Source organism: Ruditapes philippinarum, unplaced genomic scaffold (genome assembly GCF_026571515.1).
Source record: "Ruditapes philippinarum isolate M1 unplaced genomic scaffold, ASM2657151v2 ctg339_1_1_1_1, whole genome shotgun sequence".
Taxonomy (NCBI): Eukaryota; Metazoa; Mollusca; class Bivalvia; order Venerida; family Veneridae; genus Ruditapes; species Ruditapes philippinarum.
The window spans coordinates 1-103,308 of NW_026860420.1; the positions used below are offsets into that span (position 1 = coordinate 1).

A 103,308-nucleotide genomic window follows, 5' to 3' on the forward strand; every position below is an offset into this window, starting at 1 on the left:
GGTTTTGGGGGAGATTAATTGAACGGAAACTGAAAAAATTTCATATTATTTTCAAAGTAAAAGGGGCATAACTCTGCCAAAAATCATCGAACCATGACCAAAATTCGAACTTGACCTGTATTTTCTCAAGACATATCCATATGTCAAGTTTGAGTTGAATGTGTTTTACCGTTGGGGAGATAATGAACGGAAACTGAAAATTTCAGATTATTTTCAAAGTAAAAGGGGCATAACTCTGCCAAAAATCATCGAACCATGACCAAATTTGAACTTGACCTGTATTTTCTCATGACATATCCATATGTCAAGTTTGAGTTGAATGTGTTGTACCGTTGGGGAGATAATGAACGGAAACTGAAAATTTCATATTATTTTCAAAGTAAAAGGGGCATAACTCTGCCAAAAGTCATCGAACCATGACCAAATTCGAACTTGACCTGTATTTTGTCAAGACATATCCATATGTCAAATTTGAGTTGAATGTGTGCAACCGTTCTTAAAATAATGAACGGAAACTGATGATGACGGAATGACAGAATGACGGAAGGACGGAACAGGGTAACACTATATGCCCCGGCCATTACATGGCGGGGGCATAAAAATATGGTTATCTACATGTGATTTTTTTTTTCAGGAAGGCATGCACTCCCTAATTTTCATCCTGCTCATTTTCATCCTACAGTCGAGCTCAATGACTTTCAAAGAAATATGGTTGTTTAATTAGAGATTATTTCTTCCCCACTCATATTTCTTCCCCATATATATTGCTTTACTCTGAAACTATATATTATATACATTGTACAATGGTCATATTAACCATAAGAAAGTCATCTAGACAGTCTGTAATTATATCAGCATGTAACTTCAGAAAATTACTGCATCACTTAAAAACAAATACTGGGGTAAGTATAATATACCATGCATTTTAAAATGTTTTCAATGTTCATATATTCCAACCTTTGATTCAAACTAGGAAATAGTTTTAGGATTTCGGTTGAGAAAAGAAGCTATTTTTGTTCATGAATTTTGAACTTCTAAATCGGACTGAGCACTGGTAGTGACAACAACTTGTTCTGCTTGCTCTGAATTGACAACTATCTGTTGTACCTGGTTTGTGGATGGGTTTAATGTATACAACATGTTATCACCATCTTGTACCACTGTTAACACATGGGCAGCTTCCAACTCCTTCTCTGTTAATGTTGTCTTAAAAAATAATAATAATGTATTATTTTTGTATCATTTTTATACTATATTTAACGATGGATCATTATTTACTTGTATATTTAACAAGTGATTATCATAAACTTGTATATTCTATGTACAAATATGTTAGGAATCATTTACTTGTATATTCTATGTTAAAATCATATTAAGAACATCATTTTCACCATTACCTCAATATCTGACTAATAAAACTTAAGCTGCCACAATATTGACAAACACCATAACCATCTCTTTCTCAATTAAGAATCAGTTATCCTATAATTAAATTAAATTATATAATTATTATATAATCTTACATGTACATCATGTAGTTCTAGTTCTTGCTCCTCGTGTAGAAGCTCAGCCTCGTCAGCTGTTGTTACCTCAGGTCCACCAATCACAATAGTTTTACCGAGGGCTGATGTTGGAATGGTCTTACTGATTGTTGTGGCTGACAAGATCTTAGGTACATTTCCTGGTAAAAATAAACAAGTCCAATATGCACATTTTGAAGTGTTAGCATTAAAGGGTGTTGTTAAACTTGACAAATTTATTCAGTCAAACATGTTCTTATGGCCACCTCTGAGTAAAGAATATTTACAGGAAACCTATAATGTATCAATTTATTTCCCCCTTATAACAATCAAATACGACTACTTATATGTGTTGAAAAGCCACATGTCCTATCATGAAAGGTCATTTACCATTTCCCTAATATAGAACTTTATAGATATGCAGTGGAATGTACTAAATGGCAAGCACATCTCAAGGTGTTTTTTTCCCCTAATTGCTAAATCACCAAATTGTCTGGTTATTTTATTTATTTGGATTTTTTTGCAGATCCAAGTTGTCTAAAAAGTTAACAAACTAACATGAAAACTACTAGTATAAAATCATTTCTGCTATGTTACTCCATGCACTATTAAACAGTTCCTAAGAGAAAAGATACCTGCAGAGATTTCATGTATAACACTACCAGCAGCAATAGTTTCTGTACCATCTAAATTCTCCATGGCCGCTTCCTGTCGTTCAATCTCTTCAAGGGCTGCCTCAGTCAAGTCCTGTAATGTTGTTCCTGGAAAAAAAGTTGAAATATCAATACAAAATGTTTCATTAAAAAAACCCTTAATTATACTGTGAAAATTAGTTTAATTTAAACATTTCAAAATGACTTGTGAACTATGTTTAAAGCTTATATTAGGCAGTGTAAAAAATCACTTCCTGGATAAACAAGTACTGATGTTATTAAGGAAGTGTAGGCATGACACTGTTGACCTAGCTGGAAGGTTGAAATACACTACAATTCGTTCAAAAACTAGCAACTATAGCTAGCATTATTTCAAAGCAATATCTTAGTTTCAAAAAATTTAATATTCAAACATAACCATATAAATGTATACATTTACAATACAAACTAATATCTTAAAACTATGTACTATTAAATACAAAAAATACATGTATATACATTGTCAACATTAGTCACATTTGAAACTGTTAAGTCACCTCTGTTTGCATCGAAAGATCTTACGTTACCTTCAATGCATTATGTCAGATCATATTTTAGAACCTCAGAAACACCTCTCATCTTCCTTTTTAATCAACAGTATTCTTTGGAGATTGGGGGTCTTTTTATATTTTAGACATGATTACAATTTTACTTTAAACATTTTTCACTATCAATTATTGCTCAATCACAATCATAATAAATAGTCTACTGAAATGTATATCTCTAATTCAGTTAAACATGATATTAACATCAATGTCAATATTGATCTAATTAAACTACCCTCCCCCTCCCCTCTGATGCAAGGACTTCCATGTTATGGTCAAGGTTATAGTGTGTTCAGACAAGACTGAGAAATACACACAGAGTGGTAAAGTGGTTATTGTATCAGACCAGATATCCAAGTATCACGAGCGGACTGGGTTGAAAACCAATCAGAGGCAAGTATTTCTTTCCTAAAGCAAGAAGCTTCGCACTCACTGCTTATTACTGGTTGGTTACCGGAACTGGTTGGTTACCAGAACTGTTGGTTACTGGTTGGTTACCGGAGTGTTTTTATAAGGTTATAGCTTCCTACACAACTGATCTAAATTCTGTATCAACTAAATAAACTGATGAAAAACAATACACTCTCCCAATCTATTCATCCAAGGGCATAAAAATTTATGTTTGTATTTAATATACCTCTATGTTGACTTTTAATGTGATCTTTGAGCAGTATTTTCCTGGCAAATCCCTGTCCACATAAATCACAGACATGAGGCTTCTCTCCAGTGTGAACTTTCATATGGTCTTTTAAATTGCCATTCTGGGCAAACCCTTTACCACATACCTGTAAAAACATCAAATACATTTTTATCAGTAACTAAAAACAATTTATTTCAGAATATGTCTATTTCTAGCGAGAACAAGCCCTAGAAATATCTACATTTTGGTTCTGATATTAAATATACCTATATAGTTTGCTTACCTTTAAACAGAAAATTTTTCATTTAAAAAAACAAAATGTGTAGATCATACATCTCAGTACTAATACAGAAACCATGAAACTCTGAAGTAACTGAGGCTAAACCTTAATATATTACCTGACACTTGTAGGGTTTTTCTCCAGTGTGTGTTCTCAGATGTCGATACATATCTCCTATCTTTTTCACCTTACGTCCACAAACAGTGCATACGAATGGACGCTGCCCAGAATGTATTTGAAGATGAACCTTTAAATATAACAATACTTTTATTGCATACATTCACCTTACATTTAAAATCTGATAGATTGTACAGAATTATATTTCTTGCCAAGCAGTTTACCAGAACAAGTAGATTAACTTTTGTAACAAACTGATAACTTCTGAACATGTCAGAGCAGAAGTACAGTGTGAATGACCTTAGTTTAAAACAATATTTTATTTATAAACATTACCTTTACATGATAATTGACAAATAATAAATTGCACAGATTTAGTAGGACCTTAGAAAAGAATTCATGATATATCATGACAAAAGTGACCTGCACTACTCCAGAATCATAACCAGGATTTTCATGAATTGAAACTTATTAAAATAACAAATTCAAAAGATGACAATTATAAGGCAAAATATGCACATCAAGCACTGTTTGGGTCTACGAGTTATTTATGTTAATTCTATCTTACATGTACGTAAATGTGCAGGTGAGAAAGACAAATTTTTTTACACTTATATTAGACAAACCTGTAGTTTTTCAGCATGGAAAAATCCCTTACAACAGATACCACACCTGTATGGTGATGCTTCCTGAGGACGAACATGGATCTGTGTGTGACGTCGCCAGTTTCCACGTTCAGTAAAAGTTTTTCCACAAACAGCACAAGTAAATGGCTTTTCACCTGTAATAAAATGAACTACAATGTCATATAAAAGTCTTTGAAAAAATTCATTTATTGTTAATTGAAAAGAAGTTAAATAAATTCTCTTATTAACAAGGAAAAAAAATGGATTTCCATTACTATTTAGTAAAAAGTGTAATCTTACAAAAGTCAAAAGTCATTTACATTATCATTTACAATGAATTTTCCATGAAAACTATCTCTGAATTGTTTTAAATAAATCTTTACTATATATTTACAATTGTTCAAAAGCCAAAAAAATAAATGAACGTTTTAAGTTTAACATACCTGTGTGTATTCGGGCATGCATTCTAACCTCGTACTTCTGGGAGAAACATTTACCACAGTATTCACATTTATACAGTTTACGATCATCTGTATGTATCATCATATGACGTTTACAGTTACTCTTGTTAGTATACTAAAATAAAACAAACATAATTTTTACCAAAAAAAATAAAAACTCATTTGAACAACAAATAACTAATAACTGATAAAACTCAATTAATTTAAAATTACTTTACAATTAAAATGCCAAATAGCAATATAATTCTGGGCTTCCATTAGTGGAAGTTTGGGAGTCATTTACTCCTGATTATGGCTAGTGACTTTCAAAATATAATGCTTTTCCTTCAATACCTATATAATGTGACTTCCAGTGTCAGACATTTCAGTCTCTGACTTCATAAGTTTGGAACTTAATGAAAGCCCTGAATATATACATGTATATAAAGTACCTTTACCATGCAAAACACTGTAAAAGGATAATGAATTTTGAAGAAAAAAAAATATTTATGCAGAAATGAAAAAATGTGTATTTATTACATGTATGTAGAACACTTTTACAATAAGCATTGTAACACTTATATGAAGAGTAAGTTTAAGAAATGTATACAACTGAACCAAAGAACATAACAAAAAAAATTTAAATCAAATTTCATTTTAAATAACCTATAAAACAGCTCAATAACCTGTGTTTTTTATATAAAAAAAGACATTATATACATGTATGCTTCAAATTTACCTGCTTGCCACAGACATTGCATGCATAGATATAGGAGCTCCATCTATTTTTCGGAGGTGAGACTATTTTCTCTAATGGTGAAGCAGAAGGACTTCCAACAGGACTGTCTTCCTTTGATGAACCAGCTTGGTCAGCACCCCCTTAATAATGAAACATTTCAATATATTGTTATATCCTTTGATGTCAGAAGAAATCTTGATCGTCTTAAAAATAATGATGTCTCAAGAGGCATCTATCCCATAAGATAAATTAATAAATAAATAAAGTACAGAAAGATTCTAATAAGCGTCATGTTTTATCAACCTAAATAGTAATCTAAAACAAATATCATTTAATACACAACAAGAATTTAGTAATATCATTCAATACACAACAAGGAATGAAATTCAAATATCTTCCCTATCTTTTTTTTTTTTTGGTTGGGTTTTATGTTACATTGACACTGTTAAAATCAAATGGTAACTTTAAAGTTTTATTGCTAGAGGATGACCTCACATGATCATCCATGTATTATTAAAGGAACAAACAGGCATCTGAGTAGAACCATGAAACTTCCATAAGCTGGCTGGATAACTTCCTCACATAAAAGAATCCAAAAGGATATAAATCCATGGTGGTGAGGAGCAAGTGGTGAAAAAGCTCCTGTTTTCTATACTTTCATATGCAACAAACAAGAGAAATACAACAATGGAATGATTTTTAAAAACATAGAGCAAAGTGAGCTTGCTGTGATCAGACACTAGTACTAATCCTTTCTTTCTGAACAATACCTGTATGCACTTTAAGATGCTTCTCACAGTCCTCTTTCACAGCATACTGTACACCACAAATGTTACAGGCATAAACAAAACCACCTTCATTATCCTCCACTGACCCATCCTCCATCAGCTCAGTATCTTCTTTAATATTCAGGGAATCAGGGCTGGCGATATTTTCTACCTCTTCAGTTGCAGCCACATAATTATCAGTGTGAGGACCATCTTGGTTGAGAATATTCCCTGTATCGAGGCAAAGTTGTTTGTTGAGGCTTTTATCATCGTCTTTTGGCACGATGTCTCCAGGCATGTACACACCTCCAATCTTTAAGTCAGCTGACCCATACATCAAATCACGCTGTTTTTTCAGCTTCCTTTCCTAGAGAGATTGAAACAAATATTGTGGTCAATTGTACAGTGCAAATATTTGCATAGTTTAGACTTAAAAAGACCTGAGTAAAATTTTCTTTAAGCTGTCTCTAATTTTAAGACAAAGACAGGTTTTTAATAGATAGTAGTAAAGTATGGGAAAAGAAACAGCATTTTCCATTTTCACATTTACCTTTGTATCAAAACTAATGTTTCAAATGCTTGATAAAAGAAGACTTTATTCACAAAATCAATATTACAACTATGATTATGTCTACTAAATGACATAACATCAAACATAAAAATTGGATAAAAATAATAAAATCAATTAATCATATTTGAATGATACACGATGTTAATGCGACTAGATTTAATACATATTACAGTATTGGGTGGACTGAAATTTATTTAACTGCTTGGATGGTTTGCTATAAAATTGATAAAACATCTATATACATTAACAATCCTTGTCTGATCATATTCTAAGTTGTTTCTCTATAAATCCTTTACTATCTATACATATCCTTTACTACATGTTATTGATTATCACTTCACTCCTCTATACAGTTAAAAAGTTACAAAACCATTTACTTCGTAGGCAATTGATCAGATAGATCTTATCACCTCCATAATTAAATTTTAATTAAAACAAAATAAAAATTGACAAATAAAATACAGGTGAAATAAATAAAATACCTCTCTGACATGAATATCCAGGTGAGCTTTCAGTGTAATTCTTAATGTAAACAGTTGACCACACACCCCACACATATAAACATCATCTCCATTATGTGCGGACAGGTGATTCTGCCAACTTATCTTATTTCTACATACCTGTATAAATAATACAACATTAGCTACCTATGTTAATCATTCATATAAAAACAATATATCACAATGACTGTAACTGATTTATTGCCTATGTTTCAACACCTTATATGTTAAATCTTTTGAATAAGATTAGCTCATATTTTAAAACTTTCAACCTAAGATACCGAAACAGCGCAACTTTAGATACTTACACTTTTGGTAGTTTGAGCTATCAGTAATAAGGTTTTTCAATTTAATCTTCAAATCATGGAAAATGACAACCTCTACAAAAGACACAATTTATTTACACAATCAAGTTACAACATAAAAAACTTCAACAAAACTCTTTCTAAAAAAAATTCACCTAAACCTATGAATATTTATTTTAATACAGATTTCTTACTTTTGCACAGATATTACAAGTGTAGATTCCGTTAATGGGGCCAGCAGTGACATCCTGTGTTGGCTTATGCTGCTCTTGTTCTAATTTTCTAGTTTTGGCAATAGTTTTACGGACAATTTCTTTTACAGTAGGTAGATCCTCCAGTCCAAACACAGTCTCTGTCTGGGTCTCGTTGTCACACAATCTTGTCTCACCTCCCTCAGAAATATCCTGCTCTACATAGATACCTTCTGTTCCATCTGAAGCTGTAACACCTGTAAATAGTAAAAATAAAAATTTGGTACCAAAACTGAATAAATGCAAAACATTTTTCTTGAGAAAGTGACATTAAAGATTATGCTCATAGTCATATTGAACTCAATTATGACAAAATTAAGAGTTATTTCGACTTTTATCTATGTATCCACTATTTAAAATTGGACGGGCATAATGCATGGGTGCAAGTTGAAAATTGGGCATATGCCTGAAAACTTGCACCCATGATAATGTCACTTTAATAATTGCTTAAAAGCCTGGAAGTTCATCACTCAGTAGCAGCTAGTCCCTAGAGTGTAAATATGCACATATTGTAAGAAAAAAACTGCAGGAATTTTGTATTATTGAGCTACAAATATCAAAGCAAATATTTTTCAACTATGGGTGGGAAAATTTTTATCAATGAAAAATTTACAACAAAGGGAATATCTAATTCTTTCACTGAAAATCTTACACTGACATTATGTGACAAGAAGCTAGATGCTGATTTTTTATAACTCATGAGACTGCTTCCTAGACTGACCAGTACCAATGTCATGTTAAAGGTATAGGAGCCTATATGACTAAGTAGATAAAGTTGCTAACTTTAAATAACTTGCCCCTCACCAAAATCCAGCTGGCCACTTTGTATTTTTTTCATGTGAAGAAGCTATTCCAGCCAGTATGGTTTTACCCAAATGTTTGCTCTTGCCAAGGGTCGCCCAAGGTCTTCAACCATAAGGAAGATGCTACATGGCTTAAAAAGTGTCAGTGTTACATTAAATCTGCACTTACCAGAGCCACCAAATGTGACCATAATAAGTTGCTGGTCATCTGTTGGTGTTTGTACAGCAATCAGCTGTTGATCTGTACCTGCATCACCTGCCTGCAGATCTTCAATCTCTGTCTTGACCACTTGTACACTCGCCATTGCACACTGGCCTGACAATTAAAAAGAAAAATTGTTTTTAACATGTACATGCTTTTTGCATAGACACCAGAGGCTCAGACGTTTTTGAAATGCATTATATCAAGCTCATAGCAGGCATAACTTTAACTTTTGCCTGAAGTACAGCAAAATAATGTGTAATAAATAAGCCTGCTCTTCATTGGAGGTTATTTTGGTTCCCTGTCCTATCATATTTGGAGAACGCCAGGAATCAGTTTTTTTCTGGTTTCCTATCTCATGGTTCCAATTCAAAATTCCATTAATCCAAATACGAAGATTTGTGAAAGTACTTTTCCCGAAATGGGAATCTTAGGGTGTTCATGATCATCGGATGTTATCTACGTCTCTGGCTTTACATAGGAAATAGAAGGCTTTCAGGAGAGTTAAAATCCTGAACTTCTGAAATGATCCTGAAAACTTTTACTCATGAATTAAAGTATTACAAATTTTGTCAAAGTGCTCACTTTGAGGTTCAAGACTTATTCATGAGGGTATGTCAAAGGCCGGGACCGCAAAGCAGGCCGGGCTTTGGCTTGCCCGGCTATAGACTATACGTGTATATTTAAGACAATCAAATAAAAAAACAATTAAAGAATATATAAATTCTATACCGATCAATGAAATTTTCAGTGTCAGTTCTAGTTGGGCGCCGCCATTTTCATTTATGTAACTCAATGATAGTTGGCGGGTATTCAAAAACAATTGCAAGTTTTCTGATTTATAATAATTGTCGAGTATTTCGAGTGAGTATGAAATGTTTATTGTTCATGTATTCCGCTTATAAATAAAATTTACTTGACTTGAAATACCCAATGACACCTTTTATTTATGAACATTTTCTTAAACCGACTTTTCCGTTCATAGGCTTTGCCTAATTTCATATTATTATCTTTTGTCAAATTATGAGATTAAGGTCACAGTGATATTAATTCTGCTTAAAACTAGAAGACAGTTTGATAAACAAAGGGCAAGGTCGTATTTTATTTTGTCCTCCAGCAAAACAATGAAATTTAACATACAAACATTGATACTCCCATGATCAATTTGTTTGAGTTGTTTGAACTGTCGAAGAAATTTCTCATCAATGTAAAACAGGCGAATTATATGCTTTTCAATGACATTGAACAACAAGCTTCTTGGCATTCACGGTCTCTTCGGCGCATGGGCGTCAATTTCACACTGATTCCTAAAGTTCGGATGCAAATAACAGGTATTCAAAGCAAAAAGTCATTTATCTGTATACTTACAATGGTAGGAAATACGATTTCAATCTCCTGACCGATGAAATTCCTGTGTATCCTCGAATGTCAGCCGACATTTACCAAATAATGCAAATGGCTGCCAAGCGCCGAGCAGGGCGGAAGTGATCTTTTTGCAAGGGAAGTAATCCAAAATTTTACGCGGGAAAATTCAAAAAACGTCACCGTACCATGAAAACACACGTGCCGGCTACGAAAACATTATTTTTTGTAAATAGTTAATGCTATATATATTCATACATGTAATGTTTATTGTTTAAGATTTATTTCCTTTATGAAAAAAAAAGACTTAAAAATCTAGCACAATCTTGAGCTCCTGGTACATGCGCGTTCCTTTCAAGCCCGCGAGAAATTTTATCGTGTTAGATCTATCATGAAATGTCGAGGGCAACTCAAAAATCCGCGAGATCTACTTCCAAAATTATACAAAATGTCGCGGGGAATGTATAACCTCGATATTTATATCATTTGTTGGAAACAGAAAGGAACATTTTGACTTTAGTGACCTGTAGCGTCCATAGTTTGACTAAATTTTACCCGTCATTTGTCTATAAAAAGTCGACTTTTTTGCAAGTGTTGTAGAAATTCTATAAAGTCGAGGGGAAAATTATAACCCATAAAAAGTCGAGGATTTTAACCCACCACTTTTTATAAGAAACCGCGACTTTTTGCGGGCACAAAAAGTCGAATCTTAATGCTCAAACTCAACTTTTTACAGGACGAGGTTATGCACCGCGGATTACACTGGCTACAATCGGCTACCTTAAGTAGGCATATGTTTGCGTGACTTAATCTACTATGTCGACACAAAATGTCGCGGTTTCCTTCGTAAAACTCTACTTTTTACGACTGAAGTGTGATTGAAAAACTCGAGAGTTTCTATAAGCTGCGACAATTTCGACATAAAATTTCGTGGACGCGACATTTTAAATATAAACTGACCGTAAAATTTCTTGCGGCTTAAAATGGACGCTATCGGCCACCACACGTTCCCCGCGACATTTTGTACGATCACGGATTTGTTAGTTGCAAACAATAAATGGGAGTATGGGAAGGGAAACCAAAGAAAGAGGACAAGAAAAAAACCGCAAGCGCCTGAATATTTAACCTCGTGTTACTCACGGATTTATATTACAATACAGGGTGTAATATAAATCCGTGTGTTACTGTATAGCTTTATTATTTTAGTATATACATAGACAGGAATAACTATTATAGGTTTGAAACTTGAAAATAGTTTTAAGCTAATTAGATGATTTAATTGATGTGGTTCAAGTTTAAGTGTCTTTTTATTGCACGTTGCTTGCATTGATCTATATTTTTTATACAAAATCATTTTAGCGTTCTACAAGGAAATATTAGGGGTCAAAAAGTAGAATTTGGTAAACACAGATATGAAAACATTGATATAATTTTGTTATGTAGGTCATCTAGTATGTAGAAAAAATATCTCCTAATGAATGGACTGACAAGATCGGTGCGTTATTGGACTCGATCCTTTGATGTAAAATTTGCTTGGACTTCATTTACCAGACTCAACTCTAACATGAGTTCTTCAGTGACAGAGTTTTCCATCGGGAGAGGTACATATTGAATTATTAATCATTCTTAATCTTAATTGAGAACGTTCTTGAAGAAATAAAAACAAGAGTTGTAGAGTTGATGCAGCCATCAAGCTTGATAATTTTCAGCATAATATAGAAGTAGCTAGAATTTTGACACTATTAGTTTTATAATGTTGATTGTATTATATGAGCACATTGGTCAGACAAGGAAGTGCAAATCTTGATCTACCATTATAAATAAAAATTATCAAACCTGCATAGAGTTTTTAGAAAAAAATATCATAATTTACTTTTATGAAAATCTTTGTGGAACATCTATGCTTAAAAGAAAGGAATTTTAACCTAGATTATCTAAATTGCCTAGATAATCTAAATCTTGCCATTAACGTCCTAGTTTTTAACACTGTAACGTCTCCCAGTCATATACGGATAACCTTATATGTTGTGCACAAGTTATACATACATGTATCTAAAACCATACTGTCAATTGAGATATTTGATATGTTAGTCTGTTAACAATACTTGTCTGTTACAAACAAGTTAGAACAAATCATGATCCTTCAATGGATAATATTGGCGTAGGAGCTTGGGTCACTTGTTTTTGTCCCCCGCCTTTTCGAAGAAAAAAGGGGGATATAGAAATAGGCTCCGTCCGTCCGTCTGTCCGTCCGTCTGTCCGTATATTTGGTAGGTTCCATGGTCTATTGGTCCTCTTTTAAGACGTCTTTAAGTATGTAGATGAGCTTTAAAAAATAATGTCTAAAACAACAAAGCTAAAGGTAAAGATATTTGTCCTTTAACATTAAGTAGTCTATACTGATGATAATTAACCTCAACGCAATTTTCACGAGTAATAAGCCAAAGAAATGAATAGTAGGTCACTGTACAGCGGTCAATGAGCACGTAAAACGCACAGTAACCAGTGAAATAATGAAGGAGGTAAGCCCGGGCTTTGTTGCTAGCAATAGTCGCCGCCGTTCAATCCCCATAATATTTATGATACATAAAAATCTTGTATATCTATATTATTATGTATCATCAACTTCAGGTCAAGCATGTCCACCATTAAAGCCGGGAGTTTTACGACTATACAGTATGAGGTTTTGTCCCTATGCTCAACGTACACGTCTTGTACTGGAACATAAACAGATCCCGTAAGTATGAATTGTTATTAAATGGTAATGAAACAAAGCTCCTTATCTTGATTATATGGTTTTATTGAAATATTAAAAGGAAGCTACTGAGATGGTTTGCCTTGACGGAACTGAAATCATATTTTGGACATTTGTGTATCATATTCATTATTGTGAAAGAAAGAAATGACTGGAATCACAGAAATCACAGAACCATGTAACTAAGCTTTACAAAGATGATTATTTGTATCCTTACTTTTTCCTGGGAAGATATGTCTTCCCAGCTTTTAGCTAACACATTGTGAAGAATAGTTGATTTATTCTGGGGTTATATGCACGAAACATTGCAATGCACAAAACATATTGTTCATTGTAAAATACAAAAGTGTAGATGTAAAGCTGTAAAGTTGCCCTATGACACGTACTTAAAACTACCACATTCCTTCAAAAACGTTAAATGTAAATTGTAGTTTTTTTTGCGGTTGCAGTTTTGAAACGGTCAATGTCAACTTAAAGCGGAAACCTGATTGGTTATTTGAAATGAACCCTATCGGACTTGTGCCGGTACTAGAATGGGATGGGCACGTTCTTCACGAGTCAGCAACGTGCAATGACTATCTTGATGAAGTGTATCCACGTGAAAAATTAAATCCCAATGACCCTTACCAATTAGCTAGGGACAGGCAACTATGGGAGTCGATGAACAAGGTGCGGAAAAGTATATCAGTTTTTTTTCATGCATTTGTACGTGTCTCTCATGTGATAAGTTATTACTGTTGTTAATAAAAGGGTTTTCAGGTTTTGGTTATCTGCCTAGGATTCATGTTAATCTGTAACATTTTTTTCCTCCTGAAAATAAGCTGACTTCAAAATGGTACACAATGATATGATAACTATTATAACAAAACAGACATTTTATTTTTATACAAGTACATAATCGGTCGTCATGGATACAGTTATTCAATTTTTACATGTCATGTGATGATGATGAGAGTCAAAACTTTGCATGGAATGAGATCAAGTTATATTAACTTGCCACGCATTTACGAACCTCTTTAACATCTTTAACTTATTCTTTAACTACACACATTTTTCAGTTGATAAGTTCGTTCTACGATGTTGCTGGCACACAAGGACAAGATAAGAAAGTCTTTGATAGAATGATGCGAGCGTTCACTAGGTATGAGAAAGAATTAGCTTCGAGGGGACAGGGACCATTTTTCGGAGGTGAGCCAACTTTGTTGTACAATAAATGTTGCTTATCTTTTATAAATATTCCGATACAAAGAAGATTATTTTGCTAAGCAATATTTTTTTAAAGGTGTGTCAAAAGAAAGTAATCATTTACTTATTGGAGGGCTGTAAAGTCTTTCTTATATAGATCTAACATGTAAAAATTATTTTAAAAAAAATGCGCAGTGTTATCTTCTTTGATATATATTTTTTGAAAACTAATGACGTAATTTGATGTCATTTTCAATATACATCCCGTCAGCAAACTAGGGAACCAATGATTTAAAAGAATTTTAATTTGAACCACATTTCGATATTTATCAAATATTTCAACTATTTTCTGTTTTATTAGGAAAGAAAGTGTGTATGGCAGATTTCATGTTGTGGCCATGGTTCGAGAGACTTCCGGTGGTAAATGCTATTGTACCGGAAACAACTATAACAGATTCAAATTTCCCGCGTCTTTCGTCTTGGATGCGTCACATGTATGAACTTCCGGCTGTGAAAAAGACAATGTTTGACAGGGAACACCATGCTCATTTTTTAAAGTCATTAATGGTTGATAAAAATCCAGATTACGATTACGGACTTGTTCAGTCATCAAAGTTATGATGTGACGTTTTGTTTATCTTAATATAGACTTTTGTATTTTCGTATTATACAAAACTGCCAATGTGATACCAATCTATATACATTGTATTTATATTGATTTTGTACATAATAAATATAAAAAAACGACCATTTGTCTTCAGTTCAAATACTCCAGTGGCAGAACTTACTTTTTAATATTTTTATAAAAAAAACTTACTCAATATATTAAACTAGATCTAGTAAGTATTGAATTTATTAACTTGAAGGTCATCCAATCTGACTAAAGTTCAGATCATCTATGTAAAGGCTTAAGAAGATCTGGGCTGAAGTCAGATCTTGGGGTCATCAACATTGCAATTCTTTGCCCACATTTTAGAATTAATTATTTTCCGGCCATTATATAAGGTATGCACAAAATGTTTGAACAATAACACTTGAAGAAGAGTTCATGATAAGACAACTGCTGTACATGTACCAGAATTTTTTAGTATAAATGAATTGGAAAATTCAATCTGATAAAAATTTTGACATGACAGCACTGGATTTTTTTTTTCAAGATTGTGTAACATTTGATGTAAGTGTAGAGAAATAATTTGCGTGCAAAATTTCAGATCATTTACTTATAGATAATTATATTAATTGTTAAAAATACCTAAACTTGCATTGTTCTTTCTGTTTTAAGTGCTATGTACAGCCGATCTTTGTTAGAAATTCAAATTTTATGGTTTAAGGCTTTTTGGCCACAGTGGAGTTCCTTTAATTAAAACAACTCGTAAGTAATGCCATGATTACGTTAAACGTAAACATAAGAAGATTTTGGGTGTGCTTTATAAAGAATCCTAGGACCAATTTCAGTCGTAAGTGCAAAACTGGGATAAAAATGCGTTTCAAGAAAAGTCCCTAAGTGCAAACTTAAGGCTAAAGTACATACACTCATAAAAATGTTGAATCCTAACTACAGATTCAATTTGTTCATTTAAAATTTATAAAAATCAGCTGTTATGCATTTAGTACATATGAGCCGTGTCACGAAAAAACCAACATAATGGGTTTGCGACCAGCATGGATCCAGACCAGCCTGCGCATCCGCGCAGTCTGATCAGGATCCATGCTGTTCGCTTACCAACCCTATTACAAATAGAGAAACTGATAGCGAACAGCATGGATCCTGATCAGACTGCGCGGATGCGCAGGCTGGTCTGGATCCATGCTGGTCGCAAACGCACTATGTTGGTTTTGTCATGACACGGCTCATATCTTTTAAGTATATACATTCTATATGTATAGGTGCTGACCATCCTTTGACTTTTGGCGAAAGAGGATTACTTATCCGAAACTAGTGATCTCCATGGCATTTCAAAGTCATCGAGTAGCCGAATAGTTGGAAGAGTATGTGAGGCCATTTGCAATAAGCTTAACAACATTAAGATGCCAGACCACACTCAAGCAGCAATAAGCAAACAGAGGTTTTATCAAATTGCCTTCTTCCCCCAATGTTAGTGGGTGCATTGATGGCACCCTTTTACCCATTATGGCACCACCAGGGACACAAGAACCCATATTTGTATGCCGCAAAGGATATCATGCCATAAATGTGCAAGCCGTTTGTGATGAAAATATGAGGTAAATAAATCCAAAAAAGTGCCTCAATGGGTCTTTCCAACATTGTAATGTTTCTCGTTAAGCTGTTACTACTGTATAATTTAATATTCTTAAATCAAGTTCAAAAATATCTACTGTGCAGTTCTTTTTTCTACAGTGCACCTGTATGTAAACGTAACACATGCCTTTAACATTTGACATTAGAGGAGAGTCAGGAGGGTAGAATCACATTTCGATTTTCTTTAAAAAAGAAAAGATTGAATTTTATTAAACTGTTCAAAAAAATGAAAACTTGCCCTGCGATTGACCTATTTTCACAGTCACATTTGGTGTTATGCTTCACATCTGGAACAGCGGAAATTCACATATACTTTTTACTGATGCTCATTTTTGAGATACATATGGGGTTCCACACCCGTGATGAACAGGAGCCTGCAACAGTTTCCTTTTTTTTTTTGGCGTTCTTTAGGGCTTCCATTTTTTCTATTTTACAAGCTCTAGACTTCATGTACATGCAACTTCGCTGAGAGTATACCATTTCTATGTACAAGAAACAAGAATCAATCAAAAACAAATACAATAACTCTTTGTTTCTTTCTAACTATTAAAACGAAATGATACTATACTTTCTTTATCGTGTTCACTTCCCGTTATGAACGTTTAAAGAAGTTTAAGATGTAGTACGGGTAAGTGTTATTTACAAGCGGTATACATGTACTTTAATTCTGGTTTATAATCTGGGCCGACGTTATATATACAATAAACATTTAATTAGTATCAAACATCAGAAACAAAAAGAAACGCATATATGTATGTTGAGATATGAGTTCTGGAATAACGGAATTTGCACTCGGAAAAGGTTGGTTCGTACTTCTTATCCAGTAAATCACAGTTTTAAACGGGTATTAACTTAATAACGTTTCCCTTCGTGGCATATATGTTAAATATTAATTATATATATAATTACATATACCAAAGATAAAAACATTTGGCATCAATGATGGAAAATCTATAGAATAAAACCCCGCAAGATATATTTATTGAATCATTTTGTATGTGCATGTAAATATATTTTGAATTATTTATTATTTTCTTGTGATTTTGCTGCACTTTATTTACTATACAAGTTATTCACTGTTGATAAAACTGCATTTACAACAGGTCAAGCATGTCCACCATTAAAGCCGGGAGTTTTACGGCTATACAGTATGAGATTTTGTCCCTATGCTCAACGTACACGTCTTGTACTGGAACATAAACAGATTCCGTAAGTATGTAGTTGATCGTCCACCGACGAGACACATATGTAATGAAATAAAATCTGTCTAAATTAATGTCTATATTGGTTATAGTATATATAAACAGAGACATAGATAACATGTTATCTATGTCTTATATAAACGGTTACGAATTTTAATGGCTAGTATCTCAGTAAAGTGACACAAAGTCGAATACTGGCACCCATAACAATGTTGTTTTTTTCTGCTTAACATTTACCCCATTACCAAGTTTGTTCTTTTTATTTCCATGGTAAATACATGTATAAAAAATCTAAAAGGTAACTTCAAATTTGTTATGTAAATAAATTGGTCATAGGCTAATATCTAAAACACACAGTACCTTGTCTGCACCTTATTTATATTATGTTCCCTTGATGTGCTTTTCAGCGTAGAAACCGTAAATGTGAATCTTAAGAAGAAGCCAGAATGGCTATTTGAAATGAATCCTACGGGAGTAGTTCCTGTTTTACAGTGGGGTGATCACGTGATTTACGAATCAGCAACATGCAATGATTATCTTGATGAAGTGTATCCTCAAAATAAACTTAATCCTACAGACCCATATCAACGAGCAAGAGATCGACAACTTTGGGAATCTATGGGAAAGGTACTGACTATAGAAACTCCTTATAAACAAAGTTTGTTAGTTTTCTATTGCTAATGTATAATCATTTTCTAAATGTTCCTGTTTGATGAAAAAATAATTTTGAGTTACATAGTAAAAAAAATTGAGCAATATAACATTTATTAATTTTAACTGAAACATGAAAAAATTAGAGTGTAATACCATTTACCAAGACTTAAATGATGACATAAAGTGTTTTCAAAATGGTTGACCTATGGTCTACGTCTGGCCCTTGGTTGAATATGTTGTTGTTTCCTTGTGTCATACAGCAGAAAATAACTAAATTTTACAGCTTATAAATATTTTGTGGTACCGTAGTTCATTGTTTTTCTTCTTGTTTCAAAGCGTAAAGTACCGTGTACTAAGAGGAACACATGCATTCGTTTCTTCTTTATAACGAAGAATGAAAATATATATTATTCACTTATCAACAAATGTCGTCCATTTGTACAATATCTTTTTGTTTTATTTTTTTCAGTTGATAGGCTCGTTTTATGACGTGGGTCCTGGAATACGGAACAACGATAGAACGGCTTTAAACAGAATGTTAAGAGCTTTTACCAGATACGAAAAGGAACTGGTCTCCAGAGGAGATGGCCCTTTCTTTGGAGGTAGTAATATGATCTATTTTGTTGTTTTTATTCTTGTTTAGTTAAACATTTAGTCGCATGAAAACGTTATTATTTTGCCATCGTTTACATGCTTACAATTTTAATGTTATAGATCTAAACCATATTAATAACAGAGCCAAAGCGAAATAAACGGCTAGAGCTAGGTCATCTGGGCATTGAACTGTAACTGATGTTGTTGTTTTTTGTCCCGAGTATGTTTAAAAGCTTTCAGGTTCTATTTTATTATGAAACTACAGCGTCAGGCTCTCGCGTTTTCCATTTAAATGTTTTTAAAATGCATTTTGTATTTATTCTTGGTATCCCCATCGCCACTTATATTAAATATCATTTCAGCTGTAAATTGATGACCTTTGTTGAAATTAAAATTTGCTTACATCGTACAGGATTTAAGAAAACAGATTCATAAAAAGTCCAAGTTTGGTATCAGTTTTAAGACCAAAACTAAGACAATTTTACGTTTTAACCCATTACTTCGTGAGCATTTTGTGAAAAATGGCTGTTTTCATTGAAAAGCATCCTATTACAAGTTCAAATTGCTATGAAACAATGGAAAAGGCTTCAATACTGTTAAAAAATGTTGACTGGATCATAGCATTTGTAACGGCATACTCAATCTTAAATTTCCTGTTACAATGGCAAAGAGGGGACATCTCAAAATTGCCAAAAATCACTATTTTGCGTTAAATTTTCCATCAAAACTTATTTCAAAGTGGTGCGACTTCTCTATAGATGGATATAGAGTTAAAGGCTTTTCAGCGTTGGTGACACGTTACCTTAATTAAATACGACCCGCGGCCGTGGCCATTTTTAGCCTCTCATAAGTCATGGCTCATCGACGTTCCGCTTTTCAGTGTGCATGGGCCAATATATTTTTGTCTAGAATATGAAATTATTTTCTGTGTTTACTCTTTGACTAATGATAAAACTGTTTACTTACGTACTTGTATCATGTCCTAGGACTGCGTATACACTTTAGGCTTTCTATGAAAGTCCTGGTTTTCTGGAATTATTAAAGAAGTTTTAGTAAGTTCTACATGTTTTATAAAGGAAATTATCGGAAATTTAAACTAGTTTTGCGATTTTTCTTATTTTTTATAATTATAGATACTCATACTAAAAAGTAACTGATTAAAAAGGGAGCCACCAACTAACTGTCCCTGAAAAAGGATATTTTAGTCTTCATGGCAAATTGCTAAAATAAAGCACACTGATACGTTATTCTATTTTATATTAATATTTTATTGCTATTTCATTTAAGTCATTATACAATGTTTAAAGCAATTTTACCGAATAAGATTTTTTTGTGTAAACCTACTAAATATTTCCTTAAAAAATGGGGGATATCTTGAAGATTTTTTTTTTCACTTTAAAATAATCTGTTGCAAAGAATGTCAGCAAATATTGATTCATGATAGAGAATGAAGTAACAAATACGATATTAGATCTATATCATATCATATCATTTCATATCACATCACATCACATCATATTATATATCATTTTATTATACATTACGTTTCAGGAAAGAAAGTATGTATGGCGGATTTCATGTTGTGGCCATGGTTTGAAAGACTTTCAGTGCTAAATGCTCTTGTTCCAGAAACAACTATCACGGATTCAAATTTCCCGCATCTTTCGTCATGGATGCGTCACATGTATGAACTTCCAGCTGTGAAAAAGACAATGTTTGACAGAGAACACCATGCACATTTCATGAAAACATTGAAAATTGACAAAAATCCCGACTATGATTATGGGCTTGTAAAAGCGTCGCGGTTATGAACAATGTACTGTTAGAATTTTTTCAACGTCACAAATGCTAGTTAAATTCAGATTTATTTTTATCCATAACTGTTCATATACATTCTATATGATTACTTGAAAGAAAACTTGATGTCCAAAGATAAACTCTGTTTCAACACAAATGTGATTATTGATGTGCGTTCCGAAGAGGCAACATACATTGTAGCAATGCACGATTTTATGTTTGTTTTAAAATTATTTTATAATTTATTTACACTAATGCGAAGTTGTATTCTGCTAGTTAATTATGACATGACATAATTTATTGCTCCTATGTTTTGTGAACCTGATACGACTGTATAGTATTGAAAATATTGATATATAAATCAACTAAAAAAACTTTTAAAAAATCAACAATATGACAAATGCGAATGAAAACAACAATCGTAACTTTTCGGCCCTTTCCGTCAGTTATTATCGGTAATTTCCGAGACGTTCGGATTGTGAAAACAATAGAAGGTTAATGGACCTTTTTTCATGTATTTAATATTGCAAAAGAACAAGGACGCATTTACTGCCCCGCAACGCAGGACGAATAATTTAATAAGACAAATGACATTGCAACAAAATATACGTCTTTTTCGGTAATTGCGTTATTCGTTATCTGGTTTTCGTATAAAGAAACTAGCTAGGTCATGCTTTTCACGTGCAGTGAGACGTCATCTCACAATTCTGTTTTCTAATGAAACTACCGGGGTCGTCATTGAAGTAAGCTATTTTCTCTTGGCGTCTTAAGTCATCCATATTTAACAACGGCTCGGGCTTTCATGATTTTCTAGTCTTTTCATGACATTTTGATAAATCATATGGTCCCAGGTCATTTAATTAAATAGAATATTGTATTTAAACCACCCTGCATGCTCAATGGCAATGCATTATAAAGTAGGAAATTTTGACTGTCAATACCATTTTTGTGTCGCCTCTACGGAGTCTGTAGCTCAAGCCCTTACGCATATTGCACGGGTTTTCCGGTTGAATGATTTTTGGCCGAGTTATGGCCTTTGATAAAAATGTGTTTTTTTTCTGTGTGTTGCTAGATACACAAAAGCTTGTACGGACTACTCCTCATAAACTACTGGTGCAATTTTATCCAAACTTTACAGGAATGATCCGTACCTAGTCTAGTTGTGCACTGTCCGTCTGTCTGTCCGTCTGTCACAAAACTTGTCCCAACATGAAATTGGCCATCATGAGGCGACACATGTGATCACTGATCGCTCTTGTTTAAAACTTCTTGTAGATCTACTTGGTTTAAAGTGGGACCATTTTTTAAATGTTCTTATTTAAGTTATTTGTGTTTTTCAACCAGAAATAAGCATTAGTTATTTCATTCTTTTTATATATTTCATAATGAATATTATTGAATATTTATATTGTTAACTCTGATAATTACATTATGCCAGCATGCCCATGATAGAAAAATAAATGTATTTATAAAAACCTTTTTATAAAAGTCTTTTTAATCTGAATTGCCAGAGATTTTGCATGATTGTAAAAGAAATCCCTTTACAGATATCACTCCTAAGTTTGTTATGATTCGTAATTTATTAGACGGACTATACTGGCTCCAGTTATCAAATGAAGAGGGATATTTTTTGGTGCTGTTTAACCTTTAGTAATGAAATAATTTAGCAGTATTCAAACTAATGTCAGCTTCACAAACAAATGGTTTGTAGAGGAAACTCTGCGTTGAGATGTACACGGAATTTGTAAGTTTAACGACAAGGATATACATTCTGATTTATTAATAATGATATTTATTAATGTTTGTAAACATTTAATAGGTTGGGATTTCCATACTGGATATGAAAACAATAAATCGCTTTGTTCGTACTCAAAACTGTACGTACTTCAAATGTTTCGTATCAGCAGGTACGTTAATATATATACCTGGTATCAGAGAACTGACGAATATGCATAATAAAGTGTAAATCTGAACACCCTTATGTAATACAGATATAACATTGCATTGAATCCATGTGGATAATAGGTATCTTATAAATAACTGTAACTCTTAACTCAATTTAAAAAAAAAAGACTAGTAGAGGAAGGGTTGCATGGGTTGGGGTATGACTAAATACCGAATATGAATTCATAATTATATATATAAAAGGGTGAGAGTGGTTTCTTCGAACTACTGGTTCGGCGAACTGACCTTATATAAAAAACAGGTAGTGGTTTCTCTATTGTATAGTGGAACCCCATTGTATCGTGCTATTCATTGTATCGATCTATTTACAAATCTTTAGATTTTTTTGAAAATGCACTAGCTACTGACTGCTAACATTTACAACAGTGTCACGAAAATCTTTCGCATTTGTTTTGTGCCGTAAAAATGGTCAAAAACATGTTTCCAGTACCGTCAGACTTTGTAGATAATAAATAGACTTATAAATAGTGTGTTCTTATTAAAAACACATTTACTGTCTGTTGAAAGTTCCTAAATTTATGCTGACATTTTAAAACAGACATCTTTGATTCTAATTGACTGAAAAATCTAGCATAAAGATGGGTCAGACTTCCAAAACTTTGATTAACTGAGCGATTCTCACAATGCATCGATATAATGGCGTGACCTAATTCTTCAACCTGTTTGACATGTCTGTAAATAACCGTATATTCCAAAGCTAAAACTTTATATCAGTGATGTTTGCCATGTAATATTTATGACAAAAGAATCAAAATAAATGATACAAAATAAAGATTCAGGGAAATTTAAATTTTTTAACTGCAGTTGTGACTTATGGGTAAATAGATCGATACAACGGGGTTCCAGGCTATAATGGGCACGCCAATTATCGTGGTTTATCACACATTTTCATGCAATTAAAGACAAGATATTGAAAATTTAAACCTATTATTTATTGTTTTCTTTAGTATAATAGTAATATTTACATAAAAGCATTATAAAATACAAAAAAAGAACAACATCATAGAAATATATACACGTATATAAGTAAAACCTGAAAAAACGAATAATGATTTAAAATATATAACAAAATATTGATGATAAAAAAAACTTTATATATATGAACCATGTCTACTTTGCCTTCAATTACTATATAACATAAGATCGACGAAACCACTTTCGCAACTCATGGGTTCGGCAAAACCACCATAATTCATATTAAACACAACCACAAGTATCTTATTTGATCAAGCTTATATTAATAAATGTATGTCATTGATCACTCTTTCATGGTTCAATAAAATCAAAAGCTTTAGTTTTAAATTTAAACAAAATTTTGTTTATGATCTTCTTTATTAACCTCAGTCACAGTCTATGTGAAAGTTCTGAGAAATTTAACAGGCCGTGAGCTCTGAAAAATTTTGAAAGTTTATTGGATCAAATGGAATTTTACCATTTTTCTATTGCAATAGTTATCATGTATGTGAATTTTGTTAGAATAAATCTTTAATATCTTATTTTTTCAGATTGTGTTTTGGTTGACTTTTAATTCATTGTCTGGTTTAGAATGTGATAGAGGATATTCTAGAACTGTCAGGGAGTTTGTTAAACATGTAAGTTTTAACTCTTAAGTTAAAGTATGCATTATTAAAGCTTCTATACCACACATCATCATGCTGGCTTGGAGTCGTCTACAGCAAATGCGTCATGAATTGTTACAACAATATTTTATTAATTTGACTGACTACTACATACATGTTTTAAAACTGATAATACTTAATAATATATCAATAATTGAGTCAGTACAGTAAGTCATTTTGAAATGTTTTACATGCGTAATGTAATTATTGAGAATTTTTAAATAAGTTATTGGGAAAAAAAAGAGTAAAAAGTAAATCAATTCTTGAAGTAATCCATCATCTTTTTTTCTTATTAACCGAATAGACAAAGAATTTTCAAAACAATTTCAAGGACATTTATAATACTCATTATGTTTACATCATTACAATACATGTACTTGTAATGATTTAATGGTTTTGTTCCTAATTATCATACTATCATTATTTCAGCATTTGAAACCAGTATATAAAACACATAATGTTGAAATGCCAAGGTCATGCCCGTTTCATGGAGAGAGGGATATTTATCATAAACACGAGAGTCATAAAACAGAGGAAGGGTACGGAAAATGGGCATGTGATTACTGTGGTAAAATGTTCTATGCTGAGATGTACCTAGATAAACATTTAAGCTACAAACATTCTGACCATATGTATGTTGTAAGTTCATGTATATTATAAATCCTATCAAGTTCATCAGCCATACTAGAAGTGCTGATAGCTTAATTTGCTTTGATATTCAAGAATAACAGTTAAAATATCAAATAAAAGTATAAGATCATTATCATTTTGCTTTACAAAATTCTATTTGTTGTCAAAGGTCTGGTTGTGTTGTAATTATATCATCAAAAGTTAGTATTAAATGTTCGTTATCAGGGTGTTCACTTACCATGAAATCCTGAGGGTCATTTTGACTTAGTTTTACCAACTACAAGGCCAAATTAATCCCCATGATTTTAACAAAATTTGACTCCAGTTAAAATCCTGAGGGTCAGGCCTTTTGGAAATTCTAAATGGTCAAAGAGTCATTTCAAGGGTCAAACGGACACCCTGATAGTTAAGTGTCATATAGAAGATATGTAAGTCATTTTGCTACAATTATCAGAAACATATATGAAAAATGAAAATATATTGACATGTCAAAGATACATTCTTAGATATGTTTGTTCTGGGTCAGAATCTAGCTTCTAGAGCTTGTAGAGAGGAAATATTGCCCATACACAAAATAGCACAATATCTCATCGCGTAGTACAATAAGTTGAGTAGGATTGACACATGCTTTGATGTGACAATTTATAATACTTCAGTTCATATATCAGTAGCTTTAAAAGTCATTATTTTCTTAGTTAAATTAAATTATGTCATTTTATTTATCTCTTTTTTTTTTGTGAACAATATGTGATATTACAGGGACCAGATGCTGTATGTTTGGCAGATTACTGTGATATATTTCGGTGTGATATCATCTCTGGTAGGATAGAGCCAAGTTTTTGGGACACGGCTCTCTGTATAGATGATGATATGACTGACCTCATTCTGAAGTGCAATGTAAGTTTAGTTTACACAAATTTATCTTAGTTTGATTGTGTTGGAAGCTATAAGCTTATTGAAAGACTCAAATCCATTCCTGAAACCAACCAGTTCTAAAAAATGAAAGTACAGTTACTTGCTCAAGGAAAGAACTTCTTGTCCCTGACTGGCTTTGAAACCACGCCATCAGCAATCCTTAGATTACTAGTCTTATGTGTTAACCACAAAAAACATTAAGTTTTAAGGGAAATCACTAATTTTTTTTTTGACATAATAGGACTGGAAATAATTGTTTGAAATTAATGTTTAGTTTGATGTAGATCTAGACCAATAACTTTTGTGCAAAATTTCAAATTATTCCCTCACTCTGTTTTTCCAGAAAAAATATTCTTAGTGTGAAAAATGACCCGAAATGGAAAAAGTGAATATAGGGCTTAGAATAACACAAAAATACGATTTTCAATTTCTTTTTGATTAGATTTATTACTTGTCTTTTGCTTACCTTTTTGTATTACCGGTATGTGCCAGTACTGATCTATGTAAGTTTGAGCCTCAGTGGAGTTCATTTAATATTTCAGAAAGATAACTGTTTATAGCAAGTTGATATTCTGAACAGTATTCATGACCAAAATATAGCAAGTGGGGCAATGGCAGTATGCCAAATTCAGTAAATCTTAATTGTATTTCAGTTACATGTATTAATAAGTGAAAAGAATAATTAAGTTTTATTAAGAATCAATGAAAGGAAAATGAATTTTATATTTTTCCATTTCAGAGTACATTTCTTACACAATGAATTACATTTATATATATTTACCTTTCAGAGAGCATTTTCTACATGTGGGCCTGCTGATGTTTCAAAAAATATAAGTCTAGTCATTCTGAGTAAGTCAGTAAAACTGTTTCATTATCTCTGATTGATATTTTGCTATGCTCATTTCTCCTCAAATTTTAAATCAATATTTACACACCTTCATATTCAAAATAATTTGAAAATGACTTATTTGACAAATGGGTTTTATAATTGCATTGTTAAAGTTGCAGAGTTTTTGAAACAGTTGCTCCATTTCAGTATGTTAGAATCATACTACATGTAGGAATCTATAACTTTCATCTGAGAAAACCTTTGTGCTAGCTTGTTAAAATTTGGTAGTTCTACCCCTGGCGTGTCAACTTTTGTAGAGAATAAACCACCAAGGGCATTTAGAATCTTCCTTCTTCAGTTTTGAAATTCTTCACATATTCTTAATGCAACCTAAAACTGGACAAAAAGGCAACAATTAACTGTAGTTCTTTCAACAATAAACAAAATTTAAACAAAAGATATTCATTGTATATTAGAAAATGTTCATTTTATAATAATGCTAAATATTAAAATCTTTCATGCATTCATACTATGTATTTTATTTTCCAGACAAAACCAAGTCCCAAGTGTGCTCATCTCTTACATGTAATAAATACTGGTATACCGGTAAAATAGAGGTAGGTATAATATGTACATATAATAAACACTGGTTATACTTTATTTGGGTTAAAAATTCTTGCTGTAGCTATAAATTCATTTTATAAAAATTAATATATATCCATATTTTATTTTAGATAGAGGACATTTAAGTTTTTTCTATAAAAACCGGATTTATTTTCATTGAGTGGTATGGAAATAAATATTTCATGAGTGGCGGTAGCCTCGAGTGAAATATGATAATTTTCATACCACAAGATGAAAATAAATCCAGTATTTATAGAAAAAACTTAAATTTTCTGTTGATTATATACATCTTTTTTGACATTACAATTTGAAAGATTTCCCCTTAAATTTTGTGTAAAGGTTGAATTTAGAAAAAAATGTAATCCGGCTAGACACCAGTGAAAATATGGAAAATATGTTTCACTGCAGTGAAAAATATATTTTTAACATTGAAAATACGGAAAATGAATATACACATTTTATTTCATCAAAATTTCTGAATATTTCATTCAGACGTATATAATAATTTACTATAGCACTGAGATATAAATTAATACACTCACTTTATCATTCACTTTAGAGCTCTTGTGTCATTGATACAGAATATATATCTACTTTCACTACCCTTTCGTGCAAAATATGTTAAAAAAATTCTACTTGAAATTGAAATCCATTCAACATCTATGTGAAACTGTTAAGTTCAGATATCATGTAAACCGCCTCCGTGGTCGAGGGGTTAGAGTTGATGACTTCTAATCCAGTGACCTCTCTGGCGTGGGTTTGATCCCCGGGAGATGCTTTGATAGCTTAGCGCAGAGGAAGGTAGTCTAGTACTGGTCTAACTATCCAGGAAGAATGGTTAGGAAACTACCCACCTATATGACTGAAATATTGTTGAGAAAAGGCGTAAAATGAAACAAACAAAAAAAACAAACAAGATATCATGTAATTACCTCATATGTGAAGTCTGTGATAGATTTTAAATTGGTTTATACATGTACATGTATTTTTTGTCTTATTTTTTTCAGCCTTCACAATGGCGTATGTTGCTTAAAACATTTTTAACAGTGATGTTGATTGGTGGAATGATAGTTTATTACTTTGTGGCTTATCATCATTTCTAGTAAGTTACTCTTGAGATGGAGTAAGTAAAATATTCTGATATATCAAATAAAATTTTCTGGTATTTACACTGTAAATTTTCATCTTAAAGCATGTTGAACTCGCAGTGGAATGCGTGGCTGCTATCAATGATGTCAGCTTGCTGATGTAAAATATGAAGTTGTTAAATTCATGTAAAATTTATATGCTACTATGACAAAATATTCTAAATATACTGTGCTCCTCTTAGTTCACAGTACTTAACGGTTTGAAACATGAAATAAAATAACAAATGTAACTTATGGTACAAAAAGTGTCACAAGCTGTTACATATAGGTATTTTCTGCTGTATGGCACAAGGAAACAACAATATATTCGGTCAAAGTCAATTTTAATGGACCAAACATAGACCATATGTTGGCCATTTTGAAAACAGTATATCATCATTTAAATCGCGGTAATTGTGTTACACTTCAGTTTTTTCATGTTTCAGTTAAAATTTCTAAATGTTATTTTGTTTACTTTTCAATATTAAAATATCTTTGTAATGTACTCAAAATTTATTTCTTCAACAAACAAGAACATTTAGAAAATGATGATTGTTTCCAACATATGCACAAATTTAACGGACTATTGTTGCTTTTTGCGGAGGCTTGTAAAACGTTGTTCTGTTTTATGTAAAATTCTACAGATTTAAACTATTTTGCACAAAAACTTTGTTGTTTAGGTGTTTGAATAAAATATGTCAATTCTGACCAATTTTAACACTGGTCACATAAAAATATGCCATTACCGTGAAATAAGTGATGACGCGGAATTAGTGATATTGAGTATAATAGTATAAAAGTGTTTTGATTTTTCTTTCTGAATAATAATTGCTATTTTATATACAAGAGTAAAGATAAATCCTTGGCTGCTAATACAGACGGGAACATACAGCTCTGTTAACTTACCTTCCAGCACAATATCCCAGTCTAAACTGGCAGCTAGCTAGCAAATAAGATGATACAAGAAGCTTTATTTAAAGTCAGTTTTTACAATCACAAAACATTAACACTGAAAATAATAAAAGATCATAAAGCGTACATAAACTAACTTATAACAAATCTGGAAAGTAAAGTAGCTTAATAGCTGAAACATAAATTAAAGCAAATTAAAAAATTGAACAGTACTAATAAAACTACATGTTTTTATGTTTAGCTTTGTTTAATTATAAGTTAAAGGTCAAATGATCTCTTTTAACTGAAAATATGTTTATTATTATTTCAGTACAGATATTATGTTTGTACCAAAACCTGTGGGAAAATTCAAACCATATGTGAAAGATGTTCATCAGGTACAAAGAAGAAAATTCCGTAGAAAATTGGTCAAAGGATGGACATGATTTATCTGGATATATCATTATATGAGCCGCGTCACAACAAAACCAACATAATGGGTTTATTATGGTTTTGTCATGACGCGGCTCATATATCTTTATTGTAAAACTTTAAACAAGTGCAATATTGTCAGGGAATATGAACAAATCTATAACTTTATGACTTGGTGCAAAATTGTTTTAACTTGTATGAAATAGAGGAGTTGTAACTGTTTTCAAAGAAATAACAAATCAGAATGTGAAAAAAAAATGTGTCTTTTAAAAAAAATTCTTTAAGCAGATGAATGTAGTATTATATATTTGTACTCTTTGTCTTAGAGGAATTGAAAAAGTGGCCTTACATAACAGGTCTTTCTCTATTTGTTTATTTTTCATTGATGGTCTCTTTAGACAGATTTTATTGTGTATTTCATAGATTGAACATCAATCTCTGTATAAAAAACACAAGTGATAGGTTGTTCTAACAATAAATTGTTTAAGTACACATGTACTTAGGAGCCACTTTCTGAGTTAAACAGTTTTTCAAAAACCTACTTCATGTACAAGAATTGAAATTTATATTGAAAGAAAAATATGTAAGAATTTTAAGTTAGGGCAGCTTCGTCTCTTTATTGTCAATTTTTAAGTTTTTATATGGAAATCATTAGATACAAACAGGTATTAGGGAGGGTTGGGTGGTCTATATTTGAAATACATTATAGTATTAGAAGTGGTAAAGTAGAAATGTGTTCAGTATTTTCAAAACCTTACTGTTACATATTTAATTGTACATTACTTTGTATTTATTGTTGTGATAGATATATAAATGTTTCAGGGTACAAGGATAATTGAAGATTTGACAAATTCTTACTGTTTTAGAATTTTAGTTTGAATGAATAGTTGGCTTATAATTTCCCCATTATTTTTTACCAATTTGAACTAAACACTGCAATATTTGTTTGTGTAAATATATCACCATTTATATTTTGATAATATTATGACTCTTCAGATTATTTTAGTTTTCCAATTTTTTTCTTTAATGTTGTTTTTGTATGATATCAATACAGTAGCTGTTGATTTTGTTAACGATTATATAATTAAAGGAGTTCAGCTGAAATATAAAAACATTAAAAATCAATATTTAGTGAGATTCTTAAAATAATTTAAAAGTTCTTTATTTCTAGGTTGTTTGAGAAAATAGAATTGATCATTCTGGAAAAAAGGAGTGGTCAAATATTTGAACCGCAAGACGACTTATTGGTACATTATGTACATGACTAACTCCATTAAATGGTATAAATATCTAGAAAATTATATTTTCAGCCCCATCTTGTGAAAAAACACCATTGGAGGTCCTAGAAATCTGTAGTTTAAATGAAATGCTTATATTGTGTAATACTAGAACATGTAAATGCTTCATCTTGTGTAGATATCTCATGCTGCAAAACATGTATATGGCTGTGGAATATTGGAAATGCTTTCTTTCATATTTAGAAATTTTTATGCCCCCCTTCGAAGAAGAGGGGGTATATTGTTTTGCTAATGTCGGTCTGTCTGTCTGTCGGTATGTCCGTCGGTAGACCACATGGTTTCCGCTGATTATCTTGAAAAGTATTTATCACAAAGTCTTCATATTTCACATAGTGATTGGTCATAACTAGTAGATGACCCCTTTTGATTTTGGGGTCACTAGGTCAAAGGTCAAGGTCACAGGGACCTTTAATGTCAAAATGGTTTCCACTGATTATCTTAAAAAGTATGTATCACAAAATCTACATATTTCACACAGTGATTGGTCATAACTAGTAGATGACCCCTATTGATTTTGGGGTCACTAGGTCAAAGGTCAAGCCCCTTCGAAGAAGAGGGGGTATATTGTTTTGCTAATGTCGGTCTGTCTGTCTGTCTGTCCGTCGGTAGACCACATGGTTTCCGCTGATTATCTTAAAAGTATTTATCACAAAGTCTTCATATTTCACATAGTGATTGGTCATAACTAGTAGATGACCCCTATTGATTTTGGGGTCACTAGGTCAAAGGTCACAGGGACCTTTAATGTCAAAATGGTTTCCACTGATTATCTTAAAAAGTATGTATCACAAAATCTACATATTTCACACAGTGATTGGTCATAACTAGTAGATGACCCCTATTGATTTTGGGGTCACTAGGTCAAAGGACAAGGTCACAGGGGCCTTAAATGTCAAAATGGTTTCCGCTGATTATCTTGAAAAGTATGTATCACAAAGTCTTCATATTTCACATAGTGATTGGTCATCACTAGTAGATGACCCCTATTGATTTTGGGGGTCACTAGGTCAAAGGTCTAGGTCACAGGGGCCTTAAATGTCAAAATGGTTTCCGCTGATTATCTTGAAAAGTATTCATCACAAAGTCTTCATATTTTACATAGTGATTGATCATCACTAGTAGATGACCCCTATTGATTTTGGGGTCACTAGGTCAAAGGTCAAGGTCACAGGGGCCTTAAATGTCAAAATGGTTTCCGCTGATTATCTTGAAAAGTATTCATCACAAAGTCTTCATATTTCACATAGTGATTGGTCATAACTAGTAGATGACCCCTATTGATTTTGGGGTCACTAGGTCAAAGGTCAAGGTCACAGGGGCCTTAAATGTCCAAATGGTTTCAGCTGATTATCTTGAAAAGTACTATCACAAAGTCTTCATATTTCACATAGTGATTGGTCATCACTTGTAGATGACCCCTATTGATTTTGGGGTCACTAGGTCAAAGGTCAAGGTCACAGGGGCCTTACATGTCAAAATGGTTTCCGCTGATTATCTTGAAAAGTATTCATCACAAAGTCTTCATATTTCACATAGTGATTGGTCATCACTAGTAGATGACCCCTATTGATTTTGGGGTCACTAGGTTAAAGGTCAAGGTCACAGGGACCTTAAAATGTCAAAATGGTTTCCGCTGATTATCTTAAAAAGTATGTATCACAAAGTCTTCATATTTCACATAGTGATTGGTCATCACTATTAGATGACCCCTGTTGATTTTACGGTCACTAGGTCAAAGGTCAAGGTGACAGGGACCTTAAATGTCAAAATGGTTTCTGCTGATTATCTTGGAAAGTATGTATCACAAAGTCTTCAAATTTCACACAGTGATCGGTCATAACTAGTAGATGACCCCTATTGATTTTGGGGTCACTAGGTCAAAGGTCAAGGTCACAGGGGCTTTAAATGTCAAAATAGTTTCCGCTGATTATCTTGAAAAGTATTCATCACAAAGTCTTCATACTTCACATAGTGATTGGTCATCACTAGTAGATGACCCCTATTGATTTTGGGGTCACTAGGTCAAAGGTCAAGGTCACAGGGACCTTAAAATGTCAAAATTGTTTTCGCTGATTATCTTGAAAAGTATTCATCACAAAGTCTTCATATTTCACATAGTGATTGGTCATAACTAGTAGATGACCCCTATTGATTTTGGGGTCAAAGGTCAAGGTCACAGGGGCCTTTAATATGAAAAGGGTTTCCGCTGATTATCTTGAAAAGTATTCATCACAAAGTCTTCATATTTCACCTAGTTAATGGTCATTAGTAGTAGATGACCTCCATTGATTTAGGGGTCATTAGGTCAATGTCACATGGGCCTTAAATGTCAAAATGGTTTCCGTTGATTTTTCCATAATTGAACACTTCCATGTACCCATTTTTGGCAAGTTTCTGTAATAAAATTACCAATTATGTGAGTCAATGGCTAGAAAGGGGGTATATGTGTCGTTCGACATTCTTGTTCTATTTTGCAAAAAAAAATTTACTTTGCTAAAAGTATAAGAATAGGCTTTAAAGATTCTAGTTCCCCATTTATACATAAAGCTTCCAGTCTTTACATACAGGCTTCTATAGATTTATTTATCTCCAGGCCCCTGCCGATTAAATCGTAAAGGGTAAATGTATTTAAGTGTTGTCCGTCCATCAGTCTGTCCAGGTGAACAAGAAGACATTTGTTGGATACCAGGAACAGTAGATTCTGTTCTTTAGTATTATGGGTACTTTAATATTTTCAATTAAGAAAACTGTAAACTGATTCAATGAAAAATTTTGTGTGTATATATCAAGACAAGTTTTGTCAAGAAAGAACAGTACAAATGCAAAATGATCACAAAATCTATCAGTGATCACGTGTCCCCTGATGATTGCCAGTTAAGCAGTTGTATTGAGGGGTGGACAGTTTGTTCCCTATAGCACATTGATGCTACAGTGTAACAGGTGACACAAAAATCACTAACTAGCAAAAAAACACCTTTTTATACAAGGGCCATAACTCTGCCAAATAATACAACTGCTGGGTTCATAATTTATGTTTTCTTTGATGTTTAATAATTTACCTTTCTAACAGGTATATATAGCAATATTATTAAATGATGCATAATTCTTGTAGTTATTGTGTGCCAATTCTTATTTATTGACATGTTTTACATGTAATAATTCTTTTACAATAGTTTACATAAAATGTCTACAATATACAATATAGAAATAAAGAATAACAAAAGCTGTGTAATGTTTATGATTTATTTGCATTTATATTATAATAAAACATGAAACAAGACTTGAAAATATAATAATAATTAATAAAATTTGTGTAAGTAAATATAAAAGTGAATATACAATAAGTTTGCTATAGTTCCATCATGAAAGGCCAGATATTTACATGTATGATGTTCATATAAGCTGTATACTTAACATACTATATAAGCTGTTTTTATGGGTGTTTTTTTTTCTGTCCTTAAAGCAGCATGCCTTCGGATTCATGCTAATTTTCATGAAAAATTTGAAAATGTATTTAAAAGTAAAATATTGTTAAGTAAACAAAGAAAGTATTTTAAACCTTGCAAACAGTACTTACAATCCATACCAAGGCCAAAATATACAAAAAAATAGTCCTTAGTGTGTTAGTCACACAGTAAAAATATAGTGATATGTACATGTATACTGTAAAATCGATCATTAATCACATGTACAAGAAAATTGAAACTAGAATCTTTATACTTTTCTTAAAATCTTAGTGTATTTCTCACAAGTTTGATTTTCTTGAACTATTTTAGCTTAACTGGAGGCATGCAGTTTTAAAACTTCTTTATAAAGCTGATGCTTGAAGCCAACTCTACCTATTGTATGACAAAAATTAACTATTATCTCCAACAAGTCAATACTCGATAATAATGCTTTGCTTCAACTTTGAAATTTAAGGCTTATGTACAAATAAGTGATGGACAAAGCTGGTTAACAAGCATTCAGCAAGCACCCTGGCAACAGAAGACGACAAATGATAAAAACACAATAAGTTATGTTTGTTACCTAAAAAGTTCTTAAGTTATGTCCAACCTTGTTAATATATTACACAAAATGTAATATGTGATAAGATTCTTAAATCATTCAATTACTGTTATGATAATTGAATATGGCAACAAATTTAGTATGAAGGAAGATGTGAAACAATGTAACACAGTGCATAGATAAAACACTGACCAAACACAGTGAAAGCACCATTTAAACACAGTTTACAAATCACTGATACTCACTTATTATACACATTTTCTATACATTAAATTGTGCCTTGGTGTTAACAACTTGGTTGAAGCAGATGGTGATCACCTACATTTTGTTTAATCTTAATACAGTCCAAAAATAATCATAACATGTTAATAGGTATCATAATAAAGGAATGATTACCAAAATACCTCTGTGATGAACAGAGAGAAATAATTATAAATCTACCAGTTCTTTTCTTTCAATTATCAAATAATTAATTACCTGATGAAATTTTGTGAACATGCATAAAAACCATCAGTTTCTGGTCTGCATTATTTTGTATGAAAGTAAAAATACCTTAATTTGAGGTCATGTCCTGCTGTATTGTTACTTTGTTTTCCACAATGTCATTAAAACATTTAAAGGTACGACTAAAATATCTTCAATTTTTACATCACATACTCCCTTCTATCATTCTTGTACATACTTGTAGTTTTTGATTTTCAGCAGTTTTAAATTCTCAACAGATAAAAAAATTCAAATACTGGAGAAAACTGAAATACAAATGTAACAAGCTATTCCTATGCCATAACATTTAAAGCTTAAGAAAATCATGTAGACTTCTTATGGAAGCTTACACACACCACTGTGTAATACAAGGAAGAACATTGGTGTAAATTTATTCTTAAATAATAATAAAGTGCATTAAAGACACAGCATAGCGTATTATATAAACAGCTTTAAAACAATCACCAAACAAATCCAGAATAAAGCAGCAGAAATAAACAAGGCTGTTTTACAAATGCATAGATTCAATAATTTTCAACAGTAAATATAACAGTATTGGTTATATTATTTAAGTTTAAAAACAAGATTGAGACATTGTGAAGGCACTGAAGTAACAACAAAAACACTTTACAAAACATTAAAACATCTTTAATAACGGCAGAAACACTAATTCTTATATGCTAATATTGTCAGCATTCACAATAAAGTACATTTCCAAAGCTGTATATACTAATTGTTGTATACAAATTTGTTATATACCAACAGTAACATTTTTACTTCATTTTCTTTACCACTTTTAAATATTTATATTTAATTAATGAACTGTATAAATTGTACATGTATTTTTTTATCTTATCCATTCAAAAAATTTAGCGTAAACAGTTGTATTATAGAATCATCAAGAAGAGGTGTTACCTGACACAAATCTATAAACAATAACATAAGATATAAATTTACAGTTTTTGTTATGTGGTAGTATTCTGAAACGTATAATACATTTAATATAATAACATACATTAGGTATACAAACTGGCTAAATGAGATTACTATCTTACATCATCATATCCTCTTTATTTTATTATATTCATCATATCCATATTTCATCATATTTATCATATCTTTATTTTATCATATCCTTACTTTATCCTATTTTATTAGATAATAACCCAGCATTTATATAATCATTATCATATCTTCACATTTCATCATATCATTATTCTTCCATCAATTGCTGATCATATAATCATATTATATACATATAGGGGACCATCATATCATTATCTTCAACCATTATACCATAAACATTGCACAATCCTTTCATTCGAGAATCTCACACTGGCAGCTGATACAGGCCAAATACCTGCGTATCTGTTTACAAGACAACAAGGCTCTGTCGAGTTTCCATTAAAACATGTACCCAAGAGCATAATATTCTCTTCTATGGAATTTTTTTTTCTTGCATGTAATATATTGATGTTAGTGTGGAAAAACAAATGAAAATCTTCTATTTTTATTTAAAACTATTTCCTAATTAAAGTAAAAGATGATAATTTTCAGTAATTGTTGAAACAATAAAAAAAATCCAGTCTAACAAGCAAGATTTACTTTTATACCATTATATGGGAACATATGATCATGTAGCATTTATCCTGGTTTATACTTGTATCATAAACAATTGACAATCATATCATTATGATTCTAAACTTAACAATTATCTGTCATCATAGCAACTAACTCTCAAATAAACACCTACAATAATTTATGTACATGTTTATTTAAAAATCAATCAGAGTCAACAAAATCAACACTTAATCAAGATTTAAACTTAGCGAAAATGCAAACTTAACTTTGTAAAAAAAATAAAGACATCAAAATCATCACCTAGTTAAGGAATTCAAAAAAATAATATTTTTACCCTAATAAATATTCACATCAGGCAGTTTTTTTTTTTAAATCAATAGTTCAAACTAAAAATATTTTTTTTTAATAATGTTAAGATTTTCTATGATAAACTAAAGAATAAAACATGTAATGAAACAATTTTTTAAGTCAAAGTGAGATGCAATCTTAACTGCTCAGAAAACCAAGCCAATTTCTTTTACATTTTTTCTAATTGATGTTGAACAATAATATTTGCATAATGAGTTATATACAGTGAAAGATACACGTTTTTATTTCACTGATACAAACTCTGTATTTCATTTATAGGTATAGAATAATGTACAGAATTAAAGAACTTTCAACATCATTCATTGACTTATATTTAACTTTATTATTTTTAACTTTATTTTTTATTCTCAGATTTTCAATCATTCACATGCATTAGCACAATGTACATAACTATAATAAATATAACATTACATTATGAAAAGAATGTCTATGGTTAACACCCCTATACATATGTATTTACAAGACAAAAATTGCACTATTTTGCCAGCTGAAAAAAAAGTACACAAGATATATCTTAAAACAGAACAAACTTTTCTGATTTCTTAAACATATAACATCAACAATCAGACTTAACTTTAAAATACAAAACTAATGAATACAAAAATTGGCTATAAACAACATTTGTTCCCTAAGCTAACATTAAACAGTTACTGGTCTTTGGTCCTAACTACAACCAACTTTTGTAAAAAAAAATAATGATTTCGGAATGTTATATATTGATAAATGATCAAATGGAACGCTTTTTTAATATTTTACTGGTCCTTTACTTTATTTCTCAGTTATCAAACAAAGATTAACCAAGAAATACTTACTGGTACAAAAGAGAAACAAGAAAGCTAAACGTCAAATTTGATGTTATTCTATTTCGATAAATGCAGAGACGAACACCTGTTAAACAATGTCCAAACGAAGAAATTACCTGCCTATAAAACCCATGAGTAATATAAACTGTGATAAAGGTAATCTGTCAAGACAGAGACAAATTCAAGTAGATGTTACCTTTATGACAGGTTGGACCATTATTGTTTTGTTTAGTGAGGATATCTAAAACTTGTGTTTCTCACAAGTATCAGGTGTAGAACCGGACAGTGTAGAACCATCCGGTGTAGAACAGAGTAACATCCTTAAACAATCCTAGCAAATGACAGGCAACAGAAGAATCAGTTGGTTCATTTATAGGTAATCTACAATTTCTATGCATATAAATTGTCACAATTTGCAATTTATATATTTAATCTGCAATGTGAATAATTCAATTTACAAAAAAATTGTTTATAATTACACGACAGTAAACAAATTAAAATGTTCTATAGATGCATAAAATAACTGTCTTAAAAAAACTGCATTATGAAACATTTGACCTACAGTAAATCTTTTTTATGGTTTCAAACGAGAATGGTTTTTGCAATTTTCATGTAAATTTGCTATGATTAATGCCTCACTTTGTTTCCAGATTTTTGAATTGTAAAGAATAATACTACTTTTGTGTAAAATAATCTACCAGTTTAAAGTACATCTACATGTATTTAACTGGTAAATTAACCACATATGAAAGATGTAAGTTTCAGAAATGTTTTATAAATAAACGGTATATAAAGACAGAATTATAGTATGTAAGTCTTGTTTTATAACTAAACTACATGTATAAACACTGAAATAAATATATTAACTACAGAATAATGCTAAGAACACATAATAAGCGCTGTCTTAAAATTGTAACCTTGGCAACAGTATTGCATAGAAATATAATTATTGCCAGATATATGTCACCATAAGTCTGTATACCACATTATTGCCAAATTTGTCAAGTTGTTAACTTTCACAACTACATCTGTACTACTTTTTTCACATATCAATTACATCACATTGCCTTAATTACTACTAGTTAAATGATTTTAACCATTTTCACCAAAAAAAAGTCACATTTTAATTGGTTCAATGCATTACCCTTCTACATGTATAATCCTGATATAGCGAATAAAACAGCTGTTTATTTAGTTGTTAATTTACAAACTCAAGGCATATGTGGAATGGTTTCTAAGATTCTAAAATTTCTTAGCTGATATCAACATTTTAGAATAATTTCTTTTTTTTACAAAGATTTAAGCTTTCAAGCATGCTACATCTCTATCAGTCTATGGCAACCAAAGTTATTTATAGTTCTCAATGACATGATAACATCAGACAAGTATTTCTTCAGTGGCTGGGTCTTGATCATTCTCTTCTGCTATTTCTTCTTTATTATCAACATGTTTCTTGGATTCAGCACGATTTCCTAGGGCAGCAAACATTGATTGAGGACGTTTAGGACTGTCAGAATTCTCTGAAGTGAAAAATAATCGTAAATTTGTTAACCTTACTACTTCAACAATTCAGCTGATAAAGTTAAAATATGTTTACAAAGTCTTAATAGTACACATTGAACATTTTATCAATTTTCCATGAACCACTGTTTGTGTTCAGTTCAAGCAGAAAATTTAACTAATCAATGCTCTTCATGCTGGAATTTCTGAAGACTTCATTTTTGTCAAGAAGCATGGACAACACTGAATTGTGTATTTGTATTTTCAATTAAATATGTACCAGAATTAAAGTTCATCAAAACCAACATTTTTTAAACAAGCCATGCAGCCAGTGCAATTAAGATGCCCAGGTATGTTTCAAAATAAGATTTTCTCTTCCATGCCATGTCTTTCTTTGTTACCTATCACAACTCCTTTTGAACCAACATGCAAGTTGTTTTAATTTACCAATGTTGACTAAACTGACACCATTACACACAGACCAGTGTCTTTTTATCAGTTTTGAAGTGTCTTAGTAAAATCATTATACTTCATGATTTAGCTAGTTTTATATCAGGAAAAGCAATACCTTTGAGAGAATCAATCTGTTTACCCTGTCTGGGTAGAGAGCCATGTTTCCTCAGCCCTACATCATTGCTGTCAAATTTAGAGAGTGCATCTTTTACAGATGTTTTGGGCGAGTCATCACCAATACCACTGTCTGTCATAGCATCCTGAACCTTTCTAATGTCAAGGTCACCAGCTGTAAATGGGAAACAAAATTAGCTAATTCATTTATAATATACCAAGCACTTGCCAAATTTCATTGTAAAAATGTGAAGAGGATAAAAAAATGCTTTGAATATTTGGATTCATATCTTGATTTTTTTTTCTAATTAATTTTGTGCAAAGACTTATTCAAAGTTCAAAGTTAGAATTTATCAAACAATAAAGGCCTTTACTGGGTTACCAAAATAAAAAAAAAACACTCCTAGTAACAAACCAAGTTTTTTAACCTAACCTGGGAGGCAATGAATTCTACCCTGATGGCAAGCACAGACCAAAATTAGCAGTTGTATCCATGCAGTCTGATCATGGTATACACTGTTTGCTATTAAGTCAGTATTTCTTTAAAAAAAATTAAACCGTATTGTCCAGATTGAAAGATAAATAAGTCTGTTTTAGGTAATTTCAATGGTAAGGGTTAATATCCTTACTTTCTATAATCAAAATATGCACTATTCATATATATAATACATGACATGTCCAGTGAAAATATCATAAATACATTAATACACAGACATGCAAAAGTGTGAGATCAATAAATAAACAAACTTTAGTGCAAACATATTATACACTGTCAAACATGCAGAAAAGACATTAAAATAACTAAATATATAACTTAATATATGAATGAGAAGAATCTTTTAAGAAACACTGATATTTCAATTCATCCTGTTCTTTATTATTATTTCAAATAATTTAAATGTCTTCAAAAACAAAGATTAGAACCACCTTCAGTTGTTTCCCCTTTTTTCATATCTGATGGAGTTGTATTCCTTGGTAGAGAGGAGGACCTCTTATGTGAAATTTCCTGTGTATCTGATGGCAGTGAATCATTTTTCTTACTGTCTCTTAGAACTACATCATGTTTTTTCTCTGACTGGGAGAGTGATTTCCCTTTGCCAGCCTCACTTTCATTTCCCGGAGATTTGAACTTTGATATTTTGTCTTTGACTGACATTTTCAGGGTGGCTGAGTCATAGACAACACCACTTTCAGCAGGCTTCTTGTCATCTTCTACATTCAAGTTTAAATAAAGAATAGAATCACATGCAGTGAAAGAATAAACTGTTGTACACAGCCTTGACTGATCTACAGTAGGTAGTATTTCCATGTTTCATGAATATGTCACTAAAAAATCTTGTAATATATTGTCACATCTATGTTTAGTAAATCAATTCAGTATTATCCACAATTTTTTTCAAGATGAAACTTCTAAGTTGTTGTCAAGGCTGTGTCCAAATATTCATTAAATAATAAGATATAAAATAACTGAATAAACAAAACATTCTATTAACTGGTTATTTCTAGAGACTTTATATTTGTAATTCTAATCAGTTCTACTTAAGTTGATTATGCTGCTTCTTTGCCAAACCGTTAAAAAAGGTAATATATGTTCTATTATTCAGTGTACCTGAGTCAATCTTTATTCATTCTTCGAAATACTGCATCATTTTTTATACTGATAAATTTGAAAATTAAAGCTACCATACATTCCTGTTTAATCAACCCCCAGGGACAATGCTTATAAATGCAAAAAAATTAAGTCCCCATATGGTCCAGTTCTCATTTAAAAGCTTCAATTTTGATAATACAAAACACTTTATATGACTCTGTCTCATAAAGTGAATTACATGTACATGTATACAGTTGCCACATGTACACATGTACACTAGTTACACAGTGTACACTTTCTCTACCAAATATAGTAAGACCAATTCTAAGAATGAAAACCAATTTAATTTGCTGATAAACAGTAAAACATGTAATGTAATGTACATTTTGCTCAGTATAATAATTTTTTATGTGAACTTGCACATTCTTACACCACATATATATATTGTAACAATTTTTTCAAATCATTACTCTTCACATAAATCTGTTCCTAGTAAATTTATATCAAACTTTTATTCCCTGATTCATTTTCTTAAAAGACCTCTATAATCTAATTGAATGTAGGACAAAACCCCACCAGTTAAAACCCAACCACTCAAAATTTTATAGAGTGGACAAAACCCCACCACTAAATTTTATAGAGTGGACAAAACCCCACCACTTAATTTTACAGAGTGGACAAAACCCCACCACTTCAGTTTTATAGAGTGGACAAAACTTTCTTGTAAACATGTTAAAAAACAAACAATTGTGCATCAGCAGAAACTCAAAAGAATGTGTGAACAACTCATCAATAAGGAGAAGACTGTACCCGAGTTTCTTCAGGCTATCAGCCACAGTATCCACTTAAACTAAGTACAATGAAGTACAATGAAGGAAAATTGACTGAACTGAATAAATTAGAAATGTGCTATAAAAATGTGCTATTTTTTAATCATTAATTGATGAAAATGTGCTACATTCTTGATTAATAGTAAGTAGTTTATTTTTTATATAAATAAATTGAAGAAATGAATTTGAAGAAACTAAAAATAATGGATAATTCAAGGTCATAAATGTGGCACAGTCTCAAATAAATGACTACTCTTTGATGTTGATTTAACAGTTTGTAAATTATTTGTATAATCTCTTATATTACACAAATGTTATATTGAAATTAAAAAATAAAATGTGAAAATGTGTACTGTATATTATATATATTTTAATTCATCAAATCTTGCCCAATAATTGGTAAGTGGTGGGGTTTTGTCCACTCTGTAAAATTTAGTGGTGGGGTTTTGTCCACTCTATAAAATTTAGTGGTGGGGTTTTGTCCACTCTATAAAATTTTGAGTGGTGGGGTTTTAACTGGTGGGGTTTTGTCCGTCTTCCAATCTAATTAATTCTACTCTAAAATAACCAGTCATTCTAATTATGAAAAACTAAAAAAACAGAAAATTAATAGAAGTAAATACAAATGTATAAGTTAAAAGAAACATTCTACATTTAGAATTATTAATTTAATAACATGCAAAACAACATTAAAACATTGAAAGAATTTAACTATATTATTAATTTAGTCCGAGTTATTTTAATAAATTCAGTGCATTAAGTCTAAAGTCTTATTCTGCTAAATATTTTTGTAAACCAATTTGCCCATCTTTTATTTTTGGTAATGTTAATTACCAGATATCTAGGGATATCAAGACAAAAATTTGAAGCTGGTCAGTCACAAGTATAGAGACTGATAAAACTACACAGCCATAGTCAGCTGGTTGGCTTGGCTTTATCAGGGTCTTTCAAATAGAATGGTCCAGAAACGCGCTACGTAAACCCGTCTCACTACATATGTACGATTAAACCTGTCTCAGCAGAACACAGTATAGTTGTAAATAACATCATGAAATATTATAAACCTTTTAAAGATACGATTAAATAACATTTTTTTCTCTGTAAAATCAATTTCTTTTTTCCCATTGAACAATGCATAAATTAAAACAAGAGGGCCAAGATGGCCCTAGATCGCTCACCTGACCCGTCAAACTCATCCGAACAATTACCTAGACAAGCATTCTGACCAAGTTTCATGACAGGTGTCAAAAATGTGACCACTAGTGTTAACAAGGATTATCCATATTTGAGCAGTGTGACCTAGTTTTTGACCCCAGGTGACCCATATTCGAGCTTGACATTCGAGCAATTACCTAGACAATCATCCTGACCAAGTTTGATGATAATTGAGTCAAAAATGTGACACTAAAGTGTTCACAAGGTTTTTCTTTTTTTAGCTCCTGTGACCTAGTTTTCCATCCGAGATAAATCATGTTCAAACTTATCCAAGCATCGACTAGACAAGCATTCTGACAAAGTTTGATGATGATTGGGTCAAAAATGTGACCACTAGACTGTTCGCAAGGTTTTTCTATTTTTAGCTCCTATGACCTAGTTTTCCACCCGAGATGACCCATGTGCGAACTCATCCAAACAATTGACTAAACAAGCATCCTGACAAGGTTTCTTAATAATTGGGTCAAAAATGTGACCACTAGAGTGTTTACAAGGTTTTTCTATTTATAGCTCCTGTGACCTAGTTTTTCATCCGAGATAAACCATGTGCAAACTCATCAAAGCAATTATCTAAACAAGCATCCTGACAAAGTTTGATCATGATTAGGTAAAAAATGTGACCACTAGAGTGTTCAAAAGGTTTTTCTATTTTTAGCTCCTGTGACCTAGTTTTTCATCAAAGATGACCCATATTCAAACTCATCTGAGCGATTGACTAGACAAGCATCCGCACTAAGTTTGATGATGATTGGGTAAAAAATGTGACCACTAGAGTGTTCACAAGGTTTTTCTATTTATAGCTCCTGTGACCTAGTTTTTCATCAGAGATGACCCATATTCGAACTCATCTGCGCAATTATCTAAACAAGCATCCTGACAAAGTTTGATGATGATTGGGTCAAAAATGTGACCACTAGAGTGTTCACAAGGTTTTTCTATTTATAGCTCCTGTGACCTAGATTTTCATCGGAGATGACCCATGTTCGAACTCATCCAAGCAATAATCTAAACAAGCATTCTGACAAAGGTTGATGATGATTGGGTCAAAAATGTGACCACTAGAGTGTTCACAAGGTTTTTCTATTTTTAGCTCCTTTGACCTAGTTTTCCATCCGAAATGACCCAGTTTCGAACTCATCCGAGCAATTGACTAAACAAGCATCCTGACAAAGTTTGATGATGATTGAGTCATAAGTGTGACCACTAGTGTGTTCACAAGCAATTGTGGACGTACGACGGATGACGGACATTCACCGATCCTAATAGCTCACCCCGAGCAAGCTCAGGTGAGCTAAAAAGCTTATAAAAATCAGACCTATTTTCAAATATGAGCAGTAAATTTTTACCTCGACACCGGGAACAAAAAATGCATAATTTCATTGCAAATCTATAAAATTGTTACTTTTTACAGTAAAAACTAATAATGTAATGTAGCCAGGGTTAGTTGTCAGTAATTTTTTGATCGATTTAACAAAACATTATCTTACAATTTCATTTTTGAATGGTGATGTACTATGCCAGATCACGGTCGGTAGATAACCTAATCATGTGATTCAACCGAGACATCTGGTCTGACTCCAGACCATTTTATTTGAAAGACCCTGGCTCTATACTGGTAACAAAGGCTGATCAATTTCAGTTTTAGCAGGGTAAAGGTTAATTCACCATCTAAACAATAAAATGTAACATTGGCAAAGAACATTTGGGTTAAAGATCAAGACTTTTTTTTAATGGGATCAAATGTTACATGCAGACTGGTTTCAAGATCTGTAAAAAAGCCTTTGACCCAAATCAGTTTTAGGCATGCCTTAAAGTAACTTACCATATGAGTGTCTATAGCGTACTGGTTGAATATATAGAATAAAATATTTGTATATTCTGCTTATTAATAATATATTATACCAATCCTACATAACTCATGCATTCTAAATATGTCATATAAAGTATACATCTTTATTAACCAGCTAACGCATAAATTAAAAAAAAATTATAATAAGAGATCGCTGAAAAGAAATCTGAAAGAAATAGTGTCCAATCACCAAATAAAACAAGAACTGTCGGAGGACAGTAACGCTCGACTATTCGAAAATTTGTCACAAGGGTGTTTCATTGAGTATAATAATGCTTACCTATATGAATACATAAAATTGTCCGAAAAGGTACAAACTCTTCAAGTTTCAATACATTCCCTTCAGTAGTTATGGAGAGACAAGCTTACATGCAAAAACTTTACCAAGAATTCATGAGTCGAAAAAGGGGCATAATTATGCAAAAAAAGCAAATCAGAGTTATGGGACTTGTACCAATCATCTTAGATAATCACAGAGACCAAGTGTGTGAAGTTTCAATCCATTCCCTTCAGTAGTTATGGAGATACCAGCTTACATGCAAAAACTTAACCAAGAATTTCTAAGTCAAAAAAGGGGCATAATTATGTAAAAAAGCAAATCAGAGTTATGGGACTTGTGCCAATCATCTTAGATAATCACAGAGAACAAGTGTGTGAAGTTTCAATCCATTCCCTTCAGTAGTTATGGAGATACCAGCTTACATGCAAAAACTTAACCAAGAATTTCTAAGTCGAAAAAGGGGCATAATTATGTAAAAAAGCAAATCAGAGTTATGGGACTTGTGGCAATTATCTTAGATAATCACAGAGAACAAGTGTGTGAAGTTTCAATCCATTCCCTTCAGTAGTTATGGAGATACCAGCTTACACGCAAAAACTTAACCAAGAATTTCTAAGTCGAAAAAGGGGCATAATTATGTAAAAAAGCAAATCAGAGTTATGGGACTTGTGCCAATCATCTTAGATAATCACAGAGAACAAGTGTGTGAAGTTTCAATCAATTCCCTTCAGTAGTTATGGAGATAACAGCTTACATACAAAAACTTAACCAAGAATTTCTAAGTCGAAAAAGGGGCATTATTATGAAAAGAAGCAAATCAGAGTTATGGGACTTGTGCCAATCATCTTAGATAATCACAGAGAACAAGTGTGTGAAGTTTCAATCAATTCCCTTCAGTAGTTATGGAGATAACAGCTTACATACAAAAACTTAACCAAGAATTTCTAAGTCGAAAAAGGGGCATTATTATGAAAAGAAGCAAATCAGAGTTATGGGACTTGTGCCAATCATCTTAGATAATCACAGAGAACAAGTGTGTGAAGTTTCAATCCATTCCCTTCAGTAGTTATGGAGATACCAGCTTACATACAAAAACTTAACCAAGAATTTCTAAGTCGAAAAAGGGGCATAATTATGAAAAAAAGCAAATCAGAGTTATGGGACTTGTGCCAATCATCTTAGATAATCACAGAGAACAAGTGTGTGAAGTTTCAATCCATTCCCTTCCGTAGTTATGGAGATACCAGCTTACATACAAAAACTTAACCACAGGGACGCCGACGCCGACAAATGGGTGACTGCATTAGCTCGATTATTCTGCGAATAGTCGAGCTAAAAACTTGTATATTATCAATGTCATTTAACATTTAATTATTTTCTGTATTTCATTTCTTGCTAATATTATACTGGTTCAGTCAAACTGTTGGTATATAAAAGGGAATTTTAAGAATTTGCAGTTGACTACTTATTTTTTACTAGTTCTTTCTTGCTAACGAAATTTCTTCTTTTGTATATCCCATAAGAAGCATGCACAATAGCTGCTGTGCAGTTAGGTATATCATTTTTTTTGTTGAAATTTAATGTAGCTAGTAATGTACTACACTATTTCTCTTTATTGAAAAAATCTACACAATATTTCTTTGTTAGTTTTAAAAAGAGATGGTACAGAGTAAAGCAATATAAATTCACATATATACATGTGTCTCCCAGATAAAATATACACTTTCATTCATTACCATATTAAATATATATTACTTATTAGAAGTAATAACAAGCTGCTACATTTGAATACTGACAAACTAATAGGAAGCAGATTCAGCAAAAACTCTGGCTAAATTATAGCAATGCAAACTTTATAAATTACTTATACAATTAATTATATATCAAATACCCGCATAAGTTATGTCCCCTAGTTATTAACAAGTTTGAAAACTAGGTTAAAGACATGACCACCAATAACTTGTATAAATCTGACATTCTCCGTCACTTTCATTACCCTTGCTGCTAACTGACTCCTGATTGAACTGATCTATACTGGATCTTATGCCCACATTAAGAGAGACAAAAATATGCCTAATTTTACAAACTTGATATATTGGATGTAAGAAAAGTATCAAATATTCTGTATATGAGCTGCGTCATGACATAACCAACATAGTGCGTTTGCGACCAGCATAGATCCAGACAAGCCTGCGCATCCGAGCAGTCTGATCACGATCCATGCTGTTCGCTTACCAACTCTATTACAAGTAGAGAAACTGATAGCGAAGAGCATGGATCCTGATAAGAATGCGCGGATGCGCAGGCTGGTCTCGATCCATGCTGGTCGCAAACGCATTACATTGGTTTTGTCATGACGCGGCTCAAATATTCTGTATATATCATCATTTAAATACATACCATTCTCAGTACTTTCTGAGCTAGACAGACTTTTTCGTGGAGCTGGAGTGGGCTTGCTACTGGCAACTGGTGGTTTTGGTCGGGTTGGAGGAGGAGGTTTGTTCAAACCTGAAACCAAGTAAGACATTGTAAAAAACACCCCACAAATACATTATTATTTGTTTTTTCTTTTTGTTTTAAGGCACACCAACACAATTAAGGTCATATGGTACAGAAAGAGAGAAGATGATTTTAGCTAACCTCAGGGGTTACACACTTATAGCAAAACCACATCACCTGCTGAAGTTTGGAGATGCATTGACTCCAGTAATTCACAACCATTAGTTGCCTCTTACAATCACGCAGGGATACATGGTGACCACAATCTTTAAAGGCAACCCCTCAAACACAAGGGGGCAGAAACATTATTGAAATCAGGCTTTTTCTAATGAAATCTGAGAGATTTCAGAGTGGATGCCAACCAGAAACAGTAAGGAACAAATGATTCAATATTTGCCATTGAAACATCCACTATTTTACCATGGAAACCAAATTTAAGATTACAAATTTTAAAATCTTCAATATTAAGTAGTAAAATAGTCATAAAACATCAATATTAAGTAGTAAAATGAACATAAAATATCAATATTAAGTAGTAAAAGATTACACACCTGGTCTAGGTGTCACAGATGGTTTATCAGCTGCAGAATCTTTTATAGAATTGTTCTTAGTGACCTTTACATCTGCTTTAGGGGGAGGAGTTACAGTTTTAGTGTCAGAACTTCCACTTCCTGCTCTAGATTTAAGTGGTACGTCTGCTGCAGTTTTTACTGTATCACTGGATTTGTTATCTGAAGGTTTTACAGGTAGATTATTGTTCTCTTTTGGTACAGTCTTTGATACTGGTTTCAGGCTGTGTAAACCAAATGGTGATTTCTTTTCTTCAGTTGCAGAACTTTGGCTTTCTGTTTTATCTGATGCAGTAGGCTTGCTGGGCATCTGTTCAATAAAGAATGAAATTTCTTAATCTTAAAGTCTCTTTTTATTTATATATATATTTCTGAGCAACTGTAAGGAAAACTCCAACTGAGATACAACACATTGCAAGATTTAGAATGATGAAGCATAATGTACATTACTTATTATTATATAATCTATAAATAGCTTTGAAATGCCTTTCCCTGATTGGCTAACAAGCAACTTTTTGTAAAAAATAACAAGTCAATATCAGAGTATATTCACTGTTTTTTTCCTAAAAATAGATTTTCAGAGTATATTCACCGGTTTTTCTTCTAAAAATAGATATTCTGGAAATCCCTTAACGACGCGAGACTTTGACATGACGTCATGCCAAGTTTGTTGTTATTATTCTGAAAAAACATTGAGTGCGTTTACATAAGAGTCAAATTAGTATATTTTAGTTACCGTTTTACATTTTTAAGAACCATAGGGATTAGCATGTATATGGAAAGGGCCAAATTATGGAAACAGTAGACAAGCTGAAAAATAATGATTTCTGTCTTATGCAATGGCAGATGTAATAAGCCATACAAAAGCTATTTATAAATTATATAATAAAACAGATATGTACTTTTTAGCTGTTGAATATGATGTGATATATACTGAAAAATAAATATTGACCTCGGCTATCGCCTTGGTCAATATTAATTTTTTCAGTACATATCACATCATATTCAACAGCTAAAAAGTCCATATTTGTATAATATATGATAAAAAGTGCTATGAATTTCCTCCCTATTCTTGTCAAACCAACTTTTAATAGTATAATTGCATTAGTTTTTCTGTACTACAACATTCACCTGCTGTTTCTATCACATCTTCAAATACTATAAACCACTTTCATTATTATCTTATTTCTATTTTATTTACTAATTTGTAAACACATTTTAGTTCATAAAGTTTGTTGACAGAGAATGACAAACCATGAGAAATGCAACAATATGAGAATGGTACATACAGTTTAATTCTAAGTCTTTTGTATATTAAATATAGCTAATTCTGTCAAAGAAAATTTCAGGACTATATTAAGCAGTGTACAATGAGCACTTACTTTTAGCACACTTGTTACTTTAAATGTTGTATACAATGCTATTTATAACACAAATCTAATTCTGTATGCTGAATCGAAGAACAACAATCAAAACTTCTGAATTTGTGAAACTGTGGGGACATTGTTAAGAGTCATGTACAAATTGAAATTGTTTATATTACTGATCAATAGCACAACCCCAAATATGTAAAAATGTGTTGTTTTTTTTTAATCGCCTCCGTGGTCGAGGGGTTAGAGTCGATGACTTCTAATCCAGTTACCTCTCTGGCGTGGGTTCGATCCCCGGGAGATGCTTTGGTAGTTTAGCACGGAGGAAGGTAGGCTAGTACTGGTGTAACTCTCCAGGAACGAAATACCCACCTATTTGACTGAAATACTGTTGGGAACAGGCATAAAATGAAACAAACAAAAAAATGTTTTTAAAAGACTTATATTTATTTAAATCTTATTAAAGTATTATCAAAGTGCTCTAAAGGAACTAAAGTAGATACAGATAAAGCATTACCTGGGACCTTCTTTTCTCCTGCTTTGCCTTCAAATCAGCCATTATATTCACACCAAATCCAATACCTCCTGGCATACCAGGTTTTCTAGGTACACTCAATGGCTTGGTCTCATCAACTTTGTCTGATTCCTCTTTATCTTTCTCACTTTCTGCTTCTGCTATATAAATGTCAAGGTAAATATCTAATATGTTAATGTCAAGGTAAATATCTAATATATTATGTCAAGGCAAATATCTGATATATTAATGTCAGGAAAATGTCTAATATATTAATGTAAAGGTAAATATCTGTTATATAAATGTCAAGGTATATATCAAATACATCTATATCTAGTTAAATATCTTAAATATTATGTCACAGAAAATGTCTAATATATTAATGTCAAGGTAAATATATGTTCTATTAATGTCAAGGTAAATATTTGTTCTATTAATGTCAAGGTAAATATTTGTTCTATTAATGTCAAGGTTTATATCTAATATATTAAGGTTTATGTCAAGGTAAATATCTGTTACATTAATGTCAAGGTAAATATCAATTTATTTATTATACTTATGTCAAGGTAAATGCCAATCAAGTTGACAATATAGTTATACTATATCGTATCTAACAAAAGAACTTCTTATCTAAATTACAAAATTTTGAGTCTAGTATTAAATTATGAGTCTAAAAGGAAACAAGGAACATCGCAATGCGATGCAACCAGGTTTTCAGCAAAATATTTCACAGAAGCTTTGTCATGAAGGGGCATTTGTTTTTAATTGAACTTTTAGGAGGAATTATGGCTTTTTTAATATTCCTCAAACAATAATGATTGAGAAATTTTATGTTGTCTATTCGCCTTTTTTTCCCAAATGTTTTAGAAAGGTAAACAGTACTTTATTTTTGCTTAATTTTTGCATTTTTGCGTCTCTTGTCATTTTCTTTTGTCAACAATATTGGCGTGTGGTGTTTTGTGCGATATCAAGAAAAGTATGTTCACAATTTTAAAAAAATACTTGAATGATGTCTTGGAAGAAACATGGGAATTTAGTGAGCGCCAGGGCACTTGATGACAAAGCTTCTGTGAAAGTTTTGGTCAAAATCCATTGAGAAATGTAGGAGAAGTTGCGCACTGTAGAAATTGTTCACTATATATTCTGTATAAGGAAAAAATATACAAAGGGCCATAATTCGGTCAAATATTATCCAATCACAAAACCCCGACAATATGTGCCAGGCACTTGAAAACAAAGCTTCTAAGAAAGTTTGGTCAAAATCCGTTGAGAAATGTAGGAGGAGTTGAGCACAGAAGAAATTGTTCTCTATATATTCTGTATAAGGAAAAAATATACAAAGGGCCATAATTCGGTCAAATATTATCCAATCACAAAACCCCGACAATATGTGCCAGGCACTTGATAACAAAGCTTCTAAGAAAGTTTGGTCAAAATCCGTTGAGAAATGTAGGAGGAGTTGCGCACAGAAGAAATTGTTCACTATATATTCTATATAAGGAAAAAAAACAAAGGGCCATAATTAGGTCAAATATATACCAATTGCAAAACCCTGGCAATATGTGTCAGGGCACTTGATGACAAAGCTTCTGAGAAAGTTTGGTCAAAATCCGTTTGAGAAATGTAGGAGGAGTTGCGCACAGAATAAATTGTTCACTATATATTTTATATAAGGAAAAAAAAAACAAAGGGCCATAATTAGGTCAAATATTATCTAATCGCAAAACCCCGACAATATGCGCCAGGGCACTTGATGACAAAGCTTCTGTGAAAGTTTGGTCAAAATCCGTTGAGAAATGTAGGAGGAGTTGCGCACAGAAGAAATTGTTTACGCCCGCCCGCCCGCCCGCCCGTCCGCCCGCCCGCCCGACCGCCCGCCCGCCGACATACCTCAATCTAATAACCAGTTTTTTCCTTCGGAAAACCTGGTTAACAAAAACATGCAGAATTTTGGACAGCCTTTGTAAAAATTCAAGAATTGTTTCAAAGAATATAAGCTGAAGGCTTAAAGATCAGGAATATGACTTTTTTTATCAAACTTTCTGCAAATGTATATAATTATAATGCTGCTTTATATATCAAACAAAACAACCAAAACTCAATAAGGCAGCAGAAATTATAGTAACATCTTTATGAATGATGATATTACTGAAATCATTTATTTACTTAATCTCTTTACCACAGGTGGGTCAATATGAAAAGCAATAGAGTTAATTAATTCATAAAAATAGCAAATATTTTACAGTTTTCTATTTCAACCCCTTGAAATAATGTCCTACAGAAATACAAAGTTATAGATGTTTAATCCAATTTTTGAATGCTTCTTGGGTATCACTTTCATTAACTGAAAAATGGCCAACCCTAATCCTTTTATACTCTTGTCATAAAAAACACAGGCCTCTACACACATGATTTTGGTATCATTTGAAAGCAGATGCTTTGAAGCATAGCAAAGTTTACACAAACACAAGAATCATGAGCTAAATATAGAAAATTTACTTCATTTTGCATTATATATTGACCCACCCTCATATTTGTGTACGATGACCTAATACCTTTATAAAATTAAGATTCTTTACCTTTAGATTCTTCCTTAACTTCTTCTTTGTTTTTATCATTTGTTTCTTCTGTCTCTTTGCTTTCTTTCTCAGCCTTTGTATTTTCTTTTTCTTCTGCATTGTCTTTCACAGTTTCATTTGTGGCAGTCTCCTTTTTAGCATCTGCTTTACTAAATGATCTCTTAGTTCTCGGTGGTTGCAGAGGTGTCTTTACTTCCTTCTTCACATCACCATTCTCCATCTCTTTACTAGATTCTTTCTTGGTGTCTTCTTCTGGTTCACTTTCACTACTTGATCCGCTCTCTGATTTATCAGAATCCTCGTTATCCTCAGACTTGTTTTCTTCAACAATAACAGGTGACTTGTCCCCTGACTTGTCAGATTTTCTGTCAAGGCTGTTGGATTTATCAGACTTTGTACTTAAACTAAGTGATTCAACAGATTTTTCACTGATACTGTCAGATTTATCAGATTTTTTGCCTAAACTACCACTCAATGAAACATTTTCTGCAGCAGTTTTTGGTAGGCTTGCTGTTGGCTCATTCTTTGGTTTCTCTGATTTTTTGTCCATACTTCCTCGTGGTGAAGGCTTTTCCTTTGAACTTCTTGAAAGAGCATTGTTATTGTTGGATGAATCTTCAGGCTCTTCCTAGAAACCCAATTAAGAAATAAAAGTGAAGAAAATGGAATCTTTAAATAAGTTACTTACTATTTTCTGGTACTATAATATTAGAATGGTGATCATGAAAAATTACTATTCTGATGGAAAATTAATATTATGTCTTAAACTAGTTTCATACAAAAGGGTTTTATGAAGATCTTTTCTAAAATGAATGAAATTATTATGCTATAGAGCTAAACTAGAAATAAGTCAACAGGACACAGTTGTCTTCATATTACACTACTTTGTCAGTCTACAGACAGACAGCAAGACATTGAGACAGATTGACAACAGGAAAATCTATATGCCACTTTTTTAAGAAACGTGTGTTGGAACTCAAAAAAGAAATTTTTACCTGTTTGTGTAACATGTGATGGAACTCAAAAAATTGATGTAATTTGACAATATGACTATCAAGGTTTATACAAGATATTTTAGTCTTGACTTTTTTAAGCAGATTCGTAAAAAAAAAATCACATAATTTGAAATAGTGGTTTTTGAATTACATGTTCACATGTGAAGAAAGTTTTTGCAATATCTTGGCATGGTTGCTGATCTTTATAAATGAACAACTACAATGTTTGTTTATTTGTAGTTGAGCTTAAGATCATTTAAGATCATGTCTGAAATTCATTTAAGAAAGATAAATGTAATGTTTATTAAATTTTTCCCCTGTTTCCCAAATGAAATCAAACAAATTACCCGGTAACTCACCTGAACATCTGATATCCTGGTATGTTTTGGAGATGGGCTGGATTTTGGGGAGCTGCTGCCGTGAAGTCTTGACAATAAACCTCCCCTAAAATTGAACAAATTCATTTTGTTACAGAAAATGCAGTTACTTGAGATCTGACATCAAAATGGTCTCGTTCAAACTGTGATATAAATTGTTACTAACCTATTCTCTTCCTTAATTCTGATAATCTAACATTCTTAAGTTTAAAATCTGACTTTAAATAAGTTTAAATAACTACAGATTTAAATATCAAGATTTTTAGACTACTTTTTTAGAGATACAATAATTCAGTACCTACCATTACCTAAAATAAAACATCTTTGAAATTTAATTTACTTTATTCTAATTAATATCCAAAGAGTTTGGTTAAATAAGAAGTAACTAGCTTTATATGTAAAGATAACATGTAATGTAATCCAAGAAAATCTAAGTTTAATTAATGTATTAAATTTATCAATTTTTTTTTTATATATTTATTTATGAATATACTAAGGAAATTTAGCAGTACATTTTTACTGTTGCATATAAAAAATAAAAATAAACTGATTATATAAGAAAAGACAGGTAAGTCTATATTAGAGTATAGGAAAATGATGACACATCATGTTGTAAATGAAACAAAAATATAGCTATCATCCTAACCGTCCATGATTTTCTTCTTTGATAACTGGTAAATTCCACATTTTTCACATACAGTACTTACTTTTTAGACTCCTTTGCTTTTGTGTCTTTTTGTTCTTTGTCTTTGTGACCAAAGTTAAATATTCCTCCCATTTTTTTCTTACTTTCTGGTGTTGATTTTGTACTGTAAATATTATATAGCTTAACCTCTACATTATCATACTTTCTACATTAAGTTAACAAAGCATTTATTGTGGCTCCTTATTTTATTTGGGTCAATAACTTGCAACCAAACCAGTATCTTTGATGAAATTTTACCTATACCTGTAGAGACAAATGAAAGGTACAGCTGTTTTACTTTGTTTAAGACCCATCTTAGAATTGACTTTGATTGGAAGCATTAAAGAAGCTTGTAAATATCTCTACAGCCAGCATAACTGTTCACTATTTTTGCATTAAAGTACATTGTTGAAGAAAATATTTAGGGCAAACAATATTCTGTTCAGTTTCTAGGGTATATCCTTCAAGAATATTGTAACTTTTAACATAATTAACCCAAAACAACCTACCAAAAACAAGAGGGATCATGATGGCCCTTAAATGCTCACCAGAGGAAATGTTCTACACGGACAAGATTTAATTACCAGGATATTCCTGGTTCAACAGTTGCACTATTATAGAGATTTTTGTAAAGGACTACCAAATGTTTATTTCTATACAGTTTCATAAAAATTTATCAAATGGTTCAGCAGGAGATGTTGTTTTAAGGGTATTTGATTTTTAGCTCTGGAAACCATCTTGTATAGTGAAACAGAACCATTTGAGCATTTTAGTAAAGGACCACAAAAGGATCACATCTGTAGAGTTTTCATCAAAATCCATCAAGTGACCGAGGAGGAGATGCCATTTTAAGCTTGTTTCTATTTACATCTTGTTTAACAGACCAGAACTATTTGAGCAAATTTTGTGTAGAACTACCTTAAAATGTAAATGAACATTGCTGTACAGTTTAATCAAAATCTACCATGTGGTTGAGCAGATGTCATTTAAGTTTTTCTGTTTTTTAGCTCTGGAAGTCATCTTCTTCAGGGGATTGAAATCATTTGAGCAACTTTTATACAGTACTATCTAAGGATCATTCTTGTTTAGTTTCATAAAAATTCTACCAATTGCGTGAGGAGGAGATTTTATTTAAAGTTGTCGTTTTTTTGTTTTGTTTTTTCAAATTTAGGTCTGGCATCCATATAGTTCTGTGAACCAGAACCATTTGACCAATTTTACAGAGGACCTTCCGAGGATAATTCTTGCAAAGTTTCATCATTATTGGCCAAGAAATTAAGGAAAATTTATAAAAGTAATATTTACAGACAACTGACATATATTGATCACAACAGCTCACCTAGAGTCTGTGCTCTGGTGATTTTAAGTAAGACTTAACAAAAATTGTCCTTCTGTACTGGTAAATAGAGAATAAATATGGGATAAAACAACATACCTAGGCTTTAGAACCACTAAATAAATAAATCATTCACCTGTACTTGGCCTTGTTGCTATTCAGTTATGAAGTTACACTAATATATGATGTATGAATAATTACAATATCTTCACACAAGTTTAGAATATGTAATGATATCATGAATAGATACAACCAGCACTGAAAGCCACTGCAATCAAACACATATATTTCTCTTTATGAATTTAGAAGTGTCATGTTAAAAGGTACCAGTCCACTGTTTCAGAAAAAAGATCTTACTTTTCTTGTTTGTCAGTGATTTAGGTCACACGCAATGACAGTTATCTATTTTATACATTTTGGTATCTCAAGTTAAATCTTGTGAAATCTAAACAATGTACTGTACAACATTACAAATTGTTAACCAAATAGTCCAAATTAACTTATTTAATATTCCAATCTAAGTGATTTTTCTTCACTTAATTGGGAAGAGGTGTTACCCTTTTATTTTGTGAAAATTATCGCAAAAAAATGCCAATTTGGGAAGTAAAAAAGCAGGTTTAAGTTTGGATTTTTGGGAAAATTGCATGTTTTAAAGAAAATTTCAAGAGAAAGAGAAAAGAGGCCTTTTATCAGAGTCTGTATATTTCTTTCAGATTATTTATCAGTATAGATACCAAGTACATTTTGACATGACAGGACTCTGTATTTTGGTTTAGATAATAAGGATTATATAAAGTAAACATTCTAGTATTGATACTCTAGCAAAATCAGTTATAGTTTACAAAGGCACATAATGTGTTCACCAAACTATAAATCAACTCATATCATTGTTGTCTTGGTTATTATTGGGGATTATATATTTATCTCTATACACACACAGTAAAATATACTTAATGTACTTGCATTTTATAAAATTTATAGATAAAAAAAAGTTGATAATTTACACAAAAATGTACTCGTATTTCTAAAATTTATAGATAATAAAATTTGATAATTTACACAAAAATGTACTTGCATTTTCTAAAATTTATAGATAAAAAAGTTGATAATTTACACAAAGAGGGTTTATACTGTAGCCTCCAATTTCCAATAAAGTGCATCAAAAGACAAAACAAAACAAAAAATATTGTGGCAGTTGATCTTTAAAACTATGGATGATAAAATTGACATTGTTCATGGTGTGACATTTGAATATGTTAATCGTAAAGTATAATTTTATTGACTTTATCTAAATTATAAGTTCCAATTGTGTGGTACTTTTTTAAGTGTTTACGGCAAATCTTACAAGTATAAAAGTATGAAATGCAATTGAAAGTACTTGAAGCAATGAAAAAGTTTTGAAAATATCTTTTTCTTTTAACATAAACTAAATTTTAAAAGCTTTTTATTTTTGCATTAATACATTTTTACATATATCTGGAGGAAAGCAGCTTTATAATGGAAGGTAGATAATTATAGTATCACTATGAATTGATTTATAGTCCAGTGCCCAGTTGATTGATCATTCATACATGGTTATAACAGAAGAAGCTCGTTTTAAATCACCCTAACATACCTGGAACTCTTACTTGGCGTCTCCTCTTTCTTCTCCGATACACTTGTGAGAGATGGTGTTGACGGTTTAGAGAAGAAATCCTCAACATTTTCATCAACCTGTTATGTTTTCAATACAAACAAATAATGAAGATATTGTCATTTCAGCTAACAATATGGCTTATATCTTACTGTCATGGCAGAAATTTCAGATAATTTTACCATGTGAACCACAAGCAAAATATATGGCAATGGCATTCGATAACAAGATATGTTTCAAATATTCCATAAAGACCAACAGAAGTTTCATTTTCTTTATATTTTATGCCACTTGAGGAAAAATGTTTGAGTGCAATACAATGAACAAGAGCTGTCGGTAGGACAGGAACGCTCCACTATTCTTAGTGCTTGATAGTAAAAGAGCCCTGATAATGTAAAATTTTCTAAGTTAAGAAAAAGGCAATTTTTTTCTTTAAATCCATGTTACAGTTATAGGCCTTGAAGAGAGTCCTATTATGCTCTCAAAGAAGAGTATACCTCCTCCTGTCTACAAGTTTGAGTCATGATGGTGGACAAGAGTGCAAAGTTTCAAAGCCAGATGTCAATAGAATATGAAAATATCTGATGTGGTATGCAAACTTAAATGTAAATTCTAAGTTGAAAAAGGAGAATTATTCTGCCAGATGCTTAATAGAGTTACCTCCTCCTGTCTACAAGTTGGGGTCATAATGGTGAACAAGTGTGCAAAGTTTCAAAGCCATATGTCAATGGACTTTAAAAATATTTGAGGTGTTATAAAAACTTAAACATAAATTCTAAGTCGAACAAGAGCCATGTCAACATGGCCATCCCCCGCCAAATGTGTTTGCTCATTGGAAGAATGTATATAATAATAGTAGAGCAGAATAATTCAATTTTAAGAGGTCTTTTGGTAATCAAAACTGATGGCTGAAGTGATTACAGATTTGAAACCTATGTGAATACTGATGGCTGACAATAACAAAGGGCAATAACTGTAAAATAATGCAGGGTAGGTTATCATTCTCGTGTGCTGCACCCCTCCTCAGTAAAATCTATCCACCTATAAAGTTTCAAGTTGATACCTCAAATATTATTTGAGATAAGCTCCCTACAAAATAGTATGAAAAAGAACAAAGGGCAATAACTCAAAAATTATGAAAGGTAGTGTTATCAATCTTATGCACTGCACACGTCCTGAGTGAGATCTATGCAACTATGAAGTTTCATGTTGATATCTCAAAGGCATTTTGAGTTATGCTCAGGACAAAAATTAATTTTGAAAAATAACAAAGGGCAATAACTCAAAAATTATGCAGGGTAGAGTTATCATTCTTGTGCACTGCACTCCTCCTTAATGAGATCCATCCACCTATGAAGTTTCAAGTTGATACCTCAAATACTTTTGAGATAAGCTTTGTACAAAATAGTATGAACAAGCAATTATCATAGTATTGCAAGCAATCCATAAGTCCCCTACCGGTTAGAACCCCAGCAACATTCTGATGGGCCATTGGCCATTCAATTTTACCAGTGAATGAATGACATGAATGAACTTAAATCTTTTGAGTTTTAAGTTTGTCTATATCACAGTAATGTGTTATGTTTCCCTGCCTAGTAAGGAAATTATGTTTATACAACCTTGTCATATTATTACGATGTGGGATTTTAAAGTAAATCCTATAAGGAATGAAGGAATCCCGGACAATCCCCCTCCCGGACGATTCCCCTTCCATATCATTTTCACAACCCGGACATTTCCCCTCTCGTTCTTTTAATAGGGTGGACCTTTCCCCTCCCGTTAATTTTATAGGACGGACAATTCCCCTCCCTTTATTTTAGCAGAGCGGACAATTCCCCTCCCGTTTTTTATCAGAGCCGACGTGACATTATACGGCCCTTAATCATAGCCGCCACTGTAATAAAAAAAATCCATAACCATTCTTATTAAAGATGACAGTTTTTACACTTAACAACAAACTGTTAAAGATCGGAACTTTTAAGAATCATTATTTTACAAAGGTGACATTATACCGCCTTAAATTATTGCCGCCGCTGCTTAAGATAAACAAACTGTCAATAAAAAATCTTTAATCAATGCTGCCCTTAATTAAATGTATCCTTGATCGCAAAACCAATTAATTACAATTATTTTACAGCTGCAGAAATGTATTGACGAAATAAAGATTATTTTAACAAAAAAATGCGCTTTGTTTTGTTTATATTCATGTCAATATAGACAAGCAAAATGTATTTAAAGTCGATTAAAAATACCTTTCAAATAAACAATATTATAACATATATATGTTCAACAGCTCAAATAAACAATATTATAACATATATATGTTCAACAGCTCAAATAAACAATATTATAACATATATATGTACAACAGCCACGGGAGGGAAATTGTCCGCTCTGACAACAGCGGGAGGGGAATTGTCCGCTCTGCTAAAATAACGGGAGGGGAATTGTCCGCCCTGTAAAATTAACGGGAGGGGTATTGTCCGCCGTAAAAAAATAACGGGAGGGGAAATGTCCGGGTTGTGAAGAAACATTCAAATTTACTGGGAGGGGATTCGTCCGGGAGGGGAATTGTCCGGATACCGGAATGAAGAAGTTGGAGTGAAAAATACCAATCTCTCAAAAAAAAATCTAAGTTCAAGGGGGACATAATTCTGGAAATAGTCTTGCTAGAGTATTTAACCTTCTCAAAAATGTTGAGTGATAATAAGAAACATATATATGAAGTTTGAAGTAGATACATTAGGAAATAAAGAAGTTATTTTAAAAAGACAACATTTTTTTTTCATAAAAATTCTAAGTTCAAGGGAGGTAATACTGATAATTTTTGTGCTAGAGTTGTAAACCTTGTCACATATGATGTGGTTGATGACCAGAAACTTATATTTAAAGTTTGAAGTAAACACCTTAAGAAATAAAGAACTTATAGTGAAAAAGCTGAAAAATTTAAATCAGAAATCTTGAAATTCAGGCTATTTGTTGCCATAGCAACCAGAATTTTCAATATAGGAAGAAAAGAAAAAGGTGTGCATAATTTCCAGACTGGCATCTACCCATATTTCAAGTTTCATAAAAATATTTTCAGTTCTTTTTGAGTTATCACTGGACCCAGTTTATGTGTTAAATTTGCCATATTTTCAGACTATTTGTTGCCATAGCAACCAGAATTTTCAACATAGGAAGAAAAAAAGAAGACATGCATAATCTCCATACTGCCATCTATCCATATATCAAGTTTCATAAAAATATTTTCAGTATTTTTTGCGTTATCGCGGGATCCAGTTTTGTGGACGGACTGACGGACTGACAGACAGATGGACAGACGGAGGGAGGGTAAACCTAAAGTCCCCTCCGGTTAAATAGGTAGGGGACTAAAAAGAACAAAGGGCAATAAATCAAAAATTATAATGGGAAGAGTTATCAATCTTGCACACAGCATTCCTCCTCAATAAGATCTATCCACCTATGACATTTCATGTTGACATCTCAAACACTTTTTGAGTTATGCTCCACTCAGGTGAAAAATTAAGTATGAAAAATAAAAAAGGGCAATAACTCAAAAATTATGAAAGGTAGAGTTATCATTCTTGTGCACTGCACATGTCCTGTGTGAGATCTATGCACCTATGAAGTTTCATGTTGATATCTCAAAGGCTTTTTGAGTTAAGCTCTGGACAAAAATTAATTTTGAAAAATAACAAAGGGCAATAACTCAAAAATTATGCAGGGTAGAGTTATCATTCTTGTGCATTGCACTCCTCGTCAATGAGGTCTATCCACCTAAAATACTTTTTAAGATATGCTTCGGACAAAAATGTCGGATGGAAGGACGGACTGATGGACGGAGGACGGATGGACGGGGGATAAAAAGGGGCATTTTTCTGTCAAAATGCTTGATCCAGTTACCTCCTCCTGTCTACAGGTTGGGATCATGAAAGTGAACAAGTGTGCAAAGTTTCAAAGCCATATGTCAATGGACTCTGAAAATATTCGAGGTGTTGTTAAGTCGAAAAGGGGAATAATTCTGTCAAAATACTTGATACAGTTACCTCCTTCTGTCTACAGGTTGGGGTCATGATGATGAACAAGTGTGCAAAGTTTCAAAGCCATATGTCGATGGACTTTGAAAATATTTGAGGGATTAAAAAAACTTTAATGTAAATTCTAAGTCAAAAAAGGGGCATAATTCTGTCAAAATGCTTGATACAGTTACCTCCTCCTGTCTACAGCTTGGGGTCATGATGGTGAACAAGTGAAGTGTGCAAAGTTTCAAAGCCATATGTCAATGGACTTTGAAAATTTTTGAGGTATTACAAAAAAATTTAACATAAGTGGTTACGCCGACGCTCGGGTGACTACAATAGCTCTACTTATTCTTATCAAATAGTCGAGCTAAAAAGGTTACAATTCCCTGATAAACTCTGATAATTCATTGTTTCATATAACCTTTTAAGTTGTACAAAATTTATAAATACCCATGAGGATGAAAACTTTAGAATCATAACATCAAATCATAACACATGTACATATACTTCCCAATGCAATCATGCATTTTGTTCTGCTCTTAAATGCTCTTAAATCAATTTCAAAACTGACATCCTGAAAACTGAACGATCCTAATTGGACAAAATTAATGTCCATTATGCTTAAAAAAAATCAGCTTAAAAAGCATAACAAGATTAACCTTAATTGTGTTTTCAGATCGAGTTCTTGGCATCCCCGACTGTCTGGTGGTTGGGCGAACATTCTTCGGTCTACGAGCTCGATCTTTGTTAACATGAGTCAATTTAGGTGCTTCAGGATTCAATTCAATATTTTGTAAATCTGGAACTATAAAAAAAAGATAAAATTATTGAAGGTAAATCAAAATTTCCTGAGTGCACTTTTTTTTAAGTAAATGCAGATTTCCTGTTTAAAACCACATTTTAAAATGAAATATGAAACTTAACAATGATTTTGTCATTACAGTAAGTCATGCATTACCTAGACATTAAACAGGAAGTTAACTGTGCATTATGTACATAAGTGCAGCTAATATACACAAAAGCAAAAAAACACCTTTACAAAGCTTCTCTCAAACTTAAGGTGAAAATGCAACTCCTTGAAACTTCCATATTGGTTACTTTTACTGCACCTTAAATTCCCTTTATGTGGCTTTTATTCATATGAATACATGTTTTTCATTACATTTTTTGGACGGGTTTTAAGTCTCACTAACATTGTTAAAGCCGTATGACAACTTTCCAGCTAAACTGGTTAAAGAAGACCAAAGGTGGGACACCTGAGGTTTTGCATTATAGGCACATGCAGGCACCTGAGCAGAACCACAGATTTTCCATAGGCAAGCTTGATAGCTTCCCCACATGAAAGAATCAAATGTTCCTAACAGGATTTGAACAGGGGTAAGAGGCCAGTGGTTTAAAGTAAGTGACCTTTACTATTCAGCCATTGAGACCATGATATTTGAATGCGTACCATTTTAAAACTGCTATACTGCTGAGGCCGAGATACATAATATGTATGCCATATTTTCCACAACCTTATAATGAATGTATGCATATTTATTAATACTGACTAAATACTTGAAGACTTACGTGTAGCACTAGCTGGTAAAGGTTTTGATTGGATATTAGGTCCTGGTCCTTCTAATCCATCTGAAAATAAAACATAAACACAAATGATGTCAAGTTATGAACTTGAATATTTCAACCTTGCATTCTTAAATTATGTATTTATAACAAAAAAAGTTTATAGCACTTGTAAAGAGTTCAAGATGTTCACAAATGTTTACAAAACTAATTCCCATGTCATAAATCTAATAAATTATATGATATAACAGGATACCCCTGAAATCTAGGCAAATCTAAATAAAAAATCTTTTTAAAATTTGATATTTTGCAGCATAATATATTACAATCATGAATTATTTGTGAATAAACATTTACGTAGCATTGACAAACACTTTAAAAATACTTATATAACATATAAATGTGGTATAAAGTACCAACAGATAAAACATTGTGAAAACGGTACGTATAATTTAAAAAAAACAACAAATATCTGCCCTGAATTGCGCTATGTTCTTAATGTAGGCATTTAGTCAGAAACAATGCAAAATGGTGCCCAAATGAAAAGAAATATACTTTAAATAAATAAGTCCTCAAAAAATAAAACATGTAAATGTTAAAACTAGGTTCTTAAGATTTATTAATACAAACTATACAAGAGGGCCATGATGGCCCTGAGGTCGCTCACCTGTATATAGGCCCCCCCCCCCAACGTTGCAGGGCCAATTTAACCCAAGGGCTTTTATTTGCACAAACTTGGTAGACACCCATAAGAAGATGTTTCATGCTAAACATCTAAGCTCTAGCTCATTGGGCTTTTTAAAAGAAGATTTTTTTAAAGTTTTTACTATACACATATAGTTAAAAACAATGACACCCCTGGGGCCGGGCCAGTTTTGACCCCAGGGCTTTTATTTGAACAAACTTTGTAGACACTTACTAGAAGATGTTTCATGCTTAATATCTAAACTCTACCTATTTGGATTTTTTCAAAGAAGATTTAAAGTTTTTGCTAAACACATATAAAGAAAATCAATGACCCCCGGGGCGGGGCCAATTTGACCCCAGGTCTTTTTATTTGAACAAAACTTTGTAGACACTTCACTAAAAAGATGTTTCATGCTTAATATCTTAACTCTAGCTATTTGGGTTTTTTCAAAGAAGATTTTTTTAAGTTTTTGCTATACACATATAAGGAAAATCAATGACCCCCGGGGCAGTGCCAATTTTGACCCCAGGGCTTTTATTTGAACAAACTTGGAAGACACCTATTAGAACATGTTTGATGCTCAATATCTTAGCTCTAGCTCTTTGAGTTCTTTAAAAGAAGATTTTTTAAGTTTTTACTATATGCATATAGGGAAAATCAATGACCCCCCGGGGCGGGGCCAATTTTCACCCCAGGGCTTTTATTTGAACAAACTTGGTAGACACCCATTAGAACATGTTTCATGCTAAATATCTTAGCTCTAGCTCTTTGGGTTCTTTAAAAGAAGATTTTTTAAGTTTTTACTATATGCATATAGGGAAAATCAATGACCCCCCGGTGCGGGGCCAATTTTGACCCCAGGGCTTTTATTTGAACAAACTTGGTAGACACCCATTAGAACATGTTTCATGCTAAATATCTTAGCTCTAGCTCTTTGAGTTCTTTAAAAGAAGATTTTTTAAGTTTTTACTATATGCATATAGGGAAAATCAATGACCCCGCGGGGCGGGGCCAATTTTGACCCCAGGGCTTTAATTTGAACAAACTTGGTAGACACTCACTAGAATATGTTTCATGCCAAATATTTAAGCTCTAGCTCTTTGAGTTCTTTAAAAGAAGATTTTTTAAGTTTTTACTATATGCATATAGGGAAAATCAATGACCCCCTGGGGCGGGGCCAATTTTCACCCCAGGGCTTTTATTTGAACAAACTTGGTAGACACCCATTAGAACATGTTTCATGCCAAATATCTTAACTCTAGCTCTTTGGGTTCTTTAAAAGAAGATTTTTTAAGTTTTTACTATATGCATATAGGGAAAATCAATGACCCCCCAGGGCGGGGCCAATTTTGACCCCAGGGCTTTTATTTGAACAAACTTGGTAGACACTCACTAGAAGATGTTTCATGCCAAATATCTAAGCTCTAGCTCTTATTGTTTTTTAAAAGAAGATATTTAAAGTTTTTTCTTTCGGTTGCCATGGCAACCAGAGTTCTGCATGGAATTCAATTCTTTGAACAATTTTTAAAGGTGACCACCAAAGGAACATTCCTGTGAAGTTTGGATGAAATTAGCTTAGTGGTTTATGAGGAGATGTCATTTAAAGTAAAAGTTTACGGACGGACGGACGACGGACGGACGCCGGACGGACGGACGGACGCCGGACGAAAAGCGATCACAAAAGCTCACCCTGTCACTTTGTGACAGGTGAGCTAAAAATAGCATATATAATTCAACTGCCTATAAATATAATCACAGATTCTCCTGTTAAATATTAAAGAAATAAATTCAAATATTTATGTAAGTAACAGAAACAAGTCAACCTTTCTAGCATGAGAGATCTGTTTGAATTCAGTAAACAGAGAACATGAAGTTGACATACTTGATATAAGTTAAGTCAATCAAAGAAACCATGCAAAGATTGTCAAATATATAAAGGTGGAGGAAGACCTAAATTTCCTCTTGTAATCTATGTGACTCTTCAACATTAGAACAGACAATGAAGGAAATAATTTTATAAAAGTAATTTTTTAAAAGATCATTTTTACATAACTTATTTAAACAAAGAAGGATGTGTAAGCAGAATAATCTTTATTTCAATTTCCTAAACAAAAAGCTTCCTCACATGAAAGAATGCAATGTCTGTACTAAATGGATTCAAACTTTAACTACAGTGACAAGAGAGGATTTTGAGTCAAAGACACTACATTCAGACATCTCTATAAGGAAATATAACGTCTACAGCGTTTCTATAAGGGGAAATAACACCTTCAGACATTTCTATAAGGGACATAACACCTTCAGACATTTCTATAAGGGGAAATAACACCTTCAGACATCTATAAGGGGAAATAACACCTTCAGACATTTTCTATTAGGGGAAATAACACATTCAGACATTTTATATTAGGGAAAATAACACCTTCAGACATTTCTATTAGGGGAAATAACACCTTCAGAAATTACTATAAGGGGAAATAACACCTTCAGACATTTCTATAAGAGGAAATAACACTTTCAGACATCTATAAGGAGAAATAACACCTTCAGACATCTATACGGGGAAATAACACCTACAGACATCTATAAGGGGAATTGACAACTTCAGACACAACACCTTCAGACATCTATAAGGGGAAATAACACCTTCAGACATCTATAAGGGGAAATAACACCTTCAGACATTTCTATAAGGGGAAATAACACCTTCAGACATTTCTATAACGGGAAATAACACCTTCAGACATCTATAAGGGGCTTCTTATCTGAAACCTTTTTCTTAAATTTCCTTAACAACATTAGTAACCTCAACAAATGATTATCCTTTTCCTATTTTATCATCAACCTACTCCTATTCAGTTTATCTGATTTTTTTTGGAAGGGGATAGGCTTTTCAGTTGGCTAATATTTTAAGGTCATTTAGTAAGTATCCATGCCATATAATGATGCCAGAATATCAGGAACACCGGAACCTTTCTGTGCATTATTTAAGAACATAAGTCACAAAACCTGTGACGCCTATCATAACTAAGCATATAAGCCCAAATAATTTGGCAAATTCAAATGAAACAATTGATATAGAACTGACTAGGTACCTATATATTTTACACTTTTCTTTCCAAAATCACAATAAAATGTGCACGATTTCATAGTGGATATTCATTTATAAGTTAATCTATTTTTTAGGTAAACACTATCCAGAAATTTTAAAAAAAATGTTAGTATACCTTCACCATTGTCTTTGCCCCGAAATAAAACTAAAATCCAGTCTGTAAATTTACGAAACATGCTTCAGGTGTGTTGTAAACTCACAATATTCAAACACCTTGAATGTCCATAACCTTGTTGAAACTTTCTATTTCATTCTCTAAACTATAGACTTGTACACAAAGAGAATTCTTCGTTTATTATATATTTCATCTTGTTAAAATTTTCCATCCTTCATCAGGAAATTAAATAGGAGTATTCTATTACATATAACAAACTGACCTCGGAGATAGCAATGAATTATTCAAGAATTATATCACCATTTATTTCCTTCATCCGAGAAATAAATAAACAAACATTATGATTCAACTTATATCATATTATGCATTAATTAATCTAACAAGAAAATAGATTTTCTATTGAAGAAAAGAGATATGTTAAACGTTAAGTACTACTTCCTTGTTTATATCATATTTCCGATCTGTTTGTACACAGTGAAACTTTTCTCAATACAGATATATATATGTTCAAGTGTATATGATATGCTTTCAGTAATATGTAACTGTAATATGTTTTAAATGAAATGAGTATACATACATCATAGACAACATATTTTGAAACTTGCTATATATTGAATACCTAATCAATATATTTCAAGGATGAAACTTCTACTTATTAGTTCAGCATCAATTTTTATTGAACAGATTGCATTCAAATATGTGATATATATTTTGAAAAGCAGTGTTGTGGATATTTGTTTCTCTTGGACACAAACACTCAGCCTTAAATCTCAAATCTTTTTGTAATCTGCAATCGGTTGAAAAACAATAGTAAAGTCCTTCCATCCTTACAATTTTTAATATTTTGTTATCTATTATGGGATGCAGTACAGAACCCTAATTCTAGTGAGTAAAGCTGCGGTCTCACTTACTCCCGGCAGAGCCTAGGACCATCCCAGTAAGTTACCGGGATGATCCGGGACGATCTGGGGTGAAATTATTGTTGCGGTCACACTTACCCAGGCAGCACTACGGTAGTTCCCAACTAACCACCAAGGATGTGCTCCAGATCATCCAGGCAGAGCCCAGGTGAAGCTACGGTTCATGCCGATGCTTCCCCGGTCGTTCCCGATGACAACGGAAGAGCCCCGGTTGACCCAGGCAGAGCCCAGGTTGATCCAGGCAGAGCCTGGGACGATCCAGGCAGAGCCCCGGTGGATTGAAAATGCCCAAAATGATAACATTGATACATAATTTTTATTTTATATAAAATCTATTGTTCCAGAATAGTAATTCATGATGATTTTCTGAAAAATCCTTATGCCATACTGGATAGAAGGGAAATGGGAAGGGTTTTAATACAAACAAGTGCAATCATCGCAAATTGTCGTTATTCTTTTGAAATGATCCGGGCTATGCCAGGGCTCTACTGGGATCAACCGTAACTCTACCTTTATCCTCCGGGGCTCTGCCTGTAGTTACCGGGGCTCTGCCGGCATATACCGGGGCTCTACCGTAGCTCTACCGGCTATATCATACCCTGGCTCATCCCCGGTTTGTGTCGGCAGAGGTACGGTGCTTCCCCGGTATAACCCCGGTCGTTCCCAGCAGAGCTAAGGATTAAGCCGGCAAAGCTATACTTTCCCGGATCATCCCGGTGATATTAAATATTTTATTTCATCTGGGGTTGAATGCCGAATGTTCCCGGATCATCCCGGACGTTGCCGGCAGAGTTACGGATGTACTCCGGTTGTTCCCGGTCGTTCCTAGATCACCCCGGACGTCTACCGGGGCTCTGCCGTGATGTAAGTGAGACTGTAGCTTAACCCATCCTAAGAATGTTTCTTTGAGACAAGAAATCAGTATTTTTTCATAAAGTGAAACTGCATATTTGAACAGTCAGAAATTTCAAAGCTGCTTCCATTCAGAAAGAAACATAAAGTCTACACCTTATGACATGTAATGAACATGTGTAATGGACCCTCTCAGATATCTATTTACACCCAGGAAATTACAGTGAGGAAATGCTGGGTTTTCTTGCAAAATAAAGCTTGAAAATCAGTCTCCAAGATATAACTTGAACATGGAACCTTTAGTGTTTTTTTTAGTACGTAATATTTTAATCATGTTTTCTCAAACACTTGTTCAATATTTCAACAAGCAAGTGAACACACATAAAAGTTGATTTGGGGACAGTTCAGATAACCACTGTTTAGATTGGTAGATGTTGGGTAAATTTTTAGATAACCAGTAGACTGATAGATGCTGCAGATGAACATAGGTTGATGCCATGTAGGTTGACACTGTACATGCAGGTTGGTAAAACTGTCTTAATTTGTAAATGCTGCCTAGATTTGCTTTCTAATATAGAATCCAAACTTAATGTAAACATTGATAGCTAATGTCAGTCAACATGACTGTTTTAATGGCTCATATAATTAATACCAAAGAGAAGGTAACTAGAATTGCATGCAAATAATTCAAATATAAAACACACACATTCATGTAAAGAAATACAAAAGAAGAAAAGGGAAGAAGTACTATCTTAATAATCAGTAAATAACATAAATATCTATAAATAAATTTACTCTTATTCTACTATGTTCCTCTTCCTCTTTCAACATGTTCTATGACAAGTTTTGTTTCAATTACAATTCAATCAGATGTTATCATCTTTTTTTTTTGTTAGTTTGTTGTTTTTCAATTTCAAAAACACTTCATATATAAGAGTGTCAATAGCATTTTCTATATTTATGGAGTTACTTCCTTTTATGCTGATCATTTAAACTCCTCATTATTTATATATTTATGAAACAATTATGATACAGTCACATACTAATGCCAAAGATATACACAATGCTTGGGATAACTCTTTTTTAAACATATAACCTGTATTTCCAACATTGTAACATTGTGGCATGAATGTGTATCATATATAATTAAATGTCATACATTTCCTGGTTCCTTTAAAACAGACATGTGTGTACATATACCATATCGAAATCATTAAACAACACCTTCACAACTTAGTGATATCAGCAATTTTCTAATTTTAGTAAAACAGAGAAATTGCATATGTAATGTCAAGCTGCAAAGACAAAAGAGGGAAAAAAAAGTGAATATTGGAAACATAAAAATGCAATTATTTATTAACTACCAACCAGCTGTCCCTGTAAATGATTATAAAGAAAAATAAATTCTGAGAACCCATGCATAGTTGTTTCATTCCTTAATGTAATATTTTGTACTCCACATTCCTCATTCACTAAGTTCAAGGCCATAACATTACAAACCCTGCAAATCCCTTTTATCACCACGATGCTTTCTATGCCTCGATTGAGGGACTGCATTGTCATATATATGCTCCTGACCTGTGCCAAGGTCACCTACATCTGTATAGGTCACCGAAATAGAGGGCACTGGTGAAGTTGACCTTGGGGATACACTTGGTGACCTTGAGTCAGGTTTAAGTGACCTTGGTGTCACCAATGGTGTCTTAACAGTATTAAGATGTTCATTTTCTTGAGACCGATCTTTGGCATTTAAAGGTTTCTGTGACCTATTTTTAGGTGACCTTGACCCAGATCTGGTAGCCTGAGGCACTGTTGTAGGTCGTTTTCTATCTGCATCCAAAGCAAGCTGAACATGATCTCTGTCTAAAACAAGCAATACCAAACAACTTATACTTTATATAAAGCTGCTAATAAATATCTTATTTACTTCTAACATAGCTTGATAAATAGCTATAAAATTTATATATAATGTAATAACATTCCTGAAAAAGAATTCAACATCAATGAATCAAAATATTTTCTTCTTTGACTTCACATAAAAAAGCGAAAAAAATATGAGCCGCGTCACGACAAAACCAACATAGTGTGTTTGTGACCAGCATGGATCCAGACCAGCCTGCGCATCCGCGCAATCTGATCAGGATCCATGCTGTTCGCTTACCAACTCTATTACAAGTAGAGAAACTGATAGCGAACAGCATGGATCCTGATCAGACTGCGCAGATGCGCAGGCTGGTCTGGACCCATGCTGGTTGCAAACGCACTATGTTGGTTTTGTCGTGATGCGGCTCATATGTCATCTGTCTAAAATAAACAGGGAATCACAAGAAATTACTATGCATCACAAATAAGCATTAATAGTTCAATAGTTTTCCCAAATCACTTAAGGTCAATAGTTTTCCCAAATCACTTACGTTCAATAGTTTTCCAAAATCACTTATGTCTACCTTTAACATACAATCAAGACAAGAAAAAAAATTGTTGTCTTTGTATTTCTTGGTCACCAATATTGTGCTCAGTAGCTTTGGCGGCTGTTGTGGACTATCTCCAGTCAATGTTTACAAACATCTGCCAATTTACAAATATGAGTCAAAAGAGGAAATATAAATACAATTACAAAAGTCACACATTCTTTAATTAACTGATTAAGTCTTGGTACTCCTTCCAAGGTAGATTAAAATAATACAATATCAAGTAAAAATACAATTAAGATCATCTTTCATTACGTTTAAACAAAAATTTTCTGATACAGTACAGACACTCAGCTAGTACATTTTTTTGTACGAAGTTTTATAAAATAAAAACAACAGTAAGAAATAATTTAACTTCCGGGTTATTTTAGCAATTACACCTATTGCAGAAGTATTCTAAAAAATTCTAATTTAAATTAAATATTTTTTTAAGTAAATTTTAAAACACATATGGTCAATTCGAAGAAAAATATAATTATTTATTATAATTTTTTTTAATTTAAAAAAAATACAATTATTTTTAATTAAATATTATTAAAACGGAAAAAGTCCTTAATTGGAAATTTAGTAAAGAAGAAAATTTAAACAAGCAGTGAGAATTCTCTTCAACTTTGCATGAATTAGAAGCTTAAAAACCGTAAAACAAACACCAAGAATATTTGCAATAGAAAAGGATCCTCTTTGACTATACTTTGACACAACTATAATTAAATGCTAAACTCAGGGAAAGCAGAACAAGAGGGCCATCCTGAAATTTTAATCACTCCTCAAGCTAACTTTTCATCTAATCTTTTTGCAAGTGCAAGCGGTAAGCCTATGACAAAGAACAAGATATTCGTTTGATCTTAGCTTGAAGTGTAGTTTTCACCCAGGTAACTCATTTCCTTACATCCCTGAATCATCAACATTAAAGTGATAGTATGCCCATCTTAAGGTATATAGTTAGTGAGTATACATGATTCTTTCTATTTCATAATTAGCTTTGAATGAACTCACATGACCCAAGAAAACTTCTATTAATATCCATTGGAATTTAACATTCAATTTATAAAAAAAGTTAGGCAGTCTTTTTATATTTTGAGCAGATTTATATTTTTATCCTAAACATTTTCCAATATTAATCACCATTTTAACAGTCAACCTTTTGAAATATAATTGAGCATAATGTCACTTTAACATGTGAAAATGTAATGTTTTCATTTGATTGGATCTGGTGACATAGTTAATGAACAAAAATTACCAATAATTAACCTTGACCCATTGCTCAATAAAAGAAAAATTTAATAGAGATAACACAAAAAGATTTTAAGTCTCAGTAACCTAAGCTATAACAATATCAAAGCCAAAAACCAAAGTTAAAGGCCCAAGCAAGAGATCTTTGATAAATAAATGCTCTATGAGTCAAATGGAGCCATAGTAAAAAGTAAATTTCAAGCCTCAGTGACCTTTACTCCACTGTGACCTCAATCCAAACCTGAGGATAGCAGTGTATTAAGCAATAAAGATACATATAAAATATCAAAGATTTACTAAATAAATGAAATTTCAATGAAAAGCTGTCAATACATGTGAAGAAACAATGGAAGGAAGGTCAAACCAGCAACATTGGAACATGTGGTGAAAAAAGTAGATTGCCTTTGATGTAGAGAGACAACATATGTCTTCTGAGCAAAGATTTAGGAGCACAATGGGTTAACAAAAATAAGTTCTGTAAGCAAGCAATAGTTAAGTTACTCAAATCCAGAAAGATTTTGATGTCTGTGACATAAAGATACATTGTACTGCCAAACCCCATCCTGGATATTAGGACAGCAACCAACATACACCAATGTTAAACAAAAGGTAGTTATCTGTATATAATTGTACTAAGATAACAAAATCTTAAACATAATGAATGAAACCTGGTGAAAGAATATGACTCTTAAATCAAGATAAGCAAGTTCTATAAGTTAAAGCCTAACTAAACCTAGTTTAAATCAATCAGGAAGTAACTATCTGATCTTATGTCATTTATCTTAACCTGCTCAGATTTATTCTCAATTGGTGGTATTAAACTTATTGTCAGTTGAGTTAACAACCTTTCAGGAAATGTGTTTTGACATTGTTTTTTTTTTTACATAAACTTGTAAAATGACTATTGATTAAGGTCCGACGATCATGTACTTTTGTCAGGTTTTATACAGAACACTAGTCTTTTGCAACCTAACGTCCCCAAACCATAGGCTACACCCTATGGGGGCATAAAATCAATAGTTTAGTGAACACTTGTTACCTATCAATTTACTTCACATTATTTAGTGATTACAGTCAAATCATTTACATTTGGTCATAGATATTTCTTTTAATTGGGTTTTACATTGCACCAACACAATATAGGTCATAATAATGGTGACTTTCCAGCTTTACTGGTGGAGGAAGATATCAGGTGCTCCTCTGTGCATAGTTTTAGGCATAAACAGGCACCTGAGCAGAACCACCAACGTTCTGTAAGCTAGCTGGATAGACAAGACTAGCCAACGGACAGATGTCGAGCCAGCTCGTCTTAATTCAAACCTGAATCTATAAGCTTCAGATCAAGGAGAAAGATGTATGCATAGGTGAGAAGTGGGCAGCACATCCTCTTTATACCCAAGAATCAAATTGCATCATCTTAGATGACCTTGACCTCTGACCCTGTGACCTGGTTCATGTGCATGACAGGAAGTCTTATGATGAACATTTGTGCCCAAAAACCTAAATTCATGTTATCTGAAAATTCCTCCATACACAAGTTATGGCATGGACACACTCACACGCCAAACACTCAACAGCCATTTTTGACAACTTTGTCGAGCTCAGCGCAAGTGGGCTTAACAAAAATCCTCTGACCACTTATCATAATACTTCAAAGCATAAGCAAGACAGAGTGGTGACAACCAAATTTTGATATTTTTATTTTAACTTTGACCTCTTGTGACCTTGACCTTCATTTTGCGCAAGACAAATCAACTCACCATGGACAATATTTGTGCTGTTATATTAAAATCAATCCACTCATGTAGAAGTTACGCTCTGGACATGAGTTTTGGGCCTACCCCCAGTGTGACCTTGACCTTTGAGTGGCGGACCTGGGTTTTGTGTGCAACTCACCACCCCATCATGGTTAACATTTATACCAAATCATTTTGTAATCCTTCAAAGAATGAGCAAGATTCAGGGCCAACAAACAAATTTTAATATTTTTATTTGACCTTATGTGGCCTTGACCTTCATTTTGTGCTAAATTATATTAAAATCCATCAATGCATATAGAAGTTATACTAGAAAATGAATGTTTTATTTTGTTATTTGACATTTGACCCAAGTTACCTTGCCCTTTTACGCACCTGATTTTATTGCACAACCCCCATTTGGGAACATTTGTCCAGTTATTTAAATCTTCCCCAGAATGTGGAGCACAGATATAGACCAGGACAAATCCTGGACGCAAAACCCCTTTCCTTAATAGCCAAAAGTGGCCTTGACAAAAATTGTATAATATCAAGCAATGTTCGACTTAAAATAACACTAACTCTACTCACTTAATTTGAATAAAGGACTTATCTGTTAAAAGGGTGTCAATATTACAACATTTAAATTGAGTAAGCAAAAGGAAGGAGCCAGATCAAACAATAGCCAACACAGATATGCAGACTGGCTGACCTGGGTGATCACTTTTAACATGTTAAGATTTACAGTTACATTTAGATACTCTAAATGCCATAATTATAATGTGACAAGATTCAAAGTCAGTGTTTAATCTTAAATCAATATTAAACTGAAATGAAATACCTGTTTTTTTTATATCTTTACATGAAAAACTAGCAGATTTAATTCTAATTATTTCAATATGACCATAATAAATTGTAACTTAGGACAACAATCAAAATACACTCCCTACCTTCACATTGATTTTCCTTCTTTTTCTTTCTTATTTTCCACCAAAGACAAACTGACATTCTAGCTTGCTTTCTAACTATTTATCAAATTACATCCATTTTTATTCCAGTATATATCCATTCCACTGTCATCTTTCATTCACTGTACTGACACCACTGATTTAAATTCATAATCACCATTTTTTCAGTAATTTTCAGTTCATTTAGTTCAAACAATGATTTACATATCTCCACTACTGCTAGTCACAAATGAATCATAATTTACACACCTTTTTCAGTTCGTTTTCATACTATATGTATTAAATAAATATCAAAATTACTAATTTCCTGGAATGACCTATATTTCACTATTGTCCTGGAATGACCTATATTTCACTATTGTAACTGATACACCTGAGATTTTCAGACAAAACTGTATGCAAATAACACCCCTACTTAACACAACTTAATAAATCAAAATTATATCCTTCAATTTTTCCTTAATGAACAATATATTACTTATTGAACCTAAAGCTTTTGCATTCCATTTAACCATAAAACAATTCCATTCTTGTAATGAACATATTTCCTTTCAAAATAATATACATGTTCAGTACTTCAGTAGTAACACAGGTGTTTGCTTTATATTATTTCCCACAATGAAAAGTATACACTCTTGATAATAAAAGAACAGTCATTTATATAGTCTAAAAATACTTCCTTATTTAGGTGTTACTTATATTTCAATATTCAATCAATTATGAACTGTTTCAACAATCAACAATCAAACATACACACAGAACGTCAAGACAAATCAATTCTTTGTATTTACAGTTTTATATCCCAGTTAAAGTCTTGAAAATCAGATATCCACTAATTTTATGATTCAAAATGTATGTTATCACCAACGTTAAGGTTATCTGTACACTGGTGACAAATTTTATCTTATCCCAACCCGATGTAGTTAATGCATTTTCCTGAGAAATACAGGTTTTTTTACACAATCACCTTTTAAATTAAAGGTACAAAAACACACCTTTAAATACAAGTTTGTAATTTTCGTTTTGTTAAATATCAATTTGATTTATGTCTGAATACATAAACTTAGCTATAATTCACTATAACAACTGATTATTAAAAATATTCATGAACCATACTTTGGTTTTTTGGATGAGTGACTATATAAACAGTGGTTCAAGTCACATTTATAACTACAGCTGCTGTTAAAAAAGAATAGATTTTTAAGATGAATTAAATACATTGTTATGGTCACAAGAACATAATTATCACTGTTAGAAGAAAAATAATAAACATTTCATATTGTTTGATAAGCTATCCATTCACCAAATTAAGCTGAGCCACTTTTTTTTGGTTGGGTTTTATGTTGCACCAACACAGAAGAGGTAATATGGTGACTTCCTGGCTTTACTGAGGATGAAGAACTCTGGTGACCCTCTGTCCATTATTTCAGGTATTTCAGGTATATATGGGCACCTAAGAAGAACCATTTATGTTCCGTAAGCTAGCTGGATAGTTTTTTCACATTAACAGAATTTAAAGTCCCTGGCAAGATTCAAACCAACAGTGGTGAGGGGCATGTGGTTTAAAGTAAACGGCCTGATAGATATCACCTTGCTTCAAACATTGTCAAAAACTAGCTTGGTCAAAAACAAGCTCAGCCACTTAAACATTGTCACAGACTTGCTTAGCCAAATACAACATTACAGATTTTATCCCTGTAAGATTTTGTTGTTTTTACAATGTTTACTACACCATTATTATAATGGTAGCTCTTGATGTGTTTAAATGAGAACCCTCAACACTTCAAAACAAAGCTGAAAAAGGTAAACATAGTTCCTAAAAATTTTCCTATTTAAAGAATATGCTTGTTTTTCAGAAATCGAAGAATTCTATGCCATATAGAGCATGTGCTATGCCACAAAGAGCTTTTTTTTTTCATCTTTTTGGATGCCAGTTCCAATTTCAATTATCTGTCCCAAAATGATGTTGCTAGAACTTTTACAAAATTTTAACTTGCATAAAACATTGCTATCCTAATAAATATGCCTTTATGTAGAAATGCAGACTGTGTGAGATATACCCTTGAAAGTTACTCTTCAAACAAACATGTTATCTCCTTGGTAAGATAGCATCCATCACATGTAAATACACCCAGCCATCATAAAACACTTCATCATCTAGTAATCAGTTGTTACACTTCCTTGTTTAACCTTTTCCCTTATATAAGTGTGTTTCGACGGCTTTTTGCCTTTTGCTGTAATAATACATCAGGGGGTTGCCAGAAGGGGGATGTGCCCCCTTCTGTTTGGGGGGTTTGAAGGGGGGCGGAGTCCCCCTCATCGCCAAGAAAATTTTGGACTTGTGAGAGGCTTAAAATGACCCCAGGTTGATCATAAAGTAACGTGTAACCAACGCTGAAAAGCCTTTGACTCTATCTCAATCCATTGAGAAGTTGCAGCACTTTGAAATAAATTTTGATGGAAAAAATCGAGGCAAAATTGTGATTTTTGGCAATTTTGAGATGTCCCCTCGTTGCCATGGTAACAGGAAATTTAAGACTGAGCATGTCGTTACAAAGGCAATGGTCCACTCAACATTTGTGCCAAGTTTGATTAGTATTGAAGCATTTTTCATAGTTTCATAGCAGTTTGAACTTGTAAGAGGAGGCTTTTCAGTGAAAATGGCCATTTTTCACAATATGCTCATGGGGGAAAGGGTTAAACATACCTATAGTCTTGTAATTTACATGTCATAAAAGCACATTTTAATCACAAGGCTTCTGTCTGTAATTTGTCGCACAAGGTATTGAATAAGTTATGAACAATTTTTCAAAGTTTTATATTGCATTATGAACTGGTAAAACTTTTCTGAAAAACTTAAGAATGATCATGAAAGGTTAAAACCATACTAAGGTCTTTAATTGTACATTCATAAAACATATTTTACTCAAAGTTCTGTATTTTCCATAAATAACTGGTGAATACACCTTACTCATTATCAACAAAATGTTATATTATGTTTTTAATGTGAAGCTGGACTTTGTAGACTCAAAAATGGACCTATTAAAAATCATAAAAGTTAATCATACTGAGGAGTGGCAACTGTTATTATCAGACTATCCGATTTAAAGCTTTAAGTACCATTAAATTATATACAAAACGTTACCATAATAGAGAACAATTTCAATTAACACGTGTCATATATTGCATTTCTCAGTAATTTGGCATTCTGAATATACAATACTGAAGTTACTCCATAATAAGTTTTTCAAACTATATTTTTACGCATTATTAATTGTTTTACTTTTAGACTACAATTGATTCATTAGTGAAATTCATTATTCACCATTATCTGGAAAATGTTATCTTCTATCATTGATCTATAAAACTGTTCACTGTTTGTTATAAACATGATTTTTTAATTAACAGTAAGTTGTAAAATTCAGAAATTGCTTCAACAAATTCTATTTTTGAATGTTTTTTGCTTTGACACAGGAAAACATTGTTGAAGTCAACATTACACTTACTTGATTAGGCTTCTACATTCCATAAGTGACCCTGGTTCACTTATATGCCCGATGCATGGAACCTTTTTTAAAATCTCATATGAAAGAATTGAACTGAACTAAATTGAAGTGAACTTTCTCTCCTATAACTGTTCTTAGTTACTTACAAGAACTTTAATAACAAAATATTCAGACATGATGTTCAGGCTGGCCTGGTTTGTTACTAGTGACATAGACAACAATGAAGGCATTATGTCATCTAAAGCTCATGAAAATGTATATACCATGTCTTACATAGGTCCAGAAACCATGGGAAATATGACCATGATTAGACCAATCACCATGGCTAAACAAACATATGTCAATACATCACATTACATAGCAATTCAAGTTGCCAAAATTAGGGAAGTTTCCAAAATGTATATACATGTATTTCATGAAATTCCTTAAAACAGACAAGAAGTATTTTAACCAATATAATTATCATATTTAAGTAATAAATAATCCATGAACATACTTCCAGCCTCATAATATACAATACATTTTTTAGGTTTCTTAATCAATTTATTTTCAAAACTGGCTGTAAACTCTTATATCAAAAATAACTACATGAATTTTATGTGATAAAAAAACTCATTTATTTAAATTTACGATGCTGGAACAATAGCTATATTGTTGAACTATAAAAACAGAAACAGAATTTGTCAATGATGACGGGCTGTGACTAACATGGAGAGGAAGTTATTTCTTCAGTGTTGTACAATACAATAAACTTGTTAAAATATAAATAAACACTGGACATTATTGAAACAATATATAAACAAAAAATCTAAACATAAAAAAAATATCTACAACAATAGAAATGTGTTATAATGAAGTTTAAGTTACAAACTAGTACCTAGCACAGTTCCTAGTATAAGTAATAAGTATAATTAAAATGATTAGGAAAAAGTTGATGAAAGAGAATTAATTCAAACTGATTGTCAAAGAAATAAGTAAGACACTGTGAAGCTATAATAAATCAACTATAAATGAGTCAATCAACAAATACAGTCAAACACCTCTATATAATTACCTGGACATGTAAATGGAAACAAACGAGACAGTTTGTCTTTCAGAACAAACTTTGCAACAAGAGCACCGCTAGGCAGAGCATTATATGCCCGAAAGTGTTTTGTTTTTTTAGTAAGGATGAAGCATTTGTAAGATATGGGAATTAAATAAAGTATTACCTCCTTCAAAAAGCAATCCTCCTATGAAGTTTGAATATTGTGGGCCAAATGGAACTTAAGTTATGATCCGGAAACTGTTTTCAGTTTTAAGGTGATAGTGACCTTGACCTTTGACCCTGTGACCCCAAAATCAATAGGGGTCTTCTACCCAATATGGACAATCATCCTATGAAAATTGAACATTGTGGGCCAAATGGAACTTAAGGTAGTACACCCCTAATGGGCACTATAAGGAACTATAAAATTGACAACATAGAACAATTATATGCCTTAAATGTCACCTGTATGCAAAATTTAAACAAAATTTACCGTGTGGTTTATGAGTTATGGACATTTTTCTGAACTAAAACTTTGCCATTAGAAGGGCTTTTTTCGGAAATGAGGAAACTGTAAATAATCTATAATATCATCATTATGAAAAATGTTTTCCTATTGCTCATTGTTGAGAAACAAATAACGACATTTAGGTAACAAATTAAACAAGCAAAATGATTGTTTTTAAACGAAATGTTTTTAATATGTATAAAAATGTAACCCTACCCCACCCACTTTAACGCTTTTTTAAAATATTCCTAAAATATTCCACAATGAGGGGCTGTTTTCAAATTCGCCTAAATTTTCTTAAATGTATATTGGTTAGTCTTGCAAAATATAAGATACTTTTACCATGTAGTTTTTATTTAATTAACCTTTGAAAATATCTGTTATCATATTTGCTATTAAATTTGGCATTATTTAGTAGATAAATACCTACAAAAATTATATAATTAAAATGAAACACTTTTTTCTTCCATAAGGGATCTGAGAGATTAATAAAAAATGTTAAAAAGAAAAAAAGAAAGAAAAAAAAAGTTGCCCCTTCTGGGGTTTGAACCCACGCCCCTCAGTTTCAATACACTTTACAGTGATTCTAGCCTATTTGAATACTCTTCAAAGTGGAGATAGTGCATTAGGGGTGTACTACCTTAAGTTATGATCCGGAAACTGTTTTCAGTTTTAAGGTAATAGTGACCTTGACTTTTGACCTTGTGACCCCAAAATCAATAGGGGTCTTCTACCCAATAACGACAATCATCCTATGAAGTTTGAACATTTTGGGCCAAATGGAACTCAAGTTATGCTCCAGAAACTGTTTTCTGTTTTAAGGTGATAGTGACCTTGACCTTTGACCTTGTGACCCCAAAATCAATAAGGGTCTTCTACTCAATATGGACAATCATCCTATGAAGTTTGAACACTGTTGGCCAAATGGAACTTAGGTTATTCTCTGGAAACTGTTTTCAGTTTTAAGGTAATAGTGACCTTGACCTTTGACCTTGTGACCCCAAAATCAATAGGGGTCTCCTACCCAATATGGACATTCATCCTATGAAGTTTGAGCACTGTGGGCCAAATGGAACTTGAGTTATGCTCCGGAAACTGTTTTCAGTTTTAAGGTAATAGTGACCTTGACCTTTGACCTCGTGACCCCAAAATCAATAGGGGTCTTCTACCCAATATGGACAATCATCCTATGAAGTTTGAATATTGTGGGCCAAATGGAACTTAAGTTATGCTCCGGAAACCAAATTGCTAACGGACGGACGGACGTTCTAACAGGAGAGTAATAATGTGGCTACTCTATTGTTCTCTCTATTGTTCTTTTTAGCCACACAAAAGAAAATAGCCACATAAAAGCATTACGGAATGAATGACATCAAAGAGAAAGAACAGTTACCTATTGTCCCTCTAGCCACATAATTACTGTCCTGTGAGTGCGGACAGACAGACGGACGGACGCCAGGGGGTATAACATAATATGCCCGAAATTCTTTCGGGCATATGAAAAGGAATCTTAAATGCCAATCATCATTGATAATTAAATTTTTCTATTATTCTATTGGTCTTCAGTGGTTTTAAACACAGGTTTGACTGTTTTACACAATAAGGAAGTGATGGGTTAACCCTATGTTACCCTATGGACTATGTTTAGTACAAGGTTACTATCAACGGAAAACATCATTAACATTGTTTTTTATAGCATGTTTCCATGTTCAATATTTATGGCTTAAGATACTGCTCATAAATATGCTGACTGTACTTCCTATATGATATCAAATTTCAGTAAGCTCTGCTTAAACCTAGGATTTCATTATTTTAACAGGGGTCATGTAATTTATATACAAATTTGGAAAGAGACTACAATCTTGCTATTGAAGAAATAAATGCTACCTAATTATGTAACTTTACCTGCCCCTCAAACAAGAAAGTTGTATATTATTCCTTAAATTAATAGAGTTACTGCAGGTTTAGATATAACTGTTGATTACAACATTATTTGTTAGATGATAATGCAATCAGTTCTATTTATAGTCAGATCAAAGATCCATTATGGCAGCTTTTGACCCGTTTTTTATGGAACACAGTAAAATAGTTAATCAATGTTCTGTTACTTTTTTTAGTTTGTATTTACGTCCCACAAATATAGCCACTTACATTGTTGACAGAACACATGCTTTGAGCATCATAAACAAGTAATTGAGGTGTGGACAGGCAATGTACAAATAAGGATCATAAGTACACTTTTCTGACAAGGGCAGGGTTCAAGTGCTAACTATTGTTAGGGGTAGTCAGTGCACTGCACATGTCTAATTTTGGCGATCGCCAAAACTTGGGAACTAGAGAGATTGTGCATGGAGCGATGGTTTGACTAGTGTAAATTTTTGTTGTCTCTGTAAAATATTCTTACCTTTGTAAGTTTTCATGATGTCTAGTCAACCTACTGTAACCAAAGTTAGCACCCGGACCCTGCCAGAACTTAATTAAAGTATGCTATAACTATCTCTAATACAAGTATTGTGCTGTGATATATAAAATAATTTTGCTGGGTAATCTACAAAATATCTATAATACTAAAGGAGAATATAGAAACAGTTGTTTTTTTTCCTGACATAAGTGGTACAGAATAACAGACCCATTCACAAAATAGGGAAACATTGCTGAAGTTCCTAATGAAATAAACTAAAAATGTCTAAACTTTGTTAATGATATAAGAAATACAATAAGTTAAGTGCTATTTGACTAAATCACTATATAAATTAAAACATGTGACATGGAAACTCTATTAAACATCAAACATAATAGAGTCGCGTCACGACACAAGAAAGTGTGTTTGCGACCAGCATGGATCCAGACCAGCCTGCGCATCCGCCCAGTCTGATCAGGATCCATGCTGTTCGCTTACCAACCCTATTACAAGTAGAGAAACTGATAGCAAACAGCATGGACCCTGATCAGACTGCGCAGATGCGCAGGCTGGTCTGGATCCATGCTGGTCTCAAACGCACTATGTTGGTTTTGTCGTGACGCGGCTCAATTATTATAATAGAAATAATCAATAGTGGATGGTGGGTTGTTACAATGGATTTGTGATCATATAATTACCATCACTGGAGAAATCATTTAAATCATCTGAAATAACAAAACCGACAAGTTGTCAAAACCAACTTCACTTTATTTATTAACAATTTTAGAGTAAATAGCAACACAAGGCAGTTTTTGAAACAAAGGTCTGGTGCATGCCATTGTTAATCTCTTACCCAATAAAATGTTTATTAGGAAGCAATTAGTTCATCTAATTGTAAATTATGCATAAATAATATGAAAACAGCTCTAGTTTTGTAACAGTGTGTGATTTTTTTATAATTACTTCATCAGATATAGCTTTACACCTTTAAAGACCTTATGTGTATTCTTTAATTGGTGCTCCATACAACTTAGTATTGTCTTCTAAATACCAGATTATAAAAATTCAATATCACTCAGCTGCATTATTTTGTAAATCTACATTTTGTAAATCATATGTAACATTTTCCTGGCTGTAAACAACACTGGTATCATGATATCAACCTGGCTGTAAACAACACGGGTATTTAGGTATCAACCTGGCTGTAAATAACACAAGTGTTATGGTATCATTATCAACCTGGCTGTAAACAACACAGATATCATGATATCTACCTGGCTGTAAACAACACAGGTATTATGGTATCAACCTGGCTGTAAACAATGCAGGTATTATGGTATCAACCTGGCTGTAAACAACACAGGTATTATGGTATCAACCTGGCTGTAAACAACACAGGTATTATGGTATCAACCTGGCTGTAAACAACACAGGTATTATGGTATCAACCTGGCTGTAAACAACACAGGTGTTATGGTATCAACCTGGCTGTAAACAACATAGGTGTTATGGTATCAACCTGGCTGTAAATAACATAGGTGTTATGGTATCAACCTGGCTGTAAATAACATAGGTGTTATGGTATCAACCTGGCTGTAAACAACACAGGTATTAGTATTTTCTCCGACTCTAATAGCTTTACAAAGGTAAACACAATTAAAGCAATAAAATATTAAAGAATATTTAAAACACAAATTATACAAAATACATACATGTATATCTCTAATCAATAAAATAAAATAATTCTGGGTATATCAAAGCAAGCAATAACTTTATACATACTAGCTGTAACATACAATGCAAAAAATAAACACAAAAACGCTGCAATACTAATTTAAACACAAAAGCAATAAAATTTTACAAGACATGAAACTGTGACAGTTTATATACAATAAAACTTACCGATCACTGACTGTGGTCGTATCTTTCTGGCATGCATACTTTTCCTCTTGTCCTTCATTTTAGGAGAATCCTGAAAGTGAAAAAGAATTTATATGTATATATATATTTATATATAAAATGTAAATAAAAAATATACAAATATAATTAACAAAAACGTTCAAATAAAATGTAGAGAAGCATATAAATAAAACATAGAAAAAATGTCAATATATAGACCATTCATCATTAGTACAATTAGAGTGCATGTATAATAAACTGTGATTATATAAGACAATATTATTCAAGATAAAAATGGTTCTTCTTGACAGACTTTATTAGTTATAAAGATTGTTGACAGGTTATATGGCCCTATATAAACGGCTATTTGTAAATATAACCCGAGCCGTTAGGCGAGGGTTATATTGCAAACAGCCGTTTATATACGGCCATATAACCTGTCAACAATCTTTATCACGAATTTATAATACAGCAAGCATCATTTTTTAGAGAAAACAGTAAGATTTCTTCATGAATCGACATCAGCCGTGTATATAAAACTATATAAACGTCACGACTATCCAATGAAAAGCGACGTTACAAACGTGCAGTATTATAAAATGTAATATAAGTAAATTTTCAATAAGCATTGTTTAATATATCCATCAGTAACTTACACAATGCATGCAAAGTTAAATTCAAGCCAATCTACAGTCAAACTTTTTAACATAAACACCATCATTTGGAAGTATAATCCAATACAGGAAATGAAGTATATGACTCTATATTGTCAAACAGGCAGGACAATATTGGCATCTCAGGGCAATCATTTCTATAATAACTATAATGTTTTTATTGAACAATTCTGTACAATAGTAACTGGCATGTTAAATTTGCATCTAAAGTCAAAATCATAATATTTATCTGACTTCTTGTCTCCTACGTGTTTTCAACAGAATTTTATTATGAAACAGGAACTATCATAACAAATTCATAACAAATTGTATCACTTTTAAATTTAACAAATTTATGTAAAACATACAAATAAAATAGAAAATTAAAAGGATACCTAACTACACCATTACTTCTGAATCCTCAAATTATTCATGTATCCAAATAACTGTCAGAATAATAGAGTATAAACTGTCAAAGCAATTGACAAAAAGCTTGAGATGACATAGTTCTTGGAACAACCAGTGTAAAGTATGTTGGCAGATCTAGTTCCTTATTAGGACAAACCTCCTTCAACTTATATAAGAAACTAGGAAGCATTTACTACAAAGACATAACAAATAACCTAGATCTTTCATAACAACAGATACTTGCATGAATTTAGAGATGGCATCAGAGAAAATTAAACATGTGAAATATTTGCATTTACCATATCTGTACATATATAATAAAGCTTTTGCAAAGTTTTAAGACTTTCTAAGATTTTGTGTGATTTTCTGATAGGAAAAAATTCCATCCAGAAAAGAAGGCATTTTAAAATCATGCTTAGAACATCAGTCACTATCCAAATGTAAATTACAAGCAATTTGAAACAAAATAGTCAAAATTAAACCTTTAACAAGAGGGTCATGATGGCTATAGATCTCTCACCTGTAATCCAGTTCTAGGAAAGATCATCATTCTTTTAAATGCAGAAGTCATTGGATCACATTTGGGCTGTGCCATTTTTAAGCCCTCAGGCATGATTTGCCAAACTTTTGTAAAGGTCCACTAGAAAATGCTTCATGCAATATATCTAAGCTGTATGATATTTAGTGCCAAGGAAGAAGATCTATTATTTCCTATATAAATCTATGTAAAACAATTAACCCATAGGGCATGGCCAAGTTTGACCCTCTGAGACCATGATTTATAATTTTTTTTGTAGAAGACCATAGGTGATGTTATATGCTAAATATATAAACTCTGGGGCACCTTGATGTTTCTAAAGAGAAGATTTTTAATAATTTCATTTTTAGTTTACATGTACTTTTTAGCTTTATTGACCTACTTCTGCATCAGACTACAATCATATTTATAAATTTTGTTGCAGACCATTGGGGAACATTTCTGTGAAGTTTGGTCAAAATCTACCAAATAATATCAAGGAGATATTGTTTAATGAAATTTTGGACAATGATGGACATCACACATATCATCAAGTGCTCAGGTGAGCTAAAAAAACATTCAAGACAGTCACCAATTTTTAGTATAACCTAGCTCTAAGTTATATAAAACCTTCCCTTTCCATCCTTTTCCTTTCTAATATTTCAATACCCTATCTATCATTAAATAGACTCTTTTTATTACTATTTTTTATTGTTGCATGCATTGTTAGAGTACTTCTGTATTGCCCTCTAATTAATTTCTGATATTATATTTTACATAAATCTCTTGTTCCTCATTGCAATTTGACTAACATACTTAATCTCCCTATAGTATAACATACTGGTATACAGGATATGGTTATAATGATCATGTTCAATGCAAAAAAACTTATACTAAAACAAGAGGGCCATGATGGACGTGGATCGCTCCCCTGACCCATCAACCGCATCCAAGCAATGTCTTAGACAAACATCCTGGCCAAGTTTGATGACAATTGAGTCAAAAATGTGACCTCTAGTGTGTTAAAAAGGTTTTCCAAATTTGGGCAATTTGACCTATATTTTGACTGGAGACGACCCATATTCAAACTTGACCTAGAAATCATCAAACAACCTTTCTGACAAATTTCCTGGATATTTGGATCGAAACTGCAGCCACTACAGTGTTATAAAGATTTTTCTATTTTTAGGTTCTGTGACCAAGTTTTTGACCGGAGATGACCCATCTTTGAACTTGACCTAGAAATCATCAAAACAACCTTCCTGACAAATTTCCAGAATATTTGGATCAAAACTGCAGCCACTAGAGTGTTAACAAGCTTTTTCTATTTTTAGCTCCTGTGACCTAGTTTTTGACCGGAGATGACCCATCTTCGAACTTGACCTAGAAATCATCAAAACAACCTTCCTGACAAATTTCCAGAATATTTGTATCAAAACTGCAGCCACTAGAGTGTTAACAAGCTTTTTCTATTTTTAGCTCCTGTGACCTAGTTTTTGACCGGATATGACCCATCTTCAAACTTGACCTAGAAATCATCAAAACAACCTTCCTGACAAATTTCCAGAATATTTGAATCAAAACTGCAGCCAGTAGAGTGTTAACAAGCTTTTTCTATTTTTAGCTCCTGTGACCTAGTTTTTGACCGGAGATAACCCATCTTCGAACTTGACCTAGAAATTATCAAAACAACCTTCCTGACAAATTTCCAGAATATTTGGATCAAATCTGCAGCCACTAGAGTGTTAACAAGCTTTTTCTATTTTTAGCTCCAGTGACCTAGTTTTTGACCGGAGATGACCCATCTTTGAACTTGATCTAGAAATCATCAAAACCTCCAGAATATCTGGATCAAAACTGCAGCCACTAGAGTAATTACAAGCTTTTTCTATTTTTAGCTCCTGTGACTTAGTTTTTGACCGGATATGACCCATCTTCGAACTCATCTGTATTTCATTGAGACACACTTTCTGACAAAGTTTGACAATGAATGATCCAATCAAAACTGTGACTGCTAGACTGTTAACAACCCAATTGTTGACGACGAACAACGCACGACGACGTACGCCGGACATAGCCCCATCACTATACCTCACCTTGACCACTTCGTGGTCAGGTGAGCTAAAAACAGGCTGGTCTGGATTGGCTGTATAGGTGGACAGATAGGTTGGTCTAGTTTAGTTGGATGGATGGACAAAAGATTGATCTACTTTGCTTTATTTCTGGATAAATAGGATAGCAGTCAGACTACCCAGTTTTGGTGTAATTCTATTGCAGTTAACACCAATTTTAAGTTTTTTTAAAGGCCCAATTAGCCTCAAAAATGCATTTATCTTTGGGTTTTTTTTTTTGGGGGGGGGGGGGTTTATGTTGTCCTGTTAAAAGTTTATGAAATAGTACCCATTGCATGACTATATAGCTATGCCACTTTTGCTTCTTAACCTTTAGGCCATTAGTACAGTTTAAGTGATTAAATATTTCATATGGAAGATACATACCACTTTGTTTATGTTTTGCTCCTTTTATGACAAATTATATCACATTTACAAATGTACAAAATATTTTCTCTGAATTCAACAATCTGTAAGTGTCCCAACATGCAGGCAGAATAGTTAAGATATAATAAACAGTTGATCATCAAGAAAAAAGGTACCACTGTCCTTAAAGCAATAAAAAAACAACTTTTTAGCAAAGCAATTAAATATACATGTAAATGCAAGAAAATTCGACCAAAGCAATAAACATAACCAAAAACATAACGAAGGAACTAGTACTGAGAAAAATCTGGCAGATTTATATACCCTACCCTTAAAGCTTCCACACGGAGCGTATGTAAGTATGGCTACAAAATATATTGACATATATATTTATATACTTTGTATGAACATAATATACACATAAACATAGATTTCATTAAACTTAAAGCAGTGCTTAATGCATAAATGTGAATGCATTATAATTGTTTGAAGTAATACTATAATAATTTCATGAACATAGAGATCATGAAATTTGAAATGAGGAGCAATGAAAACTTTCTTTTTATATGTAAATCACATACTTGGTTTTATATGTAAATCACATACTTCGTTTTATATGTTAATCATATACTTGGTTTTACATGTTAATCAAATACTTGATTTTTATATGTAAATTGCATACTTGATTTTTTATATGTAACTTGCATACTTGGTTTTCCAAGTCCATTTAATTTATAGTTTATACAAATTTATTTTAGTTTGATTGTGTTGGAAGCTATAGGCTTAATGAAAAACTCTCCAACCCCTTTCGGACTTAATCAGTACTTAGCAATGAGTGTAATGTTTCTTGCTCAAGGAAACAACAGCTTGCCCCTGACAGGGTTGGAACCCATGACAGCAATCCTTAGATAACTAGTCTGACGTGTTAACCACTCGGCCACGGCGCCACAAGCCATATGAGAGAGACAAAAAACAACAACAGTGCTGTTTTCAGCCCTCAAAATAAAATATAGCTAAATCATTTGTTGTGCAATATGTGTTCTATAATCTTCTACAGTACGCTCACCGCGGGTTTTGCTTTTTCCGCGATACCATCGCGGACAAAGGCGGAGGTTCGTCCGCGATGAGAAGCCTAATTTCCCCGCGATCCCCGGTGTTCAGTTGTTTCCACCGCGGACAAAATTCTGACGACCGTTCTTCATTCATCGATAAAATCACTCACCCGTTTCCCGCGGGGGAACGCCATGTTCAGTTGGTCAGTATAAATTAACCTCCAAAAATAATAGACGTTTTATTATTTTTAACGTCATCTTTTTTACACAATGACTTGAAAATTGACCACAATCGTCCCCTTAAATGTTATTATACGTTAAATTATTTTAACGGAATTTGAAATAAAAATAATTACAGCTGTACCTGTTTTTGTTGTTGTTTTTAATATTCAATTGTATGTACTTAAAACTACATGTTGTCTACAAATACAATTATTCCTATGAACAATAATATCTTAAGATAAAAATAAAATGAAATATTTTTAACTTGAAAATCGGTCGATGGAAGTTCTTAGAAAATAACTGCCATGTGCTTGTTTGCCTTATATACATGTATGTACATGCATACTGTTCATAATAAAATAACAAAAAGTATAACGTCAAGTTTAACAAAATTTTGCAAAAAATCTATCAAAAAATAAAAAAGAACAAACAAACATACTACTAAAACAAAAATGAAAATAAACTTCAACAGTTGATACAAACTTCAAAACATATACATTACGCTCACACCTGTAATTAGATAAATCAAGAATATCATTTAATGTATATTTTGGTGAAATAAACGCTTTCTTTTAATGTTCCAAATAAAATATAAGACTTTATGATCAACATGCAAATAAACAGAAACAGTAAAACGCATCTGACAATTGAAAGAGACGTCCTGGAATATTGCCTGAATAAATTGTTGAGGGTTTCGTTTTCAAAGTTTTTAAATAAGAAACAAAAGCTGGCATATAAATTGTTGCAGTATCTTTTTCATAAATGTCATATGCCGAATTTTTCATTATTTGACTTCAAGTTTCTCACTACCATGAAATTGCGACGACAATGATTTATCTTGATGTCGAATACATATTATACATTACCCAACACAATAACAAGAAGAAGAACAAGAAATACACTGCATTTGTACATGTACTTTTATTACAACAAAAAAGAAAACAAACAAACAAATTTTACATATAGTTATATGTACAGTACATGTTACAGTACGTTCGTATACTGATGTTTAAATACAGTTATTAATTTTTAAAATTTTTAAGTTTTCCACCGCGTTGACCGGTGTTTGACCGCCGCGTTCCTCCGCAATTTACCACTGCGTTCCGCGGGGGAAACGGTTTCAGCCGCCGATTTATGTCCGCGGTGGTGAAAATTTTCTGTCCGTGGGGTCACGCGGACAATATCTGAGCAAATTTTCGTCCGCGGTAAACCTCATCCGCAGGGTCACGCGGGTTTTGGAAAAGCCGCGCTGAGCGTACTGTAGTAATAAGCCATTATAAAGAACAAAAGTTATTTTATGTGCTGTAAAAGAATTTGATAAAGTAATAAATGTGTATGTCTGACTATCATTAAAGTGCTCATGTGTAACAAAAAAGTTAATTTTTCAATATGACCTTTCAGATAAAGAGACATGGTTGTGATTTTGAAACATTTGTAAGGGAACGCCTGATATCTCCAGGAGCTATCAATCCCTGAAGAGGTGTAAGTTAAGATATAATATATCCCAAACAGTGATTTTATCGCTCAATAACATCACTGTTTGGAGTTCGGATGCGAGGAATTATATCACCAGGGCGTAGCCCGAGTGATATAATGATGTGCATCCGAACTCCAAACAGTGATGTTATCAAGCGATAAAATCACCGATTTGGATATATTATTTCGATTCTAACACAACATCAACACATAAATGCTGCCGTACCTGTTTTTAACCTAAATTGCGCCTGATTTGTTTCCGTACTTATTTTCAGTGCGTCACATTTTAGTGGTTACATCATGTATATAATGATTACGTCACATGTCTAAATAAAGAACGTCAAACAGTGATTTTATTGCGTAATAACACACACTTTCGGATCTTCTATGTTCAATTGGGAAAAATGCGGGTCGTGTTAGAATAATAATTAACCCATCAACTTATCTGACAAGGTCAAACTGAGTGAGCATAAAGTACACTTTGCAAATGTAAATAATATTAAAAGCATACATGTAACCAAACAGCCTTAAAATAGGTTGATTTGTTAAACAGCAACAAAATATAAGTGTTATACAAAAACAAACTGTCTAATTTTTATTATTATTTATTTTTTTGTTGTTGCTAAAGTTTATTATTAAAAAATGGTAACTATAAATTATTAAGATATTGGAAGATATACCAATGTCTTGATATAAGAAGAAAATGGTTGAGATATGAAGAGACTACCTCAAACAAGCTGTTCATATTTCAATTATCATTAACCAAAAAACAATTCAGTGAGTAAATATTTACACAAACTATCATTATGATACACTAAATCATTCAATAATTTTTTTTCATAAATATAATTTTCTTCAATAAAAAAGACCTGGTATAATTCTTATTATTAATGCAATCTGATCAAACAAAGAATTTCAAATGCAAAGAAAAGATGCAAAAAAAACAACAAAAAAACTTTGAAATGGCACTATTTGAATACAAATTTTAATACAACTTACAACACAAAAAGAATATTATTTGTACAACTGCATTAAAAGTAGCATACATTGATCTTATTCTATGAAATATATAAACATAATCCTTATACAGTGAACATTTGGCAAACATATGGTGGTGAGTACAATACTGGTTTGTCATGTTGATATCATAATATGATATGTAAGATAATAAAGATAATATACCTGTGGGGATTTACTACGTAAATTAGCCTCGTTCTGATCTTCCTTCTTGCTCTCTGTCACCTGACTCCTACGTCCAGCATCTTTCTTTCTCTCATTTAAATGATTGGTCTATAAATAAAGTAACAACATTAAAATGAACAAAAAAATAACAATCAAATGATTTATTTTATATTAACAAAGGGGCTGTAACTCTGTAAACAATGGTGGGCACAAACCACTTCAAGAAAGGAACTGAGATTTACAGTTGATAGAAGTGCGGCACTAATTGTGTATTATATACACAATCAAAAAATAAAACTGCTTTTGTGCAAATAAGAAATTATTAACCCATGTTTAGACTTATAATGGATATTAGTCTGTCACAAAATGAAGCCTGACTAAAATATAGTCAAGAGAGCTCAAAGTGATAGAAAAATATTCAAAACAATGAGTTATGATATATATGAAATTCATATACAGTCAAATAACCGACTTTCTGTATCTAATACTCATTGATATGTATGATTATATGAGCCGTGTCATGACAAAACCAACATAATGGCTTTGCGACCAGCATGGATCCAGACCAGCCTGCGCATCCGCGCAGTCTGATCAGGATCCATGCTGTTCGCTATCAGTTTCCTTACTTGCTATAGGGTTTGTAAGCGAACAGCATGGATCCTGATCAGACTGCGCGGATGCGCAGGCTGGTCTGGATCCATGCTGGTCGCAAAGCCATTATGTTGGTTTTGTCATGACACGGCTCATATATAAAATGACAAAAATATGATGTACTCACCAGAGTTTTATGTGAGAAAGACAGACGTTCTATAACTTCTTCAATAAGTTGGTCTGATACATGTGCTGCCACTGCCAGGTTTAATTCACTATAAACACACACAAGTAAAGTTCAACATTTACGCCTTTCAATTTTACTTTAGAGAGAAACAAGTTAAGATTAAGATAATAAATATGTTCTGATATAACCAACGTAATGCGTTTGCGACCAGCATGGATCCAGACCAGCCTGCGCATCCGCGCAGTCTGATCAGGATCCATGCTGTTCGCTATCAGTTTCTCTACTTCTTATAGGATTTGCAGGATGCGCAGGCTGGTCTGGATCCATAATGGTCGCAAAACCATTATGTTGGTTTTGTTGTGACGCGGCTCATATAATAATTCTGATCTTATCGTAGATTATTTGGTTTGTGTTTTTATTTATTGTAAAAGCATTTTAAACATACAATGAATAACAATTTTCTCTTGCATGTCTTAATCTGTATTTCTCTATAATTCAAAATGGGTACTGCCAGTGAAGCTGGGTAGTTGGCATATGACCAGTACAATGTTGTTGGGGCTTAAAATCCAACGTAACATTATAACTTAAGAATATAATGTCTGTAGACCCCGACTTTCTCCAGACTCTCAGACTGACCTTACTAGACTGATCATTGTGTTCTATTTAAATATTAACCTCAATAACCTGCTGAATTTCTTATATATAAAGTTGCTAACAGCTTTCCATTTTTGAAACAGTCAATTATCACTTTTCGTGGAAATTATCACAAAAAATCTGAATATAAGTCAGTCAACAGGTATACTATAATTTGTAAAATTTACATGTTACATATTTCATTTTGAGATGTATTGAACAGAAAAATGATAAAAGGTAACATTTTTCTTGGAAAAATATTTTCTTCATCAGGATGAGAGTATTTACCTGAGTTCATTAAAGATGTCAGTGTCCACATCATTGAGAATATTACTGGTAAAATCTTTTGGCAATGAACTCTTTTCAACACATCCTGACTGCAGGTCTAATAAAAATTTCTGGAAAACATGATAAAACATGTTTCTTTAAATTCTTATATGTAGATAAAGTTAACTGTAATTGACACATGTTTATGAAACTATAGCTTACTGTAAACAGTCAAAAAGTACATGTGTGTTGCATTAAAATATGAACACTCTAAGTTACAGTCATTAAAATTGTCCACAGGTACAAAGACAGAACACAAACAGTATGTTCCCTTCCATAATCAATAGATAAATGCACAGGAAAAAACCCTTTGGATATAAGTATGACCTTGACCAGGAAACAACATCCTTCATATGGATCTTGTAAATGGAACACTTTCTAAGAAAGTTAAAAAAATTTCGCCTTTTTTCCATTAACGACAAACTTCTCGTTCAGGCAAATTAATTTGGGTATAAACAGGGATCTAAGCAGGAATCAAACATGGTCAAGCCATAGTTATGTTCATTTGAAAGAACAAACCAAACAAAGGTCATGATCAAATTTTTAACTACATTATCTTTTTGTCAAGCATACATTACACAACACCTATAACACCTATAACATCTATTAGTAACCCTGTATAAGATAGTTTTACCTCATCTTTCATCAAGGCTTTGCACTGATTACTTGCAGCATCCAACATGTCTTGTACAGTTTTCTGAAAATGGAAAAATTGTTGTCCTAAAATAATATTCTTATTTCCTTCATTAAATATTGGTCTCTCAAAAAAGTGATGAACAAATAAATTTGTATCAAGATACCGTATAAGTACTTTTTTTCTGCTATTTCTGCAGTTTGTAATGACACCGCAGATTTAAAAACCGCAGAAAATTAAGCCTTCCCATATGTCTATGTCGGAATATGTCAACTACCTTTACTGTATAATTACATTACCCTGTATTGTTATCGGCTTTTATAGATATGTTTCTTTATGAATCTCTCATGAATAAAATATTAGAAAAAAAGTTACTTTACTTGTTCTTTCTGTTTAAATAAATATCATGTTTGTATGATTTTCACTCACCCTAAGCTTGATTTTTTTGTAAAATAAAACAATTAAAGTGTGACAGGTGCAATAAACATACCCTTTTGTATTTGTACAATATCTTGTGTTTACGTGCAATTTTACCATTGTTTATTTTTCACACTACATATTTATACACATGCAGTATTACAATTAATTGTTGTCATTGCACGTTGTTGATTTTTGTTTATTAACGTTTATATACCAATACATGATGATTATGATGAAACACATTATAAGTCGTCTGCATGTTTACGGAAGTAATGTACTTGTTACATCAACAAATCTTGAAATGTTGTCTGTTTAATTGGGTTAATTTTGTAAAAGTATCTAAATTAAAACGCAGAAATAAAAAACATCAATGCGAGAATGATGACACCGCAGAAATAAGATACCCAGAAACTCAAAAACCCCTTATTTTAACAACAAGAGCTGTCGGTAGGACAGCAACGCTCGACTATTCTTAGTGCTTGATAGTAAAAAAAATGCTTGATACAGTTACCTCCTCCTGTTTACAGGTTGGGGTAATGATGGTGAACAAGTGTGCAAAGTTTCAAAGCCATATGTCAATGGACTTTGAAAATATTTGAACTAATACAAAAACTTTAACGTAAATTCTAAGTTGAAAAAGGGGCATAATTCTGTCAAAATGCTTGATACAGTTACCTCCTCCTGTTTACAGGTTGGGGTAATGATGGTGAACAAGTGTGCAAAGTTTCAAAGCCATATGGCAATGGACTTTGAAAATATTTGAACTATTACAAAAACTTTAACGTAAATATTAAGTCGAAAAAGGAGCATAATTCTGTCAAAATGCTTGATACAGTTACCTCCTCCTGTTTACAGGTTGGGGTAATGATGGTGAACAAGTGTGCAAAGTTTCAAAGCTATATGTCTATGGACTTTGAAAATATTTGAACTATTACAAAAACTTTAACGTAAATTCTTAGTCGAAAAAGGGGCATAATTCTGTCAAAATGCTTGATACAGTTACCTCCTCCTGTTTACAGGTTGGGGTAATGATGGTGAACAAGTGTGCAAAGTTTCAAAGCCATATGTCAATGGACTTTGAAAATATTTGAACTATTACAAAAACTTTAACATAAATTCTAAGTCGAAAAAGGGGCATAATTCTGTCAAAATGCTTGATAGAGTTACCTCCTCCTGTTTACAGGTTGGGGTAATGATGGTGAACAAGTGTGCAAAGTTTCAAAGCCATATGTCAATGGACTTTGAAAATATTTGAACTATTACAAAAACTTTAACATAAATTCTAAGTCGAAAAAGGGACATAATTCTGTCAAAATGCTTGATAGAGTTACCTCCTCCTGTTTACAGGTTGGGGTAATGATGGTGAACAAGTGTGCAAAGTTTCAAAGCCATATGTCAATGGACTTTGAAAATATTAAAACTATTACAAAAACTTTAACATAAGTGGTTACGCCGACGCAGACGCCGACGCTGACACTGACGCCGACGCTCGGGTGACTACAATAGCTCTACTTATTCTTATCGAATAGTCGAGCTAAAAATCGCAGAATATTAAGCCCGAAGAAATAAGTACTTATACGGTAGTATTACAATTTAATTGAAAGACATTGTAATTATTGCAAGTCTAAACAAACTGGTGGATGTTCTCATAAATGATTAGATACAAGTAAATGGCTATTTGTTAACCTCTGTGCCATAACATACTATAGAGAGACAAAAGCAGCAAAATTAATATATTTATCGCCATTTGTCTTGTTCTTTACCATTTATGTATGTAAGAAGATAGATTAGAACTAGAACTGTGTCCAAAGGACACGGATGCTCCTACTGACAACATATATATGGTATATAGTGAAAAAATCAACAAAGGGCCATAATTCTGTTAAATTTGGTGGCAGCGAAAATTCCTTCCTTTACTACCATTTACACATTAAGGTTGTTCATCCCTGGAAGTTTAAGCAAAATCTGCCATCCGGTTTAAGAGGAGTTGTGTTCACAAGATTTCGGGATGTACGGACAGACGTACTAACGGACAGACGTACGGACAGACGGACAAGTGCAACGCTATATGCGCCCCACTTTGTGGGGGCATAAAAACAATGTAGAAGCATTGTCCTTATACTTTTAAATAATATATTAATAAACAAAAGTCTATCCTACATTCAATATAAACCTAAAATCAATCACTCAATAATACTTGAATACTAATCCATAATTACCTTCATTTGAGATTCAAGAACTTTTTTAAGTTCCTCTGAGATTTCCTTCAGTTTAGCAGCCACCGGGCTACTCGTGTTCTGTGACTGTATGGCAATGTCACGTAGTCTTGGTAACAACTGAAAAATATTAACAAGAGCTGTCACAGGAGACAGCGAAGCTCGACTAATAAAATACTGGACGCAGCAAGGAGGACAAAACTATGAAAGAAACATCAATTATGTATAATTATGTATTAAGTTATAGTAAAAAAATAATATTTGTTAACATAAATTCCAAGATCAAGGGGAATAATTCTAGAAATAGTCATGCTAGAGTTATGGACCTTGTCACACAACATTTGTGTAATGATAAGCAAATATATATTTTGAAGTTTGAAGTAGATACCTTAAAAAGAAGTTATTATATTTCTTTTAAAGAAAATCCTAAGTTCAAAGAGAGATAAATGTGTAAATATTGCTTCAAGAGTTATGAAAATTGTCACATAAAATGTAATTGATGATAAGGAATAAGTATTTGAAGTTTGAGGTGGATACCTTTAAAAATAAAAAAGTTATAATAAAAAATAACATTTTTCTAGTAAAAAAATCTAAGTTTATGGGAGATAATTCTTGCAATATTGTGCTAGAGTTATATGAACCTTGTCACATAAGATGTGGATGATGATAAACGTAAATATATTTGATGTATGAAGTTGATCCCTTTAGAAATAAATAAGTAACAGTAAAAAATAATAATTTTTTATGGAAAATTCTAAGTTCAAAGGGAGATAAATCTGAAAATATTGTGTGTTAGAGTTATGAACCTTGTCACATAAGATGGGGATGATGATAACGTAAATATATTTGAAGTATGAGGTTGATACCCCTTAAGAAATAAAGAAGAAACAGTAAGAAATAGTACTTTTTGAGGAAAATTCTAAGTTCAAGGGAGATAAATCTGAAAATATATTGGTGCTAGAGTTATGAACCTTGTCACATAAGATGGGGGATGATGATAAGGTACATATATTTGAAGTATGAGGTTGAATCCCTTAAGAAATAAAGAAGGAACAGTAAAAAATTAGTATTTTTTTTAAGGGAAAATTCTAAGTTCAAGGGAGATAAATCTGAAAATATTGGTTGCTAGAGTTATGAACCTTGTCACATAAGATGTGGTTGATGATAAGGAACATATATTTGAAGTTTCAAGTTGATACCTTAAGAAATGACAAAGTTATAGTGAAAAATATTTTACTGCACCAAAACTTTAATCTAAAATCTGGACGCGGACGCGGACGCCGACGCCGGGGCGAGTAGGACAGCTCTCCATATACTTCGTATAGTCGAGCTAAAAATGCCACTTCATTAAAATTTAAATTTGACAGTCATATGTAATCATATAATTTCATCTGAAATGACAGAAGTGCAGTAACAGATAACTCCTTTGGTTTCAATCTAGAAATTACCCAGTTACTTTCTCTGGTAGAAATATATCTTTAAGAAGATAACCTGTAAACAAATGTCACTTTTTTCATTTCCCACCACCTTCTATGATTGCAGTTTTTGACTAAGATCATGACTCCAAATCTTCTATAAATACCAATCATGTAGAACTGATGTGCCTTGTTCATTGGGTATCAATACAAAAAGGTGATCTTTAAAATATAACTTTTCATTTAGGAAAATGAAACAATGACATGATTAAATGACATGTTCTCTTTACAGAGGTATGGTTTCTATACAGAGGTAGCTTAAAAGTGATTTTCACACCCCTCAAAATGTTATATTTGTCCCTCATAAATATGGATACACACATTTTGAAGTCTATGCTTGTTACTGTGCAAGGCCAAAACCCTATTAGATTATGATACTGCGGTAGGAGTATTGAGCCATCATGAAAAATATATGTTTTTTGTTCTCTTTGTTCAATGACTAACAAAATTATAAACAAGATAACTCACTGTTTTAGAGTTATCAGCATCTTTTATTAAAGCCTTTGCTACATCAATATCCCCACTACATGGCTGTAGGGCGTTCATTGACTCCAGGGCATTGATTGTATCCTGTGATTGTACGACCAGTCTATCTACCATCTGAAATATTTTTACACAGTCTAGATTTATTTGAAATATTATTACACAGTCTAGAATTTTCTAGATATTTTTTTAACGCAGTCTTTAATTGCCTATCATCTAAAATGAGGTCCAGAAATATATATTGTAACTTAACTTAACTTTATTAAAATTCTTAACGTTTGTTAATCAATTGATCCAATAAACATTTTCACAGAAAATCTTTTGTTAAAATGATACACATTTATTTAAAACAAGAATTGCTGAATATAAATATACATTTTAAATACACCACCAGTTTTACTGGGATAGACAGAACAGATGAGAGTATTTGTGCAATATCCAATCTAAGCAGTCAAAAACTTTCAACTTTCCATTGAGGTAACTTTCTCATTTGGAAAAAAAGCCTCCATGACGAAATTCAAATAAATAGAGCCACAAGACAATTGACTTCTGGTGTCGCATCTTGACCAGATGTTTACAAACCCTACACTCTCCCCATTCTAAGACCTGTAAAGTTGATATAGCAGTAATGAATGTACAACCTGTTGTGTAGAACTGATGAGGAATCCTTGCTGTAATCTGTAGGCCTGATCAGACGAGTATTTCTGTGGACTATGATTACGTTGTAATAATCTCTCTATCTACAATAACAATTATATAATACTGATAAAAATTTTACCTCAAATTACATCCTGATAATAATAACATAGTTTACAAAATCTTTCTTAACCAGGCAAATTATACTTGCCCAGGTTTTACATTTCAAAAGAAAGTATGGTCAATGTTGAGTTACAGACAATTAAGCCACTAGTACCCAACAATATAAATATGTTTAAGGTTCGTAACAACAAAAATCAGGAAAAAAGAGCATCAGTGATGATTTTATGCAAAATTTAATAAACTCTCAAGTTTGTATAGAACAAATCTAGACCAGCTTTTAAATGTATGTAGTCTAACATAGTGTTAACACTAGCAAACTACATAATTTAAAGTTCACTGAACATATTATTTTCTCCAATATTGTTATCAATGAAAAAAATAAATGATTAAACATGATATTTTACCCTTTGTAAAGCTTGTTCATTTCTCTCTGGGTTGACACTAGCATCAAATACTGGCATTGGCATCTTTCTCAATGTAAAATTTCTAAAATATAATTATACATGACATGCTCAGCTATGAATGGGGAACCCTTTTACAGTTGAAGAGGTTATGTTAACAGTTAAAACACTTCATAACATTTTGTCATGTGTCTGTTATTCAATTAGGTATAAGTTCAAAACATTATTTTCTTTAAAAGAGTTACTAGAGCAAATAAAACTTTTCTTTATGCTGAATAATTGCTGTAATATCTAGTTATGAATCCAAGTATGGTCTTTGTTGACACACAGTCGTCCGTTTTATGTAGTTCAAACAAAGTCAAACAATATTGTAAAAGTAAAAGGTAGACCTGAAAACACCAGTTCTGGCAAAAGGCGACACTCAAACATATCGAGTTTGCCACACTGATCAATAGAAGATAAAAATTAAAAGTGTTTAGAAAACATCAATTGAAATAAATCAACATACAGGCATCAGCAAGAGCTTCATACAAACAGTTGCAACTCTTTTGAAATCAAGAAGAAGGTATAACACTCTCGTACCAAGCTGATGATGAATTGACTTACTTTTCTAAAGCATCTGCTACATCTTCAAATCCCTGTGATGTTGTGTTGTTTTTATCCCAGTAGATTGCCTTCAGTTTATTGTTAATCTGTAAAGCTTTAGACAACATTCTAGCCCCAAGATCTCCCATCTGATTTCCACTGAAACATAATGAACAATGTATAATCATTAGATATTCACTTTCATTTTGGATACACAATATAAAGATTGAAAAAAAGTAAATGTAGATATAAATAAATAACTTTAATGAAAATTTAAATTATTTTCAATTTTCAAAAAGTAGAATCTTTTTTAAGGATAGTAAGTAAATGAACTCTTCACAAATATATCAGGATGAAATGAGAGGTACATTCAATTTATACACAAACTGATAATAAAGGTTAACATGGTTGAGGTTCCAAAAAGTAAAATGTTTTTTTTTTAGATATTTCTAAATTAATTTTCCATCATTAAAAGGAAAATAAGGAAATATAATAGAAACGAGCTGATCTACCTGATATCTATCTCAGTCAGTGATGTGATTACTGCCTAGAGCGTTGATGATATGTTCATACTGTCCCTTAGTTTACTGTCAGCCAAAAGAGCAGAGATTCTATCATCTGTAAACATACACAAAACAATTTTATTCAAAATCTGTAAAACATACACAAACAATGTCTATACAACACAAAACAAAGTCTATACAACAACAGGTGTCAATACAAACAAAACAGTCTCTCTACGACACAAACAATTCTATACAACACAAACAATGTCCCTACACAACAAACAATGTCTGTACACCACAAACAATAACT

The 103,308-nt window shown here is 32.5% G+C and overlaps 5 protein-coding genes across 16 annotated transcripts; 3 read left to right on the forward strand and 2 right to left on the reverse strand.

Moving 5' to 3' along the window:
- Nucleotides 1-599: 599 nt before the first annotated feature.
- LOC132759986 (zinc finger protein 354B-like) lies at nt 600-10,518 on the reverse strand. 3 transcript variants are annotated; one of them, XM_060751865.1, is made up of 13 exons: nt 10,367-10,518; nt 8,966-9,112; nt 7,937-8,190; nt 7,420-7,557; nt 6,370-6,733; nt 5,600-5,739; nt 4,864-4,996; nt 4,421-4,575; nt 3,796-3,924; nt 3,395-3,542; nt 2,156-2,281; nt 1,524-1,681; nt 600-1,206 (listed from the first exon to the last, which is right to left on the reverse strand). In XM_060751865.1, exons 2-13 carry the CDS (start codon nt 9,099-9,101, stop codon nt 1,018-1,020), a joined length of 2,070 nt encoding a protein of 689 aa, XP_060607848.1. In that variant the 5' UTR covers nt 9,102-9,112; nt 10,367-10,518; the 3' UTR covers nt 600-1,017. The 3 variants fall into 3 exon arrangements, with proteins under 3 accessions (XP_060607848.1, XP_060607847.1, XP_060607846.1); XM_060751864.1 differs by lacking the exon at nt 10,367-10,518 and adding an exon at nt 10,139-10,277 and having other exon boundaries at nt 2,183-2,281; XM_060751863.1 differs by lacking the exon at nt 10,367-10,518 and adding an exon at nt 10,139-10,277.
- A 1,285-nt stretch (nt 10,519-11,803) lies between these two features.
- LOC132759988 (glutathione S-transferase omega-1-like) lies at nt 11,804-15,048 on the forward strand. The gene is made up of 5 exons (XM_060751868.1): nt 11,804-11,961; nt 12,992-13,097; nt 13,565-13,784; nt 14,174-14,303; nt 14,662-15,048. Exons 1-5 carry the CDS (start codon nt 11,835-11,837, stop codon nt 14,919-14,921), a joined length of 843 nt encoding a protein of 280 aa, XP_060607851.1. The 5' UTR covers nt 11,804-11,834; the 3' UTR covers nt 14,922-15,048.
- A 2,176-nt stretch (nt 15,049-17,224) lies between these two features.
- On the forward strand, nt 17,225-22,286 carry LOC132759990 (glutathione S-transferase omega-1-like). Its single transcript, XM_060751870.1, has 5 exons — nt 17,225-17,361; nt 17,664-17,769; nt 18,170-18,389; nt 18,886-19,018; nt 20,562-22,286. The coding sequence occupies exons 1-5, from the start codon at nt 17,325-17,327 to the stop codon at nt 20,819-20,821; spliced, it is 756 nt and encodes a 251-aa protein (XP_060607853.1). The 5' UTR covers nt 17,225-17,324; the 3' UTR covers nt 20,822-22,286.
- Nucleotides 22,287-22,463: 177 nt separating this feature from the next.
- LOC132759989 (uncharacterized) lies at nt 22,464-31,731 on the forward strand. Its single transcript, XM_060751869.1, has 8 exons — nt 22,464-22,551; nt 24,278-24,364; nt 24,821-25,030; nt 25,781-25,918; nt 26,725-26,785; nt 27,315-27,382; nt 28,397-28,491; nt 29,739-31,731. Exons 1-8 carry the CDS (start codon nt 22,537-22,539, stop codon nt 29,851-29,853), a joined length of 789 nt encoding a protein of 262 aa, XP_060607852.1. The 5' UTR covers nt 22,464-22,536; the 3' UTR covers nt 29,854-31,731.
- A 7,980-nt stretch (nt 31,732-39,711) lies between these two features.
- LOC132759982 (F-actin-uncapping protein LRRC16A-like) lies at nt 39,712-103,091 on the reverse strand. 10 transcript variants are annotated; one of them, XM_060751851.1, is made up of 26 exons: nt 103,005-103,091; nt 102,514-102,651; nt 101,911-101,992; nt 101,389-101,487; nt 100,733-100,864; nt 98,793-98,909; nt 96,154-96,216; nt 95,481-95,590; nt 94,560-94,647; nt 93,782-93,889; nt 90,179-90,214; nt 85,798-85,867; nt 71,546-71,908; nt 64,365-64,424; nt 63,455-63,600; nt 58,753-58,850; nt 55,824-55,925; nt 55,099-55,183; nt 53,745-54,372; nt 51,169-51,326; nt 49,264-49,591; nt 48,614-48,721; nt 45,907-45,927; nt 41,376-41,660; nt 40,450-40,623; nt 39,712-39,901 (listed from the first exon to the last, which is right to left on the reverse strand). In XM_060751851.1, the coding sequence occupies exons 2-26, from the start codon at nt 102,639-102,641 to the stop codon at nt 39,759-39,761; spliced, it is 3,732 nt and encodes a 1,243-aa protein (XP_060607834.1). In that variant the 5' UTR covers nt 102,642-102,651; nt 103,005-103,091; the 3' UTR covers nt 39,712-39,758. The 10 variants fall into 10 exon arrangements, with proteins under 10 accessions (XP_060607834.1, XP_060607840.1, XP_060607836.1 ...); XM_060751857.1 differs by lacking the exon at nt 71,546-71,908 and adding an exon at nt 84,594-84,620; XM_060751853.1 differs by lacking the exon at nt 90,179-90,214.
- Between the last annotated feature and the right edge of the window lie 217 nt (nt 103,092-103,308).

Excerpts from the sequence above, each read along its gene's own strand:
- LOC132759986 (XM_060751863.1), bottom strand. The coding sequence starts at position 10,262 with ATGCCAAGAAGCTTGTTGTTCAATGTCATTGAAAAGCATATAATTCGC. Across the intron at positions 3,543-3,795 it reads AAAAACCCTACAAGTGTCAG|GTATGTGGTAAAGGGTTTGC; the intron begins GTAATATATTAA and ends ATGTTTTTACAG. Across the intron at positions 2,282-3,394 it reads CATTAAAAGTCAACATAGAG|GAACAACATTACAGGACTTG; the intron begins GTATATTAAATA and ends CTTTTTTTCCAG.
- LOC132759988 (XM_060751868.1), top strand. The coding sequence starts at position 11,835 with ATGAATGGACTGACAAGATCGGTGCGTTATTGGACTCGATCCTTTGAT. Across the intron at positions 13,098-13,564 it reads CTGGAACATAAACAGATCCC|TTTTGAAACGGTCAATGTCA; the intron begins GTAAGTATGAAT and ends TTGCGGTTGCAG. Across the intron at positions 14,304-14,661 it reads ACAGGGACCATTTTTCGGAG|GAAAGAAAGTGTGTATGGCA; the intron begins GTGAGCCAACTT and ends CTGTTTTATTAG.
- LOC132759990 (XM_060751870.1), top strand. The coding sequence starts at position 17,325 with ATGAGTTCTGGAATAACGGAATTTGCACTCGGAAAAG. Across the intron at positions 17,362-17,663 it reads GGAATTTGCACTCGGAAAAG|GTCAAGCATGTCCACCATTA; the intron begins GTTGGTTCGTAC and ends CATTTACAACAG. Across the intron at positions 17,770-18,169 it reads CTGGAACATAAACAGATTCC|CGTAGAAACCGTAAATGTGA; the intron begins GTAAGTATGTAG and ends TGTGCTTTTCAG.
- LOC132759989 (XM_060751869.1), top strand. Across the intron at positions 25,919-26,724 it reads ACCTCATTCTGAAGTGCAAT|AGAGCATTTTCTACATGTGG; the intron begins GTAAGTTTAGTT and ends TTTACCTTTCAG. Across the intron at positions 27,383-28,396 it reads GGTATACCGGTAAAATAGAG|CCTTCACAATGGCGTATGTT; the intron begins GTAGGTATAATA and ends TATTTTTTTCAG.
- LOC132759982 (XM_060751851.1), bottom strand. The coding sequence starts at position 102,641 with ATGGGAGATCTTGGGGCTAGAATGTTGTCTAAAGCTTTACAGATTAAC. Across the intron at positions 95,591-96,153 it reads AAGCCTTGATGAAAGATGAG|AAATTTTTATTAGACCTGCA; the intron begins GTAAAACTATCT and ends CATGTTTTCCAG. Across the intron at positions 55,926-58,752 it reads ACGCCAAGTAAGAGTTCCAG|TACAAAATCAACACCAGAAA; the intron begins GTATGTTAGGGT and ends TAATATTTACAG.